A 121,896-nucleotide genomic window follows, 5' to 3' on the forward strand; every position below is an offset into this window, starting at 1 on the left:
AGGATTCATTACAAGGTGTGTGGCTAATGCTTGGAACGAATAGAGCCTTGAGTATGGGGCTGTGGGCAAAATTCCCATTCTTTGTAAGGCAATGCAGTGTTATTTTATACTATCGGACTACCACTCTTATCTCCTTCAAGTGTAACTCAAAACTGGCCAGAAGAGCAGTTCTCCCGTTCCCATATTTCACAGAAATTTTGGAGACCATGAATGGATTGCTGTGACTGTGGCAGGGGAAGATGCTGTCAGGGCCTGAATGTGGACTTGCAGAGAAGTTACCCTTCAGCTCTGCTTTTTCTACCTGTGTATTCAAGCCTTCAAAAAGCTGTAGGTCCTCCAGTGTGTTGCAGTGACAATTTGTCAGCATCAGAGCAGAATATATTGGGGAAGATGAGCAACAAGGGGAAGGAGTTTCAGGGTAAGGATGAGCAGAAACACCTTGGGAAACAGAGACTGGAGAAGTCATCTAGACTGTTCACACTCCTTCCTGCCACTAACACCATGCTGGAGCAGCAGTTCCAGTGCCTTTCCTGCCAAGTGTAGGTCTAAGCCACTCCCGAAAACCTCCAGTGGATTTTGGAGGCAGTCTGGTGCATGCGCTTCAGTGTGGGGATATTCCGGGGACAGTGAATACTTCTATATGCCTTCATTGCCTTCTAGCCTAATGTGCAACAGTTCAGGTGTGGAAATAGGTTGTCCCTTACTTATTAAAAATGAGGAGCCAGGTAAAGGTGTAGTTGGGGGAGTAAGTAGACCTGGTCTGTATTGAGCAGTGTGTCACAGCCCTGGGGCCTGCTTGGCCTCTTTATTGCCAGGATGGGTTGAAGGCAGGGGGCTCCTTGGGTTCATGGCTCAGTACAACTGACCCAACACCAATGAGCAGTCAGACCTGTACCTCAGGAGGGTGGAAGCTGAGGCTGCACACTTATTTCGCATACCCTGTTCTTCTGTTGTATTACCAGCGCAATCTCCAAGTGGCCAGGGTTAAATCTTTCTCTTAAAGTTCAGCTCAGGCCACGCTTATGATGACAAGACATGAAAAGTATCGTAGCTTCGGGGTGCCCTGAGCTCTTAGGTGCCTATTTAGAGCCAGCCTCGAGTCCCAGGCTGGCTGCGAAAGTACAGCAGTGCGTGACCTGGCAGTTGTGGGAGCACGAGCCTGCTTGCCTGTGCAGCCTCTTCCCACACAAACTTCCCCTTTTGCTAAGTGGGCGTGAGGGGGGAGTAAATACTGCAAGATCTGACCCCTTGGCTCAAGACAGTGTTCTTCATTTTAAATAGAATCACACTGTGGGAAATCAGTGCCAAGCAGCAAAAAATCAAAGTAAAGTCTTATGCTTTGTAAAAGACATGAATAGCCTGCTTTATGTAACCTTCTTCAGCAGTGTGGGAACTGCTCTGTCTCCCCTGTTCTCTACTGCCATATCTTCTTTTTCCAGCAGAATAGTATTAAGTAGCAGAATAGCTAAGACTTTTCTAATGCTCTATTGTAGAAAACATTTCTGGAGGAGGATTGACACCTCATTAAATAGTGTAGCAACCTACATCCTAGTCTCTGGGTCAGCAGACATGAGTTTCACCTCCTCCTCAACCTTCCTGCAGTCACTCAGGCTTGGTATGAGTAAAGTGAAATTGCAAGCACCTGGGAAGAAAGAGGAAGGGATTGTTTCTTCCCCCTGTTGAAAGTGTGGACACATGTAGAACCTAATTTGCAGATTAAGCTGCTCTAGTTGGCCTTGCTTTGAGCACAGAGGTTGAACTAGACAGTCTCAAGAAGTCCTTTCCCAATTCAACAATTCTGTAATCTGGAAAAGTCTGCTAACCACTGAAACTAGGTAAAATTGGAGAATTTCCTCCATGCTCATTTTTTGATTATAGCCCTTAGTTTTATTTTGATTTTATTACGAATAAACCAAAATGAAACATTTGGTATCTAGTTAAACTTAGTGTTCTTTTCAACCAGAAAATTAAATATTTCAGTTTTTAATTTTGGCAAGAAAAAATGAAAAATATTGGGTTTGGCTTTAGCTGTGTTCAGCTACTGAACTGAAAATCAATTATTTGCATGCCCCTAAGCGTATGGCAAATATAAATATCTGTAAAAGTAAAGAAACATAATGACCAAATCTTTTCAATGAAAGAATCCATTTACTAGCAAAAAAAGAGATATATTAAGACTGTTTTCCAGCAGATAAAACTCCTCAAATTGTTCAAAGCCCATGAAAACCAGTACTGCAGGGCAAAGGAGCTCACGTGCTTTAACCTCTTAATAGAAACTACAAATATAACCTCTGGAACTAAATATCTCCCTGTGAGTGTTCTCTCCGTGCGCCTGCTTTTGCTAATGCTCAGTAGCAAATGGTATCCCCATTACAATCTTTTAGTGTTTCTTACTTGTGTATATTTAAAGGGTTTAAAGTATAACTTACTGAAATCATTATCTCTTAGCCATAGCACAAGTAGCTGTGTTGGAAAACCAGGTTTTTTTCAAAAGCAAAAGAAATTTCAAAAATAGTGTTGGCTGGGGCAAAATATGAACATTCTTATGGGCATTTTTATGAAAAAAATTTCTCCTGGACTTTGACAATTTTGACAAATTTTGCATTCCTGTAAGTCATTTGAGAGTCTGAATTTTTTTTCACTGGGTGTTTTTTAAATAGCAAAATACAAAGCATGGGAAACCAGCAGAAAGAATTAGAAGGTCAGAAGCCATGTCCAGGCACGTGAAGGAGAAAAAGATGACTGGGAAATAGCCAGCATAGAATTACCAAGGGCAATGCCTGATCAGCATGGCCGCCTTCTTTGATGAGATGACTGGCTGTCTAAACAAGAGGCGCACCTGTCTACCTTGACTTTAGCAAGGCTTTTGACATAGTCTCCCATAGCTTTGTTGCAGTAAAACTAGGGAGGTCTGGCCTGGATGGGTGCCCTACAGGGTAGGTGAAAATCTGTCTGGACTGTCCCACTGAAAAAGCAGTGGTCAATGGCTTGAACTGGTGACCAATTATAAATGACATTCCTCAGGGTTTGATAACGGGGCCGATACTATTTAATAGCTTTATCAATGGCTTGGGTGATGAGAGAGGATGTACCCACAGCAAGTACGCAGATGGCACCAAGCCAGAGGAAGCAATTGGAAAGTAGGCCTGCCACCTCCATTCAGTGGCATTTCATCAAGCTAATGAAATGAGCTGAGAGAAACATCATGAAGCTTAACAAAGGTGAGTGCAGAGGTGGAATAACCCCACGCATCAGTACAGGTTACGTAGAAGAAAAAAGTTGATGTATGGGAGTGAGCCAGTGGAGGGCTGCCAGGATGGCTGAAGCACATGATGTACAAGGAGAAGCTGAGAGAGCTAGGCTTGTTGGGAAATCTAATTGCTGTCTGCCAGTAACTGAGTGGTTTTAAACTGAGTATCTGAGTGGTTATAAAGCAGAAAGGATTAGAGTCTTTAGAGGTGCACAGAGAAAGGAGGAGAGGTAATGGACACAAATTGCAGCAAGAATTCCAGTTAGATATTAGAAAAAAAAATTCGCTGTGATGGTGGTCCTTCAGTGGAACAGGTTACCCATAGGGACTGGGGAAATCTCCATCCTTAGACATAACCAGAACGTGACTGGACAAGGGCCTGCAGCCCCTGACATAACTTTGAAGTTGGTCCTACTTTGAGGAGGAGGCTGAGCTAGGTGACTCCAGAAGACTCTTCCGGCCTAAATTTTTCTCTGATTATGTCTACTGGTAAATCTTAATTGGTCAGCTCCATGCAATTGTATGAGGCCCCAGGTACAGCGCTATTTGGAATAACCAGTATTTTTTGAGGAGGAGGGAGAAGAAGACAAAGAGGAAAAGAAATCCTGAGAAGGTGCATACGATAAACAATAGGTGCAGCTCCTCCTTGTTACTTAAGTGTATTCTTGCTCAGAAAAGCACCAAATACTAAGCACCTACCTGAGGTTCCCGACAAAGTTAGCAAGTGTGTAACTGCTTTCCATCCCAGGTGGTGAAACACATCCTGGACTAGCTGGAAGACGTTCAAATTACCACTTGCTGCTGCCTGGGAAAGAGCTCTATTCACCAGATAATCTGCTATTCTGGGTGTAGGCACTGAGAATGAAACTGAAGGGTCTCTAGGAAACTGAGGCATTTCCAGCCCCCATCATTTATTGCATCAATCCTTTAGTACCTTCTGAACAATACATATCTTAAGTTGGTAGCAAATGAAGCCTATTTTAGCACAGTATTGCAAAAATGTCAGTGACACTTGATAAACTCATCTATTAAGCAAAAAGAAAAATCAGCAATAGGTGCTGAAAACACAGTGCTCTTTTACATTTAAGAGACTGAGTGCCACTGCTGTATCTCATGAAAGTTAATTTTCCTTGGTTTTAAAGTGTTAAAAAAATTCTAAGAGTTTAGCTCACAAAGAAATGATTAATTTTCTTTTTAATGAGCAGTTACGGCATTAGTCATCTCTTCTGATTCACAATGAAAGCTACAGGGCACGGTGGGATGTATTTACCGTGAGAGGTGTTGAATTTTGTCTGACATGTATACTCTTTAAAAGATTATTACTTCAAGTTTTGCGTATGAAGGAAGAAAGGCACAAAACCTTCAAAACTGGAAATGGCTGAGTAGAGAGAAACAAGCAGTATGTCAGAAAAGGACTCTTCAGAAAGTGATGGCTCTTCCTATGTACAAGGTCTTGTATGTTTTTCTGCACATTTATGCCTCCTTAAGACTTTTAGGAATGCCAGTTCTGTCCCCTCCTTATTTTGGCAGGAACTTCCTTGGGGGTGTCTTTCAACCGTGACCTCAACAGGATGTGGTCCTGGTTTTTCCTTGCTTTCTTTGCCAACTGCTACAGGTTACCAGGGCTTGCATTCCTGGCTGTGCAGTCGTCCAGTTTTGGCAGCATGCAAGAGATGGCCTTATTGAAATATCTCCCAGCCGGGTGGATAGATCCCGGTACCTAGGTTTAAACTTAGTGAGGATAAGAATACGTGAAGATCCCCCATTCTTGAATGGGTGCTGTAATAACCACTAGGGTCAGTAGCTCCAGCAGGATATTTGAATAAGGGCAGAGGTGCTGGCCATCTCACAGGAGGAGCAGGTCATCTAGCAAGGACCTACAGTAGACCAGTGCTTCCATTATGTCTAATTTCTTGCTAGTGGGTTGGAGGCTGTTTCTAAAGGTCAAATTTCAGCTGAATGTCAAACATTTTTACACATACATTGTGCTTAAGATGATGGGCACCTTTATTTTCCCTTTATTTTTTGTGTAGCTCTGAAGTAACACTGGCCTCTCCCATGTATGTGCACATTCTAGAAGAAGTATTTGAAGTGAGTTTAAAAATTACTTCTTACAGTATAGGGTAAGGAAAAGCAGCTAAATAGAAATTACTCACACTACTTAATTGCCTAATGGAAAAGAAGCCTGATGGAAAAGATGGAAGTGCTGACTGTACGGACTGCAATGCAATGAATTGTGAAATAAGATGGAAAAAAAAATAAAAGAGGTAAAGGAAAGCCATAACCAGGAATATCTGTTAAATATTTCATCTAGACTGCCATTTAGAGATCAGGAAGGGCCTAGACTTACTGTCAACAGAAAAAAAAAAATCCAAAGCTTTGGCTCAATTTGCAGTTGTATTGAAAGAGATAGATAAGATGCTGGGTTACACCACAAGCAGTGAAGAGTGGAAGTAAATTGGAGGAAGTGATATTACTATGAACAGCAATCTCTAATTAGATTTGGTTTATTACAGGTGCAATCTGTGTGATTTAAGTGATAGGATTCACTTAGGAATAAATCTGGGTCAGTGTGCCCACATTCCAGAGTGGGCAAAACAATAGAAGTTCTCAGAGACGTTTGTTAGGAGCCCTGTGTTCCAACCTGTTTATCCTCATCTGAAACCATCAATGATATCTTTGTGCCTGCTTTGTCAGCATGCAGCAGATTCAAGTCTTTGTGAAGTTTTCACAGGCTCTGGAAGCAAAGATGAGGAGTACCTGTTTTCAGATTGAGGGTCTTCTTCAATAGCCATCACCCCAGCATATCAGTGCTTCTCAGGATCATCAGTGACTTGGGGCTGGTAAGGACCCAGAAGCAGAGAGAAATGTATTTAGGGACACAGCTGGAATGATCCAGAACTGCTACAGTTCCTCCCCTCTCCAACAACAGGGACATGCCGCACGGGGGCGTGACGCTACATGTTAGGGCAGCAGATTTCCCCCCTGAAAGTCATTACTATCCATGGAGTCAAAACATGATTCAGTCAGTCAAAGGTGGTCCTGGACGTGCCCCTGGGCTCTAAGTTTCCTATTTTCTGCACTTTGAACACAAGGACTTTGCACAGCCCCTCCTGCTCTTGCAGGATGGGTGATGCAACGTCTGGGTGCCCCTAAATGGCTCTTTGTGGCCCTACATTTCAGTGTGCCTTGACTGACTTTCCTGTTTCTCATCAATTTCTTCACTGCTGCTTGCTATCTCAACACTGCATCTTCTGTCCTCCTTTGGCAGGACATGCACTATCTATCCTAGGCTCCCATGGATACGCGATCTCTTCAGAACCACATATACCGAACTCATAGACGCACCTCATGTCTCAGAAGTGCTTGTCCTCGGCTTAAGCAGAGCGTGAGTCTTTTGGCATGTAAGGTCAAGAGTGATATGCAGTTAAATGCATTGTTGCCTAGGTCTGCCATACCTGACTCCCGCAAGTCAATGGAGGCAGAGCAGTTACTTTAGCTGCAGCGGGAAGGTGACTCAAACAGAAGTCTCTGTTCTCACCTTCCTAGTTCCTCTCTTTTTCACTTCCTTCTTTTGAGAGCAGCAGGGTGAGGTGATGAGTCCTATCTCCTCTCTCTGTACTTTTGTTTTGACCAAGATTTTAAAGGCCTCCTTTTAAAAAAAACTGTTTGTTTTAAAGCAAATCTGTACCCACTGAATTTATACGACTGAAATCCTGCAGGTCAGAGAAACTAAGAAAGGGACTGGCCTGGATTACAATTAATAAGTAAAGCTCTGAATAAGACAAGTTAGCAAATCATCTTTTCCACAGGCTCTGCTCTGTATAATGTCTTATGTATCAGAGGTTTAGATCCTCATGTTTCACTCTTGCACTGTGACTCTTACATAGACACACTTTTTTTTTAAATCGATATTTCTTTTGATATAGTACCTGATTCATTTTCTTTTGAGATTGTTTTGCATTTTTTTATCAGCCTGCAGACATTTTAGCTGGTTACTCAGTTAAAAAAGATGTACCTGAAATTTCAGAGTAGCTCAAAAGCTTGCAAAAAACTTTAATGCTTATAAAAGTGAAAGAGCAACAGCACTGGCCTGACTCATACCCTGTAGGAGTAGGTGCTAGCATAAACCTCCTCACATATATCTGCCAGTTCATCTCAGCCCTTTTTACAAGCTGCAGTCTCTATTAACTCGTTACAGTGCAGAACTAGCAAGCTCTGGTAAGACTCCTTCCCTCCCTTAGTGAAACCAGCTTCTTCTGCTGCTACTGAAATGAGTTTTACCATCAGCAATTTATATTGCTATATTAGACTGCTTGAGCCAATATATGACAGTTTTGCTGTTAAAAAATACTATATGTGTTAGCAGGTGTATAACTCATGAACACCTTGCCAGATTGGGAACGGATGTTGTATTTGTGTGCGATGTTTTCCCTGCCTCCTGAGTAGTTGCCAGAAGGAAGCTAAATCATGCCTTTTGCTAGCACCAGTGTAAGAGGAATATTTATTGTGAATACTTCTGTGCTGCTCTGGTCTGTGTCCAAGAGAGAAAAACAGGAGGAGGACCAGAAATCCTGTGCTTTGCTTTGCAAGTTCCTCTGTAGTTCTGTTTCCTCTCTGGTAGGTCCCTGAAGTAGAGGATATGAACATATCTTTCTTTCCTAATTATTCTACGATATGGTCTTCAGTGAATTTTTACTTCTGACTTCATTACTACATTTGTCTTTGCCACTCAGTATGTTCAAAGTCCTTTTCCCTCCACTGTCTTCCCGCTTTTTTTTCCCTCAGTATGAACATGAATTATTGATATTAGTCTGCTAGGACAGTTCAAAAATTTTATCTCATCCCTTGGCTTCCTAGATCTCTATAAAACTGATTTCTGGTATGGAAATCCATAGAGCATTGGCGAAAACAGATGAAACAAAGGATGTTTGTTTAGGGCACTTTGGGATTCAAGAAGGTCAAAGGCCCAAATCTCTAAAGGGAGTTTGGCACCTAAATGTTTTTTACAGTTTTGGCTAGCCGAGATATGGTATGCGGAGCTGCAGCATGAAGTACTGTGCTACAGAATGGGAGACAAAGTGGCAGAAGGTGGTTGCGAGTAACATTCTGGGATACTGCTGAATTTGTAAATCATTCGTGTAGTTACACAAAAAAAAAAAAGTGCAAGGGGGTAGAGGTGTACTTAGCTGAACTGTGAGCAACCTGCTCCAGCATTGCCTTGATTTTCTCATGCTGATAATATCTGCAAGAAGAGGGTGTTGGAAATGAGAGCAAATCATTTTGCAGAAAGAAAAAAACCACATTCATCAATTTGCAAGTGGTAGGACTTCTGATATTTTCTCTTCAAATTAAAAATCCTTGTTAGGCAGCTTTCCAACATAGTGTGCAGTGAATTAGCAGAAAAATTATGGTGAACATAAAGAAAATATTGTCACATTCAATTCAGCTCTATATTTGGCATCTAGTTAAAAAAAATGCACCACAACCAGTAGGAAAGATTTATGGAAGGTATATCCTTTAACTTCATCAAAAACGGTTAAGGAAAACATGAATGCAGACGTTCCTGGTAGCATGTCTGTGAGTCGCACCACAGGTTGGTGTTAGTGCAGAGGTTCCCCAGCCGCGGTGTCAAACTCCTCCTGGGACACAGATTGCTTCCAGGTCCATGTGACCCCGCACAGATTTGAGAGCTATTACTTTCTCTGGTGGTACCTCACGAAAAAAAAAAAAAAAAGAAAAAAAAGCTACTGGCACCTGTCTTAAAAACATGCCTTAAAAAGCAGCTTGGCGGGCAGCCATGTTCTAATCTGAGAGAAATGAGGGAGAAAGGAGGGGGAGCTTTTAAAGTGAAATTTAAGCATAGGATGTGACAGCATGTTAATAAAAATCAAATATTTTTAATTCTAAGGCCGTGAGTCTGCTTTGGAGGTGGCATTACCCAAATGTACCCATATTTCAAGTCCCCAGAAGGCAGTATTATCTAGTAAGGAGACCCCTGAGTGAGATGTGGTCAGAATTTGGAGGCATAAAATGTTTATTTTCAGCAGAATATGCCAGTAGGCTAAACTTGCGCCTTCTAGTGAAAAAAAATGTAGGTGAGAAGCAGGAAAGAGGCTGCTCGGGAGAATAACTTACCTCCTTACCTCAGGGGTGGCTAGACATCTCACTCAGTCACCTTCAAGCATTTTCCAGGGTTTCTCTGTAAAAATAGCAAGTGATCATTCAGGTTGAAAGAGTGGGTCAAACCATATTACTCAAGTCCATTTTTAATGAGCTGGGCCCTTGTAGTCAGTAACTCCATGACCATCCTATGACCAAGCCTGGCTGTTTTAGCTGCCACCGGCCCCCGTGGAGCAGAGGTGGGCCATCAGTTCAGCCCCTGCACCTTTCTGCTGCTGTGCTGAACAGCCGGCGACAGGCGAGGGAAGCGCTAATTAAAAGAAAATACAGCAGCCTCCAAAAACAGGATGCCACAAAAAAAAGGCATTAAAGAATCCACTGGCATAACCATAAGTGAGTAATTTAAAAGACAAATTCAGAGTCCTGGAGTGGTGAGAGCCAAATGTTCCTTTTCCTGTCATCAAATGTTATTTACTCTAATGTGCAAACAATGAACAGAAGCTTCTCCCCCCCCCCCCCCATCCCTTCCAAACTGTGTGAATTACTGTTTAAAAGAGTTTTCCAGTGCAGCTAATCAACTCCACATACAGTTAAAATACAGCTCACTACACGGTGGCATTTATACCTTTTAACACCTGAAGCTCTTCTTCATTAAAATCTCCAAACTAGATTTCTTCTCTTTACTTATTAAAGAGAGGTTTTTGTCTTCCTAGCACGCAGTATCAATCAGATCATTTAAAGATTACATGCACTAGTCAATTCACCCCAGCGGAAACCGAAAGTGTATTCAGAAGAGCTTAGCAATAGCAGTAACTACAATGTTTCGCTCAAGCTGTTAATTATATTCGGGGCAAGCTGGGAAATTCTTCTCAATAATCTTGAATATTAAGTGCTTGGAAAATAGCTACTCAGGATATTCTACTGTAATTAGTACCAATGTATGTGAATGAGAATCATGTATGCCAACAGCCATCCTATTACTTGACAAATAAAGACATTAAAAATCAACTCAGTGGGACACAATTTTGCTTATCTGGCTCGTGCTTGAGATATTATGGTGAGCAGCCTGGAAATAATAATAATGAAAAATATGATCTGTTGTGTTACCACTCTGAAGGTCACTTGAAGGCGATTATTTCATGCAGCACTGCCAATAGAGCATGTTTATATTCTGTTGCAGACTCAACAATATCAAGGCTATCGTGTTTTGGATGATGTTTTAATGGCAGCAAAGAGGTTTTTATTTTGCACCAGAAGCACCATAAAACTGTGACAAAAACTAGGTGACTTGTATTTTTTTTTCTTGGAAGTACTGCACCTTTTGAGGTTAATACTGGTCTTCTTGAAGTCAACAGTAAAACTCCCTCTGACTTTCCCAGAGGACTTCCTTCCACTTTTCCAGTATACTCTGGATATTTGTGCAACACGATATTTCTTTCAAATAAGAATTATTTTGCTACATATACAGTCTAACATCTGATTCTGTGCATTAAGCCTGTGAATAAACTAGTGCCTGTCCGAGCATGGAGTTGTTATGATGATAAAATAAAAGATTTGATGGCTGTTAGCACGTATCAGTGAAACTAGGATGGTGACTCTGATTTTCTTTGTATACTGCCTTTCCGGAGAATTTTTTTGGTTGCAGTTCGGAGTAGTTAGGAACTGCTCTCCCTATTGTCCTGCCTGGAAGAATTTACAACACAACATTTAATCATGTGCCAACTCCTACAGCTTTGCTATAATTATCTGTAAGTTTGCTCAACTTTTGCAGTGCTCAGAACTGTCACTACAGCACTGCTAAATCCGCATGGCAGGTTTCTTATTCCAGCTGCAGAGAAGTTGCGGGAGACACTGAAAGGAAAGGGGATGGGAAGATGGGGAAACAGGCCCAACAGAAGCAGACAACATCTGCAGTGAGAGAACAGGAAAGGTGTATGTTAACCAGGGTAACTGAGAGAGCAGCACAATCCCTGGAAAGGCAGGTAAGTGTGACTATCCCCCAAAAGGAAAGCTGTATGCTGAAGAGAAAGAAATAATCATCTTTTACGGCTGGGTTGGATGCCTTCTATGAAAAATTGCAAGGGGGAACTCAGCCTACCTGATAAGGGAACGAAACACCAACACTACTGCCAATATTTTAGTCTATTGTCCAAAAAGTCTGGGAAGGGAAAGGAAAGGGATCAATGAAATTAACTGTTGTAGCCCCCCGGAAAGTCAGTGGAGAGAAGTAAGTACATCTAAAGACTTGCCCTGGAGATTGGTGCTGACTAGAGCTGAGCTAGAGTGATCTGGTCTGCCTGACTAATTGACCACCTCTTCCACAGACATTAGAGGGATTCACTGCCAGATCTTGGAGAGAGAAATTAAAGCCTGTAAAAACAAAAAGATTCCCTATGGTGTGTTCTGATTTTGCCCAGGTAGATACCACATGAATTAGTGGTGATCTGAACCTGGAAGGCATGAGCAGATGGACCTGGCCCTTTTTTTCAGAGGGATAGCAATACCAGGGGGAGGCTCAGTAGTAGAAAGGAGCAGTTGGGGGAAAGCTCAAATTTGTACCCAGGTAGCTCTCTGTGGTGAGCTCCTCCTGTAGCTGGAGAAACTGGACTGCAGAAGGGAATCTCAAGCAAATGGGAGTTTCTGCAGTATCATTCCAAACACTGAAGAAAGTCCTTTCACTTTATCTCCCAGAGTGGGACACTTCTCACTTTTCCCGTCCAGGAAGCTCCACTGTGTCAGGACTGGCAGATTAAGGGTGAACCTCTATTCCTCTATAGCCCTAAAAGAAAAAGCATTTTTCAATGATGTGCTGGCTTGAATGCAGGCAGATGCTCGAACCTCTTTGCCTAATGTTTTGGTTTTGAGGAAATTAGTAGATCCCTTTCTACTGAAGTCTCTGTGAGGCCAAGAACATATGCCAGATCTCTATGTGAGGGCAGATCTCATGTCTCTACTCATGTGTGCGTTAGGGATCTAGGAAGTGTGCTTAATCTCATGATGCCAACAGTAGTTAGTGCGAGTTCAAAGGCATTACAAACCATGCTATTGCACAGACCTCGCTTCCAGCCAGCCTGCTCCCATGAGATGGTAAAGCTCATTACCTCAATCCAAGGCAAATAAAAAGTAGAAGGCTGGGGGTGGTCGAAGTGTTAATCTTTGGAGATAGTAAAGGAGGAGAGTGGGAAGCAAAAGGCCGGTAGCTGTTTGGGCCCAGGCTCTTCCTTGATGCTCAAAGCAAGAAAGCTGGTGCAGTGTTGCCAAGTTTTTGCTTTTGCTACTCCAAGCAGTTCAGAGCCTAAGGGGAAGGCAAGGCTGCTGCAGAAGGGAGAGCTGACAGCACGCTCCGCATTTGTCATGTCTCCTCTAACATTGGTCAGAGAGGCTCTTGCAACCGGCTGAGACTGCAAATACACAGCTGAGCTTCATTTCTGGTTCTGGAGACCTCGCAAACTTCCGCATGAGCCTCAGAGGTATCCTAGGGAAAAGTAGTATCTTTGGAATTGCAGCAAGCTTTTCTGCTGCTTGTACCGGGCCAAGAAATACACTAACATGTCCCTTCTGGCCAAGGACGAAACTCCAAAACAGAGTTGTTTGTCTGTCTTTGCCTGAATCACAACCATGGCATAGATGGAGAGGGCCCAAACCAGGTCTTTCAGGCCAAAACAGGTTTACTGTGTAAAACCAGCTTGGTGGCTCTTGTAACTGTATGTGTCATGTTTTGTATTTAGTAACAAAACATTCTGTATAGGCTACAGGAAGAGGAATCCTGTAGGTTAGAACTAGTAAATGCATGATATTTGCCTTACAGAATAGAAAAAGTGAAGTTGTTTTTCGACATCTGTTCACGGTCCTTGTTCAGGAAAGGACACAGCACTGACAGAGGGGAAATTGCTGCTTGATGAATTGGAGCTGAAGCCACATTACATATGCAGAATGTCTTTAATTCATGGATCCTCTATAGCAAAAAGCAGTAGAGAAGGCACCTGGTGTCTCCAAAGCGTGGCAAACACCAAGACAAAAGAAGAACTGGGAAAGACTCCAATGAGGTGGACAGCTCTGAGATAACAGCATTTTCTGCTAGTGCTCCTTTCGCAGTATGTGGAGAAGAGCAGACTAGTCAGTACTTGCCATGTGAGAGGAGAACTTCACTGTTCCTGGGTTTTGCAGCCAAGAGACTTGGAAGTCCTTACAGCTTAACCAAGGGACAGGAGATCTCACCTGACCCTCACTGGCTTTGCTGTGTAAGAGCTGAGCCTAAGAGGGCTCCTGCTACTCTGAAGCTCTTCATGAAGTTGGATACATATCTCCATTCCCAGGCTACCATCAGTGACTCAACCCAAATATGTAATGTTAATCTTTGGTGGGGAGCAGAGGAGAGATCCTCCTTCCTGTGAATCCCGCCAGACTGTTTTGTGTGACCTGTCCCAATCTAGATCTAGCTGTGCTCTCCATTGCTGCCTTCTCTTAGGACTTGTCAAGGCACTTGATCCAGTTTCAACCCACATTTTATTTTGCAACATTCATCTTCACAGAATCGCAGAAAGGTTGAAGTTGGAAGGCACCTCTGGAGATCATCAGGTTCAACCCCTTTGCTCAAGTAGGGTCACCTAGAGCACGTTGCCCATGACCGTGTCCAGATGGATTTTGCACCAGAAGCGCCTTAAAACTGGGAGAAAAACTAGATGACTTCTGTTTTTGTTTTTGAACATACTGCACCTTGTTTTTGTGCATACTGCACATACTTCTTGAAGGCAACACTAAAACTCTCCCTGGCTTTCACGGAGGAAAACTGATCCATGTGGAGTCTCCAAGGATGGAGACTCCACAGCCCCTCTGGGCAACCTGTTCCAGTGTTCAACCACCCTCACAGTGGAAAAAATCTTGTGTTCAAGTGGAATTTCCTGTGGTTTGCTTTGTGCACATTGCCTCTTGTCCTGTCACTGGGCACCACTGAGAAGAGTCTGGCTTCATCTTCTTTACACCCTCCCATCAGACATTTATACACATTGATCAGATCTCTCCTAAGCCTTCTCCTGTCCAGGCTAAACAGTCCCACCTATCTCAGGCTGTCCTCATATGACAGATACTCCAGTCCCTTCAGCATCCTTGTGTCTCTTCGCGGGACTTGCTCCAGTAGGTCCATGTCTTTCCTTTACTGGGGAGCCCAGAACAGGACACAGCACTTTAGATGTGGCCTCACCAGTGCTGAGCAGAGGGGAAGAATCAACTCTCTTGATCTGCTGGCAACACTCTTCCTAACATAGCCCAGGATACCATTTGCCGTCTTGGCCACAAGGGCACATTGCTAGCTCATGGTCAACTCGTTGACCAGCAGGACCCTCAGGTCCTTTTCTGCAAAGCTACCTTCCAGCAGGTTGGTCCCCAACGTGTACCTCTGTGAACAGCACCAGCACAGGGTTACTCCGCCCCAAATGCAGGACGCTGCACTTCCCTTTGTTGAATTTCATGAGGTTCCTCCCTGCCCATCTCTCCAGCCTATTGAAGTCCGTCTGAATGGCAGTCTGTCTGGTGTATCAGCCTCTCCTTCCACTTTTGTACCATCAGCAAACTTGCTGGGGGTGCACTTTGTCCCTTCATCCAGGTCATTAATGATTAAGCCGAACAGCATTGGACCCAGTATTGGCCCCTAGGGTACAGTACTAACTGCAGGCCTCCAACTAGACTGTGTGCCACTAATCACAACTCTCTGAGGTCTATCATAAAGCCAGTTTTCAATCCACCTCACCAGCTGCTCATCCAGCCTGTACTTCATTGGCTTGTCTATGAGGATGTTATGGGAGACGGTGTCGAAAGCCTCAAGGTAGACAACGTCCACTACTCTCTCCTCATCTACCCAGCCAGTCATTCCATCACAGAAGGCTATCAGTTTGGTTAAGCAGGATTTTCCCTTTGTGAATCCATACTGACTACTCTTGATGACCTTCTTGTCCTTTATGTGTCTGGAAACGGTGTCCAGGATGTGCTGCTCCATCACCTTTGCAGGGTTCAAAGTGAGGCTGACCAGCATGTAGTTCCTTTGACCTTCTTCCTTGCTCTCTTGCATTATTTCAGCACTTTGGCACAGAAATTTTGGGGTTGCTCAGATAATGCATGCCTTGTAACTGTGACTGTGTATCTCAGAACAATTTGGGTCTCAGAAAAACCTTCCTTATAGAAACCACTGGGAGTTACTGGTGGAAGGAGCTGGGCTATATATGGAATAGAAAGCATGGACCGACCCCTCCCCTTCAGCTCCTAATGTGAAACTGAAATGATTATGGCTTCCTCATATTGTTGCAACTTTCCTCAGACACTTCACTAATGACTTGCTCTAGGTTTTGCAGACAACCATTACTGTTCCCACTTCTAAAGTATTTGTGAAGGATAAATCCCTGCTCCAGAAGTACCATCACCAGTGCCACACTAGAGGCTGCTGCAACGCTGGAGGCATTCCTCTCTTGAGACACATCTCCTTTCTTGATGCAGACCAAAATGTAGCTAAATTCTTAAGTTGAGCCATTTACTATTAATCGTATTATAATGATGCAACAGATTTAGGGAGAGGAGAAAGCTTCAAACTGTGAAAAAAAGATTTCCCCACAGGCTTAATTTCAGCTTTGTCTCCTTTGTTACCAAACTTCTGCTTGGTAAATTATCTTGCTTGGATGCTGCCCTTCCATATAGCTCTCAAGCTAATTCATTATCTCTCAGATTTGCTGAATAATGTACTACAGTTTATAGATTTTAAGATTTACAAACAGAATATTGTATTTCATCTGGCAGAAGAGTTCATACACATGGGATGAATTCACATTTCATTTAAACTATTTCTGAAGCAACACGGTAGTTGAGGAACTGCAGGAAACTAAGATTTAGGGTTTATCTGCATGGGGGATATGACCAAGAGATTGCACGATTGCATTATAACTCCCTAGTTACACATTCTCTTCTGAAATAAAAGTAACTTTATCTTGGAAGAATTATTCCACTCTGATTTTCAAATCCAGTAGAAGAGGTCAAACACTCAGGGCTAGATGCTCTTTTCTGCACTTATATTCCTTATACCCTTTTAGGAGGTGAATAAGGAGAATCTTTCCTATTATAATTATAAAGCATTATCTTGTACAAATAGCAGTTAATTGGTTAGAGCTCAGCAAGCCAAAGAAAGGTTAAGCTCTTTTTCATAAAAACTCCAGCAAAAATGTACTAGGAATGAATGTGCGTCCCTGGCAACTGCCTGCAGTTGGCTGTCTGCTTCCTAAATGCAATCACATGGTTGCCTGCAAGATCCTCCCAGAATGTTTAGAAATATTTTGGTCAGAGGAATGGAAGGACAGAAGATTTTTCAGTAACTCCCACAGGAAGCGATGGGGTGGGCTATGCGCAGATACAGGCTTTCCCGCTCCAGAATAAATTGGCCCAATGTGCACAAAACATTCTTATCTGATGAAGAACTGGAAATGGGATTGTTTGTTAAAATGTTGGAAAGGCCATTGGGTTTTAGCTTCACTTCTCCTTGCACATTCAGAGAAGGGCTTTCTGCTCTAATTGTGCTGGTTTCACCAAACTAAAAGACCCCCACCTCTATTTTAATATCTCACTTCAAGCTGGAGTGGGCACAGGGAGGCAGTTATCTCAGTTTCTAGTGGGAACTTATGGTGAGGCAAAGCTCCATCATGTGAAATATGACGCTGACGCTATCCTGACACCAAGAGCAGGATTTATCTCACCTAACGGAAGTGAAAAACAGAGATGTCTGTATTTGGTCAGCTGAATCTTCTCCTGGTGCCTAGGCTATGGCAAAACGATGGTATTTTGCTGTTTTCCTGCTAGCATGTTTTTCTCATGCTTTCCTTCACTATGTCCAGCCCTGTGAGTAATATTTATTGTAAAGTATAGCTGCAATAAAAGGCAGGGCAAAGTCTGTACGTAGAGACAATATCTTCTGTTAGGCAAGCAAGTGTAGTTTGAAAAAGTAGACAAGCTTTAAGTAGGCAAGCCATTTCTTAGGCTTGAAATAGAAGCAGCAAATTTCAAAGCTAAGTACAGTGAACAGGTGCCCTGAGACTAATTAGATATGTATCAGATTATCTAAGAGGAGGTAGCTGGTACCTGTGGAGTTGAGGTAATTTCAGTAGGGAAGGAGGGGTGATGTGTCTTCTAAGAGCAAGAAAGAAATGGCTAATTTATAGCCTATGGAACAGGGAGACCCTACCGGGGAGAGCAGGATTGTAAAAGTCTGTAAAACCCAAATCCATGGTATATGATATCCAGTAGAGTTATGGATTTCAGTTCCTAGGCTTACTGGAAGTGGGGTTTGAGGTCGTTATGAAGGTTGTCTGCCGTGAATGAAGACCAGAGATGTAGAAAAAAATAGGGAGGACCGCAGAAGTGTATGCAGAAAAGGAAAGCAGAATGAAATGAGCTCTAAATCAGTTTTGTCTGGAAGTTCCTTGTGGCAGAGACATTTGCTAAAACATTCCCTCTATAAAAAGGGTTGTATGGGGAAAAATTTTTTTGTTTCAAAGGGAAGTTAATGATTCAAAATTTTTTCCTGTTAGGAATGCAACAAAAAAGGACAAAAAAGAATAAATTGCCTAGGAGATAGAATAAAAAAGAGAAAAATAACGCTTCTGGTGGGACATAACTTTTTTTGACAAAAATATACAGCGTTTCATGGGGAATTAGAACATTTTAACAGTCTATTTCATAATACAAAATACAAAAGCTGCTTTGAAATGGAAAATCAAATGCTGTCTCAAAGAGTTTGAAGTGGAACTCTTTTGATTGGTGGGGTTTTTGCTCATTTTTTTAGAACATAATTTCCATCAAAGAAAACTGTTCTGCACAAATTTTTGCCTTCACCGAACTGGCGTTTTCCAGCTGAGAGACATTCCATTGCAGAACCAGATTAACTCATGAATTTTAAATCACAATGTCCTGATTGACAGTGCCTGGTAGGAGAGCAAGCATTAGGGTCCTGGGCACAGCTAGGATGGCTGCTGCTGTCAGCTGCCTCAGGTTTTGGAATAATTTAAAATTATAAGTAAGTACAGAAATATCTCTAGTCCACCCTGGCCGTCTGTCTACCCTGGCTCTAGTGAGGTTCCAAGCAGCACGTGCTGCTGGTGCTCAGAAGTGCAGACAAGCGTGACCAAAGCTCCATGGCCAAATTGTATTATCCCCACAGTTTGTGCAGGGGAGAGCTACATGCAGCATACAGCTATGTTATTGCAGTCATGGGCCCACGCCGCTTGGCCTCTAACCATACTCAGAAAGGCTTACCAGGATTAGGAGCCCTGAAACAAACATCATTTGTGCCCCATAGCAGACAGAGGAAAAAATACAATGAAAACTCCAGATGAGCCAGTTATGGTTACAGAGATGACTATTCAGAGACCTTTGCTCTACTGTCATTGTGAAACAGAGCATTCAGTTTGCTGCTGTCATTTTTTGTAAGGGACCTTTTCATATTTGGACTTTTTAAATGTATCCGTTAATTAATGACCAATAAAAAACAAGAGGCAACTACCACTGGGCTAAGCAATTCAGTCACTAAGTGGTTTTCAGCTTCTCTCAAAATATTTTTGCTAATTAGAGTAACGGAATCATCTGTTCTAGCTAAATTGTTCATTCAGTGTAGCCCTCCAATCCTTCCCTGATTTCTGGGAATTAGTTGATTAGTTTTAGGGATTACAGGAATGTGTTTTCCTGTAGGCTGCTCTTGCCCTGGACTTTTCAGGTATACAGTAAGTTGCTCTTAACGAAGTGTAATCAATCACTTAAGTCGTGCAGCATTTGTCCTATCCCTTTTCTAGAAAGCTGGCACTCAGCTAGAGAGTACATGCTTGACAGAAACAATATTTCTTTGAAAAAAGAATCTTTGAAAAAAATAATCCTAGAAACTCTTGGAATTCACAAGCAGGAGCTGATTCTAATATTGTTAAGCAATAACATAACATGATGTAGCGGACAACAGCACAGAGAACTTGTGACAATTATTCATAAAAGTTTCAGTTCCTTTCTTTTTTTGCTATTCTTCCAACATTCTTGCTATTATTTGATGCCATGACCCTCAGCTGTAGTCTGTGCTCTGCATTCCCTGTCTTAAATATCCCTTTTCATATTTTGGTTTGAGATCTGAGAGTAAAGAGAGTAGGGGACCAATAAACCCATTTCCACAAATTCGTGGAAAACGAGTTCATGAAGGGTCATGAGCTGTCTTTAGAGACAGCTTTAAAGACAGTTCCCTGAGCCATGGATAGCTGGAATTTGGGTGGGTGCATCTGCGATACTGCCTTCATGCTTTTCCCCTTTTACTGAGGACCTGCAGATTGCACTAGGAGAGAAAGGGTGCTGAGCTACCAGGAGGTTTGGTCTCACTCTCTGTAGCTGCTCTTATCTTCTTATGTTCAAACCTGACTAGATCTCAAAAATACTAAATGATGTACTAAACACAAAATAGCACTGAATCCCTCACTGCTATTGGCTTAGCACATTTCTCACCATCATCATGACTGAATAAAGCCCTTTTAGAGGATCTTCATGGCTGGCCTGTCCCTTTTGCATCTGTGAGAAGAGATATGCAGCTACTATTGCTCTACTCTCGTCCAGAGACTTTCAGAGAGAACTTTGCTATGAATCCATTTTTTTGAGTGCAGAAAATTTTATTGTTAGGCTGGGTATTTTTTCTTTTCAAGTCTGAGTAAAAGTAGAGTTGGGAAGCAAATGGGAAGAGGAAGAGAAGAGAATTGTGTAGAAAGATTAAAAAATCTTTCAAACAAGGATCTTCTCAAATACACAGCAAACAAGTTTCCCATGCCAGTTAGCACTATTTCTTTGTAAATCAAGGCAAATAAGGGCCAAAATGAAATGCTAAACTGGAGCTACCATCAAGTTACCAGGCCTTGAAATGTTACAAAATCTCCCAAATTAAGGCTACTTCACAAACGGGCTTCAGTGAACATAGAATATTGTCTAGTCTTACTTTCTCTGTAAATTTTTTTTTCCTCTCTGGTAAAGTAAAAAATGCAGCAGATGGCACTGACAGCTTTTCCGTGGTGAAAACTGGAGCAGTATTCGACCCACTGTGAAGTAAAACAACAGAGCTGACCAGCACTAGGAGAATCTCTCTGAACTACCAGTACTTCGTTTTTTAGCCTTAGTGTTGCCTGTATCATAGGGCACCCGTGGGTATTTTTTAGGACTGGAATATGTTTAAATAAACATAATGACACTCATTTTGAAAGCAAGTTTTAGGGGAGCGAGAGCTGTGTCATTCTGTGTTCAGGAGTCGGTGAGGCTATTTTTAAAATCAGCCTAGAAACCCTTTGTCATTGTGTATCCAAAGGCAGAAGATTCTCAGGCCCACATAGATTACACCCTTTTTGGTCCTAGGCTGCCTTTACGATCATTCAAGTGTGTTGCAGCCTGGTCAACGTTCTTCAAACACTCATTGCATTAGTATTTTACACAGCTGATGATACAAAATATTTACACTCCAAAGACTTCAGAGAAGGGTCTCTGGTCTCCTCCGGTCAAGGAGATTCTCTCATAACTCAATGTCTGCCAGCAGCTAGTGAAATTATATTTTTATATCCTAGTTCCTTGAAACTGGGTAAGTGGATTTAGACTTTTCTGTAGGATCATCATGGTAAAATAAGTGATGGGGTAACAACCTGCACTGTGACTTAAAAAAAGAAACACATATAGTCACACCAAATTGATCAGCAGAACTTTGCAAAATATCTCACTAGCATTTTCAAATTGCTTTTATGAAATATAAAAAATAGTAACATGTTGTTGAAAAAGTATATATTGAAAGCATCAGCCATGATACTCAGCAGACGCAGTAACTGCTTTCCCACTGCAAAATTCTCAGGGTTAGCCTCAGCCTTGGTCTTTGTTTCATGTTATCCATCTAACGTAACATCAGATTCTGTGTGGTCTTGAACTTTCTTAACATCAGAGATTCAGGCCCATGAAGATTGGAGTGATAAGAAGCAGCTGAGCTGACGTGCCTTCAGAAAGCAAGGCAGAAAGAAATGCAAGCTCTCTTCCAAGCAGGTTTACTTGCCCTCCTGTGCTGAGGGGGAAAAGCAAAAGGGAGTATTTGATCACTAACCTGGACAGGGTTCAAGTATTTCTACTGGAAAATAAACCCATAGCTTTGTTAAAAGGTGCAAAACTGCTCTGTTACCTCAGAAGCTGGGCCAGGCCAGCTAAACTGGAAATCTTGCAGTAAGGTGTAGTTAATGATCTGTCTAGCTAAAATAAATTTCACTGCTAGTCTTCTTGACCTCAGATGTGTTACCTTTCTTAATCCTGCTTTAAAATAAACTTTTCTACCAAAACATGAAAATGTCTAGAGTGGCTACTGCAAAATTTGCATGAAGATTCAGCTACATGGAAACCAAGACATGAGAGAATCTCTCCAAGCTACAGTTGCCAATGCGCAGGACAAGTTAAGTTTACTCCTTATAGGAAAATTGCCAGTATAATTTAGGAGAAAGCCCATGTTTCCCAATCTCTGAGATACATCTCTATTGCCATCATATTGCCTTTGGCTATTGGATTTGGAAGGAGAGTGGGGTTGTTTTTTTTTTTTTCTCAGCAACTACAGCAACCATCTACTTGCACTGAAAGGATCTAAGATGCAGATGATCGCCTTGACCCCTCCTGCTGTCATAAAATCAAGTTTCTAACTATTCAAGTCTTTCTTACTGAAGGCTTCAAGTTTGTTTTAACATCTTGCAGGGACTTTTGTGGCTTCTAGAATGAGGATGCTGGAACAGATGTCCTTGTGCATGCTTTGGGTCCAAGTGGCTTACCACAGCTGCTGGCAGCTGCACTGAACGGCCACAGCTTTCCCTCCCAGCCCTCAGTTACTTAGTGAAGGTTGGAAGTGGAAAGAATGAATGGTTAAATAATTTTTAGAAAATAGACGCATGCAAAAAATCAGCCAGGCACTTTCTGGGTGAAGGAAGAGAAGGAGAAGGGGCTGAAAGGGAGACTCTTGGGCTGTATTCTTCCTTATGTTGTTACCACTCAAATTCCTAGGCTGCTACAATAATATCTTTGCAATGGCTGAATCCCAGTGTCAGAGCAGCTGCAGTGCCAAGCTAGGAGCCAGGTTGTCTCACTGCCATGGCAGGGGCTGGAAAATGAGGGTTTATGGGGGCCCAAACCTCCCCTGGTAGCCAAGTCTCCCCATAGGTCTGCGAGAGATTGCCGCAGGGGTGTGGATCAAAACACGAAAGTGAGCAAAGCTCGCTCAACTTGAGATTACTCCTATTCAGCCAGTTCTCACAATATCGACCTCACCTCAAACTGCACAAATAGAAACTATCTCATCGAGGTTGCACTAATCCTCAACGCTGTAGTCCCAGAGTGCTGTGGAGGAATGACAAACCCCAAAGCTGACTCAGCCATATACTGCTAATGCAGCAGCAGATCTGCAGTGCAACAGCTGTGGCATTTCAGCTGGGACCAGGTAGCTCCAGGTTCCCATCTGATGGTGGTCAGAGGCAGGCAGGTCCTCTGTGTTCTCCATCCTGCTGAGCAGCACCAGGCTGTGGGCAACCATGGGGCTGGTGCATTGCAGCTGCGAAATCCTGTGCAGCGAGAGGGCAGATGGCCTCCACTGTGAGAAAGCTTCGTTGGTGGTATCTGATCTCCTTCTGAGCAGCAGAACTGACATGGGGCTGGGAGGTTTACGTCTGGATCTGGGTGCTGTCCTAACCAGGAGAAATGCAGGTGTGAGGTACAGGGACATTGGGAAGGATAGCTCTTATGTTGCCTTTCCCATGCCTACTATCCATCTGGCTGGAAAGGCCTTGTTACCCAAACTCATTGAGCCTTGTGCTTGGAGCACCTCTGGAGCTGGCTTATCCTGCTGAGGGTGTCACAGGCCCCCAGGGCTCAGCACCCATGCTATATTGCTGTGCTTGGGTCCCACACTCGAGGCTAATGCAATATGAAATTCTCCTGTCACTCTTTCTTTCCTCAGCTTCTCCAGTATGCTTCCTGGGTCTCTTTCTCTGTTTCTTCATCTCTAAAAAGGATATCCTTTGTCCTAAAAAGGACCCTTCATGGAATGGTCTACACATAAAAAAATAACCTGAGCGCATTGCCTCCTTTGATTTCCTTCCCACCTTACAGCAGGAAGTTTAGGTCAGAGACAGAGTCAAGAATCCATCCCTCACATTCAGTCCCTCCCTCAGCAGCTGACTCAGATATGAGAACTGGTTTGTCACAGAAAGAAGTAATTTTGTTTGTTTGTCTGTTTGTTTTATTTTTGTTCAAAAATCAAAAGATGGACATAAGCAAATTTCCCAGACTATCACAGGGTACAGAAGGATAAGATTACCTGTTGTCAACACGCTTGATATATGAGAGAGAGGATCATACCAGTTCTCTGTAGGTTGTCACTTTTCCTAAACGACTAGAACTCCGAGTATCTACTAGGAAAAGGCCCTTCCTCTCCTGCTGCATGGAGCTATTTTGAAGGTAGGCATCCTTAGACTTACTCAAAAAGTGAAACAAAAATATCTATATGTACTGTAGCATATCATTCTCCTGGGGATAGACAAGTCGAAACAGCATGCCCATTTCTGTTTATGTGATGCTGTTCTCTTTGGACTTTATGAACAGCAGCACCAGATACCCCTACCTGGACTTTTCCCAAATACAGAATAACCTGTATTTGTTCAACTACAAATGCTGTGATTCCTTGGGCAGTTCATTGGGAAGTGAAGGTAATATGACAACTGCAGCTTATGCTCTGAGATACCTCTTACCAACAAATTGGACGGGAGGTCTCCATCAGGTAGAGCCAGCCTTTCTGGCCTGAGTAATTTTAGAAATATTGCAAAGGTAGACAGTCTCCCAGTGGTGGAATGGTGACAGAGAAAGCAGAGAAAGAAGTAAAGATAAAGCAAGGGCATTAAAAAGAAAAGTAACAAGCAGAATAAATTCAAATCTTAAACATGACAAGCAAAAACCTTTTCTATTTAACACAAATTTGGTGTTGACTTTATTAAAAAAGTGTATGTGTCAGTTAAACAATGTGGGAAGGTCTAATTTTCCCAAATCTAGGAGTAATTATTGCGTATATTCATTTTGACCATTTCTGAAACACATTAAGACTGTCTACTCAGATTTGCTGAACACCCTATAGCTCCTATGGTTTGTTACTATTGGATCACTGGCAATGCTGGGAACCTCTATAGGTACAGAGGCGCGCTCTGGCTCTGAGTGGCTCTGCAGTTCTTCCCCTGTTTTCTCCCCTTGCTTTGGGCTTGCAGAGCCAGAGCTGGATGAGCCTGTGGGCTTCCCCTGAGAAGACCCAAATTCCCACCAGGGTTAACAGCAGAGTGGGAGTCAAGACCTAATAATGATGGCACTGCATCTTTCCCATGAGGAGGGGTGTGGTACAAGGCTAAGGGGCAGGGCTGCAAGGCACCCCATATACACCCCATATAGCTTTTAGGGTCTGAGCCTGCACCCCCAGCTGGCGTATTAGTGCACTAGGGAGGTTTCCCAGCTCAGGCTCTGCTGTGCAGCACTGACATGAGGCCAATGGGTTCTCCATGTAAAACACCCCAAATGTGCAGTCGTTGATAGCAATTTCAGTCCAAATATATGCGGTAGATACGTAGTTTGAGTTGACGTCTGAGTACATTCTCACTGACACGCCATGCAGCTATGAGCGCTAGCCCACAGAAAGCAATTTCTGCAAGGTCTGACGTGACAACATAAGAGAGCTTTGCAGGATAATGCGAGTTTTGCAGTGAATCAGAGAATCTGAACTTGAAGGGCAAAGAGCAAATTACTGTACTGTCACGAGCGTAGGCAGGGGTGGAGAGGTAGAGTCTAACCCCAAAACACGCTCCCTCCTTGCCTATTCCTATCACCCCCCCACACGTAGGGTGGGTGGGTGCCCTCACCTCGTCATGCCAGCAGCTGTGTGACCTTCACGCACATCCAGCCACGTTCACAAACTGCGGGGAAGAGAGGAAAAGGGAAGTGAACGTCCCTGGCATGTGTTTCACAACACAGCAGCAAGGTCCAAGTCCACCTCTGTGTACGCTGCCTCTCCATGCAACCACTGCAGAAGCTCATCCTTTGTGGGCTGTTTACAGTGCGAGCTGGAATGTGACTATCACTTCTGGTTTTCTGTAAAATGTATTTTACTCTCCCTTTTTGTAATGGATTTGCTGGCCTGGCACACGTGCATGTGAACTAGAACCACTTCACAGATAGATCATATAACACTTTTTTTTTCCAGCCCAGAAGCTGATTCTCCTTTGTTAAATGAACTTCTGTAACCTCAGAACTACTTGCAAATACTTTAGATAAGTTGACACAAAATTCTGCTCTGCAAGGACAGTATATAGCATTTGACACAGTATGTGGCTCCTTGCAAATCACTATTGCATGTACATGCCTGGGATCAATTTTCATTGAAACAAGAGAAGCCACATGATGAGTAAACCATTAACTACAACATTTTATTCCCACACTTGGTGAATATATGCAACAAAATATACTGCAAAAGAACACTTTAAAAACATATTTTAATGCCAAGCATATTGAAGGCATATTTTGCCTGAGGAAAAGGAAGTGTGGTAGATAGTAATTCATTTTCCTGAACTCTTAACACTCAAACTTTAGAGCCAAAAGTGGTCCCTGCAGAACAAACCCCTTTCCCAAAAAGTGATTTTGTTGCTGATCCTTTTTTTTTCTTCATGTTCCAGTTGAAGCTACAGGCTCCAGGTGCAGCTGAGTCTCTTTTACAGCAAGCACTATAAACATGCAGACTAGAAAATAATCCCTACCCCTGAAATTTCTACCCTGAATTGTAAATAGCAAGAGTATCTGACACTGTTTTTGTGCCAAGAGAAAGGGTGCCCGCACTAGGGGGAATTCACCCTAGTCAAACAGTCCACTTCTGAATAGAGGCTCTTATTTATGGTATCATAAACTCATCTCCCTTCCTTCTCTTTCAAAAAGGGACCTGCTCATGCCCGAGAGCTGGCCGCTGTAGCAGACAGCCAGGACCGGGTCCCTGCTCAGCAGTGACCTCCCACCCCTTGGGCTAGAAGGGTCCCTGCCTCTCCACAAGCAGCGGCTTCCCGAGGACCGGGCTCCCCTTGGCCGGGTGGCTGCTTGGCTCTGATGGTCTCAGTAGGCCGCAAACCTACAGAGCCTTGAAAAGTTGCAGCCGTTTTTTGTTCCATTTTGTGAGGCTGATTGGCCCAAGGTGTATTTTTAAAGCATTAAAGCCATAAGAGGCTTAAAGGGATAAAGCATTAGGATAGGGTTTAAGTACATCTAAGTCTCTGAATAGGATCCAGCTGTATGCTAGGTTCCAGCAGTCTGCGCGGGCTCATGATCTTACCTTGGCTACCCCCATTATTCCACCCTGTTTGTGTTGATCCTGTTGTAATAAATGTGATATGAATAAACAGAAGAAAAAAAAATCATTGTATTAAGGAATAAGTCTTCTACTTTATTGTCTCCATAGCATTTATTAACATCCATATCATAGACATTCACTGACACACATCATGCACACGAATGCACACCTCGTACTGCTGACTCTGAGCACCTCACAGTCCAGATAGTCCCAAAAGCTGGGAACTATCTTCATTTCACGGATGGGAAACAGTGAGACTGGGGACTAGAGCTTCAAAAGGATACGACCAGCTAATCTGCTCCTATGGACAGCTGTGATCCAAGTTGGGATGCTCAGAAATCTGCTCAGTACCCGGCTCTCTAGCTCTGCATAGCTCTGAACTGGCCACATTTTGACAATGTTAAGCAATGAGTTAAAGAAACCAAGCAGGGATCTGCAAACTCCTCTCCTCCACCATCTTCATGTGGAGGAGCTCACAGGTGGCCTTGGAGCAAAATACCAGACTAATTGTAGCGCAGACTAAGGAATGAATGGGCTTTCTCTTCTGTGCCTGAGGCCATCTGAAAGCATATCTCCTACTGCGATACTTTAATCACCTTTTGGTAGTGGATGTCTGTGTTGGGCTCTTCTCATTTGAAGCTGTCCCACTTTACAGATGCTTAGTGGGTTGGAGAACAGGTGAGCATGGCTCCAAGCGCATGGCTATGGATCATTTGTATCATGCAAAATGTCTCTAAGGGCAGGTTCAAGCTACACCTCTTTCACAGTGCGTCCCTCTTAGAGGTTTAAAAGCGGCCCTATTCTGCATGCCCAAACCAGTTCTTTCAAGGTCAGGCCTCTCTAAGGTCTGAACAGAGGTCCTAAGCACTGAAGAGTAGGTGGGACCCCACTATGTGGAAAGGAGCCTAAGTCCTTTGATGGGCATGGATACAGCTGGCCTGATGTAAGCACGTGCAAGAAATATGTGGTAAATCAGGAACACTGAACTGCAATCTTCTGAATGCCATTGTCCTTCTGCTTAAAGCACTCAAGTGGCTGCTAGATCAATGTACAGTGTCCTGTCCCACTGCTGGGGTCGTGAATGACTGCTATCCTTCTCATAGAGCCATCACTGCAATTCCTGAGACAATCTGGGGAAATTTGGTGACAGTGTAAGGAAGATGGATAAATAATTTGTTCTGGGAAGCAGCACCTACATGAGTGCACCCATGGTTACCTGAGACCAGGATGAGTGGGTGAAGTTGTTAAAGCTTTCCAAAAGTTGCCCTATGAACTAGCACAAGCTGTCCATTGTAACCCTAAATTCCAGCTGTCTGCAACACTGCATGGAGGGTGTTCTGAGCCTTGTTCACATTGATCCAACCTTGGGAAAATCACCCTCCTCCAAATCCCCACTTCAGCTGTGAAAAATGAATGATGACTATAGTGCAGTTTTAGTATTCCTGACCAGCTCTCCTCATAAGCCTTTTCGTTTTTCTCCCCTATTTGATCTGCTAGCCCATATATGACAGGCATAGTTCTTTCCTTTTTTGCCTCTCTTATACAGTGCCATGAAATACTCACTTGGCTCCAGAGTTGTGATTCTATGCGTCTTTCAGCACTTTTAAAAATAAAGATATAGTAAGATACCTCTTTGGCTAAGTCTGGAGCACTGTGTCATGAATGAGAGACCTCACTAAACACAAATGCTAGCGTGGTGGAGAAGCTAATACTTGCAGTGGAAAGTAGAGACTGAGAATGCTCCAAAGTCAGCTGGAAGAAAGAGGAAAAGGAGTTCCTCTTAATTTTATACCTAGGAAGACTAAAAAAAATTGGCCAGGGTTGTCAGAAAACATCTCTCTGTGTAAAAGTACTGAGGTCAAGTGCATTGATTCTGCGCTTATTTCAGCATCCTTTACAAATAAGAGTTCAATTTGATGTTTTCAAAGGATACAGAGGAAGCTTGGCACCCAGCTTCCATCAGGTTTTGACACTTTACTCAAAAAATCCAGGCTAAGCTACTACAAGTGACGTTCAGAAGGAGGGCACACGCATGCTTTAAAATGGCTTAAATAAGGCAAAGGAGATAGTCGTATCCACAACATTCCTGCCACATGAGCTCAGAGCTGACCCAGTGGGTCCAGCTGCCCATGTTTACTCTGCGATAAGGATCACACAGGAATTTGGAGGCGCAGGTTGTAACACGGCTCGTTGCATCATGCTGTCTCACAGTGTGTCCCTGCTTGTTGGGCAATCTTGGTAAGCAAAAGCACTGCTGCAGGCATGCTCGTGCTGGACGAGTATGCCTGGGAACACACCGTAAGGCCACTGTCCTAAATGGACAGTTATACGGCAACAAATGCTCGGTGACCACTGAGGTATGAATACTGTCTTCTGTGCCATTTCAAAGAGTGCGCATGTATCCCCAGGAAAAAAGGGTTGTCATTAAAGTGAGTGTGAGCGCACAGGAACGGTGATTCTTGTTTATAGTTTTAGAATGCAGACAGGTTAGAGAGACTTGGGACCTGTTGCAGTAGAAGCTAGAGAGCAAATGAATGCTGAATTTTCCAAGCGCTGAAAGACAAATAACAGATCTATTCAGTTCACTGCCTGAAACAAAACTTGGGTGGGAGAAATAGCTTGGACTGGGCTGAAGAAAATCTTGTCAAGACAAAACTGGTGCTTTTATTTTTTAATTTTTAATGGCCGACCTGAGAGAAATTGCTTCAGTTTCAGGTACTTGCAAATTTCTTTCTTTCACGAGTGGCTTTCCAAAATTAGGGACAGTTTTTTGTTTCCCATGGTGAATTTTGAGCCATTCCATAGCATCCATGCACTCTGCCATGGCGGAGATGGTGGAGGATATTTGATATCCATGGCAGCCAGTCTTAGGCACAATGTTGTGCTGTCACTTACAGTGCACTGCTAAGTGCTGAGATTAGTCCAGGGCCACCAAGATAAGGTGAGTCCTGAAACTGCCTTTATGGGATCCCAGAGATGTAGCTTAAGAAATGAATAAATAAGTACCTTGCAAGGGCTTCGCTGCCTGTAATAAGGTATACTGATGCTGTTCTTTAATTCTGTAGTGCTGTGGTCAGGCTGTTCATTCACGGGATGAGAGGTGCAGGTCAAATCCTCACTCTCATTTACATTTGGCTTTGCAACAAAATCCCCCTTTCTTTTATATTCACCTTACCCATCTCTTTCAAGTGCCCTCAGAAATGCACCTCTTCCATTTAGATTTTTTTAAATAAATTTTAATTATTAATCATTTAAATGCTAACTGAGAGATGAGGATAGAAATGCTGTAGGAATGGTAAATTGACAGCTGAGGACCAGGCTCTGCTCCAGTGAATACTGAAATTTATATCCCAGCAAGAGATGCTGGGATCAGCCATGTAAAATACTCCCCAGCTGGTGGCTGACACATTATTCAAGGGATGAGCTAATGTAGTTTGAAGTTTTGCCAGGCAGATAGAGGAGTTAAACCCAGAAAATCCAAGATACTCTGGAGTATGAGTAGAAACGGAATCTCCAGCTTCTTTTAACTTCCAGAAGTCTGCTAATCACTTCATTTCACTACCTTCTGTTATAGCTATCGCAAACCCAGCATTTCTGGAAAGCTAATATGAACTATTTGAGTTGAATGATTTGACCCTTACCTTTGTTTGCTTTATTGGGTCAGAACTCTGTGTCGTACATTCGTGAAAAGCATCAGCTGATTTTTCAGTGAACATCAATTCGCAAAAATCTGATGTCCTGCTCTAATTACATCACGCGTATATTTAAAAGGAGCTAATAAGTGCATTTCTGGCCCTAGGTGTATGAACTGTGGATATAGCTCTGTGAATGAGAGCTTCAGAACAGGTTACAGGCAGTATAACCACACTGCATTTTTAATTTCCACATGTGCATGGTTTGCTCCAAAGCCTCTCAAAATTAATGGAAAAGATTGGACCCTTATTCACTAGGCACAGAAGGGAAGTGATCTGATTGTATACCAAGGTGAGGTGAGGTGAAGATCACAGGAAAGCAGCCAATTACTTGCTATCCTGTCGATATGAGGGATGATTATACCTTGCATTTAGTTCACTAGGTACACTGAGACTTCATTTAAGGTAATTAGTTTCTTGTTATAAAGTGGAATTCAGATATCGCAGGTAAAATCCTCTGTACCAAGTCTGCAGCAAGGGAATGAAGTCCTGAGTCTTCCGGTGTATCTCATACCTAAATTAGGCTTCACCATGCACATGCAGAAAAGAGAGCTGCAGACTACCAGGATCTCAGTTTTAGCAACAACAATAGGTCATAACACACTTTTCTGTCAGGACACTAAACTTTTGCAGATCCAGGTCTGCTGAATCAATGGTGTCCAATTGGTGGTGCATGGGCAGGAGGAGCAGCCCTTTGGGTCCAGGCCTGGGAGGTGAGAGGTCTTTTCGGTTGACCCTCATCTCTGTGGCTTCATGGTATGGTGCAACCTTCCCCTGGGGATGGAGAAGTTCAATAGCCCTGTGCAAAATCGTGGCTGAGGCTGCTGAGCATTGATGACAAAAGCAGCTTTCACAGACTATAGGCATCTTATGGCATAATAGACTTCTTACCTCTTGTGCAGATTGATGGGGAAAGGCCCCTGGCTTTCACCAAGGTAACATTTTGTTGGGTTAATTGCACAAAAATAGATTTCTGGTTGAAAGACTGGAGTCTGAAGTATGATGCTGAGTCACTAGCTTGCCTAGTGTGGTGCAAGCATGATGTGACAATTTGGCACCTTTCACTGACTATGACTGGGCCGTGCACAAATATATGATGATTCTCTGGGAGGCAGAGATCTGCACAGAGCCTACATTGAAGTTTGGGCAGCGGTAATGGAGTTCGGGTGAGGACAGCATGTGTGGATTTTTTCTTCATTCCTACACTACGCCGATGACTATGTTCTTACATTGTATGACTGGACTGGAGCTCTACACACATCCTTCACTTGACTGCTGCACTGAAGTTCATGGACACATTGTCTTTGATTTCAGTGACCTCACTAAATGGGTATCTGCACTACACGCCTATCCTCCTCAGAGAGATGAGCAGGCTAATTCTTTGTCTTTCATATGGTTGAAGATATGCAGCAGGGATTCCTATTAGCTGCCAACATAAAAGCTGCAAGGTTTTTCAGTAATCATTTCTGATTTTACACATTTGCAGAGATAGAACTAGGTGCCATATTATCTCCTGCTCTAACAGATTAGCCTCGTTTTCTGAGGTTATGCCCTTAGTTTGCAGGCACTTATTTGTCTATCTTTTCTTGGCAATTTGTGAACCCAAGGTTAAATTCTTCCATGTCTGAGGGGTGTAAGTGCCTAGAACTATCATGAAGTGAGATCCTACTCATGCACTAGGCAAGGGAATGGCTAACAAACTCATTATTGTCCAGACATCCAGAATCCACACAGGCAAGCAACTCTGGAAAATAGATTTCATGCATTTCACTGCTCAGGGAACTCTTTGGTTTAACTTCTACTATCCCTTGTTGGTGCTTTTGTTGCGTGAGTTGGTATGGGTGATTTTTTTCCCTCTCTTTGGGCAATCCTTCTACATTTGAGAAGATGGTTTAAAAGGTCATAGAGCTCTAAGTGATCCTAAGCCCTATCTGTTTTCTTATCTTCTGCTCCATTTCTGTGTGACCCTATACCATGAATGGAAATAGATTCCTGCAAACTTGGCAATTTAGGCTTCGCATACAGCAGTACATGTATTCAGCTCTGGGATGGCTTCATTTCACCCTTTTAGTTGTGAAACAAGAGCCTAGATCGCTTCCAAAGGTTGGCAAACAGCACCTGTCCAAAGAGCACAGCGTCATATATTTACCTACATCCTCCAGCACATGCAAGAGCAAGCAGAGCCAAAGGGGCAGCTCACTGAGCAACTCCATGGCACCTCGATGCCCACGAGGGAGTGACTGGGCTATTTGTTTTCCTTGTCTTCTTTATAAAAGGAAAAGCTCTTGCTGAACCATGACTTTGAAGGCTCTCACTTTATGGCAATCCAGTTCTGCATTCTCTTAGCTCTGTAAGAGAAAGAAAGACTGCCTTTCAAGGACCGTGTGTCTGGGAGGTGGTAGAACAAGCCTATTCCAGAGGTTCTGTAGGATAAGTTATGTGCATTAGACTCTGGTATGGGTTTGGAAATAAGTGCAAGGTGCAGCTCTGGACCAGACTCATCAGTGGTGTGCAAGCTGCTTCCACCATTGCTTAACTTCTGCTGCTTTGTTAAAAAGGCTATTTTTTAAATGCAGCCCTAAATAGGGAGTGCCACCCTATGGTCTGAGGTAAATTGGCCTGGCTTCAGTGACTTCAGGCTATTGTCTGTTTACATCAGCTGAGGGGGGATAGGCCATGAAAATTTTGCTAATACTAGAAATCCAGAAAATACAGACTCTACACATCTGTCTTCTCTGGTATGAAGGCCAAAAAGGAACGTGGTTGTTTCCTTTGCTCTCTGAATCAGTGCATTTGCTCCATTTTCCTTTTGTGTTCTCTTAAATGATCAGAATAGGCATTCTTAAAACCATAAAAAGAAAGTAACCATTTTACCATGCTGTTGTCATCTCTAGCGTTTGTTGCTATCTATTTATTAAGGTACATCCTCTTAATAAAAACATCCAAGAAATCAGTCTTTGTTTGCTGATTATACATTCAGGTATTCCAGATCTATGGCGCTTATTTAGCGTAATTGAAGCTTATGATGAGTACAAATTTTCTACTAAAAGAAAAAGAGAAAATAGCAAAATGGTACGGGGCAGCGTTCATGTAGAGATAAAGCAATGATTGTGTCATTTGTTTTGGAGGGTAGATTTGCTATTAAGCTGAAGTCTAAAGTAAGGTACATTGATTTACAGGAAATTGCTCACTTACACACATATTAGACGTTTACAAACCCTACTCCAGAAGCCCCTGAATACTGATAAGCCTTTTGTTATTTCAGCCAAATATGTCATCAATAACATCAGTGTCTGTTTATAAACATTTTTTTTTTCCTGATTCAGGTATTCAAAGTCCAGGAAAATATTTGTCTTAGGTCTCTGCAAACGAGTGGCTTGAAATTCAGTGACATTGCCCTCTTCAAAGGGAACCAAAGGAACCCGTTCCTATTTCCTAGAAAAGCCTTAGAGAAGCAAGACAGCCAATGTCACTTTCCTGAGAAGTAGCACCCTTCTTTTTGTTGTCTCCATTTAATGGGAAAAAAAAATGTTTCCTCTTATTATCCTGTGCATCTTGGGGATCTCCTGGATTACTTATGAAACAGTTATATACATGACTTGAAAGACTATATTAATAAGTAAAATATCATCCTATAATTAAGATAGAAAATTTGGACTTGGCCAGCCTCCACCTAATAGTTGGCACTGGAACCTTCTCCTGAAGGGCTTTGGCCCCTTCTGAAGGTCCTGATTTAGCAAATCGCTTAAGCACATGCTGCCTTTAAGCTGATGCTCTTAAGATTTGCTAAAGTGCACCCTACATGTCTCTCATTCTCCCCAGTGTAAAACTGCTGATAACAATCTGTCTTTTGTCTGTCTTGTATGCTTAAAGTAAAAGATCTGTCAAGCAGGTATTATCTCCAAATACATTTCAATACAGAGTGTACACAATAATCGCATTCTGCACCTAGGCACAAGGCAGTCGACTCTCATGCGGTGCATCTATCTAAGGCAAACATGAGGAAAAGAATAATCGAAATAATTGCGTACAAAGGGCTGAGCACTGCCTCCTGTGACGTGGGGTTCCTCTGCTCAGCTGCTGCCCCCTGTGGTATGGTGCTTCCTGCAGAGCTCCTTGCCCTCCCTCACTCCAATGGGCTGTGGACAGCAAAGACCCATTTTCTCCATAGGCTATAGGGCAGCGTGGGGAGACTTGATCACATGGTAGATATCTGCAGTAGGGTGAGGTGACACTGCCTGTTCGGCCAAATTTCCCAGTGCTCTCTGTAACTGTGACTGCACGGTGCACGCACAAATCAGCTATGCTGATGCACCCAGCCATAGTGACACTTTTCCTATGGGGAGGGGGGGGCAGGATGTTAATTTATTTTCCCTATTGGGTTTCCACACCCAGTTCCAACCCTATTACGTTATGCTCTCCAACTGCCCTCCAGCAGTGCAAAGCTATTCCCCACCTCCCTCCTTCTGGGCCCCTCTTGTGCCATCCTTAACAGATTTGGCAGGCACCAGTATGAAAACCAGTAGAAACACCAGTAACGCTTCTGTTTTGCCTGAGGCTGGTTTTAACGCTCCAGTGAAGTAACTGCTCCCTGCAGCTGCGTGCGCGCTGGATCGTGGTGCGGTGATTTCACCTTATTGAGGAGAGCAACATCAGCCTGGGCTCAGCGCGCTTGTCTACATGAACACCTGAATTAAGAGCTGAAGCAACGCTGAAGCTGCTGCATTTGCCTGTCAGTGCTGACACTGTAATGTGGCATTATTCCGGAGAAGTTACTCTTCTGTTCTCTTTTTTTTTTTTTCCTGCTGGACAGCCTGAGATTAATGCGGGCATTAAGCAGAAATGCTTTTGTCAAATCTAAGATGATGCAAGATCCTTTCTCAAGCCTGTCCACCTCAGACATGCCTGCCAGCCCCCACCAGCACCGTTTGCTGTCTGTGGGAAGGGTACAAAGGGCTGTCTCCAGCAGTAAAGCACCAGGGTGGGACCCGAAGCCCTTGGACAGACAGGCCAAACAGCGGCTCTCTGCGGCATCCCTGTCCCAGCTGCGGGTGCAGCCCTCTGCTGGGGTTGCCTCCTCACGGACCCATAGCAAGGGCTCCGGAACAGCAGAAGTGTCCCTATCTGCAGCGATGCAGCATCCACTGCTTTAGCAGAAAGCCCCCAAAAAAGCAGTTAATGAACCACTCTACAACCCACAGAAGACATTTCTTCTGAGCTCTCATTAGCTAGGAGTTGGTTTTCCCCCTAAAGCCTGAGTGCCGATAGCTCTAAGCTTCTTATCTTATCTAGTATAATTGTGAATATTCTCATTATCCATATTGGTGCCTGGTCTTCACTGAGTGACAAAAGTTATTTCCTCCTTCTTGTGCACAGGAGTTGGGGGAAAAATAGACGGTAGGGCAGAATTCACTGGTTCTTAGTTTATCCTCCTGTCAATCAAGCAATAACAATCCCTTTCGGATAGTAAGAGAAAAATATATTTGTGGAGATCAGCAACTGTTCATCAGCCTCTGTGAGAACCTGCTGGGACTGAGTTTGAAATCAGTGTATTCAAATACAGCATGCTGATTGAGCTAATGAGCTGTAAGAGGAAATGGGAAGGGAAAAAAGAGGAGGCAGAATCCAAAAGGGGAAAAAAGAGAGAAAGAGAGAGAGGGAGAGAGAGAGAGAGAGAGAGACAGACAGACAGACAGACAGGCAGGCAGAAGAGCCAGTTCCTGCTCAAGCTCAACTGAGACGTGCGTGGTGACCTAAACAGCACCGAGGACATCATAGCTCCATGTCTGCATAGAGGGAAGTAACGGTAGCAGCAGAACAGCTTTTCAAGAACAAGCAGTGCTGAGGAAGGACGGAAGACGTCTCTACTGTTTGAATGTTGAAAGCCCTCTGAAGGAGCCCTACCTTTCTCCACTACCAATGTACAGCTCTTCAGAGCGTCACTTCAGTTCTTGGGAGTCTCACCATGCCTGAAGCAGATGTAACGGTGCATATATATTTGTACGTATATACATAAGGACATAATTATGATGCAGCTTTTGAAACGCTGTTTTTCGCCCTATTGTACCTCTGCCATCAGCCAATAATTTTTGTGCTATTAGATGTTAGCAAAATGTGCACATGGGCTCGGAGCACTGATTGCCCCCTTGGGGCCCCAGCTCCCCAGGAGACATGGAGTCATCACCTGGGTGTCAGTACTGCTGTCCATGACTGTCAGTTTTATATAAGGAGAACCCTTTTCTGGAGATCATCTCCCCCATTTTGCAGGGAACGTAGAATGAATATTGAGTTTGTTGCTTTCTCAGCTTCACAACAAAGCTATCCGGATCTAAAATTATCAAAGTGAAATGGAGGCTTATGAAACGTGCGTGTGGGTGTTAATGGAGACAGAACCATTCTTATAACTGCCTTAAAAGCTATTTCATAAAATAGTTTCATTGTCAGAGACTTTAAACATACACGATTAATATCTTAACTGACTGTGCCTCATTTTGCATTATCTCAAAGGACAAATTTATAAGATGATACACACTATTTAGACTTTATAATGCTTGCACCTGAAACCGGCATGCTCTGCAAGATCTTTACCATCATTCCTAGTTATAGGAATATATTAACTTGCTATAAATGACCAGAAATAAATTAATCAGATTCACAGACGTGTTAAGAAGTGTGCTAATTTATACAAACTGCCAAAAGCAATTTTAAATTTTTATGAAGTGAGATGAATATTCGTTGGAAATATTAAACAATGCATGTATGAATCAACTTAGCTTAAAGCATCTCTGAAACTACCCGTGCTGTTTTGACTTGTAACATAAGGTTATGTATTTTACCGACATATTTTTATCGAAAAATTTTCAAATTTAAAAAATATGTTAGACATATTTGTTAGGTTTCACACTTCATGAAATTTCATTTAAAATTTGTAATACTATTATTAGGGCACCTATTCGTTTTATTAGATAGCTTCAGTGTATTAGAAAGGAAAACCAAAAAATGTTAATTAAAGGAAGTATCAACATGCACAACTTTTCACGGAATGTTTCGTGCATGGATATAGTCTATGCACATCAGAGTACTCGTAGGAATCCCTCTACTTCTCCAAGTAGAAGGTTCTTACAGAGTAGGATGGTCAGGGAATTGACACTTTTGCTGAGAGAACAGCGAAAGCTGTGGGTTTCCTTTGTCTCGCAAAACAAAGACAGAAAGAGGACATGTTTGTTTTCTGTAAATATGTTGGGGTAAAACAACAAAAGAGCTCTTTCAACTAATGGTAAATATTGGCATAGAAATAAATATGGGTATGTTAGGAACATAGGAATTGTACCGTGGGTCAAGGCAACCCAGAGATCTTGATTCTGACATACTGATGCCAAGGGAAGTATACAGAAATTTTTCCATTTTGAGCTATCCCCAACACCTATCCCCAATTCCTGACATCATACAGAGAATAAAAAGGAAGGAACCTGTGGTCCAGAGCAGGACTGGAGTGCACCTCATGTTTCCGTTAGCTAGATATCACCAGCACCCTGTGCAACATGGGAGGGCAATGGATTACCCTTTGAAGGCTCTCTCTGGACAGCTCTCAACCTTTTGAAGACAGTGACAGACTTAATTACACAAAGCACTATTTTTAGAATAGCTAAAACATATCCTTGTGAAAGTCCACACTGTCTATTCGAGTGATACCAAGAGAGCAGAGAGGAGGAAGGGAATTGTTCACCTTTCATAGTTTTACCTTCTAAATGGTTTTCAAATTTTACATCTTTCATCTCCTGTTTTGCATGTATTTGTGTTGCTCAAACCTTACCTTGAACTCACAGGCTCTCTTTTCTTCCGCATATTGTGCTATTGCTCCACTCCTCTCTCTTTTTGTCAGGGAAGGTTTCCTGCTCGTACACATAAGCTCAGAAATCCTAGCTACTATTCAAGGCCGGGGCAGGAGACTTAACAAGTAAGCAAGCAATTGGCTCAGTAATGGATATTTGAGGTTAGACACTGTGATAGTAGCAATAGCCACCCTGGTCTAAAAATATCTCATGAGATTACATGAAGCGCCTAAGGAGCCTGTGTGAGAGCTATTTTCATGTGAAAACAATGTCTGTGGCTTTCAAGGCAAGTGTATTTGTTGTCTTGCAAAAGCCTTCATCTGGAGAACTTTTCTATCTTCTCATGTTGCCTCCTGCTCACAACCCCCATCGTTTTTTTGTTCTTTCCACTGTTTAATGTTTATCTTCCTTCACAAAAATAAAAGTCAGATGGGAAACTGTCTTTTCTGGGCATTCCCACAGCAGATATTTCCATATTTGAACAGTATCTCAATAGCACAGTGTTCTTCAGATAATCTGAAATCACAGAGACTATGCAGGTAGTAATCACAGTACTATGCACAACTATAAATGATTATGCCAGGCAAGAATCAACAGCTCAGAAACAAAATAAACCGGTTAAAAGTGCAAAGGTTAGCTGGTGAATTTACCCCAACAAATATATTTAGTCCTGGTGCCTATAAACTTCAGGTTAAAGGAAAATGACACTTCAGGGTGGCAATTTCCTTCTCTATTGCTCAACCACAATTAATATAAGTTTATGTTTTACAATCCTGTATGGACCAGCAGCAAAGAGTGACATTGGTTTACAAGGAAGCCTTTAATCTAAAGGTACTTCAAAAGTTTCAGAAAACCTTGATCTAATCTGACAAATTTGCAGCACCTCCAGAGGGTTCATTCTCCTTGAAACATTTATTTCTCCTTTCTTTTGCTTATCCTCGATTGTGATATGAGGAGGTGATAAAAGTGGCCCCCCACTGCCAAAGTGAGAGGTATCCAATTTCTCCAGTGCTGATATTCTGACAGCTCAGATAGATAGTAAGCAAGCAGGGTTTGATTTAGGTTTTTTTCTTTCTACCTGCGTGATGACTAGAACTAGATTTAAAAAGAAACCACCCGCTTTAGGCCACAGAAGAGCTACAGAGGGAAATGCAGTCAGTGGTGAAATACGATTACTGGGGGACTAGTCTGGCTCTCACCTGGCCTTAAGTAACACACATGAACGAAAGGGTTTTGTAGGAGAGAAAGATGTTAAGACAAGCTTCTGAGCTGAAGTAGGAGTCAAGTGGGATATTTTTACAGGCTTTAGATTGCGTCCAGATTTTAAATGCTTGGTTCTCACTGAGCCGCGGCTAGCTTTTTGGACAACTTACCATTCATGTCAAGAGAGATCCCTGCCTCAAAGTTTTCAGCCGGATGTACTCTTTCCTGCTGTCTCTTTCTTTATAAACTAGAGCTAAACAAATAGCCACCAAAACAGGTTTAAAGAAGCATCGATATAAACAGGAATATTTCATTGCTGTTCTCATTTGGCAGAGAACAGGGCAGTGTTACACTTCACCATCACTCAAAGCAGACCTTTCCCTCCTTTTATGCTATTTTGTGCATATTTTGGAGTTGTTTTTGGAAGTTAATTTTTTAAGTTTTGGTCTAGGTTTCTGGAAAAGGAACAAGCTGAAGCTGATTGTGAAATTATTCGCGGGCAAAAAGTATACAGGAATCATGTAGAAATGCTGACAACAGGAAAAGGTTTTCACAAAAAATTCTTCCATTTTCGAAAAGACCATTCTTTCACAAACAATTTTATGTTTGTGTTTTTTTAACCTTCTCTGTGTTCCTAACAAGCAGAACTTGTGAAACTGTCATACTGGATCAGACCTAAAGCTCAGCTAATTTCATTTATTCTTACGGTGGTCTGGGGATAGCAGTGCTCTGGACCCAGTAGAAGGTATAAGAATTTCACAAAGGGGAGATGTAGGAAATCTTCCTTCATACAAGGTTCCCAGTCTCATTACAGAATGGAGATTGTCTAAATGGTTTAATAGCTCTTAAAGTTCAGTGACTCTTCCACAATTTTTATTCACAAGGACAAATTATGGTATTCTTGTTCACCTTATACATGCCCAATGCTGCTCAAAAACTTGCCAAGATTTTGGCCAAGGCTGCCTCTCTTTGTGATTTTCGTAGCATAATTGTACACAACATGAATGAAACTTCTTTTCCTCACTTATTATCTTCCTATCTTTCAATATCAATGGATATACCTAATGGATTTCCATTCTCTTTCAGTACAGCAAATCAGAACAATAAGTGCTGTTGTAACAGCATTGCATGACCAATTAAGTCCAGGTTTCTCAAATGCTAGGTACTACACAAATGCAAAGAGATGGTCCCTGGCTGCAACTGTTTACATGGGAAACAAAGATATGATTTAACAGAATCACAGAATGGCTGAGGCTGAAAGGGACCTCTGGAGATCATCTGGTCCAATTCCCTTGCTCAAGCAGAGCCAGCTAGAACAGGTTGCCCAGGACCATGTGTAGTCACATTTTGAATATCTCCAAGGATGGATTCTCCACAACCTCTCTGAGCAACCTGTTCCTGTGTTCAATCACTCTTATAGGGAAAAAAAAGTATTTTCTTAGGTTTAAATAGAATTTCCTGTGCCTGTTGCTTGTCATCCTGTCATTGAGTACCACTGGGAAGAGTCTGGCACCATTTTGACATCCTCCCTTTCAAATATTTATGCACATTGATCACATTCTCCCGGAGCCTTCTCTTTTCCAGGCTGAACAGTCACAGCTTGCTCAGCCTCTGCTCATATGACAGGTGCTCCAGTTCCTTAACCTTAGCGGCCTTTCACTGCATTCACTCCAGTAAATCTATATGTCTCTTGTACCGGGGAGCCCAGCACTAGTCCCGGCACTCCAGGCGTGACCTCATCAGGGCTAAGCAGAGGGGGAGGATCACCTCCCTCGACCTGGTGGCAATGCTTTTCCTGAAACAGCCCAGGATACCGCTGGCCTTCTTTGCCATGAGTACACACTGCTAGCTCATGGAAAATTGTCGTCCACCAGGACCCCCAGATCCTTCTCTGTAAAGTTGATTCCCAGCCACTCTGCCCCCAGCCTGTACTGGTGCATGGGGTCATTCTCCCCCAGCTGCAGGACTTTACATTTCCCTTTGTTGAACTTCAGGAGATTCCCATCAACCTGTCTCTCCAGCCTGCTGAGGTCCCTCTGAATGGCAGCAAGATCACCTGGATTATTAACCACTCCTCCCACTTTTGTATCATCTGCACCCAGAGGGACAGAGATCTGACATCAAAAGAGGTGAGTAGGCCCCCTAAGATCTTAAAGGAAGGCTGGGCAAAACTGGAAATTGAGTCTTAGGGCGCAGGCTTTAACCACAAGTTATTCTTTTGTGTGCAACAAGTTTTCCCTTGACTTGAAACACACTGACTGTGTTTGTTAACGATTTGGTTAGGAATATCATATCTATTTCGCTTCTGGCTGATTTCTTATCATTGCAACCAAATAGCAAGTTGTAAAGAGGGAAAACTGCAAATCAGTTGTTCCTGGCTTGAAATTTTCTTCTGGCAAAATCTGTTAGTGCAGAAGGAATCACATTTGCTCCCAGCACCTCCTGGAAAGAGGCTCCCAGTTTCTCTGACAAGCTAATCTTTCGTCTGTTTTCTCTCAGTGAAGGTCTGAGTGTCTTAGTATCACCTAAGCCCTAAAGGGTTTCTGTTGCCTTCCATTAGCTCTGCCGATCTGTCCCAAAGGGTCATGCCTAATTTGTCCGCTCTGAACAGCATGAGTCCTCCTGTTTAACGATCACTAGCAGTAAATGGAAAAGACAGAGAAAACAGAAAATGCCTTCCTGGGTCAGATCAGTGGTCCGGTTGTCCTGGCACTCTGGACTAGGAGATAGTGGTTGGGCAGAACACACAAATCTTGCTGCGGTTCAAAGTTATTTCACCTCGTGGTGGCCCACAAGTCAGTTGTACGATTAGGAATGTTAGAGGGTTTATCTCTGCTTCTTTACTTTAGAATCTATTTATGGACCTATTGTTCATGAGTTTACCTCCAGTCCCTTCTGCATGTGATGATACTATCTGTCTCCACAACCTACTGTGAGAACAAATTCCCAAAGTTCTCTATGCACTGTGTAAAAATTTTCTTGCTATTACCTATTTTTAATTCATCCATGTTTTGTTGAGTGCCATCTGCTTCTACTATATGATCTGGTGAACAACTCTTCTACATTCACCTTACCACTGCCTTCATGTTTTGTAAACCTTAGCCACATCCTTCCTCAGCCACCTTCTCTCCAAGCTGAAGCAATCCAGCCTTTTCAGTCTATTGCTGTAAGGCTCCATTCTCCTCATTATTTTAATTGCCATTCTCCACACATTTTTCTAATTCCATTATATCCCTCAGATGCAAAGACCAGTACTGCACACAATACTCAAAATCCATCAGTTTTTATAGTATGGCTACTTCCACCAGTATGACATAGTGACCAGTATAACCAGTATGACAAATCTAACAAAGCAAAATGGAAGATGCTACTAGTACAGACAGGCTATGAAGTATATCAAATATGCAAAAATGTCTTTAGGAAAAAGCATTTGTGATCAAGAAGTGGAAGAAGCACTGAGAGATGGGGAAGTTACAAACCAGTGAGCGTAGGAAGAGTATGATGTTGTGCTTTGAGTAACTAGTGATTTGATGCTGAGGACTTAGAGAAAAGAAAGCTGTGCTAGCTGGTAAGAATATTTAGAGCGCAGCATGATAACAAAGTCATAGAGAATTCCTGTAGGTAAGGATTCAAGAGATGCAAAGCAGGAGAAATGGCTTGAGCAACTGCTGGGTGCAGGACGGTAGGGAAGAAAGAGAGGGAAAATCATATCTCTTCTAGGGTATGGTGAGTTGGAGAACACTGTGGTCTAAGCAAGCAGGCTGAATAAAAAGAACAGTCCATGGTATACAAAATGCAACTTAATGATCCACAGAGTAAAGAACTTGGAGGAAAATCTACCCCAAATCTAATTTTTCACAGTAAAGAGAAACTGATTGAAAGCAGTAACAACAAACAGCAGAGCTTCTTGAATTCAGATTACCACAGGATAAAATTCCAGTGCAAATGTCTGTGATTTTATGAAAGCAATCCAATTAGTCACAAGTGACTAGGAATAAGGATTAAAACCAACCATTATAGGAGAAGGCTAAAAGATACCATCTCTAGTTTGCAATATATGACAGGCCTCCTGGAAAAGAGTACAAAGGCAATGAGGCGTTACAAGGGAAGCGAGGTTTAAAGGGGAAACTACACCAGAGACAAAAAAAAAAAAAGGGACTCAAACTTGCAAGACAAAGAGAGTCAGGTAATTCTGACATAAAGAAGAGAAGGTCAGAAGAAGACAAGGGAAGAGGAAAAGGGTGTTTTAATGTAGAAAAAATGTTATAGTCTTATGGTAAAATATCTTAAGAATTTACATGAGAACAACAAAGTTGAGAGTTCCCTGCTCCCAGTTATTATCTTAACAATGTTCTTTGCAGTCTGGACCCACAGAACGTGGAACTGGAGAGACCCAATTCTTGCTCTGATGTGAAAGGAACAATTCTTTAGACATTAGACAAAGCTCTAAGTGAAAGCTTTCATCTGGCTAGGTGAAAATAAAGACATAATCTCTTTCAATAAACATAAACAATAGCCAAAAGACAAGCAAGGCCTTAGAGCTACAATTGCTTCAGAGGAATGGTTTAGGTAGAACCAAAGCTCAATGTCCCTGTAGGCATTGTTACCGCTGGAGTTACAGTTCTCAAAGGCATGTATTCAGGCAATTGTTTCAGACCTGAGCTGCCTTTTAGGTAAGCTGATGCTGAGCTATTTTTTGTCTGGCTTTAGGAATTGACCTAGCATTCAAGTATACAATTATCCCTCTCAGCTTTAATGGGGTTTCTTAGGTACTGAAGTGTCTTACTGCCTCATACCCTTTGTTAAACAGCATTTTGGATGAGGGCAGTGATCTGACTTCTGTCTCAAACACTGCTGGAGAGGCAGAATACGGGCAGATAACTTGTCTTGCTGCAAGCGGCTGCTATAGGATGCATGATCAGGGCGAAGTAGAGCCTTCTCCGTGCCTTCCTCTGCAGGCCGTGGCCAGATAAGGGCGGAAACAGAGCGGAAAGATTCAGATTAGACTGACAACATCAGGGTAGTAAAATATCTGCTTATTCAGTGCTGTGGTTTTGGATGGGAAAACACAGCAAAGAGGCCCTTTCCTCACACATGCTCGTGTTTAGCCTTCTCTCATCCCGACAGGGCAGGCAGCTATTCTTAACTCGGGTCTAGCTATTATAACATCCAGAGCTGGGGAACTGAAGCACAGAGATTAAGTGACTTCCCCACCAGTTGTGACAACCTGGAAAGTAACCCAGATTTCCTGCTTCACAGTTTTGGGCTTCAACCACAAGCCTCTCCCCTACGGGGTCTGCAGAAGAGAACTGCCCCCACTCCAAGAAAACCGCTCCACATTAGCTAGCAGCAGTTGTGCAGACGTTGCATCTCAGGAAGGTCTTGTTCCCAGCATTGCATTTAGTCCCCTCGCCCCTCTTACTACCTTTTATTTTCTTGCAGACCCCGGCCTAGCTCCCAGCTTGCAGCGCTGGTGCCCAAGACAGGAAGGGTGCCCCGCAGCTACACGTCTGCAGTCCTGCTCCCGAGCTAGTCCCCACTGCAGGGCAGGGAGGCAAGCACAGACAGTGCGTTCCCGTTGTAGAAAGCCTGGGTCATACAGCCCATTGCACTGCGCAGGGCAGAGGACCATGAAAGCTGCACGGGTATGAGGTAGATGCTAAGGTGACTGTATCTCTCTCTGATGTTTTCTTTTTCTATTTTTTTTTTTGGCATGCAAACACCTGTAAAACAGAGTATTAACATTTCTGGCTTCAGATTCAGGTGGGTCTGTCTGAAATGTCATTAATGGAAACCTGAAAAGCCTTTATTCTTGCATGCCAGGGTCTATTTTTAAAGCATGGTATGATCCTTTGCTCAGAAAAGATCACTGACTTCCTTCTTATTTCTCCTCTGCTTAATTTCTTAGAATTACCTTCTGAACAGCCTCTGATCTTGTCACTGCCCCCCACAAACTGTAGAAGAAACAGCCTTGTGCTATCTCCAGCAACACATCCTGCCCTGCTCGCCCCGCGCTGCGATTCCCTGGTGGTGGCAGCGTAATTGGGGGTCCCCCTTGCCTGGGCTGTAACTGCCTCCTTTATCTGCTTTTAACATTCCTTCCTCTGTCTTTTTGCTCTGCCATCAACGTCTAGAGCAGTTTCCTGTAATATTTTCTGTGCCACTGGTATCTTAACTTCTGTCTCAAGTAATCTCTGCCTTTGGTGAGCTTTTTCCACATCATTTCTTTCTTCAGGCCATATATCTTTCTTTGCACCTATCCCTCACACTTCCTCCAATCCTCCTGAATCTCGTCTTTACTGACTCGTGATTTTAGTTTCCTGTTCTCAGGAGTCAGGATCTCTAGGCAATATAATATAAACTGCCAAGGGAATTTACTTTTGACTTGCTGATTAAAGTTTTTAACTAATTCTCATTCTGTCACATTCCACTTAAAGTACATACTTTATATGTTTCCTCTCCCTGCTCCAGCAATGCCCTGTACTATATTGCTATATAAATAGCAAAACCTGTTTTTCAATCATTGCTGCACTTAAGACTTTCACAAGGAATCAGTTACATGCAACACGTTTAACCAGCCGATATATCAAATAACAATTTGTATATATAAGTCTGAAGGAAGTTGCAAATATTTTACACACTGTTATTTATTAAAACTAAAAAAAGAATGAGCTTCATATAAAAATAAGGATCTAAAATCATAGCACTCTGCATATTTCCATTTGCTTAGGAAAATAAGGCCATTTAATGATGGTTATGCTTAAACATATGGACCAATAAAAAATGTTTTGGAAAGTAGATATGGAAAAGAAACATAACTGAGGATTTGCGTGTTCTGTGCTCCATTTTTTAACAACAAGCAGCAAAAGGATTCAAGTTAATGTAGCTTATTATGTCATCTAACTCTTTCTCCTTTAGGAGGGGATAAAAAAATTTATGCGATGCTAGATAGATGAGTTTTAACTGAGGTCAATGAGAAATTCTTTATGAGTGGAAATACTGGGAAATACATGTTTAAAATGTTGCTTGTGAAATACGTTTAAGACATGAAGCGCAGGAAGAATTGATTTACATTGATTTGTTAAGAAATGAGTCTGTCAGTGACCTTCTCCATGAAGAGAGCAGGATACAGAGTTTTGTTCTAAGAACATTTATTAGATTCAAATATCTACCAGAAGAACATTATTTCTCCATCTTCAGCTGCAACTAGAAATTACTTGCCATGGGGCAGTTTTAGAGTTTATCCCAGAACTGCACCTTTGCTGAGAAACCAAGCTTCAAACGAGATACAGCATTACCCATCCCTGTGTAGCAGAGTCCCTGAGAACACATGCATTCAGAAGCCCCCTTCCTTCAAAATCATCGGCTTAGTCTGAAACATATACATGAAATAGGATTGGTCATATACTTAAATACGTGCACAAGTTTCTAAAGTATCAGGAATTTCCTGAAGAGAGAAATTATAAAAAAATCAGGCACTCAGCCCCTCACCCTGTACCTTCCCACTCAAGCTACCTGAAACAGAGCTCTGAGTTGACTCTGTTTTTCCAGTCGGGCAGCACTTCAAACAACTTTTCTTAACCAAGAACATTATGAGTGGTGAAGCTACATTCTGGAGTCCCCAATACAAGAAAGACATGGATTTACTGGAGTGAGTCCAGTGAAGGGCCACAAAGATGATTAAGGGATTGGAGCATCTGATATATGAGGAGAGACTGAGATACCTGGGACTGTTCAGCCTAGAGAAAGGAAGACTCCAGAGGAGCTGATCAATGTGTACAAATATCTGAGGGGTGGGTGTCATGGGACCCTAGCCCCCTAGGGATGGGCTAGACCCCTCTCAGTGCTGCCTAGTAACAGAACAGGGAGCAGTAGGCACAAACTGTAACAGGGAACTGCATTTAAACCTGAGAAAGCACTTTACTTTGAGGGTGACTGAGCACTGGAACAGGTTGCCCAAAGAGGTTACGGAGTCTCCATGCGTGGAGATATTCAAAACCTGAGTGGACAGAGCCCTAAGCAACCTGCTGTAGGTGATGCTGCTTTAAGCAGGAGGTTTGGACCAGATGATCTCCAGAGGTCCCTTCCAACCCAGGCTATTCTGTGATTCTATGATAACTATATGCTGTGGAAAATACATCCAGGGTAAGTATGCCTCAGAAGCTAAGAAACTTCTGTTTCCAATCTTAGGGCACAAACAACACGTTTTAAACCCATTGCATTTCTGCATCCAGAAAATGAGGAAAAAGAAATCCAGAAATGCTGGTGCTAGCCCATTCTCATTTCCCAGCAACATGTACTTACCTGATGAGAAAATAGGACATACGGGGATGGGGGAAATGATACGGGTTTCTAGATTAGGGTCTCAAAGCTTTTTAAAATTGGTAGCTCTGTTTGAAATTGCTGAGAGATCACGAATATTTTCAGAGAAGAGAAATTGGTGGTCACACATAGGGTAAACTGCTGACGGCCATGAAGGAAAAATCTCTCCTTGACAAGCCTGTATGCCTTCCGGAGAGCCATAAGGATTTTTTTCTTAGTCCTCCTAATCCTACTGGAGCCTATTAAGTGCGTATTGAGCAACCAATACTCAGTACTTTCAGATTTGCACTGGCTGTCCAGGTCTTGAGATGGAGGTGAAGGTGGTAATTAAAAGGTCTCACTTAGCCTCATTCTTGCTCTACCTACTCATGTTGCTAGAGCTGCAATCAGCATAAGGACTTGAACTTTTCAAGAGGTACCTGTCAAAAAAAAGTGGAGTCAACAGGAAGGCTGCACTCTAAGAGGACTCTGCAGCTGGGACTTATGAAGCTCAGATCTGATAACATCCCAGAGGTACTCAGAAGTATAGTGCTTAAAAGGATCTCGGAGAGGTCACAGTATATACTTTCTGTCCAGGAAAATGCAGAGGAGTGTGTGTACGTATCTAGCTAGTTAAGTACCCACTGAATTATTTTATTTCTATGGTGATTGTGGCATTTAAGGGTATTTTAGGCCAAATTAGTTACTTAAATCTATGTCAATCAAATCAAAACTCAGTTTGCTGGTGGTTCCATGTGGAACTCAAACTCACTCATTTTGCTTTTTTCTGATTCTGCTTTTTTCTTTCTTAACCAGGGGAACAAAGCAGGGCCCAGGGCTCAGGGCTCAGTCTGACCATAGGCAGATGGCTGTCCCTGAACTAGTCCCTGCTGTATTGTCTAAGAGAAGAAATAAGCACTTTTATGATAGAGTTCATCTCTTCTGAAGTAGCTTTCTCTATCTGACCACAAAAGCATCATTCTGAGCACCCACTCCTGTATCACTGATGTCACTAAGAGTTATGCCCTAAATAGAAGCTATCATTGGGTCTCAGGCACCTATCAGACTAAAAGTTAAGTACATATTTAAGTCCCCATAAAGTCACTAGAGCTTAATCATGCCCTTAAGAACTTTGTAGACTTGAGTTCAGCTGTGTAGCACGTGGTTGGAAGCAGAGTGGTAACTGTAAAGATCTGCAATAGAGAGTTAAAAAACTGTTGGAGTTACTCTCCACGTAACCCCCTTGTTCTATTCTTCTTTATCCCACTGTTTACCTTATGAATATGCCTGATGGATGTCATTTTGATTTTCAGCTCTTTCACTTGTGATCTCCCTTGCTGTTTTCTCTCCTAAAGTTAGTTTGAGTAAATATCTGATTTTGTCCCCTAAGCCACTGCATACCGTCGTGTAATCTAATGAACCCTTTCCTTTCATTAGCACCAGTTTATCCAATGTTCCGGAGTAATTGAGAGTGAATTTCCAAGAAGAAAAAGGAAGAACGTGTTCACAGCCACAGACACCTCTTCACCTGTTTACCCAAGACAACTTGGGTTTTGCAGGACAGAAAAAATATTGGCAAAGAATATTGCATCACACCTTTCTGCAATTTTGTCAACCCATACCAATTCTGTGAACTAAAAGTCATATCATTCAGTGTTTAAATAAAAATGAAAGCTAAAAAGGAAGATCACTATTTTCCTCCACGGATCATTAGAGAAAAATGCTGCACTCACATTTTTGTAGAAGGCCCTTCTTTAAATGTTCTGCTTTACTAATTGAGTACGTAGCTGTACACACGTACACGGGAAATGAAGATTGTTGTCTTCTGTTTTTAGCCACAGGCTTTAGCAGTGTGTGATCTTTGTAAGGGAAAGGGGAACCAGAGGGAACAGCAAAGACCATGGCAGGGCTGAGCCCGCATCTCAAATCAGTACCCTGTTGACACCTTCTTGGCCTCCAGCTTGGGACCACTGCTGCGGCACCCAGCAGCAGCCCTGAGGTTGGGGCTGTGGCTGCCCCGTGCCTACCGTAGGGGCTCTCATCACTTCTCTCACCACTCATCCAATGGCCTCTCCTTCAGGAAGCTTAACTTTGCCACTGTTGCACTGTGGTCTCGACCTAGTGCTTATTATTAGGACTTTCAGGGCAATGCAACACCAGAAACCCTTAGAAGTAAGCTGCTTTATAACAATATAGAGAATATACAGCTTCTTTTCCAAGGAGCTTTGAGGCTAGGTGAGGAAATAAGCTCCTCTGCAGAGCTGGAGGGACCAGATGACATGCCTATGTAGCAGTGAGAACAAGAGCTGCAACCCAGGGGAGACCCCTTCTCCTTGACAGGGGCAGATCTGCTGTCCTGGGCTGCGAAGCTCTATCGGGAAAGCAGTGCAGATGCGCTTGAGCATTTCCACCAGGCTCACTCTCAGCGACACTCCTGCAGCAGGCGGGACGGCTCAGTCGTTCTGCAGCTGCCCTGTAAATGCAGCAAGACAGGTCATGCCTAAGCTTCTTAGGCAAGGCTGTGGTTCCCTGTTCATCAGCTCCAGATATGGAAGATCCTAGGTCACTCAGCAGCACAAATTTGATGAAAGTAGATGTGATCACTTCTCTGTTCAATTACCTGGAGCAGACAGTATGAGATTTGTGTCAGTTTTATGCCTTATGCTGGCTATTTGTTAAGTGGAAACAACCCGATCCAGTATAAAATCTGCTATGGCAAAATCATCTCTCCAAACCTCCTCAATTTGTTTTTAAAAAAGTTGAACTGGCAGCAGGAGTTTGTATCTTGTACAGCTTTTCTTACAATGTAACCACAGAAGCTCTGATATGATACTGGCACCCTAAAAGCAGATTCGCTGTATCTTGGACCCACAGCATCACCTTTCAGAGGCCTCCAGGGGCCACTCGAGTCTCTCCGTTGACTAGAAAAGATAATGAGATTCATTCTGTAAGTGCTCTGAATTACCCTATCGAAGCACTGCTTTATGCTTAGGCATTACTATATATGCGTTGCCTACCTAAATCAGGTGGTTTGAAAATAGTCCTCTATCTCTTCTCATTAGAAGAACAAGGGCTAATTGGTAGCACTCCTCAATCTGTAGACTAATTCATTTAGTGTTTGTGAATTTTCAACCCTTTGTCACTTTGGGTAGAAAAAATCAAAATCAAATCAATTAAAATTGATTTGATTTAAGTAGAAAATTGACATATTTAGCATTGCTGTGATATACTTGTGTGCTGGGGAAAGAGGATTTGAAGAAATTGGCGTGAGAATTTTGTAAGAGAACCAAATAGCGTAAGGTGGAGGGCATGCTCAAGTGTAAATGATTATAGAAACTCAATCGTGGACAAAGTTGCTATGATATATCCAAATTCAGAACCTTTTCTGAGTCAAAGTGGACGGATCATCTCAGGAGAACACAGGATTTATCAGTGATCACAGGGAAGGAAATCACTGCTTTCCTACAGGAAGAGGAATCAGAAAATCCCAGTGTGGCTAGTTGCAGAGGTCATTTGCTTTTTCCGACAGAGCCTGACTTGACTCTTCTTGGTAGTACTGGTTAGCTGAAAAAAACCCTTGTGTTAGCTGACAAGGCAGTCTAGCATTTGAGGTATCCTTTCCTGAAATAGGTGATAGTATCACTGAAATTAAAGCCCTTGGGAGCACTCATTCATAGCGCTGAAGCGAGTCCCACCAAACACTGGACAATAGTCATGCTTGGGTGACTGTGCTGGAAATTAATGAGGCACTTCAGTTCCTCCTCAAATCATTAGCAGGGCTGCCATAAAGAAACATGCAGTGTGTTTTAGTGTTGCAGACTGGAGTATCAGACCCGATGCACCAGGTTTCTCTTTGAGCCACAGGCAGGAAGGATCCATATAGGCATAAATGTTTGATGCTCCCATCGTATTTTGTTATGGAGCAGTAGCAGGGTAGCAGTAGGGCTACCTAACCCAAAGGCAGAATAATGAGACACGCCATTCAAATTTTGGACTTAACATTTATCGAAGTGAGTGTGTGTTTTCACATACACACACACACACACACACATATATATACAAACCAAATAGCTTGTCTGGCAATTTGGATATTCTTTCTTTTTGGCTAACAAGGAGACAGACAGTCCTACCACAAGCTGACTTACCTTTGAACATATCGACTTGTGCATTCAGGACAGCAGGTAACAGCAACAGCAGAAGCACTGCCTTTCTTAAGTCAGGGACAAGTCTCTCCTGTTGGAGTATGTAGATGTCCCTAGATCAAGGAGGGGAGGTTTGCAGAAAGCAGAATCCACTCTCTCTCATAGTGGGCCATGGGGCTGAGGCTTCTGCTCATCTCCGTGTCCAGAAGATTCAAGGAGCTGTGAAAGTTTTGTACGCAATAATTCAGCATTAGAAATGTAGCCTTTGGACAGTTTCTTCGGTAGAGGGTATAAAAATAATCAAGCAACTGGGATGATCATCAGAGCTGGTAGAAGCATTAGGAACAAGGCCTTTCTTTAAGGATTTGCTCTGTAACATTGCCTTAACTAAGGCAATGAGGGCACTTACCGAACCATTTCTAAGACAGAAGGACCTTTAAGAGCTTAGCCAGGCTAAAGTGGCGAGTCATCTGCTGAAAATCATTCACGGTCTCCTACTAAAAGTTCACAAGGCTGCTAAGCTACAAACAAAGACACTAAAAACACTAAAAAAGTGTCCTCTTCTGACTTTTATCCATTTCTGACTCTCTTCTTTCAAGGTCAACTTCAGATCCAGCGAATGAGCTCACGTCCTGCCTATCCAGCCTGGCACCATTGCCAGCGCCTTTCGCAGGGCCAGGACTCCACACAGCTTCGGCAGGCGAGCCTAAGTGCTCTGCCCCGGCAAAACCTACTCTCGCTCAACGAACCTGTGGGGACAGCCAGGGACTGATGCAGGAAGCACTGAGGCAGCTCTGTTTTCTTCCCTTTTAGCCTTCCCCATGACTCCTGGAATGTGTTTGCATATGGTGGAAAAAATGCAAAGAGCAGTGAGAAGCGGCCAGGAAAGTCACCCTTCCTGCCTGCGCTTGGCACGGGAGTCAGGCTCCGTCTGGGGAGCGCAGACATGTGAGCCAATGCTACCAGCCCTAGCAAGGAAGTAAGAGAAGGCCCTGATCTGCGCAGTAGCTGCCCTGCCCAGAGATGAGCTGAATCTTGGGGGTAATCCATTTTGGAATTAAATAGGAAAATATATTACGCGTACAAACTCAATTAGGCTTGCAGCTAAAAAAACACAAAACCTGTTTTGATCTGAATTCTGGCTTGCAAGGAATACAAAATATTTGACAAACTCTAGAACTTGTCTTCTGCTCCCCATTTTCATTAATGGGCATTTTTATTCAATCCTAAGCAATAGCAATAAGACTAATTAGTTTAACAAGTACAACAAATGGTTTTATTGACAAAAAAGAAGCCTTTGAAATATACATTACATTCACAAAGGATTAAATTACACTCTATTATCCATTTTCCATAAAATAAAGATTACTTTGATAAATCACGACTAATGTTATCTTTGGCTGATAAGAACTTTGTGCTTATTTATGTGGGTTCTATAAATAGTGTGTTCTGATTTTTTGTTCTCCCTAAATATAGTCAATGATACAGTCTGCCAGGCATTTTCCTGCAATTTGACAATACCACATCTGTGAACTAGGCAGCAAATGAAAGCTTCATTGTCTGAATATGAAACACGCAACAGAATATTTTTTCGTCAGGCACTCTACAGTAATCTGTCAAACATCTTTAAGCCAGATCTTGCTTGATCAAGGTTTTCTTACTGCTAAAGCAAGGTAGTGAAAATAAACTTTTTTTTTTAAGCCTTTGTAGTTCATTTTCCATTGTATGCTAAGTCCGGTGTGACATTTGTAGCAAGGGTAGGGTCATAGCCTGATTTAAAGCTTAATGCATCTATGAGTAAGTGCACATTTTCAGGTGCAAAGGGCTCCTTTGCACTTAGTCTTTCCAAAGCTTTGTGCTAGAGGATTTGGCAGATTACTAAAGTTGAACAACATCATCTGACAGTCAAGGATCAAGGAAGCAAGGAAAGTCTTGATTTTACTTCATTTCTCCCACACAATCTCTGCATAGAGTGGCTCACTACCCAAGACTGTAAATAGCTGGGTAAATCAGGAGACCACCTTTATGTGATGACCACCTGTTCAATATCTGGTAACCACACACACTAGGCTAGTGTGAAAATATTGACTTGAGCACTAGACTGGCAGTCAGGAAGCAGTCTAGCTGGGCAGCAAATGCCTAATTTAGTATGGTATAGGAGCACATACTCACCTTTAAAACATAGTTGAGTTCCACTTACCTATTCTGGAAAATGACCCAGAATCTGAGCTTATAAAAAAAGTAAGAAATGGTTTGGAAGAAGGAAAGAATGTCACAAACGGCAGTGATGGTTGGAAACATTCAGATGAATTAAGATTTAGATTCAGACTGGTTAAACTGAAACTTTTTGAAGAAGTAGTTTCATTCTGATAATGCCAACCTGGCTCTTGCCAGTCACCCATGCAGTAGCCTGCTGGGGAGACCTCTGATTTTATTACTCTTGCCTGTACAAGCTTCCAGCCCCTTCGTAGTCTCTTGGTGGGTTGCTGTAAACACAGGATGCCCAGGAACCCAGGCTTCAGAGCTACAGCTATCCAATAGCAAAAGCTCCCGAGGATTTCTAAGACGCATAGCTCTGGTGCAGCCCATCAACATATAACATCAGGGCACATAGATTCCGCAGAAAATTTGGGTTTTCATTTTGAATAGGAATAAAAATCAGTGTCAAAAAACAAACAAACAAACAAATTCATCTAATTCCATATGAAGGAATATGGAATTTTCTATCGTACAGGACAAATATCCAAGTTTAAGTTACATTCACTTCCCATTTTTTAAAAGTCTTTCAGGAAAAAAAAAAAATTGGGTTCCAAATTCAGCTTTGTCAAATTCAGCTTAGCCACTGCATGACTCAAAGAAGCAGTTGGAGGATTGTCCATAGCAGTTGCAGGATTGTCATTGTGAGATGTTTTGAGAGCACTGGGGAAAAGATATAGAGAGGTTCTGAAAGTTTTCTTAAGGAGTAAAGCCAATATGTGAAAGAGTTAAGTTCTATCACACACCTTTCACTTCCATTGTCAGTTTCTTCTAATCTGCTTTTTGAAAATTCTCCCAACTATTTAAACGTAACACCAATTTAGCATCAATGTATGGTATCCAGTCGTACCACGGCTGTTTTGTATTACTGCACTCATCATAAGCAAATGGTTCTTCTCCTGAATTTTTCCCTCAGAAGCAAGTGGCAGTAGATTTCAAACAAACCCACACCCATGTCTGTGCTGCTTCTAACAAGGGTGTATTTTAGTCATGGAAATAAGTCTAACCCCTTCATGTAATTTTCAAAATTTTATAGCCTTCCCACCCCCTGGGTTCACTGGAAAGTGACTCAGCAAGGCAAGCAAAAGGATTAAAGAGCAGCTAGAGTTTTTAAAATGAACGGAAAAGTTTAGCAGTTCTGAAAGTATCCTCCCCCCTCCCCCCGCAACACTTATTTCAAAAACTTTAATAAAAATAATTACAACTGAGTGTACGAAGAGACAGAATGCAGGTTTAGAGTCATAATTCACAGAATAGGGAGGAGCACTCTGAAACGTTGCAAAAGAAATGTATTATTATCTTTCCAAACCTCCTTAGGCTTCTCTTTTTCTACACTAGAAAAAAAAATCATAGTGCCTGGGCTTCTGTGCGCTTGCTAATTAAAACAACTTTTATATTTTGTTTTTTGTGATAGCGTGTACTTTTATAAAGAGAAGGAAGGAGAAAATTGTACATACAAGTTTGAACATAAAGGCATTACCGCTTGTATTGATTAACCACCCTTGGATCTACCTCAAACTCAACTCTATAGCTTACTGTCGGCTGAATACTTCTGTAGGTGAGAATACTTACTGGAGAAGGTCTAGACCTTCACTCCTTAGGAGAGCCCTCACGTACAGGCCACAGAGCCAAACTCCTCCTTGCTTATACTGCCCTTTGCCTCTGCTCCCCCTTGCCTCCTGTATTTTGCATCAATTTCTGCACAGCTGCTAGAGCTGCCTCATCTCAGGGTACCCCACAGTCCAGAGTTAGGATGCTCTTCAGGAACGAGGGAGATGTCAGAGAAACTCCTTCGGCCCAGAACCCAGCTCTCCCACCTCCCTGGAAAGTGCTCTTTGCGTCAGACAACTACGCAAAAAAAAAAAAAAAAAGTCCTTTAGTTATCTACTTTCAGAATTAGACTCAGTCTGAGTCCCAAACGCAGAGAGCTACATACTAGAAGTAGTATTCAAACATCTCTTTACCCCGTTTTCCAATAGGCTGGCTACATTCATATTGCTGCTCAAAACAGGATAATGAATTTGGTCTTTGGAGGTATGCCTCTCCACATAAAAGTATCTAAGGACCAACAGCAGATGTGCTGAGTAACCCAGCCCGGCCAGTATGTCTTTATGCACTGTGATGTTCCAGTCAGATCTACGATAAGCAGTCTGAATACGGGCCCAGTACTGATGGCCGGAATGATTCCATCTGCTACAACGTTTATGGGTCAAAACCGAGCAATTCGAGGACTGCAGCTTCATTCTTCCTGGTGCAGAAATCCAGAGTATTTACAAGATATAGATGTCAAAATGTTAAACTAGAAACAGCAAGTCAAAAATCTCATCACTGTTTCCTTCCTCCTCTTAGGAAGGCAAGCACAGGAAATAATAACATGGAAGACAGAAGTCAGCAAATCAAAAGCTTTTATTGACATATTTTCTCATCTGTGACCCTTTGTCATTTACTTCCATTGCAGAGACCAAAATTAGTGATTGATTCTAATTTTTATAAGTTACAACTTTTATAGTTTTTGTATTATTAATAAGAGGAGAAGATAAAGTCATGGATAAGTTTCTAAATGGACTTAAAGACAGGAAGCAACTTTTTATGAATTCTCATGCAAACTACTGACTGATTATTGGAGACTGAGGTTCATCTGTAATTTGAGGAAAAGGTTCTCTTTTATCAGTATGTTAGCAGGAAACTAATCTATAACCCTTTCACAAGTGACATAATTTTCACATATTAGATAATAATTGTAAGCATATTAAGCAATATTAACATTATTAAACAATATAAAATAGCTTTCTGAATATATAATACAATAATGCAAAGTCTGAACATTTAAGGTGCCTTACCTAGTAGGAGAGCATAATTTTCCACTGGAGCTCTTCTAAGCTTCCTGAATTTTTTGCCTTATAGATTTGGAGTTTCTAAACGGAATAACTCCAAACATAATATTCCAATTTATAAAAGAATTTATGTCTGATTCAAGAACTCCAGGGACACTTAAACTTTCAAATTTTATTTATACCAACAAATTATGACCATTAAGAAGGGAGATACTGCATTACAGTGGTATCACTACCAAAGCTGATTTCTGAGACCAACTGTATATGACTTGTGTAACGAGTTTTCCGAGAGATAAAAAAATATATTGTTGCTGCTTTTCTCTACTCCTCGCTCTTTTTGCAAACATTCACTAAACTGCAGATTTGGCTGCCTCTTAACTATATACTCTATATGGGGAATATTAGCATTGATAAAAACATCCATCTTAAATTTAAATGTATCTGATTCACCATGAATGACTGCTCATCTCCCTCCTTAACATACATAAATATGCAACAGCTAATGCGAGTGTAAACTCCAAAATTTTAATAACTCTCAGTGTGACACTCATACAACAACTCAGAGAAAATGAAAAAAAGTCAATTTCTTCCAAAGAAAGTTCTCCTAAATTCTCTTTAAAAAACAAAACAAAAACCAAACCAAACCAAACCAAACTCCTTATACTAACTTTTTCTTTCCTGAAGTCTTCTGGAGTGAAAGACTTCCCTGAAAGAAGACTATGTTTCCTTTAAGAAACGTACAAAAATTATCATGAGGTGTGACAGAGAACAAGTGTCCTACTTAGTATATATTTTCCTCTTTTACTGGAAGGAACGGTTCCCTGAATTACAACTCTATATAATTATAGTTTCTAGACAGAGCATGTTCAACTTTGTATCGAAGGAGGGAAGAAACAAAACCTTCACTCATGGCTCTCTACACATCAGCCAGGCACAACTACATACCCTGGCTCTCCCACAAAGTCCCCAGATCAACCTATGCCACAGTTGAACCTAATTATAATTTTTAGGAGCACTACTGCAGACATGTAAACCACTAAAATCTCTTAGTATGTTATTAACTGCATAAATGCTTGTGCTAAAGCAATGGATCTTTTTCTGTACTTGAAAAACAAAACAAAGAACCTGTACGTGCGAAGCAGGAATGGCCATACTGCTGTGCAACTCACCTTCCAAACCCACACTGCAACTGGACCCAACCTTAAGAGTTCTATCTGCAAGTTTCAATTGATACAAGGATTCCTGCAGAGGAACTGCACTAAAATAAAACCCTTCTGAGTAAAGTAAAATTACAAAAATATTACTTATAATATTAAGTTCCAGATCACATACATATATGTAGTTCAAGTATTCCTTTTTCTTATAGAAAGTATGAGAACTAGCGACACAGATAATGGATCAAAAAAACCCACAAAAAGCACACAAATTTTGCCTCAAAGATTTAATCAATAGGATTTCAAAAACAGCACCAAATATTCTAAAATGATTTATGGGCTGTAAAACTGAGGTACCTCAAGACATTCAAAAGTACATCAGTTGTCTTGAAATTATACAGTATCAGTGTTTATTGATGATAGGCTGAGAACAATAGAATGAAAGAACAGGGAAAAGGGCAAATAAAAATAATGATGAGATCATAAGAAACACTGGTTGAATTCCTAGTGAAAGGATTATTTACAGCAAGGCAAAAGCTTTTTCCTCCTTTACTCCCTTTTTCAAAGAGATTGCATATTGTCAAGGTGCATGTCCATTAGAGGAACACATTAAAATAATTTTTAATCTATATTCTATTTTCCGGCCTATAGAGAGTATTCAAAGACACAGGAAAGACTAGACTTCTGTCAAGCAGATTAAGCAAAACTGCATTCCTACATATTTTAAGTTTATAGTTATAACATAAAACTCAATACAGAAAAATACCATAATGCATACACTGAACAAATACAGTACTATGGATTCTGATCATTCTGAGGGAAGCAAGACTATGAAAGGAGCGTCTGAACTTGGTGAGGAGTTCTGTGTAGTATGGTTTCTGGATCCTTATACTCATTTGAGGGGTTCATCACAGCTGCATATAATTCACCGTAAGCTCTGCAGACCAGTTCCGTTGACTGTTTTATTATCTGATCTCTAAAAAGCAAACAAAAAATTGCAAATTGTAGGGAATATAACTATATTATACACAAGAAATGAAACAGAAAAATGCAAAAACTGGAAAAATGTTATTGTCACTGATAGTAACTGACAGTCACTGACAGTGTGATTAAAAAGTCCTTATACTTCAACTGTGAAAATAGCTTAAAGATTTACAATAAAAGAAGGCTCTTCCCTCCCTTTGTATTGTACAGGCATAAACTCAGATATATGATCCCGACAACCAAGAAATTAGATTCTTTATTTCTGCCACAAAATTGCAAAGGATGGAAAAAGAACTACATTTAATTTGCATACAGTATTTTTTCACCTGTACTCTCCTGCACCATTTAACAGAATGGTAATGTTACTGGTCTACCTTCTACCTCCTGGGGCTGCTGGCTGTCCTCTGTAAATATATATATTTTTTATTCTACTAGCAAACGTATTCTATTCATATTATCTTCACACCACCTGATTCCATTCTCTGTCAAAGAACAGGAAAAGCTGAAGATGATAGTGGTCAAACATTTAAAAGTTACTATGGTCTTTGACAAACAATACTATAAAGTCTGTATCCTGTTATTTCTATGGATCAAAATGAGTAACAACGCACAGAGATTTGAAGCTAACGTTCACAGAAAAGTTCATTATTTTTTGAAGACAAATTAGTATTTTTATTTTACTTTGTTGAATCAGTTTGCTTTAATCACCATGGCAATATGTTTACAGCTGCGTATGCATTTTTATCTATCAGAAACAGCAGTTACAATTATTATACAGTCAAACCTGTGCAAAAGGACCACCAGGAGAAACAAGAAATTGAAGTACCACAAATGTCAATTCAGCCCCGCTGTAATATGCAGCAAAGAAACAAAATCACCAAAATTGCATCCACTAAAATCAGTGCTGAATTTGCCAGATGCCGAGCACAGTGAGTGGGAACCGACAAGTTAATGGAATCTCAAATACCAAGTGTGTAGAACTTTGTTTTCGGGAAATATTAAGAAATGGAAAATATGATAAAGAAGATTAAGAGACAAAAATTACATTTTATTCCAATGCCAAGTATCCAGCCTTTGGATAAACATGATCAAGTGGCTGTGTTTCTATATTACTTAGAATACTTGAAAATAGACTGGCCTTATAATAGCAAATCTAGAAACATGGACATATGGAAAATATATTCAAGGTTTTCAGGTAAACAACTGCCTTTGAACACAATCTAGAATTGTTAAGCTACGTAACATGAAAGTGTTTTAAGAAAACATTGCACATCGGAATATAAAGCCTACTAGTTGCATTGCACAAAATACTACTAAACTGAAAGAAAAACTTTATTGAAATATTCCAGAGAGCTGAACAGCATCAACCGAGTCTTTCCATCCAATAATGTCAGTGTCATTAATCAGTACATTAGGATCTCAGTTGCCATAACAACATGATACAATTTTATCACTAACATAAACTGCAGCACTTTCTAAAAATAGTAAAGTAATTTCAGCATGTAGTTTCTGTGATCCAACACAAATGAAATGAGCTTTACGAGACCAAGAACTAGGTATATATATAGTTTAAAATTCCTTAAATGAGCAAAGGAATTTGAAAGATAACAGCATGCACTAGCAAATATTGGAGGGAATGTTCTTTGTGGTCATAAAGCTTTATTATAGTGCTGCTGAGTTTTTATTGTGTAATAAATACTCTAGCCCCTTACCAAAAGCACATGATCTGATTTTAAGAATTAAAGAACTGCTGGCCTCCAGCTCAACAGTTGTGATCCACTGTTCCAGCTATGTGACTTACAGGAAGAAGTCTTCAAAAATGACACCAAACCACTGTAAAACTAACTTGAAAAGCTGAACTACTATAACAAGAGATTAAAATTATAGTACTGGTTGAATGTTTTCCATGAATTTTGGGAAACTATGGAATTTTGAATATTTACTTACTACAAGTAAAAAGAAAATACCAAGATTCCACAAGTATGCACCTAAGTAAATATGGATCTCGACTTTAACATGATTTCTTGTGTTTAACGCTACACATTTGATGCCTAAGGGACTAACAGAATTTTTATTTTTAATTCTGTTTAGAAGCTGATCTAAATCACTGAGTTACAGCAGGTTAATAAATTACTGTGTGTCAAATGAGCTGTAGTGGCTATGCTAATTGTCCTCATAGGCTTCCCACTCACCTCCCGGCTCCCTGCTGTTGCAAGATAACATGAATTCAGCTTAAACTGCAGTAGGAGAGGTTTCAAAACTTCATAAATGGGATAAGGCTATGAGTGCATACATAACCAGTTTATCTTGGTTCATCTGACAGAAAGAAATTATTAAGCCTAAGTAATTTCACTCTGTGCCTGAGTCTTTATGGTAGCATAAAGTCTACCTCTAAAAAATTGCTTCTGCATTAGCAGTGAAAAATTGAGGCTTTCAAAATACGTTTACTGTTACTATGATTTTTAAATATACCTACGCTAAGAAAAAGATGAAGATTTAAAATTCAGGTTTAATAGCTTGACACTTGGAAGCAGAATTTAAAATGCTTCATTTACATTATTCTTTAAGCTAATCTGGTTGATCTGTACTGGAGCGGAAGAACAATTCTCATACAACAGAGTCACTTCTGCTAACTGAGCTGCGAGAACAGTATCCTCAGCAGAGAGATCCGACAAACAGCTGAGAAGAAACAACAACTCGTAACACCGCAGTCATTTCTTCGTGATAGACTCGGGCTAAGGAAGCACTGGGCTTATGGTATGAAACTGTTTGTGGATGAAGAAAACTCGAGTTGAAATATACTTGTGTTATGGACCGACAGTATCATATTAAAAAGTGATACTGGTTTGAGGTTCAGCTTAATGCTAACATTTATATTCCTATGCTAAGATTATTAACAGATCCCTGAGCTTGTATTTGTTTTTCAATATAGACAACTTTGAAACCTCAACTAAAAAAAAAAAAAGGTCAAATAACGAACGCTTTGATCATGATTTACTTGACTCCTGAAGACTCCAGTGGACTAGATAAAAACTTAGGCACTTGGTAGCCGAGGCCAACAAGTAATCACTTATGTAATTATTACACATCTGAAAAAACCTTCAGAAAGTATTTGAATAACAATCTTTTTTCAAATAGCAGAATGTTTAATGATTTCATTTGCAGACTACCATTATATGCAGATCACATATGACCAAAGCTGCAAGTGCTCAGCACTTCTGAAAAGCAAGCTTATCTGGTTTATCTAACATCGCTCCATGGACTGACAGTATTGAAAACAGAAACTGGTGTCTGGATTTCAAACTCCACACTCAGATGATTTCTGTCCTGTTGTTCAGGCCACACCTATGTATTTCAAAATCTTTTCACTCAAGCAGATTAAAACAATGTATTTGTGCCAAGATCAAACAGTTAGCTGGACACTGGCACATAAAGAGTCTAGAAAATAGTATCGGAATCACAGATACATGAGAGATGCATACACTGTTCATTTTTGTACACAAACTGTCTGGTGCCCTCTCAGTAAAATTTTAAAAAGTATTTTTACTTCACGTTAAAAGTGGATTTGCTATGGAATGCCACACCACTGACCTGGTGGGATGTCACCCTTGAAACATTAATCCTATGCTAGCTCCATTACTCAAGTAACAGCCACCCCAGGAGTCGCAGGCAGCGTGGCACAAGCAAGGACACCCTGGGGGGGACCATCTGTCCCATGTTTGACTGGTTTCCATGAGATGGTGACTATCAAAGTCATCCTCTGACACTGTTCTGCTGCTGATGCTTTTCCTCTGGGTGCAGCTGCACCTTGCACAGAAGCCACAGAAACAACGAGTACTTGTGCAGAAAAGACTTGCTGAGTTTCCTCTAAACTTTTTTTGTTTCTCACTAGACTACAAAAACCCAAATGAAAAATTACTAGAAGGCACCTAAAACCACGAGACTGATAATGCTTGTAGCGGGCATGGCCTCAGCTATCCTTCATTCTGCTTTTCTCAGAATATAGGTTAGATACAAGGCAGGGAGGCTTTGACAACTGTTGTTCACTGATTAAATGGCATATAATATTTGTCTATGCTAAAATATTATTATTGCCCCCCTGCTGCCAGAGGTACAGAGATTTTGTGATGTAAGGCCAGGTAAGGCCAGGCTTTTTCAGCCTCCGCATTGGTAAGAGAACAGAAGAAAATATTATCAGCTTTTTTAAACGTTCCCAGCATATAATATTTTTTCCCTTGACATAGGTCAACTCTTTATCACAAGACGGCTTCCACTGTAATACAATCACAGAATAGATGAGGTTGGAAGGGACCTCTGGAGATCAATCATCCAACCCCACTGCTCAAACAGGGTCACCGGAAAGCAGGCTGCCCAGGATCACGTGCAGTTGGGTTTTGAAATATCTCCAGGTATGGAGACTCCACAACCCTCTCTGGACAACCTGTTCCAGTGTTCACCCTCACAGTGAAAAAGCACTTTCTTATGACACTGCAGGACAGATAGTGATAATGAGACTCCAAACATTGTAGTGCCACATCAAAAATATGATGTGCTAGTCACAATTTTTCATATGTTATGCAACTTATATTCTTCACAAAAACATGAAGAATAACGTCAAGAAAACTTTTTGATCAGTGCAGCATACAATTTTCTGAATTTAAGTACTACAAAGTGACTTCATACAGTTCGTATCTAATTGGAAAGAAATTCTTGGCATTTTCCCTAGCCTTAGGGTTCAGTTGGCCCTTGTCTGTCATATTTTAGAATATATTCATAAAACAAGAGCAGTGATACATAATAAAGTCCTCGCTTCCATACTTCAAAGTATAAATCACTAAAAAAACCCATATTATGTGAAAAATAAAGTAATCTCAGCACAATATTTGATGAGACAAGAACGTCAATATTCTACAGTGGAAGACAACAAAGTTGAAAAATTCTAGACTTGATGTAGCAATAGGGATAAAAGAAAACTTGAGTGGAGAATTACATATTTTATCTCCCTTTGGAAGGCTTATAAATTAGTTCTAAAACAATTTACAACTAAGGTGACAAAAAACAATGCCGACACAGTGCAATACGTTCAAAAGAGATGAATACAATTAATTTTGATACTGTCCATTAAATCAGGAGTAACAACTTCAGAAAGTTACAGAATTACATATTCCTAACTGCTTGTTCAAAAAGAGGACAGTCTCAACAAATTGAATTGTGACCTGAAGGACAATGCAAATGTGATTACAGCTGATAACTTCAATTCTCTATCATGATCCACTAAAACCTAATCAAATTCATCTTTCTGATTATTATACAAGCATAATAGAAATTCAGAATTAAGATACTTACTTCACAGTGGCACTCAGAAGGAAATTCAGCTGGGACATTAACAGACTATCTGGAGCAGACAGATAGCGATCAAACTGAGCCTAGGGGCGGGAAAAAAGAGAATATGAGATCAACATACTAAAAACTTGCTGGTATATGAAGATAGATAAAAAATACAGATCTCTGGAAAGTGATTACATTAAAATGGCACCTTCTTATTTGATGGAATTTGCTGTTTTTATATATTTAAGATAGAACCTAACACAACATAAAAACATTCAAGGCAGAACGTAACAGTCCAAACCAGACGTCTAACTTCAACACTTATGCCACCACAATTTCAAGTTTCTGATCCTGACGAGTACAAGTGGAGGGCACGAATAATGACAAATAATTCAGCCCCCATAACCAGCCAAGTTTTCTGTGCAGCATGGATATATGTTTGCACCCCTGAAGACCTGACCCAGTCTATTCAGTGCAAAGGGAACACATCAGCCTCCAGATAGCAACCTAGCCTGCACAAAGTAGATGTTACCTTTTACTGAGAGCACAGGGACTGCTTAATAATCCAGTGAGGACTTGGTCTTGTTCTTCCTGACTCAAGGGGCCTAGTTCAGGCTCCTTGGACTGCTACTAGGCTCCCCCATATAATGTGGTATAAAATACTGCAGTGCTTTGATTCTAGCAGTTTTAGAGAAGAAAGCACTACGACGAAACGTCACTACTGTCTTCTACTATCTACTAGGTGATTTTACAGAAGATGGAGCCAGCTGCTTCCCAGAGGTGCACAGTGAAAACACGAGGAACAATTGATAGAAGTTACACTAAGGAAAATTCTGATTAGATATTAAAGTAAAAATTCTCACCAGGAGCTTTGTCAAAAACTGAACATATTACCCAGAAAATCTGTGGAATCTCCACCCTTGGAAATACTCAACCAGACAAGGCCCTAGAAAATTAACATCTAAGTGAGCTTACTTTGAGCCTTCCACCCTAACTTATTAAATGGTTCAATGACTCCAGCAGTTCAGTGCTGACCCATTCCCAGCTTGGTGCTAGAACTGGACTCCTTCCAGCTCGGCTTTCCTCCTGGACCTGTAGTTCCTGTATTCCTTATTACCAACTTAGTTTCAGTAAGAGACTTGCAAGATGGCAAACGGCATCATGCAGGACATCCTTCTGCTCTGCTTCACTGGATGAATCTTTTCAAGCTGGTCAAATTTAAAATCCAAGTCCAATCATCATTTAGGTGTGCAGGAAGTGGGCACAAATCACCAGTGAAGTCAATAATAGTTCTCATGACAGCTTTTCAGGGTTATCTGCCCCCTTGGAATGCAGGAGAGCTTAGCTGAGAGAAAAGTAAAGACCTTACTAGAACAGCACTTCTGAGCACATATGAGCAATTTAAAAGCCAAGGACTGAGAAAACTTTCAGGTTAAGTTGTAAGGCAGTGAATCTGACTAAGTTCTTTACACGGTTAGAGTCCTAGAAAGAAGACAGACTAGATTGGTATCTGGAATTTATTTGGTTTTAATTTTGGCCTCCTGGTCCCATCCTGGTTAAAATGTGTTCACACAAGTATACATTAGGCAAAGTTATGAGGAAAATAAGAAAGTTTGATTCTTTTCTAATTACTCAAGTAAAATTAAGATTTACATGTATGTAATTTAGAGGGCTGGTCCCCAAGCTGCGGCCTTTAAACTCCTGGTTAGTCCACAAGGCTATGAAAACTGGAAGGTAGTTTAAGTGCTTAATTCATAAATATTTCTAAGAATTTATGCTGATCTGAGTAAAGCATTCAGTGCTCTGTTGATCCTAGTGGCCTGGGATTCACTGGTTTAGAACTTGAACAGAGGAAAACCGACTATTCTGACACAAATAGGAGTGATGCAGTATACAGTTTTTCATAATACCTATTTATTAATTAAAAAAGAAACAGCCTTCTCCCCTTGCCAAAATTCAGGCCACTGTGTGATCTAAAGATTTTTACTAGATGACCAAAAGATTTAGGCTAGAACTCTCTTCTTTGTGAGTGTGTGCGTGTGCAGGAAGAGGGGGCCTTATTTACAGTTAAGCTTTCTGAATAAAGCTAAATTTGGCTAACAAAAAGAGTGGAAGTTAATATGCTGCTGGCTATTGAACTGAGAGATCGCTATCTTTATGGAAATTAGCCTTGCACACTCTAAGAAAAAAAACATTAGCTGGTAATTTGTTTTAAAAATCTATTCTAGCTTTCAATCAAAAAACCAATGAAAAACCAACCTCACATCTGCTGCATATGCCCAGCACCTAACTTCTAAGTTTAGATGAACTACTTGAATAAAATTAAAGCCTTAGGACTAAAATTATAAATGATAGCAGAACCTATATTTCAAAGCATTCAGGCAAGAAGAAATTTTGGTGATTAAAACTAATTAGAGCTAAGTATTTGCTTTTAGCAATTTATGATGACTCACAGGATAACATTCTTGTAAGTAAAGTTCTGTTTCTCAAGGCTTAGAAACTAATACTCTATTACTACCAGTTCATAAATAATTTTTGTGTGTGTGTGTGTGTGTGTGTGTGTGTGTGTGTGCATATATATATTTATTTATTTGCACTAGTCAAACTATTATAAATGAAGAAAGTCTTCCTAGACATGTAATTTAGCTATTCTTGAAGAGCAGGACTGGTTAGTTAGCTAAAGGTTAGCTAAAGAATTTAGATGAGTATCTACTGTGTCATGAAATTAATAATATTCTTTCCCATGTCTCAGCAATAACACCACAATATGAAATTGTAAAATGCTTACCATTGCAGCCTTCAAGGACACTGAATCCAGACTTGGCAAATTTGAAAGAGGACCCTAAGAGTTGGTAGTCAAAGGGAAAAAAAATTTTATTAAAATATGGAAAATGACATGAAACAATGCTACAGTAAGTCCAGTACTAATTGCTACTTATTTAGGAAACCACCAGGATTTTACGTGTTTGGAAACTGAATCACTACACCAATACTGGAATGCTGTAACAGTTCGTTTGTATTCCATCACTTCCTTAAATTAAAAATAGCCAACAGCGAGTTCTTCGTGTGTCCATTCAGACCCTTTTCTTTCTTCTTTACCATTAACTGACAAGGTCAGGAAAAAAACCTTCCACAAGGTTCAGGACAATAACTGAACTGTAACGTTCTCCACATTCCTTTAGCACTGTGGAATTACATAGGGCAACTTCCTTCTAAATCATCTGCTCCTGGACACTGCAGAATTCAAGCCTACTTGCAAATAAGTTTTCTTTACTCCTATGGCATTATGATGCATACATGCTGCATAACACCACAGTAAATCCCGCAACAACCTCATCCCAGCAGCCAGGCAGCTTGACAGACTTGAATGAAAATACTACCAGAAAGTCTATCCACACTCTATTAAACAATCTGCAATGAGCCCTCAGCTACAGCAGAATTTGAAATTGGTTTTAGAATAGGAGATAAATTCATGACTAGAAAACCAAGTGGAATTTGTAATCAGCTAGCTAGTGCACTTAAAATGGTTCCCTTTAAAAATCTCTGTTGAGTTTGAGTAATTTATGCAGAAGTGTTGGCCGAAGAAAAAATATGAAGCTCTCCAAGACAGTACTGCTTGCTCCAGAGACACATTTCTTCACTTTCAGTCAGAACTAACTTTATGACCATGAAAGGACATAAGTGTAGGCGAAGGGAAGAACATGGGGTGTATGAAAAGTTATCCTAAGAACTGTGGTTCACAAAAATAAAAGAGCAGGAATTGCAATTTTCAGCTTATTCTGAAAAAAATCTTATGTTGTCACTTTCATAATCTCACTGTCTTGGTGCTAGAACAGCCAGAGCAATGAATAAACACACAAAAATAAGACCTTATGATTTCTCATTGATATTAATTCGCCAATTTTTCACAGGACAAAAAAAAAAAACAACCAAAAAAACCACAGTAGTAATTGTCTAATGCATCCATGGTAGCTACTTGGTGTATGGTGTTAACACACGTGATGAGAAAGACCTGGATGCTGTATGCACAGTAGGTCCAATATGTTCTGAACGTCATGTAGGTGGTATTCATATTCACTTCTTGCGTTTTAGAGTCAACTTTACTCAGACACGTTTTGAGACATATTAACCAGCTATACAGTTATTCTGAGAATGCAGAGAATGCCTGTAGTGTACAGAACCTGCTGATGGCACTCAGATCAGCTGCACAGAAGGACTGACATATTCAAAACCTGCTTGGCTTGCTGTACATGCAATGTAGGGGAAATTTGTACTTGGAAGGTGCATTTGGCTAGTAGTCCATGTGAAAACAAATCAGCAAGTACTACTGAGTTTTTGCTCAGGAAACTTATTTTTCAAAAATATTACTGCCAAAATTGGTATAGCTGGCAGGTGTGCAGTACCGCCTGAGCATACACATTATATCAGCTTACCTGTTCTGGTTTATGTTGTTGCACAGTGTTATATATGTAACTTAGACCAGCTCTAGTTAACACATAGGAAGCTTGTTCATTTATGAGTGTATCTAAATGAGCTTCAATCTGAAATTTTAAGCATAAGACGTTTATAAAATGTGCATGTAAATGTTAAATAGAACAAGTTATAGGGTTAAAGAAAAGGTTTAGCTATCATCTAAGAAACACAAACAGGAAAAGGAGAATGATAACCAAAAAAAGAAATACTACAAATACATACAGCATAACTATTTTATCATTCATTTATATGTTTCAAATTATGAGAAGTCAGAAAAAAAAGTTAACTTTCATCACATACGGCTAATAAAAGAGACCAATTTTTTTGTATTTGTAAAGCCAAGAGCCCTAAAAATTAAGAACGACAAAGTTCTAATCTTATAAATTTATCTGTGGCATTTTGTTCATTGATACATTTTTATTTTGTTCATTTATTCACTGAAAATATGTGATAAAAATCAACGAAATTTTCCTGAAAATATTGGCAGCAGCATGGCAGTTTTGTTATAAACAACAAAAATCAGTTTTTCATGAGGAAAATAAAATTCAAACTAAATCATGATCTTTTGAATTCAATACTGATAACCAAGTATTTGAAAAAAACGTTAATTGAAAGGACCTACCAAAATAGAAAATGAAATTGCAGCTATCAATTTTGCTTTAAATCTCCTCCTACAAAAATGTCTTTTATAAAAGAAAAGATCTCTAATCACGTTCATAAATATATTTTACATTCTTAGTATAACCTTCACTTCACAGAGAAATCAATGAATCCAGTCACAGCTGCAGCAATCTGAGTATTCTCAGAAAGAGTTGGGAATATATACATTATTACTTCATTTTTATAGGTAACTATCTCACATTTGTTTTATTTCTCTTTCTCAAGGAAAAGAAAAAATTTATAATTTATCAAGCTCTCGCAAGAGTTATGTACCTGATATTCTAGAGTTCACGTTTTTACTTCCTGAATTTGTTTAGAAAAATGCATCTTTTTTTCTTAATTTAAAATGCCTTCAAGAGACATTTTCTATAAAGAATGCTGTTCTTATTAAATAGGCTATTCTAACTCCACTTTAATAACCTACTTATGTATAATCTTAAGACTTTTTTCAATCTATTCCTATATTTGTAAAACTGCTGAAGAAAGCAAATAGTTTTAAAATGTACAACCTTCAGTTACTGCTTATTTGAAGAATAAATAAATTACAACAGTTAATGTAGGGGGAAAAAAAGCTGTGATAGCGAAGATTTGAGACCCCCTGGAGAGAGTTGGGGGGGGATCTTTTTTATGTCAGAGTTAACCAGTGCTAGAAATTCTAATTAGGAGTAGATGGTAAAAGACAGCTCATGGCTGATCTTTATTTGACGCCTTCTGATAAGAAGTTGTGACTTTCTTCCAAATCCCCTAACCTCAAAAGTTCTCCTGAGACGTATTACAGAGATGTTCATGTAGCAAAACCTATAAATGGGCAGCGCTCAAGTCTTCCCAAGTCAATGGTTTATAAACTACATTTCAATTTCAAAATAGTACCAAATATAAACTATTATCCTGACATGTTAAGTGAAACCAACAAACAAATGAGACAGGAAGGGAAGAAGGGAACGTTGAAATAGTAAGTTAATCTATGCTGTATTCTAATATTAGCACCCCCCTATGATGGAATACAGCCAACTATTTGACTGTTAAGAGCCTTCGACTTTCATTTGCTTCATCTCATGCAGTTTGCAGACAAGTATTAGAATGATTAGGATAACAGAAATTTTCACTGATATGAGTTTGTCTGTAACTAAAAACAAAAAAAGCACTCCATCTTCTAATCTTTTCGTTGTTGTTTTATAAAATTGTGTTTTTTAAATAAAATTATAAAACACATTGTGCCTCATCAGCTCTGATAACAGAGATTGCAACCAAGACCAGGTGAGAACACTTCTTATCCTAACGGTCCCTTGATTTAGACTTGAAGCAAAACAAATATTATAAGTATGCTCATTTCACAGCTTACAGCCTGCAAAATCAGGAAAAAGCTCATTTTCTATTTGGGCTGTTAATGCTTACCTGAAACTGTAACATTTCTAGACGTTTGTCAGTGAACTCAAAGAGAGCCAAAGTTGTCTTCATCATATAAAGCGAATTTACCATGAAGGTTGCCATATCAGCTGTCCCTAAATTACTAGCAGACATAGTACACATCTGTAATAATGGATCTAGCACGCAAGACAGAACCTAAAACAGAAAACACAGACAAGGGGAAGGTGGGATGGGAGAGTCATGTAATATGAGGCTTTCCAGCTCATTCTGTCTCTATCACACATTTATTCCCCAAAGCAGAATAAAGAGAAATGAGAGTTTCCAACTGTGAAAGCAGTTTTCTACTGGATTTGTCAGCAGGTGATCAGCTACCATAGTGATGGGTAAAGTACAAAAACCTGAGAGAACAGATTCTAACCTAGCAGGAGGAAGAGTAACCCACATTAGATAATTGGCAACTGTGCAATCTTCAGGGAGTATTTACTTAATGGAGTAGTAATTGGATAATAGAATTTAGATACTGTGTTAGACTAGCACTCCATACTGTACTGTAATTACCCACTTTGTTAGTCACCATCTTATTCGTGTTAAAAACCGGGGTTTGGGAAAAGTCTCCAAAATGGCAGTAGACAAAAAAAGACTTATGTTTCACCCATCTTTTGTGTACCAAGACTAGCTTTTTTTTTTTTTTCCTAAGCTGTCAAACATCCTTATACCTGCACAAAGTCAGCTTGACGGGCATCCAACGGAACAACAGATGAGTCGTGAGATGCCAGAACCTCCCGCAGCAAGGTAAGCGTTTGATTTAGTGCAGAGCTTGGGCCAAGATCTGGAGGTGGGAGTTCAACCTAAGGAACAAGACAGTCTCTTTTTTTCTGTATTCCATTTACAGCAAACAATATGCAATCTGGTAAGACACATACAACCAGCTAATAGCAAAGTCACATGTTGCAGAGAACGACTTCAACTTCTGACAGTTGAGATCTAGTATTTTTCAGGTAATAATTGCCTGCAACTTTCAGCATAATCATCTCGTTCAATGACAAACAAGCAAAACTGAATTCCTCTTTCCACTCAAACTGTGCCTATTTTATAATCTAGCAAGCTAGACAAACTACAACTCTATATTTGTTAGACTGGGTACCAAACAACAGCCATGTTGCTTGGTGCCACTGAGTTCACCTTGAGCAGGACTTCCCATAAACACTCCAGAACCTAGTGCAGGCGGAGCTCTGGGATATCAGGCCTATCCTGCAATGCCTGGATGAAGCTAAACGGCTTCTTGATAAGGCTGCATAGCCACTGTCATGCTGAGCGACCGGGTATGAGAGCTGCTATGGGCAGCCAGAGTCATATATGCAACAGGCTCAACTGCTACCAAGTCTGTATCTTAAATTACTGCTACATAAGTTAACTGGGTACAAAATAACCTAAGTATGCCTATATAAGCTGTGATGATACTGCAAGAACTGACATGCAGGCTTATCTCAAACATGAGAAATGTGAATCAGGGATGTTTAAAAAAATAGAAAGAAAAAAGTTCGTAAAGTTTAGAGAATCTCTTCCCCCCCTCCCACCCCCGCCCCCGACTTTTTGAGGCAGGTTATAAAGTACCTGAAATGAACTAAAAGTCTGTGCTATTTTTAACATATTTCAGACTTTCATTGTAACAGGCAAATAGCCACTGTATCATTTGTAAAATCTTTATGTAATATGCAACCTAGCATACTTTTCCTCAAGCACATTCCTAGTGCTTCAGTTTAAATGTAGCTGCAGCTTCTCCTTCTCAATGTAGCCCCAAATCGGCTTCCAGCTGCCTCCAGTTCCCCACCCAAACCCAGCTCGCTGGCCTCAGTTCTTCCTGACAACACTCCTTTTCCTTCTTTTCTCTGTCTCCTGCCTGCCCCAGGGCAAATACAGATATGGCTGGATCATGGGGAGTAAGGAGAACCTGAGGAATACAGAGCATGTGAGCACCTCAAGGCACAATCTCTTTCCAGGATAAGGGAGAGCTATGCTTGCCCTGCCTTGGGACTAGCCTGACCATCTCACTCAAGGTATCTGAGTGCAGCAAAGCAAGGCACTATGCACTTCCGCAGACCTCTTAAGACTCCAGGTCAACAAGGAAAGAAGGTAACCTTAGATGGACCATACGCTACTGCCACAGGCAGTATGTTCCATACCTTCCGGAATAACAACTATTCATTAATAGCATAATAAATGAAATGAGTTTTCAGGGCTGAGGGCGGGGGGAGATTAAAGAGGCAGAGATTGATGGCCAAAGAATTCAAGGAGAGCGTAACAGACTTCTTTCGAGCACAGCATTCCAGAGGCGCCTTGACACGAATCTGTACCTAAAGAGCATGCCACTAGGGAAAGAAGAAATTTAAGTCTGTTTCCTTTGAACCTGGTCCAGCTTTCACACTTGGTACATTTAGAAAACATTGAAGATACTCCAAATGTCCACACATTGTTGCTAGGACGGATCAAAAAAAAAATTTTAGTGCATCCCTCTGGATACAAAGTGTTTCACCACACTTGCTTTCCTAGAGATATTACACTGAATTGGGGGAACTAGTGGAAAACTAAAGCTAATAATCTCAGAGAACAATTGTCGTTCAGCCTAAACAGTCTTGAAAGTTTAAAATGAGTATTCTCCTAGTAGTGAAGAAACAGTAATTCAGAAAAGGCACTTATTCAGTGCTGATTAGTACCAAAATTTACTGAAATTTACAGCAGCGAGTGACTTCCTGTTTATTCTTGTTTATTATTAGGGGTATTGATTGTGCCCTGGACACACTGTTCTCAGACCTGAACTAGACCGTGTTCATGGATATTTTGGCATTAATTTGAGACTAGAGCCTGATGGGGTTTTCACTTCCAACACACACAAAGATCACGGCAAAGATAATTTCTGTGCAAAGAAGCCTGAACTTTTGTTCCCTGAAGTAACTGATAGTCAGAAGCTTCTAAATTAGCTTCATCTTCCATTTATTCTGTTCTTTTAAAATTCACTGTCTTCTAAATGGGAACAACATTACGGAAGAAGAAAACACTGCAAGGAAAAAAGGTTAAGACCATTATATTTTACTGGAGGTTAGCTTGAAATTCCTGACTACTTCAGCAAAGGTAGAATTACCAGTAAGCGGGAGCAAAAATAAAGCAATGCTAAAGCCGTTTTGAACATTCTCTTTTTTTACATCAATATAGGTAGAAATGTTATTTCCGAATTAAAGAATGAAAATTTAAAAAATAAAGTATCTTAATTTAGAGAAGAACTCACCAACATCAATTTATGAGAACTAAGTTGTTATTCCAATTAAAAAGAAAACAAAAGAAAATGAGTCCCTGAATATTTTATATGCACTAAAATATTACTATATCTAATGCTGTTTCCAGAGTAATAGATTTGAAATGCATGCTGAATTCTATTTTTGAAGTAGCAACTTCAAATGCAAGCCAGACAGGAGCTCTTTTCTAACTAAAAGACTCTCAGAAAAGTTCTATAACGGCTAGCTTAGTACTGTTGACACAGTACTAAGTGTCTAATTATAGACACTACTAAGTTACAAGCAGCAGTTCTCAGTTCTGCGAAAGCAAGGTCAACTAGATGTCCACCCATCCAAAAAACCCTCCCCAAATTCCTAATTTTAAAAATCCAATATACAAAACAGAAATCAATTCTCTGAAATAACAATGGACACCGAAAGTAGTACACAAGTTTTAGTATAAAAGATTGTGTCGTCATTTAAACTCTCAAGCTCTGAACTGCAAAGTTTTGCGTATCAATCAGGGAGGAATAATTACTAAGTAAATAATCTTCCTCCCAAGATAAAATCCAAAGCAGGTGTCTTAGCCTATGAGAGAAAGTAGCGGAAATGATGTCTTGGAGGATTTAATAAACAGCAAAGGGAAGCACAAAAAAGTGGCAGTATCAACAATCAAGAAGAGAGTATATGGTACATTAATAGCTTCCCTCTCTCATTTATGAAGAGGGCTAAATGCAAAAGAAGAAAATCACACACAATTTTTGCTCCTATCAAATACATTAAGTTCTAGCAAGGACTGGAGTGGAGTAGAGCAGCTTTGCTGGAAGCTCATATGTGCACCTGCAAGCACTGAAAATCCTGTACAATCAAGCAATCAAAACTATTTATATACTTCCCTACCTGAAGATTATGAAGTTATGGTGATATCAAGTAAAACAAGAAAGTAATTTAAAAACATTCCTCCTCAAAAATACTGCCCAGAACGATAAACAAGAGGTTGACAGCTTTTTAAAGGGCCTAATCTGCTTTTAACGGAGTCCTTTAAGAACCTCATTGGCAAGGAGGTGGAGAAAAAGCACTAAAGAGGTGGAATCTTGGGAAAAGATATCTGGATATTTCATCCTAGTGGTTACACCTGTTATGTGTCTACTACGGACTAAGTTTACTCTACAAATTGAGATCACTTTGGTTAAGACAGCAGCAGCATAAGAAACTTGAGTGCAAATCTACCAGGCAAGCTCCAGAGAATCACAGAATCACAGAATCGTTTAGGTTGGAAGGGACCTCTGGAGATCATCTAGTCCAACCTCCCTGCTCAAGCAGGGTCACCTAGAGCATATTGCCCAGGATCACATCCAGACGGCTTTTGAATATCTCCAGCGAAGGAGACTCCACCACCTCTCTGGGCAACCTGTTCCAATGCTCTGTCACCCTCACAGTGAAGAAGTTTTTTCTCAGGTTCAGATGGAACTTCCTGTGGTTCAGTTTCTGCCCGTTGCCTCTTGTCCTGTTGCTGGGCACCACGGAGAAGAGGCTGGCCTCATCCTCTTGACACTCCCCCTTCAGATACTTGTACACGTTGATGAGATCCCCTCTCAGTCTTCTCTTCTCCAGACTCAACAGGCCCAGCTCTTGCAATCTTTCTTCATAGGAGAGATGCTCCAGCCCTCTAATCATCTTGGTAGCCCTCCGCTGGACTCTCTCCAGCAGGGCCATGTCTCTCTTGTACTGGGGAGCCCAGAACTGCACACAGGACTCCAGGTGAGGCCTCCCCAGGACTGAGTAGAGGGGCAGGATCACCTCCCTCCACCTGCTGGCAACACTCTGCCTCATGCACCCCAGGAGACCTTTAGCTTCCTTTCCCACCAGGGCACATTGCTGGCTCATGCTTAACTTGTTGTCCACCAGCACTCCCAGGTCCTTCTCGGCAGAGCTACTTTCCAGCAGGTCAGCCCCCGCCTGTCCTGGTGCCTGGGGTTATTCCTGCCTAGGTGCAGGACCCTGCACTTGCCTCTGTTGAACTTCAGGAGGTTCCTCTCCGCCCACCTCTCCAGCCTGTCCACGTCCCTCTGAATGGCAGCACAGTCTTCTGGTGTGTCAGCCACTCCCCTCCACTGTTGTATCATCAGCAAACTTGCTGAGGGTGCACTCTGTCCCTTCCTCAAGGTCATTGATGAATACATTGAACAAGACTGGACCCAGGACTGACCCCTGGGGGACACCACTAGCTACAGGCCTCCAACTTGACTCTGCGCCATTCATCACAACCCTCTGAGCTTGGCCATCCAGCCAGTTCTCAAGCCACCTCACCGTCCACTCATCTAGCCCACACTTCCTGAGCTTACCTAGGAGTATGTGATGGGAGACAGTGTTAAAAGCCTTGCTGAAGTCCAGAAAGACAACATCCACTGCTCTGCCCTCATCTACCCAGCCAGTCATTCCCGTCATAGAAGGCTATCAGATTGGTCAAGCATGATTTCCCTTTGGTGAATCCATGCTGACTACTCCTGATCACCTTCTTGTCCTCCAGATGCTTAGTGATGACCTCCAGGATGAGCTGTTCCATCACCTTGCCAGGGATGGAGGGGAGGCTGACAGGCCTGTAGTTTCCTGGCTCCTCTTTCTTGCCCTTTTGGAAGACTGGCGTGACGCTGGCTTTCTTCCAGTCCTCAAGCACCTCTCCTGATCTCCAGGACCTTTCCAAGATGATGGAGAGTGGCCTAGCGATAACATCCGCCAGCTCCCTCAGCACTCGTGGGTGCATCCCGTCAGGGCCCATGGATTTATGGATGTCAAGTTTGGACAAAAGATCTCTAACCTGATCCTCCTCCACCAAGGGAGAGTCTTCCTTTCTCCAGCCTTCCTCTCTTGTCTCCAAGGTCTGGAATTCCTCAGGACTGGCCTTACCAGTGAAGACGGAAGCAAAGAAGGCATTCAATAACTCTGCCTTCTCTGTATCCTTTGTCACCAGGGCACCTGCCCCATTCAGCAGCGGGCCCACGTTTTCCCCAGTCTTCCTTTTGCTATAGATGTATTTGAAGAAGGCCTTCTTGTTGTCCTTGACATCCCTTGCCAGATTTAATTCCAACTGGGCCTTAGCCTTCCTTGTCACATCCCTGCACGCTCTGACAACGTCCCTGTATTCCTCCCGAGTGGCCTGTCCCCTTTTCCACATTCTGTACACTTCCTTCTTCTGCTGGAGTTTTGCCAGGAGTTCCTTGCTCCTCCATGCAGGTCTTCTGCCCGCTTTGCTGGACTTCTTCCTCAGAGGGATGCACTGATCCTGAGCCTGGAGGAAGTGACGCTTGAATATTAACCAGCTTTCTTGGACCCCTCTTCCTTCTAGGGCCCTACCCCAGGAGATTCCCCTAAGTAGGTCCCTGAAGAGGCCAAAGTCAGCTCTCCTGAAGTCCAGCGTTGCAATCCTACTCATTGCCCTGCTCCCTCCTCATAGGATCCTGAACTCCACCATCTCGTGGTCACTGCAGCCAAGGCTGCCTCCAACCTTCACCTCTCCAACTAGACCTTCTTGGTTCATTAGTACAAGGTCTAGCATTGCACCTCTCCTCGTTGGCGTCTCCACCACCTGAGTCAAGAAATTATCCTCAGTGCTCTGCAGGAACCTCTTTGACTGTTTGTGCCTAGCTGTGCTGTCTTGCCAACAGATGTCAGGGTGGTTGAAGTCTCCCATGAGAACCAGGGCCTGTGATCGTGAGGCTACTTCCAGCTGTCGGTAGAAGGACTCATCGATGACTTCCTCCTGGTCAGGTGGCCTGTAGTAGACCCCCACAACAGTGTCACCCATGTTACCCTGCCCTTTAATCCTTACCCATAGGCTCTCAACTTGCTCTTCATCCACCCCGAGGCAGAGCTCCATACATTCCAGTTGCTCCCTCACATAAAGAGCAACTCCACCACCTCGCCTTCCTGGCCTGTCTTTCCTAAAAAGCACATAGCCATCCATGACAGCATCCCAGTCATGTGAACTACCCCACCATGTCTCTGTCACTGCAATGAGATCATGGCCCTGAGACCGCACACAGATCTCTAACTCTTCCTGCTTATTCCCCATGCTGCGTGCATTGGTATACAGGCATTTCAGAGAGCCACTCAAGCACGCAGGCTTCCCAGGAGAGGTGCAAGAGGATCCTCCACAGCCATGTCCCATGCTGTCTCCCCTGGCTGTATGCACCCGCTGGAGGCATCCTGACTTGAGCGGTGTTTTACTGACTCCCCTGCCACTATACCACTCCCCTTCCCCCATCCTGCCTAGTTTAAAGCCCTCCTTACCAGGCTGGCCAATCTGTTGGCAAAGACACGCGTGCCCCGCTTGGTAAGGTGGATCCCATCTCTCCCCATCAGCTGTTGATCTTCAAACAGGGTCCCATGGTCATAGAAACCAAAGCCCTGTTGCCAACACCAGCGGCGCAGCCAGCTGTTACCTTGGAAAACTCGTCTACTCCTCCTCCTGTCCTTTCCCCTCACAGGCAAGATTGAGGAGAAAACAACCTGGGCTCCCAGACCCTTCACCACCTTTCATAAGTGTTGGGCCTTCAAGGCCAGCAGCTCAGCTGTCCACCTAAGGAACACACAAGAATCTCCAAACCCTAAACATTTGATTTATTAACACAGAGTCAAAGGAAACATATCAGACGATACCTAAGGACTGAATACATATTCTAAACTGCTTTACTAGCATGGTTGTTCCGGGTCCAAGAAAAGCATAAAAGAAACAAATACAAGAAGGTTTATTCAGAACAGGAACAATAATCATGGGGCAAACAACTTTCTGGTTGAGCAATAAAGATACTCTGTGTAAGAAGGAATCAGCTAAACATGTTATCACTAGAGCTAGAAAGCAATGGAAGGACTGCCCAGCGCTGCCTCTGAAGGATAAGAGCCCATACAACAAAGCAAAGGAGAGACTGCAATAAAAGCTGATGCAGTGACTGTTTGGCAACCCAGGAGAAGTGTCATGATGCACAGCTTCTACGTGTTGTCACCACTGAGCTCTACGAGGACCTGAGAATCTCAAAGTAGTGAATGGCATTTTAATCCCTGAAAACAAAAGTTGCTTTGTAATGACTCTGCTACCAAACTTCACCACAGGTTTCAAGGACTATAGGAGACAAAAGAGACTGCCTTGTGCATTGCCTTTCTTTCAGAACAAATCTACTTTTAGGCAGCATGATGAACATGTGTTACATAGATTTCAGATCCTAAGGAATAATTTGAGGAGTGTGAATGAAAACAGAAAAGGGATTCTCAGGCTGAAGAATGTGAAGTTCTGAGAACTGATGAGTATCTTGTTTCAGATTACAGCTAGAATGCTTCAGGTTTCCTGATGTAACGAAAAAAAAAATGTTCATACGTAAGGGCTTCTGAGCAAGTCAATAAGCAATCTAAAGTAACCAGGGATTTCCCTGCACCATTTACATTGATGACAGTGAGGGAGAGGGAGAATCCAAGCCTAATACTGTCTTTAAGTTTTCATACAGCTCTGTGCTTGTGACACTCCTTACTTAATAAACCTCAAAATAGATTTGAATACAAAGCTATTTTCTTATCCTCCAAGGAACCAACTGAAGTCTCAGTTTCCCATCAGGATATATTCCAAAGAAAAAAATTCCAGGAATTTTGAAGATAACGCTCAATCCAGTATAACCAATAATCTAGAGAACTAAACTGTCTGTTGTTACGATGAAACCAAACTCAAAGTCTTATCCTACTGCTCTTCTAAATCCAAAGTAAGTGGTCTTGAGGAGTTAGCATATTTAGCCTTGCCTAAAATACTTCTAGCTACCTCTACCCAAGAGTAAGCTTTGCCTTAATACTATTCCGACTTACCAGAACTTATCAGACTTATTAGATAGACTGCAGATATTTAAAAAAAAAAAAAGTATACTATAGCAAGACGCAAGGAACACACCAGTTTAATCTAGACAGTTCTCCCCAAACAACAGCAGATAAGAATTTGCATAGGTTTAAAGAAACCCTGACAAGCTAAAAATTCACTGGCAATGATAATTAAAACTTCTGAAATTTGGTAGCTATGAACAGTAAGAAAACATTCAAAAACTTCTTTAAATTAGGTAAAATTCTTAGAATTGATTTCCATTCAGACTTTCTAGATTATCAGTAACAACTAATGATGCTGAGGGAATATGAAAATGGTGTAATTCACACAGACTCTATTCACTTCTAATGATCCAAACAAAGGAGGCACTTAGATTATAGAAATAAAAACTCCCCACTGGTATTGCTAATCTATTTCCAAAGTTATTTAAATTGCTTTAAGAAATATATTTTAAGCTAACTAATAGTTAGCTTAATAGTTCGTATTCTCTGAGACAGGCTTAGAAATCCTTTAAAAGGCAAAATATAAGCAACACTCTAGAAATGAGGAAAACCATGATTACCAGATTATCCAAAGTGATAAGTATATTATTAATTTTATAAGCAAGTATTCCTAAGCACCTAGGTGCATACCAGGAGACCAGCAACAAAGCCTTTATAATTCCATACTGTAAGCACAAAGGGTCTGTTTTCCAGTGCCTTAATTATTTCCGAAAATCAAAACATTTCTGAAAACAGTTGCAGGGCACTGATCCATACATAGTTAGCAAACAGCTGGTAAACAGGTTGGAATGTGAAGAGAATCCTACACGCATACACACACTTTTGGTCTGAAACACATTAATAAAAAACTGAATGATAAAAAGCAGCCTTGAGACCTCTCACAATGCAGAAGCATCATGACATTCACTGCTAAATGAATGAAGACATATGGAAAAAGCATATAAGTTGGTTATTTGTATTTTAACACACAAGAAACAAAGCAATAGGAAAATTAAATTTGTGACACAATAAGGGTCTTTCCCTTATATGTTTCTCAGAGCGTAATTCAACCTATTGCTTTTGTATTTTTTTTGTGAAGTAAAACTAATTTCACTCCTGAGAATATAAGATATTACGATCTCAATTTAGTAGTTCATTCACAGGAGGAAATGATACAAGATGCTTCAAAGAACTGTCTAAAACTCCCTGTTACAAGAACTACACATCAGTATAGTAAGATTCCTTCTCACTCAGAGAGTTACCTAGTGGTTAACTCCTGAAGCATACAGATTAATAAATGTGGTTGCCTTCATTACTCGCACATCTAATCCTCTTCTGAGCCTCTCTAAGCTTTTGACCTCAATTATATCCTGCAGAAAAATCTTCACAGAGCATATATGAAACGTAAAATAATACTCTTGTCAATGTTTCAAATTTAATTTATAAAATGTGCTTATGAGGTAGAGCAATAGTATGATCTTTTTACATTACCTGATAGGCTTGGTACACCATTCATTATCCTGAATACCTTTCAGCAAAGTGTCACTGAAGGTGGCAGTGCAATCACCACCTTTATTTAGGGTCAGTAAAACCAATTTCAAATCCTTTAAAAAACAACGGCAGCGTCTACAGCCGGTTACGGCCAGGCTCAGGACTGAGGCAGGGGAACAGAACAAAGGAGGAGGATTTTGTAACCTCCCCACGGTGAGGATACAGAAAATATATACTATTAATTGGGGGATCAAAATTGTTTCATCATTCTTTCTTCTCCTTATTAATTTTAATCTTCTCTCCAAACTGAAAACAGTGTATCACCCAAACCAAAGGTACAAAGTTTGAGTTATACGAGTAGAAAAATTATGCTGGATCCTGTTTGAGTAAAGATATAAGACAGAGAAGGATGAATGCAGTATAAAATATGAAAAAAGATACGAAGAAAATCTGACTAAGGACAGAAAAAGGCATAGCCTTTGGATACTGAGCTCACTTAGAGTTGCAAGCCAAGAAATTTTTTTTGTTAAGCACTATCTTGTTTGTATGTTCTTTGTAAGTATAGAGTAGTCATATGTCTTTGATAAGGTCCATCACTGATTTCTCTTCGTAAATAGAACAAAATACACAAATAAGATATTTTGGTTTAGGTATTAGGCAAAAAAAAAGTTTTGAAGAATTAATATACGGGCAGCATACACCTACAGCAAACCATAAGCTTTATTTGCTCATTTTCGGTTAAATCATACTGTCCCTTCACTACAGATTTTATAAACTCAAGCTTTAACTGAACCTTGAAGAAACATTAACAGCAGAGCACTGCATTCAAACAGAAACACCCCACGGGCACAAACTGAATGCACTAAGCAGACTTTAACGTTATGGACTGGAAGTGGCAGCAACCACACGAGTCACCTGATGGGGGGTATGAAACCACCGAAAGGAATCACTGAAATAGAAGGAAGGGAAGCGTTGTGGAAATAGGAAGTAAAGGAAGAACAACTGTTCCTTTGAGAAAGTCCTCAGCCACTGTAAAAAGACAGGAAAACAGGGCCAGAGGCAAATGGTACAGAGTGAGAAAACCATCTTGGGATCATAGAACAACAAAACGTACCAAACTCAGAAAGACCCACTGAACGGTGAGAAAACTACAGGGTTTTGCACTCAGAATACTTTCTGCAGATCTGCCTCTATCTTGTGTTTTTTCTTGTAGGTAACGTACAATTAACTTAGAAATTCACTTACAAAACTTGACTGTTTCGTTTTCCACTTTCACAAAATGTTCTTAAACTGGAAAGAAACCAATAACGTGGAACCTTCTTGATGAACCTGGGTTGTGCAATAAGTTGGAATAAAGAAAGTCACCTCTTCCTGGTTGAAGGAGCTCGCCAACTCTTCATATCTCAAAAAGGAAGGCTGGATGAAGAGCTGATCCCTAAGAAAGGGGAAGGGACTTCTAGCCTAACAGTTTGCTTTGACTTTGCAGAAAGGTGAGATTTAACGGGTGGATCCACAAACAGCAACCTGATATGAATACTGCGGGGAGAACTCAACAAGCATAGTATTAAGTACTGAATTGTAGGAAGTTCAGCAATAATACAATTCAAAGTAATCTACAGGAGAAAAAAAAGATACAGAGAGTGATGCTAGCTTAGGTAGGGTCGTTTGGAATAACGAACGTATATTCTGCTTTTAATGGCAGCAACGTTCATGTGGGAAAACTGCTTTTACTAAAAAAAGAGAAAAATGCAGATTTTGTTTTTACACAGTTTACCATATTGGGATATACTTCATAACTCCAAGAAAGCAAGCACTGATCTAATGCTGCACTGACACAGATCATCTATAGCTCAATCAGCTGACCTTGCTATACTGCACTTACAGAATTTTTTTTAATTTGACATAGAGATTTAAAAAATCTGCAAGCTGCTCTGCTGCTCCGTAAACAAACGTTGCTTATGAAAGTATTTGCAGCCATAGGTGGTAGCAAACAATCGGAAAGTTTTCATAACAACACAACTATCACAAGAATTAAAATATACAAAGGAAATTTTCCATGTAGTTCCTTAAGATCTATAGAAAGGACAGTACGTCAACCTTTGGGAAAAGCTGAAGTATAAAAACAACTGTGCATCTAATAATCTTACTAGACTAAGAAAAATAAAAGTATTTGTTCTGAAACATGAAAGTCGCATGATTCTGAAACAAACCTTGTCCATTAGTTTACTGGCATGAAGACTCAGGCTGTTAAAGAATATTTTCTTGCTCAGCAAATGCATTTCTTCAATTGTTGTCAGCAGTGTGGCTGCACTGTTTCCTACAATACCACTGAAAACAAAATTAAGATTATTTCGTTAACACAAAGGGAGGCTAGGCACAGGACAGAGTCAGATACTCCAGACGAAATTTCAAATACAATTCATTGAAAGTTGAAAACATAAAACAAATCATTACAGGGAACCTTTCTCCATATCGGGCCTAAGCGATTAATTCATAAGTAAAATGACCGAGAGAACAAACATTATCAACTATATAGTCAAACAATGAGATTATTACTTTTAAGTACAGCCTACCTAAAGCTTGGCAGAAACTTTTGGATATAATTCTAAAATTTACTGGATTTTTTCGCTTTGCTATTTTGTAACTCTGCTTCTGCTATAGCAAACATAGATTATGCAAACAAAAGGCTTGATAACTTTATTCTGTCTTACTGCCCTCTAGGGAAATGAACTGCTTCATTGGGATGTTAGGCATCTCCAGAAACACAAGAATTCATGCTCTATTATTCCAAGTGTCAAGCTATACGTAGCACCAATGTTTCATAAACCTTAAACCACACTAAATGGTTATACACCTTTGGTTATACACCATGGATCCATCTTCTGTCTAAAGTAAAAGTAATTCTAACCTACAAATAATAGCAGGTAAACCTTTGTGTCATAAAGGGACTAATTTGCGCCTGTAGCTTGATTTTTAGAGTATAATCCTGTTCCATTTAGTAGGACATTTCTCAAACTCAATTTTCCCTTAATTAGTTAGGTGTACTTCCCCTACACAGTTAAAATTATTCAGCTGACAGAAGGTACTTCAACTATCTTTAAACAATGTGCTGTTACCAGGAGAGAAAGCAAAAGGTAAGATTGCCCAAGACCTTCCATTTTGCCATCACATTTTCAATTGCACATAGCTTTATAACTACTGGGAAACAGATTTTTGGAGACAGAAAAAGGCCAGCAAAAATCTTTTAGCTGTTTTTAAAAGTGAGATTAGGAATAAAATATACTTTGCTCAATATTACCAAAAATCGAACCAAATCAAAAGTCTTGTACGTGTTCCACCATAGAACACACGTGGCTGGCCAAGAACCGCTTATCCCAGTTTGGCCATTATCTAAAAGTCTGAAGGTAAGCTCAAATCATCACGTTAATGACTCAAATTGTCTCAGAGCAGTTCAGTTCAGGATTGCAGAGGGAGGTTTTCCTGTTATTTCAGCTTCTAACCAAAATGAACCACTGTATAATGCCACAATACATAAAAACAGAGTTTCTGGCTTTTCTCTGGTTTCAGTCTCTGTGGTGGCATTTGGCAGGTTGGAAGACAATGTGTGCACCTTGAACAGAGGGATGTGGAATGAGGAAAGTATCTTCCCAATAGAAAAATGTAAGTACGCAACATAAAAAGACGGCATCATAATATATTTGCATAATGAAGGAAAAAATCACTATTCTGGAGGTAATTTTCATTCTAGCATTTTCCTAAAGGGGTACTTGAATTTGTCATCTTAAATGTTTTGTATAGCTTTTTGTGCACAATCAGTATCTACCTGGAAAAATAAAAAAGAATTTATGTGGCAAATTCATGCTGTATTCCAATGTAGATGCTATATAAATAGAGGAATAACAACAGATAAATGACATCTGTTTGATATCATGCATGTTTTTCTTTGATTCTACAGTACAGAGCATAAACTAAGACAAGAAAATAGTGTTTGTACTGTATTAATCTTCATACCTATTATAAAAAAAGACATCGTTAACATACTTTCAAATTTTGCATACCTGATTGTATGGTGGTAGAACTTGAGAAGATTAGAAATCTTGTACAGTAAAACTGCTCCTGGTTCAGCAACAATCACCTGCTCAATCCTAACCTGCAGAATAAAAGATGATAAATATCTTTCAGGTCATAAAGTCTAAAAGTCACCCCCTGTGATTTTATATATGATATACGCCTGACTTTTGAGAAATATATTTAACTAGAAATAAATTCATCAGGAGATAATGGTCCAGATAATTATAACATTCTTCTTAAACCAAATCTCTTGGCTGCCAAGCATCCAAATAAAAAAAAAAAAAGCAGGTGCATCAAAAAAAAAAATCACATTTCCCTATAGGTTTTTGTTGTAACTTGCTATTGAAAATTTCAAAATAATGAGATCGTCTTATGGATTAACATCAGTACACACTGGAATCCTCCCCAGCACCAAACAGCAAGAACAGCTGCAAAATCCCTAAACTACAACAGTTGATCATTAGCATCTTGCTGCAATTCAGAACATCTGAAGTATTGGGTTTTTTAACCAAAAGACGAAACTTCACCTGGATTAACCTCTCCTTTACTCAAAGGATCAGTTACGTAACTGCTACCAGTAGGTAAGCAGGTATATTTATAATTAAATAGCAGCTACGCTGACCATTTAGCTCAGCCAAGAGATGCTGGATACACAGACCAAAACAGTGCTGACTTTCTTTATACTTGGACAGTTGATGTCTCCATGGTACATACAGTCCCAACTCATTCATAAAAGGCTGCCCCAAAATCAGTCTTTGGGAACTCATGAAGCGGTGACAGTCACTAAGTGCTGCACTATTCCGACACGTGCTTGCGTGTGAAAGGGCAACACACAAACCACCAGCCACCACCCCTCTCCCACACTGTCTGCTGTTCAGTGGAGGAACAATCCACAGCAGTGCTTTCTTGTCACAGGCAGCTGCAGAGAGAACTAAACTAAGACTATGCTTCCTCAGTCATCTCCCTTTGCATCTAACTCGGAGACCAAAAACGCAGAGTAATTTTTGACTTTTATTTGCAAAGCTCAGTGCACAAACTTCATTTCAACATTTGTGTGAACTTTGCTCTTCAACATACACATACATATACAGGGGTACACATACGAATACCTATTTGTATGCATAGAAGGTGCTGCATAGAAGGACTTTTGGGCAGGGATACTAAGTATTGTCTAGATGTATAAGGAGAGAGAAGGAAGGCAGGGGAAAAAGAGGAAAATCAAAATATGGACAAAAAAGTAAAAGCAACAATAACGGAACACAAAAAGAAGAATTAAGAAACGGAAAAAGATAAAATGGGCAGCAGGTGAGTATCAAGCTAAACTGAAGTGATAGGATCAAAAATATCAGCAGGAGGTCCCCTGGAAAAGTAATATATCATGTTGCCATTTGACTAGATTAAAAAGTATTTTTCCTAAACTTAATATAGTTATTTTTCTTCTCTTCTTCTATATTGCAAATCAGTTAACTTGCAGTTTTGTTAGAAGTTTTACTTGCCCTATTCTAGATGTAATTAAATGCTTAATTACAAAAGATTGTCCTGTATAAATCCACTGAGTAAATTCAAAGGACATCCACATTTTGAATAGGGTGTACATTTCTGATGTCCTTACTAGAAAAGGCACAGAGAAGGGCAACAAAATGATCAAAGATTTTGAGAACTGCTTCTGTATTAGCAGTGACTAAGCTGACTAGGACTCTAGCTTGAAAAAAGACAAATGAGCAGAGATGTGACAGAAACACAGTAGGAAACAGTTTTTCACGGTCTCGTTCAATATAAGAACTGGGCTTCTTAAACGAAACAAAACAAAAACAAAAAGGAGTTGGCTTTTCCACACAGTGTATAGTTAAACGGTAGACTTCCCTCCTGCAGGGTATGTTGTAGATACAAACAGCTCATAGCAAGCTGACATATTCATGGAAGAGAAATCTAATGAGGTCTATTAAATACAAAGACAGTAGCTCTGGCTCAGTTAAGTCCTTAGTAAGTCCATAAAAAGGCTGGGATACCATTCTGCAGACATACTGTGACACACTTGCACAACTCATATGCTCTTCCCTAAGCCTGTGCTAATGGTTACCGCGAAAGCAAGGGTACTGTTAAACTGTTTTTTTTTTTTTTTTATTCGACTCACTCTAGCAATTCCTATGTTCTTAGCCCAAAGCTCAATTTTTGCACATAAGCAATTTTGGACTTTTTCTAAGGTAACAAAACAAAATTAAGATATAGATTTAGTAACCTAGTATCTTTCACTATATGTCTGATTATAACCAGATATCGACGAACTAAGGAATCTTTAATTTTGAAGGGCTCTCAAGATTGAGAATCTAACTCTTAACCAAGGATGATGAAAATACATTGTAGAGACAGGGGCACAGTCTCTGTGCAAAAACACCACAGAGCTATTTTTATATTTAGAGTGATCAGGAAAACAAAATACTTCACCTTCAGGGGTCTGCAGACACCTTCTGTGATATGCCCAACTACTTCTTGAATATTTTCTTCCACGCCTACAGTTAATGCAAACATATGTTAAGATAACACAGATTAATTTAACTCTCTTTTCTTCATGACTTTAAACCAAAAACAAATGTGAGAGCTATTCCTCCATAAAAAGCATTATAGACTACATGGTCTTTTCCCCACAAGAACTTGACTAGTTTACATCTCAGCTGAACTTCAAATCTAGCCATTAATAAATAGCTGCATGACAAAACAGGGTCCTGAGAGTCATTAGCTTATGCTATGCAATTGCTTCCTAGCATAACGTAGAGCCTGGGGATTTGAGGGAGAAGGAGCAAGGGGAAGAATAAACGGTCTAGCAAGAAACTGTCACAGTGACGCTCAATATCAGCACTTCATGTAAATATATAGAAAAAAAAAAAAAAGCCAGTAAGAAGCTCAAGAAACTACAGTATCTACCACTGCAAAAGGGCTAAACTGCAAATACACCTCTGGCAATTTCAAGTACTGACGCACCTATGGCATTGTTAAGAACTAAATCACATACGTACTTGCATGCTGCAGCATTAATAAATGCTTCTTCCCTAGCAGCAACTGAAACTAGTCTTTCACAGAGCAACATATACAAAAGAGAATATCACCCTATCTTATCATGAAACACAAATGAATTGTTGCATAGCAACCAGTACTGTCATAAATCAATCAAACTGAAAGCAACAGATCTTCAAGCTCTCACTTCAGCAATGACTCAGAATAGATTTATGGAAACAGCAATACTTTAACTCTAATTTAAAACACGCCATCAAGAGTTCATCATCAGATGGGACCCATGCAATGAACAGTAAACAAATTGATGGAGATGTGATAAAAACCAGGTGACCTTAAGCTATATTTTGCAGATCTTATTTCACACGAAAATGCATTACCTCCGAGAGTAAAAATTATAAACAAAGGTCAGATACATGTGACATGTCCCTTTACACTGAGATACGTGAAAAGCTACTTAAGCAGGAAAAATAACATTCAGTGCCGTTGTCTTCTGTTAGAATTTCAGCATCCTAAATTGGTAAGGTAATAAAATTTATATATATATTATATATATTAAATCTTATATATATAAGATTACAAAACAGAAGATTCATGGCCTGTTATGCAATGCCTTGTTCCCAAATACATCCTAACAACGTATACTCCTTTTAGTAGGATTCACATTTCAGTCTGTTAGGAGCGCTCTTATTTTTATTGCTCATCAACATAGTAAGTATCTGGCACATATGTGCACTACTGTATCGAGATCAGATTGACTTAACAACCATTTCTTAGTTATCAAAGTTTTAGGTGCAAAAAATGTACCAATTCAAACGCTAACACACATGGAATTACCATTCTGATGCATTGCATGCATGTGCTTTCGCATACACTTTAACGTCCAACTAGGATGTTTTAGTCTCAGCGAACAATAAAAGGAAACCTTCCAGCACAATTGGTTATGTAACTGTTGCAAGTATTAGTACGTCATGCTGACATGAAAGAATTATGGATGAAAATTTTCAGAGATTCAAAAATCAATTTTAGAAAGTAGATTTATTAAGTGAAGATATGCTTTCATCTGCCTCCTATACCGTATTTCATTTTTCTCTGTATACTCTTTCACTACAGAAATACCTTTCTTGTACTTCATTTTGGCATCTGGCGCTCTGGCTGGGTTCCTAGAACTCCAAGGAAAATGGGTTTCTACTGCTTCTTTTAAACAGAAAGCTTGCAATTCTTCCTTCCTTTCAAGAACAAGTCCTCTGTAAAACTGGACGGTTCCTACTTACAGAACTTCCTACTTCTTTTCTTCCAAAGAAGAAAACAGATGCTTTTCCCCAGCTAGTACAATGCAAAACAGTTAATATTCTTCTGAATATATTTTCAGTGCTCAATATTTTAATGGCATTTTTGATTAAATTAATTTTTAAAGAGTTGGCATTTGCAAGGTTACAAATTAAAAGTCTTAAGAAATTATTCTTGAATACTTAGCTGTGGGCTATTTAGCTCATTCTCATTAAAGTCAAAACTGGAACACTCCTCCATGAATGCGTCCTTTGCACAATTTTTCTTCCACTGGAACCAAATCTGCATCCATCTCACCCATAGCTGGACATTTCTTTTTGGAGTTTTTTTTTTTTTTGTTTCCTTTGCTTTTTAAAGAGGAGAAAACAAGTTTTTGTGTGGGATTTTTATTGTCTCCACAACACTTAAATCGCACTAAGCTTACTGGAGGATTTAAATAGGAATCTGAACTTGGCACAGAAACTCCTGAATTAAAATAGTAAAAGCAGCTCCATCTCCAAAAATCTATTTAAGCTAAAACTAAAGTTAGAACACCTGACTGACCTATCACAGGGAAAGATTCATTGCACCTAAACTTTAGCCCCCTCAGATTAGGTGTCTAGTCTATAGTAGTTGCTCAGGCTCCCTCTATTGGGAATAGAGAAAAACAGTTGTGATGAAAGCCTCCAAAATATCTACACTAGATGTCTAGCTTTGTGGTGGATATCATGGCATTCTGGAGAGGTTCCAGAAGACTGGAAGAAAATAAATATCACTGCTGTCTTCAGGAAAGGCAAGAAGGAGGATCTAGGGTACTATGTGCCCGTCAGCCTGACCATGATCCCCGGGAAGGTCATGGAGCAACTAATCCTGGATAGTGTTTCTAGACATATGAAAGACAAGGAGGCAGACAGGAGTAGTCAGTATGGTTTTAAAAAGGAGGAAATTGTACCTAACCAACCTGATGGCCTTCTGCGATGAGATGGCTGGCTTGGTGGATGAGGGGAGAGCAGTGGATGCTGTTAGTTTGCAGATGACAACAAACTGGGAGGAGTGGCTGATACACCAGCAGACTGTGCTGCCATTCAGAGGGAGCATGACAGGCTGGAGAAACGGGCAGGGAAGCATCCCATGAAGTTCAGCAAATGGAAGTGCCAAGTCTGCACCTGGGGAGGAATAACACCATGTACCGCTACAAACTGAGGGCTGAGCAGTTGGAGAGGAGCTTTGCAGAGAAGGACCTGGGGCTCCTGGTGGACAAGTTGAACATGAGCCAGCAACGCACCCTTGTGGCAAAGGAGGCCAACAGCCTGCTTTAGGGAGAGCATTGCCAGCAGGTAGAGGGAAGTGACCCTTTCCCTCAGCATTGGCGAGACCACATCTGGAGTGTAAAGTCCTGTGCTAGGCTCCCCAGTGCAAGTGAGATATAGACATACTGGAGTGAGTCCAGTGAAAGGCCACTAAGATTAAGGGACTGCAGCATCTTTCATATGAGCAGAGGCTGAGCGAGCTGGGACTGTTCAGCCTGGAAAAGAGAAGGCTCCAAGAGGATGTGATCAATGTGTATAAATATTTGATGGGGTGGCAGTGCCAAGGGAACAGGAACATGCTCTTCTCAGTAGTATCTAGCGACAGGACAAGATGTAATGGGCACGAACCAAAACACAGGAAATTGCATTTAAACCTAAGAAAACACTTTTTTCTTGAACACTGGAACCAGTTGCCCAGAGAGGTTGTGAAGTCTCCACCCTGGAGATATTCAGAATCAAACTCCACGTGGTCTGGGCAACCTGCTCTAGCTGACCCTGCCTGAGCAAGGGGTTTGGACCAGATGATCTCCAGAGGTCTCTTCCAACCTCAACTATTATGTGATTGTGACCTTCTGTTAAGAGCATCTGCCCTCTGGAGGTAATGAAACTCTGTTATCTGTAACCACAAACAAGATGTCCCCCTTTTAAACAGCTAAGCGAAACTCACTTAATCCATGCTATAGCCTGTGCAACCAGACACTGAAGACTGTACTATCAGGGAATTTAACTTAATCTCTCAATATCATAGATGGTGTACTCACTGATTAGCAAGTGTCAACTCTATATGAAGCATAAAATCTCAAGCTACTTCATAAGACTGCACTTCGCACCAAAGTGTTCTTATTAAACTCAATTGTATCTCATCTAGTACTATTTCACCTTACAGATCTTATCCTACAACCATTCTTGTCATCAAAAAATTTTCCCAAAGATGCAGAGGAACAGTTAACATACAATAACTTCCAGGCTTTGTTACTCCCAGTATGAAGCTAAGAATTCCCAATCATCTTATTCTCTTTACATTTCTTCAGAACTGCACAACAGTGATGGTAAACCCACACCTGGTTAAGCCTCAGAGAATAGACTTTGCTTCACACAGATATGTTAGTTTACTTGTTTACACTATCCTATGGAGAAAAAAGTTTTCGCTTGGCGATATTTTCAGGAAACTTTTCCCCTAAACATTTATTTCTCTATATTCTCAAGTAGTTTACTCTAGTCCATGGCTCAAACGCTCTGAATATATCAAATTAAGTTATTGTAACATCTCAGCCTGACATCCTGCCAGAAGTCCAGAGAATTTAACAGCTAGATAAAGCACTGCACAAGGAGGTGGGAGAATTTCAGAAGAGAACGCAAGACGTGTCAGTAGCAGTAGCACAGTCAACAATAGAACCACATACAGTAACATCCGCTATGTGGACAGCTTTTCCACACACACTGTCCACAGTTACAACAGAAGCATCAGCTCTTCACGTATAGAATCGCCGCGTATAGAATTGAAGCTTTGTCCTTGCTTTGATTTATAACATTTCCTACTTTAAGCAGCCTCCCTGCTCATTATGCAGTTAATAAGGAAAGCTACTCAATACCTACAACAGTAAGGAAAATGAGAATGCATATTAACTTTAAGTCCCAGAGAAGGATTCAAAGACTTGCAGTGTGAAGAGCTCTTCACACTCACTTTAATAAGTTCCATTTGATCTGTATTTGTTACAAATGAGTACATATGCTTAATGGATAAACAAGGCTTTGGCTTCAGCTATGGAGACTGATCACACTGCAGCAAATAGAGGCAGAAGAATAAAAATCTATGCACCTCCTAATGAAGGAGAACATCGGTATTACAAATCTTCATAGATCCACGAGAGGCCTACTTTGGCCTGCAGAAGCTTGTAGTGACGTTAGAAGGAAACTGCACTTTACTCATAGCACAGGAGAAACAGACAATTATAACAAAAATCGTCTTAGTACACAGAGGAGCAAGGGATAACAGAAATCCTCACCAATAAGCAATCATATAACAACATTTTCAGAGAGACATATATTTATATATATTATAAGCAGCCTTTTGAACTCTGAACTACAGTATAAAAAATTTCTCTCTAAATTTAGTGTAAACCTATTATGAACACAGTGAAATGAGAAGAGTGCATTTTGGAATGCTCTTCTTCATTAGGGGCCTTCTGCAAAATGCACCCATCAGCTATTCTGAAATTCTGTGCAGTATTGTCTAAGGTCAGACTCACATAACTGAAGCACAGTCTACGAAATTAATCACACCCGATCTATCACAGACATGTTTTCTATCATTACCCAATAAATGTTTTAAAATCTAGTAGTACCTTGAATAGTTACAAGCTTTAACATGGCTTCTAAATGTTCTTTTTCAGAAGCTGTAGCTTGATGCAACCAGGCCAGCATGTCTCCTACATACCTAAATGAAATCAAAAATTCCCATGTAAATCAGGGATTTATGGTGTCAGTGGGCAAAAGAAAGGTTTTTTAATACACATTCTTACTAGCACTGTACCTCAGAGGATCATGAGAATGCATTTCAATAGGACGGGGAGTACCTCCTACACCTCCTCTAGTAAGAGCGTCTATAAAACCACGGACTACGGCACTTCTCCTAGCTGTTCCAAACTCATCCAAAGTATACCTGTAATTGAAATATGAAAAGGGGTAAAACAAAATAGTTCTCATCATCACATTTCATTAGCTTAACTTCACAGTTATTACAAGTAACCATTTTTACAATTCTATTAAACTTGAATCAATGCTTTCACTATGCAAAATTCAAAACCTCCAGATATTATTGACTCTTCTGAACAGATATTGAAGATCATCACTTCTTCACCCTCCCATCTCCTCACCACACACAAGTGAATAAAAATAATCAGGGCAACACCCCGCCCTCCTCCTCTAGGCCACCGGATGGTTAGTAGCAACAAAGTTACTTCCACTTGATAGTTGTTCAGTTTTTTTAATCCATGAGACTTGATTAGATATTTAATGGACAGACAACTGCAGATCAAGAGCAAATCATCCCAATCAGCATCCCAGTAACAGAGGATGTACCAGAATATGCACATACTCATTTTTAGAGGAGGCTACTTTCCTGTTGGGGCTGAAGCATAATGGCAAGTAAAAGAGGAAAACTAACGCTGGTAACACTCCATTGTACCTACTTAGAAACAGAAGAATTTTGAAAACATCAAGTCACTTCTATTTTTTTAAAGAACAGAATTTAAGTGTTTTGAACAAAAGACATAAATTACAAAAGAGAAAAAGAAAAACAAACGACGATTTATTTTTCCAGTACAATTGCAGAACACCAAAGACTAAGTGTGGTATCACAGTGACACCTAGCAGCTGAATAATAATAATAATAATAAAGAAGCATGCCACTCTGACTGAAGTTAAATGAGTACTGCAGATGTGAACAGATGTGAAGGACAAAATACAAAAAGAAACAATATACTGTTTCAAATAGGTTCCAAGTTAATTTCAACTAGACTTCTCTTATGCTACAAAAAAGGAATATAGAAAAAGAGTAAAACTGAAGGATCCCTTGGACTATTTGACAGACAGGAAAACAGCATATTTAAAAAAAAAAGTTTCAGTACTCTTCTACATTTTTCTCCAATAGCTATATCTGGTAACTCAGAGAACAAACACCTACATTTTTTAAAAAAAAGGTTCATTTAAAATATTCTTTAATAAATAACTATTTCAAAATTTATGTGATTAATAGCAGGAGAGATCTGGGATCCACTGACTACCAATAGTCTAGGAATAGCAGTGTTGCGGTGAAAGATCTCAGGTGTGTGTATATAAACCAGATAAGCTTTTTTCCCCCTCCTCCAGTAAACAGCTATAATAGATCATGACAAATTCAACAGCAGAATAGGTCTTATTAATTTTTGAAAACCACAGTTAATAATAATTTTGTTTAAAGGAGAAAACTACTAATTTTCCTTTTACTCTCAGCAGAGCATGCTACAACTATAACATAATCCTGCATGAATAGAATTCAGTAATAACCATTATTTACACTAGAAATACAGTTATTACACATATGCATTATGGGAGAGAAAAATAATATTTGCATTCTTTTCAGCCCTACACCAATTGTTCAAATACCCAGTAAATTCACTGGCAGGGAGGAGGCAGAGAAAAGGCTTTAAAAAAGTCAGAGCGCAGGATGGAAGGGGAATACTCCTTTGAGCTTTGACTCCACATATTATCTACAAAATTGTTTTCAATTTTTCTGTTAGGAACAGGAAGTGAAGATCAAACTGAAATATTTATTTCAGATCCCTAATGACTGCAGTTCCTGGAAGTCTGTCTATGGTGCAATGTTTCTGCCACCTTAAGGTTAAAAAAATATAACTCAAAATCAGAAAACAAGAATTTGCAGTCGTGTTTCTAAACTCCTGCCCTTCAGAATCTTTATCAGATGCAGAGGCAGTAATTTGGAGGAAAATCTGGGTTTAGTTCACACAGCAGTGCTTAAATGCAAAATAACAATAACTTCAAGCTAATTTCTTCTGTGACAGAATTTTTATATTTTAACTCAAGTGTGGTATGCACAAAGGTATATAAAAATTTTTACTTTGAGAAGGAAATAAAGTAATCTTGACATTCAAAATATTACAAAGCATCAATAATGCAATTTTATCAATATTACTGTAGCAATTAGTTAAGCATAATAACCTAAGATGAGAGACGTAAGGCTGCATCTTCTACAGTAATGCTTACTTTTCCCTTTTTGGAGAAAAATATGTGCTGTTGTGGTTGAACCGTTAGTAATATAAGTGCTGTTGTCTGTGGAGAAAGATGTAGGAAGAAAAATGAAGCATCTTTTGAAGATGCACTGTAAACTAGCCAGCTGTGCATTTTATACAGAAGATGAATTTTTTGTCATAAATGTTAAGAAAGCAAAACTATGTGAAACTTGAAAGTAACTTAAATATAACAAAATATTTGTTGCGGAAGATTTAAACCATATCTGTAAGGACCCCTACAAAATGTTGTGAACACAGTTGTGACTGACCCTATACAGCTGCGTAAAAGGGCCCGGAAGACAAAAACGCAAGAAAGGACTCTGCAGTTTGCAATAGCTGAAAAATATGATGAATGACAAAAACAAAAACAAAACAAAAACGAAAAACAAAAACCAAAATCTTAAAGCACAAAGAAGCTGAGCGTACTAGCATTAACCGTAAAAAAACCGTACCTGCTTACAATGTAAAGTTCTTACAGTGCCACCTTGTGGTTATTCGGCATCTAGTGTTTCATTTAGGTTAAACAATCCCTTCAGCGTCTCCTCAACAAGAATTAAATAGTAGCACATAACATACATGCAGGTACCCCTACCCTTTGGGGGCACACCAGGTATAGTCGATTAGTTTTAACCTATTATTTTCCGTCTCATAATAGAAGACACTCTTACTGCCAGGAGCACTTCAGTAAAAACTAATGATCCTTTTAGCAAATTTTTACTTCGGGGATTTAAACTAGACAATCACATGCTTTGGATAGCATTTTTTCTTTCAGAAAAACCCTACAAGGAGAGCAGCCCACATTCACAGTTCTTTTGGATTAAAAGAGTCTGGCATTTTACTTTAATTAGAAACTAGTAAGTTGGAAAAAAGTCAATGACATTTACTGTACCGCAATTACGTCATAAAAACTTCCGAAATTTAGGAAAGTTGAAATATACTTTTTTTTTTTTTTTTAATCTGATGCAAGACTAAATTGTCACCATCCTTTTGCCTGTAGTTCATGTCAATTTGACAGTGTTATAGGCTGGAAATACTCATTTCTGGTAATCATGAACATTAACTTACTTATACAGGACAGGCCTATCTTGTAAGGCTTCCATAGCTTGAGTGAGAACTGGAGAAATGTCACATGATTCTTGTGTCAAAGTCCTGCACTCATCTGAAAAACATCAACACCAATAAAAAAAAAGCATTATTCTCGCAGTTAAAGGTAACGTAACTTCTTCTATACCAGGCTATCAAACAAGAAAACGGGTTGAAAAACTCAGAGAGGTTTTAGATTATGAGTTAAAGCCTTCAGAATATGCTGCATGGCCTTGTTTGTATTACTGTAATTAAATTTTCCCTCTCCCAGAAGCATTACTTTGCTGTGATGCCACATCCATTTTAAAGATCTCAATAATAATAAAAATTAAAGGAAGCTTAATATCTGATTGTGCCTATGTACTAACTGTTAAGCCATTCAACCATCAAAATTCTGTTAGGGGCCATAATCCCTCAGTGTCACATTCCAGGTAATCTGTTAAGAAAAATGGGAGCCTGTGCTATTTAGGCAAGCTACATATTTTTTACCTAAGTGACATATCTATACATATAATAGCTTTATAAGCTTGCATATTCCATGCAAAAAGGTGGAAATCATATAAATCAAATCACACAATTTAGCATAACATAGATGAATTTTTACTAGGGCCAAACTGCAACCATCATTTGAGACTTTAGTGTCCAATGAAAAAGAGCTAACCAGTACATTCTCCCATTGCACCAGCATGCTGTCAACCTTCCTGTCAACATCTTGGGAGAAGAGAAAAATAAAACAAAGCACCTATATTTTACACTACCAAGAAGTTCCATGAAACACTGACGTCTGGAGCCAGAACATGTATTTGGAAAAATATACTATTATTCAAGAGAACCTCCTAAGAAAATAAGTCTAAAAGGTAGGTTTAAACAAGGCTTAATCAAGTTCAAAAGGTAATAAACCACTCCTCAAATTAAGATAGATGTTACTAGCAAATTATCAGAAAAGAGAACTTTCCTGTGACCTGCAAGAAAATGAAACGCAATGAACTCAACAATTAGACTACTAAACCGTAGTCACTGACCTCTGTGGAAGACTATCTGCAAAATGCAAATAATTAACATAGTTTTACAGAAAGAGGTATGATCAGCCAGTGATTACGAGCCCATAACAGAGAGAATCTCCAAGTTAACAATTTGATCCACAAAAGCTAGCTTTTAGACAAATTTTTCACTGAGAAGGAAATCCAAAGACTTGTTAATGAATCTTGGAAAGGGTTCTTGCTGAGTTCAACCCATATTAAGGAATTAAAGGAGTCCTCCTTAAAGGGTAATATTCATAAACATAATAAAAACAATCTTAGTCCTACTTTGAGTCCATCTGTAAAGTCGTTCATAAGATGTCTCTTGCAGTAAAGCCATCTGTTCCATAATTTCCAAGCTGCAAGATAAAAAAAGATTTTATTAGCAAATACTACTTTAGATAGTACTACTAAAAGGCATTTAGAAATCTAATAGAAAGCACTACTATTTAATTAAGAAAATTTCAAAATACGCTATCGTTTAGCTGCTTAATTAACACTCACCCTGCCCTTTGCTGATTTGTCCGGAGGAGAATCTTGACATCATCATGAATTTGCTTTACTCTTCCCAATGCCTTGAAAAAATCCTATAAATAAATAAATCAGTGTTTAAAAGTAGCAACTTTCCATTCACATCTCTAGCGTTTTGTATTCCTCATTCCATTTCTGCATTTTTGCTCCTCGCAGGTCCATGTTCCAAGCGCTGCTTTTAAAATACAACCACACACACATCGCACCCTTCATTCTACCCTCATAGCCTTGGTATGTTTTCTCTCCCTGTCATCACTCCCCTACTCCACAATTTTTTTTTTTTTTAAACAGTAGCAAAGATGTGTTTTTAACACGGCTTTATACAGTACCTGCGTGTTTTACCTTTACTGTTTACCTCTTTCGGGCAGACGTTTCTAAGGACTTTACTGGATATTCCTCTATTTTCTGTTCATTAACATAAGCAAACTGAAGAGCAAACTGATAAGCCATAATGCACAATGATTACAGGCTGGTATTTTTTTCTTTTAATATAAGAGAAGTAACTACTCATAAGAAAAATCAAGCATTTGCAATAAACTGATGTTTTCCATGCACAAATAACACAGTAGCAGTCTCTAGAAAACACTAGTATATTGCCAAAAAGGTTATGTTATCGTTCCAGGGAATTAAAGCAAATCCGCTAACATATTCAAATATAAGTCGTTTTACGACATCATCTTTCAAACATTATGAAGGAGACTGGAGAATTCAGACACAAACATTTGTTCCTTCTATGACTTGGACACAATTTACCTCAGAAAACTAGAGCTCCGCTCTGTTCAATTCATACAAAAGCATACGTTTTCTCTAAGTGAAGCACACAGATTAAATCAATCCACGGCACAGCACCAACTGTGTTGAAGACAAATTTATGAAAACCCAACAACTCACAGAACTTAGGATTAAAATCTTCGTTCAGAAAAAAAGAAAATCTCACTAACAGAAATGTGACTTTAATCACAGAATCACAGATTAATAACATTTTAAATGTACGGGTTGGTTCCACCTTAGGGTAGAAGCTCACAGATGATTTTACTGAAATCTGTCACTTCAGTAGCACAACTACGGTTATATCCCGGTTATATCTCCGCTTTTTTTTTTTTTTTTTTTTTAAAAAAAGGTAGACCAGAAGTGTTGATAGGACTAATCTGTGTTCTGCTGCAAGTCAAGCACTGAATAAGTGACACAGCGTTACTGTAACTGTGAGCTGCAACATGCATAGGGAAACAACAGGAAAGAAGCCTCGTAGACTGGCAGAATTCATTTAGAAGTGAGAAGGAAAGATCTCCTATGCTATGCAGCAAGTTTAGAAAGCTGCTTCAAACACAAAAGAGAAAATATATCATGAAAAGAGCACAATGTCCCCTTCCTAGGCTTGAGATGGGCTTGCTTTAAGTTGCTTTTTTTTAAGAGCTGAAAAGATGACCTTGTAAGATAATGACCTGAACTGTATTTGCATTAAGTATACTTATCAGTTTGCAGGATCAATTCCCATATGTAAAGAGGAAATGGAATATATAAATAATACGTAGAAATATAAGATATGGCTTAGGCTAAAATACACTAAAATAAAAACTCAGTTGGCCTTTAGATCAAGCCCTTAGAAGTAAAACATTTGCAGGTTTTGTTTGCTTTCGGGATTTTTTTTGCGCTTTTCTATCTCAACCCGAATGTTTCTTTCAAGGTAACAGTTGGTACAAAAGTACACAGCAATTACTCAAGTGCACAATCTTTTCACATGTTCCAATCATGCTTTCATTAGCATTGTTTATGGTTATCTGTTCCATTTCTTTAATAATGCTTAAACTGCAAACAGGATATCTGTGGAAATGAGATACCGTGTCTCAGCAGGTAGCCTGCATTTAAGTGAATGTTTCCATGCAGCTACAGGAATAAAAATCTATTAAATATACTCAATTCTCTCGTTATTCACTTTGCTTTTACTGCAAAACAATGTGCCTTTCTACCTAAAACCATAAACATATTAAAAACTTTGGTTTGGAAGGTGGCTAAAAGTGAGTCAGCAACTAATATCTTCAACAACAAAATAATGAGGGAAGGTCCCACTTTATATTGTCCCAAATTATTTACATATTACATTATATAAAATACCTATATGTAAGTATATTCTTATGCAAAATGCACACACATACAAATAGTGCTCCATATTCCTGAAGCACTACAAATTCTCATTTGCTTTATTTGAGCTCAATGAAGTTTTAGAACATCTTAGCTGAAAATTCAGGCTCCATAAAGGAAAGCAGGAAGATATGAGAGCTCTTACTGTCCCTTAACTCATTACTCACACTAGAATTTAATGTTCATTTTCTTTCTCCTTACTTCAATCTTCCATCACATATTTCAAACTCATCAGAAATTCAACATTCTGTTAAAAAGATACGTTTCTTCTCATAAAATGAAACTACACTTCAATATAAGGTTTCATGTACAATTCAGCCAAAGTGCCTCTGCTTTTTGGTTCAGGGCAAAGCTTTTAATGTTCATTGAGTTACCTCAGTAATTGGCTCATCTTTTGTGCCTCGAAGGAGGTTCATTTCATCTGGTGTCAGCTGGAATTTTGCTATGAATGCATCTGCAACTTGTGCTTTCATTTCTAGTCTCTGACTGTAAAAAAACAAAGTGAGAGATTAGCTTTTTAATGTTTATCTCCAATCACTTTGCATATTCAGACTTCTGGAAATATAACTAGCATTAGAAATCATAACTATTAAATTCCAATAGTATATTCTTGCCATCAAAAACTTGAGTTGCATCTTCAGATATAATTTTCTGCTAAGCTTATATGTTACTGAGTAAAAAAAAAAAAGGGTTAAGGTAAGTTAATACCTTTGAAAAATAATTTTTTTTAATAAATATTCTCTTTGCATTTGTATCACAAGTTATCTAATCCAGATATTTTTCACTTGTACAATCTAATGCCTGCCAGTTATTTCCTTTCAAGTTCATTGAGGAAAGAATGGGTTTTCAGCTCATGTTTTGAGTGACAAACAAAAAACTGTAACACCCAAAATGAGAAAATGAACATCAATTCAATCTACCTTTCTGTAGAACAGATTCATTTTTGCTTAACACTATACAGTTGGGATATTAATTTACTAACTTCGCAATCAACCAAAATGTAAGGTTAATTTTCTTGTTGGTTACCCTCCCTCAAATAAACACTGCAAGCAAGTAATATGCAAACTCCATCTAGTGGATAACATCTTTCTACATGCATATTTTGTTGCACAGCCTGCAAAGACACCACAGAATGACCCAAATGAATACACTTTTATTCTGCAGGAAGAAAGGGACTGGAATTCAAGTAGCAACAGAAAAATTGTTCAAACTGTGGTCTGGGCCCATAGCGCTCCAGGAAACATAGGCTATTTTTTTGGATATCGAGAAGGTGCTAATTAGATATTTGTAGAAGAATGATGCTCAATTACTTTAAGACCATTTCAACTTCCAATATAATTATTATAAGATAAACACACTGTTATTATACGCAGGTTAAGATAGACAAGTGCACCTCTAATACTGGCTGTCATAATTACATTTCCTTGCAAGATCAAAGCTTGAAAAGTAACCTTTTACTTATCTACCACTTTTCTACTAGCCAACTAACAGACTGCGTTCAGCTGAAGAACAAACACAGAAAACAGACTTCCCTTCTGCAGATGTGGATGAACCTCCCATCCTGTACTAGTACAAACCCTTTTAGAGAGCAGCTGCAATATTTTATAATTGTCAGCACTCCAGTATACTGAATAATGAGAAGAAAGGGAACAGAAAATCCAAAGCTATTTCACAGCAAAATTAAGGAAAAGCAAGGATGAAGAAAAAAAGTGTTTGTAATTTATAAGGAAGATACGTAAACAAAATGGAAAACAACTCACTCATATGCTTTAACATCCCACTTGCAATTGACAGCCATTTTCGCCAGTCCTATGCAGATATAGCTGTTATGCCCTTACACTGACAGTTTTATTGATGCTTAAGAATTGGCTGTCTGGCTACTTAATTTTCTCAAAGAGAGTTCTGCTACTGTAAACTCAGGGTTCCCATGAAGCTGAATCTTTCTGGGCAGAGGGACAAGAGCGATGGAAGGTAATCTTGGCCAACTAAAGGGGCAATGACAGCAGATGCATCCATGGTAAACAGCAACATTGCCCAAGCACTCTGGTGGGAGTTCACTACAAGTGAGGAAGAACAGGGAAGCAGTCTAAAAAAGGGAGGGCTCAGCAGTACACTGGCAACTTTGGGATCAGATAATTTAGGTACAGGAGGAAAAGACAAGCTAGGAATGGTACTTAGAAGAGAGGAAAGAGATCGAGAGGCATAATGACGGTTTTGCGAGGAGGTAGAGAGAGTTTTCCACCACATGCGATGGGCTATGAGGAAGAAGAAAATTAGAAGAGGATGGAAAATATCAGGAGACTGGGGGCTGAGAGGGGAAGAAGTATGAGGTGATGGGTCTGAAGGGATTGATCTGCCCCATCTCCTCTTTTGGATAACTTTATCTAAATCTCCAGTATTGGGGTGAAGAAATACAAGACTATGTGCAAACCTGAAAAGACCTGAGACTGTTCTCCAACCCTGCTATGTTTTTCTGACACAGGAAGTACAGTAGCCCTCATTACAGTTGAAGGAGAAAGGAAGTTCAGTAAATTTAACGAACAGAAATCTAGCAGGGGGAAAAAAAAAAAAAAAAGCTTTTCATTTTTTTGGGTACCTGTACTCTTTAATCCAGTTTATGACAGTCCCGCATTAAGAGGCATGCCTGCACAGTGAGGTACCAGTAGCATGGGGTCAGTGACTGCTATTCCACTGCAGCTACAAAACTGCTCATGAAAACCACACTTCAAAACTCTTATGGGGTTAAAAAAGGGCTCATTTCAACGGTAAGTTATAATAACAACAACAACAAATCTTGGACCCACCTCCCCAAAAATAAAGGCATGCGATGTCACTACTCAAATTGAAAATCGGGTAAAGACTTAAAATGTTATCAGAGGATTCTAATCCATCCATGTCACCATCACTGGATTTGGCTGAAACAACAGGAAACGTAATTTAGGCAATTAATTTTATGTAGTGGTTGCTCTGCGTCTTTCCTCTTGTGAGGAAATTTCACCTTAACATTTAACTACAACGCTGAGTTGACTTAGGCTGAACTAACCGAAGCTGTGTGCCTCCTGAGTACATAAAGTTTCAACTGTTCTTACAGTTACTATTATCTCTTTTTCTTGAGATTTTTTGAGTTCATAAGAACTCTCAGTAGTAGTCTGTACACTTGCACCAAGTTGGAGACAGGGAAGGGTAGTGCAGTATTCTGGACATACGACTTTCTTTTTAGTTTGCTTTCCAGATTTTTCAGAGTTAGGGTTGCAGACTTTCAAAGAACAAGGGCCAAAGTCAGGAGCTGGATAAAAACAGACTCGCTTGTCTGTTCTGGAATCCTGTGCCCCTATCACTACCCTGCTACAATAAAGATAAAAATAATAATAAAAAACTTAAAAGACTGGCAAATGTAAGTGGTCTAGAAAACATCACTTTTGAAAAGAAAATACAAAAATAAACAAAACCCGCTAATTTCTGAGAAGTCGTTTGTGTTCTCCTCACATTCACAGTCTTTTTGCTCCTATATGCAGGCAACTCACAACTGAAACTCTCTGAAGTCCCCATTCTACATCTTTTGCTGCTACCAAGAATGAGGTTCCATCAAACACAGCACTTTAAAGCCATTACCACCTCTGGCTGTGTCTTTGGCTAACCCTGGGCATAACTGCTCACTGATCTACTCTGGACATGCTCAACAATTATACAAAACAAAGTCAATATATTAAACTCTGAGACATTGCCAAGTTAAAAGTTCCACTGTGTAAACACAAAATAACTGCCTCAAGATGGCAGCAGTGTTTTGTCTGTCTTTCTCAAGCTAGTGATTTTGAAGTAGTTGAGAAGCATCTGTCCTACAAACTAAAAGCATGCCTCTGACTTTTGATAAAGCCTTGCTGCTAATTTTTAACAGTACATTAGACTGCTATGAAGTTGATAGTTCTGCAGTTTTTTAAAATATCACTTTTTCTAAACTACTTATCTCCTGTCTTTATTAAAAGTGGCCTTCCAATAGATTAGCTTAAAGCTATTTCTTTCGGGCTCTCTGCAACAAAGGACACGGGATTTCAACATGCTACTCAAATACAGTTTCGAAACCTAAGTTAGCTACCTCTGCTTATGCTGATTATGAATGCTGTTGCGCTTATCAATCTGCATGAGAAAGAGATTCTATTTCCTAGAAAACGATCGATTGGGAACAAAAAAATTTAAGTAGGTGCTATATACCCTTGACCTCTACCTGGCAGTGTACAATATAAAGGAGATCACTAAATTCGTATAGATATTCAAATCTATCTATGAGCCTCAGAGTTAAGCTAACAGCTATTTAACTGGAATTTAATCAATTTTAAAGCATGCAAATGGATTAAAATGTCACTCAAGCTTGTTATAATATTTCACAGTGTAGTGTTACGCAAAATATCCAACATTGTAGTAACAAAAACTAAAGCCATCTTACATCCATCCCGCGACAATCAATACCTGTGTAGATATTTGGTCATTTCATGTCCTACTGCCCTTTCTGTCAACATAACCTCTTTCAGATTACGGTCTAGGCACGTAGAAGATAGCAGGGGGAAGGTCGATATTGTGTTGCTATCCCAAAGATTTTTTTTTTTTCCTTTTACAAAAGTCATCCCTGCATAAAAGAACAAAACTAACAGATCATGGGAACACAGCAGCAATGCAAAAGGGGAAAGTATCAAGCACTGGTAGACTTTTAAGCTCGAGGGTTGGAAAGGAAATCCAACAAAGAGCAATTTCCCAGTTTTAATCGTTACCACGGAGACAGAATTCTTCTGCAAGAGAACTCAAAAGACTGAGAAAACTATGCACTTCAAGCACGTTTCCCCTGAACCAAATACAAATGTGCACTGTTTGTTAGGATTATCACCTAGACAGCTCAAAAAACGAGGCGGAGAAGAAACAGACTTTTCCAAAGTTTAATTTTGTACTGCCACTACATGTATCATAGATATCTGCTAGCTTCCTTTACCGAGGAAGAGTCATAGCAGCGCATTCTGAAATTACTTTCAATTTACAGTATTGAGGATTCACCACATCTTTAAAACCTCATAAAGAGTATTTTTAACTCAAGGAAACAACAGCCATCTTTAACAGACATGTACAGATGCTGTTCAGTAGTCCTTGAAAATTCATTTTTCTGTGATGCTTTCTGTGGAAGGCAAACATACAAGATAACACAACAAAAGATTTACACACACGTAAGTGTTAGGAAACTCCACTCCTAAGAATAAATATCAGTTGCAAATAAAAAAATGCTTTTGTAAATGCTAAGGGCAAACATTTTCATTTGCCATTTTGTCTGTCAAACATATCTTCTACTAAAAGAGAACAGAGAAGCTATTATGAGAAGCTATTCAGGGACTAACACATCATGGAATGCAACTAAGAAATTTTATGCCCAAGCAAAAAATAGGAAGGTATAGAAAATCACAGTAAATTGTCTAACACATTCTCAGGATACAGGGAAATAAACAGCAGTCCTGCTAAAGAGGTGTAACATCTCTGGTGAGATCTCATTTGGAAAACAGACTGCAATCCTGATCATCTATGTTCAAGAACAATGGGCTCCTGTTAGAGTAGGGCTAGCAGGATGCTCATGGGGATGGAGAGTCTATTCCATGACAAGAGACTAAGGACACTGTGCTTGATAATCTTCAGTTGAAAGCTCACAGGGAACACAACTGCTGTCTAAAGATTGCTAAGGTGGTGGGGTGGGGGGGGCGAGAATAATGTGAATAAGCTATTCTCACCTGCAAAACTATTCACATCAGCCATTTAAGTTAAGTATCAGTGTTAAGTATCTGAAGGGGGGGGGGGGGGATGTTCAGAGGATGAGGCCAGCCTCTTCTCTTTGGTGCCCAGCGACAGGACAAGAAGCAACGGGCAGAAACTGAACCACAGGCAGTTCCATCGGAACATGAGGCAAAACTTCTTCACAGTGAGGGTGACAGAGCATTGGAACAGGTTGCCCAGAGAGGTAGTGGAGTCTCCTTCCGTGGAGATATTCAAAACCCATCTGGATGTGATCCTGGGAAACATGCTCTAGAGGACCCTGCTTGAGCAGGGAGGTTGGACTAGATGATCTCCAGAGGTCCCTTCCAACCTAAACCATTCTGCGATTTCATGTATGTACTTCTTATTAGATAAACCAGTGTTTAGCAATGTGAATGGAGGTCAAGTTAAAAAGGAATATATCGCCAATAAATAGATTCTTTTGCATCTTACAGAGATGAAATATTGTTAATACTGTTGTACCAAACAGAAGGGCAGCTTCAAACAGATGCATGGTATCTTTCATACAACTTGGTATAAAGACATTTGAAATGAGAGTCCTATTCTAGTCTTCAATTAGTCATCAAATGCCAAAATGTTGCCAAAGATACAAAAAGAACATACTGTTCTCCACATCCACCTGGAATAAGATCAGAACAAACGACCTTAAACAGTAACTAAAGGAGACCTAAACTGAACTTCAGGAAAATAAGAAAGAACTGAAATCAATTACCAGGGGAAACCACGGACTCTCTGTTCCTGGACTTTTCTAAGAGCAGATAAACAAACATCAGACAGGAATGGTACTGTATAACTGATTCTGCACTTCAGAGAGACATTTCTTGCTGTTCATGACTAAAGTGGCAAATTAGGTTCTCTCTTCAGATCCATTATAGCCTTGCTATAATATCCATTATATATTCCTGCTTTATGACCTATTACCCATGTTTTATATCAGTATAAATCAGGGGAAAAAAATAAAATCAGTCCCAGAATTTTAAGCCTTTCCCCTCCCTCATATAGAAGAGAGAGAGAGACAGACAACAGAGAGACATGAGGGACCACTGTCCTAAGAACAGCACTGTCGTAGCAGTACATGTTCTCGGAGAAACGTTTTTCCTAAGACTTTTGACTTTGTATTGAGGTGACGGCCAAATCATTCACTGAACTCTGAAAACTGGGGTTGTTGGAATTTTAGTAAAAAATAACTTTAAATGTGATTCAACTAACATAAAATGAAGTATAAACTGCTGCTCTCTAACAGACAACACTTAGAAAACAGGTTTAACTGTATTTTTAAAAATGTGAAAAATACTAATGCTACTACTGATTTTCCAGAAGCAACATAAATAATAAGTACTTGCTACTGAAACACATGCATTTTGCTCTGCTGAAGAATGCAAATAACAGAAACCAACAAAGCAAATGTTATTTATAAAATAAAACTTTAAACTTTTATTGGTATGCGTATACCAGCAGGATAACCTTAGAAGCTTGCTGATACACTAATAAGAAATCACAAGCAAGCAACCTATTTCCTAAGCTTAGGTAATCAAGAGCATAACTTCAAAGAAAGCTCCTATATCTTTTCACTTGTCTGAAAAATATCTGTTCAAGCCCCTTCCATTAACATTCTCTCATAAAAGTCAAGTATCATCTTCTTTCTTTCCACAAAACTAATTCTCACTCTCATCCATTTTCTATTTCTGCAGGCTAATCTTCCATGATCACCCTGGGCACATGCATGCACTCATGGAACCATCTTTACTTAATTTTATATAAATTAATATTGTAATTATCATCTTTTGGTCTCTTTCTTCAATTGTTAGATCCACGAATGTCATTTGTGGCTAACCTCAAAACAATCTTCCACAATACCTTACCATTAAATGGCTAGTAAAACTACTACGCAGCCAGTCTTCTGGCATTCTATGTATTTTGGAACTAAATTATTTTTCTCATTTTGGAACTGTACTGAACTCCCGGAAATTTGGTCCCAATACAAGTGAAAAAGCTTAGTATTTCAAGTAGATTTTTTACGTTGTATAAAGAAGAAAAAGAACTAAACTTGGGTGGACCAAAAAAAACCTAACAAGTCACAGGGAGTTTTGAGTAAAAAAACAGAAAAACAGACCTAAAGGAGTGAGGTCATTCTTCTATCAAGTCTATTAGCAATGGTAATAAGTAAATCCACATGTTTTTAAAAGCAACAGATGTTGTTTGAAAGCAGATTCACCTCCTTGTTACTATATATAAAAAAAGCCGGTGGCAACCTAAAAGCAATATCAGCATGCTTAAATAGAAATACAGAAATCTGTAAGATAATGATGTGGACTTTGAACAACTGACAGAAACTGTCAAAACCACCTGCTTCAATATTTCTTTAATATCCAAGTTTATCAAATAAACAAAAAAACCCGGAGGGGAGATAGGCTGAACTGAGATAGGTTGAACTGTTTTACTTGAAATACTTTACTTCACACGATGTGGTTCTACTAAATTGTGGTAAGTTATGGTGGAAAGTCGTCATGTCTTAATTGTAAAGATAGCAAAGGGGGAAAAAAAAAAGCCCCAATTCCTACGTTATGTGATTCTACAATAATATGAAGGATAACTGCTCTGCTTCTAGTGTACACTATAGTTATTTTAATTACTCTAGTAAATTCAGAACAAGCAATATAATTGACCACAGAAATACACTGACTCTGGCATATTCCCAAACATAACAATGCACCTGTAGTAACAGAAGATTAATTTTTTTTAATCTAAGTAACACACTTTATTTAGCATTTATACCAATCACATCTAAAGCTCACATACTAAGTTACAGGAAAAACAACGTGCTGCCAAGCGACAACTTGAGAATGCCAAAGTTTTAAATGCAATTTAAGAACACGCTATTTTCTTCCCCAACTATCTAACCAAGTGTCTTAATCATACGTTTTGCTAACATAACTCCAAAAGAGCTCATCAGGATTACATACAGGATAGCTCAGATGGACCACTGTATGTTCAAACTAGAGCTTCAAGTTAATTCTTACATGTCAATGTTCTGAAGAGGCTCCAGAAGCATCATCACCACAGCTGGGAAATCACTAAAAGCAGTGACTGCCATTTAAGCATAAATGATTATATGTGACTGAGTACATGATTAAATGGTACACTTAGAAGTTTCTTTACTTCTCACTTTTCTCTTATATACACTAAAATACACTTCATATATTTGCATTGGGTAGTTGCTATATCAGAATAAGACAACATTATTTCCACTTGGCCTGAAAGACACCCGCATAAAAGGCGCAGCCTCAAAACAATAGCTTTTGGGAAAGTGAAAATAAAGTTCTCTAACAGGGAGTGTTGAACTTTCTTAAATATAAGCAATTCTACTAGCTCTGTTGATATTCTGATTTGCGTATGTTACACTCCAACTTTTAGTCACGTTACTAAGTATTGAAAAATACAGATCAAAAACGTTCCGGGTCACTGTCTTTGTCTACAGCGTAAGACAACAAACTAGACATGAAAGATGTTTGGGCAAAAATAGCAGAAAAATAAATTAATTCAGTTCATTCAATAAAGAGGTTATTTTTAATTGTACAACATACCTGACACAAGACCAAAACTCAAGACTTCCAACTAAGCAGACCGTCAAGCTTATCTGCTTCCTCCACCTTGACAATAACCTCTTCAACAAAAAGTACACCTTACAAATGAGAACACACCTGTGAGCACCAGGCTAGCCCCATGCTATACCAGTTTCTCCATGTGCTAAATGAAGCAAGGGTTTTCTAGATAGCTATAGGGTAGCTATGGAGGTATAGTTAAGATATACGCAGGACATGATCTCGATTTAAAAATTCAGACTTAATTCATTTCTACTGCAACACTACTAACAATTACTCCTCTATCCACGCATCTATAGCCATTTTATGTGCTCACTTCAGGAACCACAGACACTCCTCCTAAGAAAAACTCCTCCCAGGACGCCTCTGAACAAACAACCCAAACACTATGTACAAACGTTCCCCTTCAAAAAAAAAAAGCTTTTGGATCTTACATATACATGTTTTACAATGTGAAACACTTTTTCCACCATATCTACTGTCCTCATGGAAATGAGCTGGTAAAACCAACCATCCAAAGCATTAAAATTGATTTATTTCCACAGATGATCGTGACAGGAAACACCAAATTTCCAGACAGAACATTTCTCAAGATACTACCACTCTGCTCTCGACTTCTTGACTTTCACAGGAACCCCATGAAGTAACAAGGTAACAAGTCTTAAAAGAAAAGTTCACAGTTTTGAATCCACGAATTTTAACATTCAAAGATCATCAGGATTTCATAGCCCACTGCAACATTCCCCAAAACACACCTATTATCCACTCACTGCAGAGTAAGTGCTTAATTTTCTTCTCTCTTTCATAGGCGCTAGCTGCTATTTGCCTGCTGCTTCTACTAACAGTACTTTTGAGGCAGAGAAAAAACTATTCCAGACCCTGAAAACAGCCAGACATTTCACTCAATTTATATCCAAAGATACTTTTCCTAATACATACTTATTTAGTCTACACTGGCATGTCCATACCTCCTGCTACATTGTCAAGATAACTTGGCACCAAAAGCTACCAGTGCTGGCACCTTTATGGTCAAGCTCATGCAGTCAAGAAATACCTCTGAAATAAGGGATATAAACTTCTATTCAAAGCTTAGTATAGGATGTCCCTTCCCTTGAGAGACCACTTTAACATCTCCAAGTCTTATTCGGACAGTAAGTTGTAGAAAATTGGCTTGGATAGTTTGAGGAACTAGAATGACGAACCAGGAGTTCAGGTAAGAAGCTTAGGAATTTGAATATTATCTCTAACTACAACTAATAACATAGGTGATAAGACAACACAAAAAAATACTTAGGGAGCATAATAAGCCACATCCCTGCACAGAACCACTGACATTGCCACTCTCTGCAACTACTACAGACCCCCCCCCCCCCCAAAAAAAAAAACTTGCAAGGATGAAAGCACAATTAAACGCTCTCACTTAATGTTCATCCTCACACGTTCCCACAGCCTCTACGCACCTTTAGGAAACTCCACGCTTCACTGCTATCATGCAGCTCCTCAAAAAAACCCGCTACGTAGGTGCTAACCTCATACAGGAAAAAGAATTTCTGGAGAGGTATTTATATTTGCAACATAAAAAAATGTTGCCATCTAAGAGAATAAGTCACTTACAATCCCAGTGCTTCCTTTAAATAACTACTTTGTATATGTAGGTGGATAAAGTTATAACTCCAGTTGCGAAGACTTTGGCTACTGATTTCTAGTATTTCCCCGGTTTTAAAGTGAACCTCCTGTTCTTTCTTCTAATTGCAGTCTGGTTTAAAAACGATACTAATTATAACACTGTCTGACAAAGTTTACTTCTGACAAGAACTGACTAGACATGAAGAGAGTTTACCCAAGTCAAACATTCCACCTGTCATTTACTGAAAAAGCCTTAAAATTATTACACAAAGATAACTAGACATCCTTGATCAAACTCAAAGCTAAGAGAGTTTCTGCACGTTTCAAGACTGCATTCTTAGAAAATGAAGGGAAGTAACATGTAAATAAAAAGCTGTGAACTATTAACTCTATTTGCCTAAGATGAGTAACTTCCTAACCTCAGCATATTATCTCTGAGTGAAGATGGTAGCTTTTCATTTTCCCTAAAATTTCAAGTCCAGATACAAAAAATAAACATTTTTAAATACCTAATTAGCTTAAATGAATGAAATGCATCTGCAACTTTAGCATCTCCCTTCAGTTTTATAATCCAATCACAACATATTCCTCCTAGGAGGAAATGACCAGCTAAAGTAAATGCTAATCAAAATAGAAGATATTATTTTTTGACTGATAGCTAGTGAGGTAAATCATTTAAAGTATGATTTCAGAAGTTATTAAAAAAATGACAAAAAGGTGAAAACGTTCTCAATCTAGAAACTGATGGCAAGGGTAGAATCAAAGCAACTTTGCTCAAAGGCAGCGTAAACAACTTGTTCAGCAAAATGATGCAAGGTATTATGTCTGCTATTACAAAGTTTTAGTAATTACTAATGCAAAAAAGAAGTATGTAACTTATTTATATTTAAAAGCTACCACTTCTCAGCATTGGTTTAAGAACTTAAAACAATTCAGACATACTGTGGTATGCAAGACAAAATTTGATTTTTTAAAAATATTTCAAAGTTAAAATTAAAAATTGCACAGAAAATTCTACTGTGTTGATGCAATTCAATAAAACAGCACAATCTCCTTTAATGGAATTTAAGAATTAGCTATATATCACTTCGGATATATCCTCAGTATCCTCCATTTTGCTTCAGAACAGGAATTAAAGCAACTTACCTTGTCTGTGAGACTTTGCAAAAAAGATGACCACTTCCCTATCTTACCACATCATAAATAATTTGGTTATTTTGAAAATGAATATAAGTCCTGCCTTTTGCTCAATTACTTCCTTAAACTGTGACTTTGCAAAACCCTTCATTCTATAACAACCAGCATGGTATTTTATGCAGTATTCCACATTTAACTTTTAAATTGCATAGAGATAACCTCACATTCAGACTTTCAGATGACATAATCCATCCTCTATCAAAGTTGACAGTATGAGCCTACTGATTTTGAAAGTGCACCCAGGACTATCCCAAGTCATAATTTCCACTAGAAACTTATCACTGGAAATAATTATTTCTAATCTCCAGTGATCTAAATATAATTTTCCAGAAGAAAGCACATAAAGCAAGGAGATTCATTCCTCTATACTGACAAAGGCTAAAGCTGTAAAACTAGATGCTCTAACCATAAAAATGATAAAGATCATATGAATCTGTCATAAACTATTATCCTCTTCCCATGAGTAAAAATATCAGAAAGAGCAAGATGCAAATCTTTTCTTCCATGAGAGCTTGGAGGACCAAGGGAAAAAGTATTCGGTTAGCCTCATTGAACAGTACTTATATATCTTAAACTTGGTCTTAAATACGGAAAAAGAATGTTATACTGCACTTTTTGTGGTTACGTACTATCTCTGCACTAAAGAGTGATTTCCAAAGGACATATTGGAATAACAACAAAAACTAAAAAAAAATTCACAGAACTAGTAATGAAAGAATGAGCGCCGAAATACTTTTGGTAAATTTTTGTCAGCGAAGGAATTCATCCAAAAATCACAGACTAGGACAGTGACTAAGAAGAACAAATCCCAGTTCTCCTGCTCCCCAATACCTTTATTTTAAAACCTAAATCATCCTTCTTTCAAAGAAAAATACAGTACAAAAATCCCAAACAAAAATAATGGCCAACAACTTCTCTATATTTATATAATGTGAAGGAATTCACTTAAAAGGTATGGATACTTCCTTTGACGACTTACAGGCCCGCAGCCTTTTTCTATAAAGACATGTATTTGTAACACAGAAAAGCCCCTGTTATGCAGCAAAGAAAAAGTAATTCTTAAAGTCATTTGCACAAATTTTGTGCAAATCTCTTAATTATACAGGAAATAGCAACCGGTCAGTCACCAATTACTCACTGGCACTGCATTACTGGAACACAAAGCTGGAGGGAACCACAGAATAGTTAGGGTCGGAGGGTACCTCTGGAGATCATGTAGCTTTCTCAAGCAAGGTCAGCTAAAGCAGGTTGCCCATGACCGTGTCAAGTGGGGTTTTTAGTAACTCCAAGCATGGAAACTTTACAACCCCTCTGGGCAACCTGTTCCAGTGTTCAACCACCCTCATAGTAAAGAAGTGTTTTCTTGTGTTCAAGTGGAAGTAAGGGAAAAAATTAAGTTCAGAGATAACTGGAAGAATCCTATATATCTTGATTAATACCAACAAGCTATTCCAAATATTTCTAAAAACTTAAGTCCAAGAAACAAAACATATTGATGTTTTCGGAATTCTGATCTGATGTACATCCTTATCTCTTATAAAACCATATAACTTATACTGTCAACTGGCATCAGGTAGAACACATCCGTATTCGGCACACTGTACCACTATAACATATTCTCTTCCCTAAACAGTCATGTTTATGACAGCAAGCACTAACGCATATTCTTAGCTTTCCGTGTCTTCTGGTAATAAACTAACAGTTCAACTCCAATTAAGCCACAAACAAGGACAATGTCAAAAATAAAAGCACAAATAAAAAAGCAAAGTCATTACTCAAAAATAAGAAAGGCAGAACCTGATCTAAAATCAAATTACACCAGCATGGTCATGTCTTTAAGAAATAAATAAGGTAGCATACATACTTTTCTGCTTGGAGTTTCGTTGTTTTCACTATCAAGTCCTGGGTTTGTTCCTTTGCTGCCTAGAACATGATTAGCATTGTAAGTACAAGAAACAAGTGTACCAAATGTATTACACAACCTTTAAAAGTATGTAATACTTTTGTGGCTTTCTCAGCTGAAACAGTGTACTCTCGGAAATAGATGGCTTTTTGCAATACGTATTCACTAAGCCTCCCAGCTTTCAGGCATGAAAGAAAATCCCTAATTAATGTCCTTATCCATATATATTTTTATCTTTACATAGATTTATATATGCACATAATTAATATTTAATTCCGATATAGTTAACATAAACATGTTACATAAATAGTACAAATAGTTCTCACTATTTTGTCTGTCCATCAATTGTAAATTCTTTGCTGTTACAAATGAGAAGTGAGAAAAGTTTATCTGGATGTCAAACTGCCAGTGTCTGCCCAGACATATTAGACAACATGAATACAGCTGTGCTTCTCAGCTATACTCAGCCCTATTGCCCAAGCAGCTTACAGCTCTGTTAAGCCTAAGTGCAATACACTCAAAAAGGCCCAGTGCTAGCCCATCCCTAGAGCTCAGCTCTAAATGCTCAATGATGACAACACAAGGAAATCCATGTAGAAACAATTCTGCTGCAGACAGCAGTCGCATGACTATAAGGATTGCTGTAACTGAAGTTAAAAGAGTTCAGAAATACGTTTCTCAGCAAGCACATCATAGAGATCTGGAATTGTTTTTCTCCCACAGGACACCACTAGTGATGTTTCAGGGAGAAAAAGAAGGAAATTAAACACGTACACACACACACACACACACACACGTACACACACGTACACACACACACACAAATCCTGAAATCAAAATGCATTCAGTATGGAAGAATACTGCAAGAGAAGAGGGTAGGAAAGAGCTATAAAGGTACTCTTGGTGAATAATCTCAAGACTGAAGCCAAGCTGTGTTTAATACGGCTAAATTATTGTCTTAGCCAAAACCAAACAAGTCAGCCTTGGAACCTCTGAAAGGTCTAACGCAAGCATAGTCACACACTGATTCATTCTAGCCCTTTCTACTTGCCACATTACAGTAGGTATAAAGCAAAAGCAGTTAAGCTACAGGAACACCTTGAAAGGTGAAAACAGGACTGGAAACTATGTAAATATGACTTCACTCAGAGGAAGCCCGAGTATTCCGTAAATATAATAAGCAAGTACTGCTGAAGTGCAAATTGCTGAATTTTCTAAAGGAAACTATAACAGAGTGGCATATAAGACTTGACAGAATTTACTGAAGATTTAGCAACTTCAGAATCATTTAAAGATATCCTTAAACTTTTTATATTTTATATATATTTACACTTTAAAGGCTTATAATATACGTTGACTTTTAATGCGTCAGCCTAGAGGACGGGGGTTCACCATTCAGCAATACCTTTCACTTAAAAAGCCAAAAACAGAGAGAAGACCAATAAAGAACTACAGCTTTCTATATAACAAAAAAGACCATTACAACTAAAGACTGGACCTGGACTATTTTGTGAAGAAATCCACTAATTTCAGGTATTTTTTTCCCTTTAAGATTTGCAGATTTTAATAAACCGAAACAGATGGAAGAAGAAATTTGCTTTCTTTCCAAACAAGAGCTCTCCAGATTTCCTTTCTGGATAGAAATACTAATTATTAAGGAGACTACTAACAGCCAGATAGCAGAAAAGAAGGAAAAGCAATTTTTCTGGCTAGATACATCAATAACCATTTTTTATTTACATGCATCCAAAACCAGGTCAGATACATTACATCGTAGAATAGCAGCACTAGGAGCCTACAATCCAAGCAAAACAGGATAGCTGGCAGAAAAGAGTCAGACTTGCCAGAAAATCAGAAAGTTGATATTTGCTATTCTACTTCTGGATCCAAAACAAAAATATTTCTCTTCTCCACCTCAGTATACTAATTACAACTTTCATTATCTTTGACAGGGATAAAGCAGGGTTAAAATTGTAATGCTTGCCTTCTTCTCTTCCATTCAACCATCACACACACTAAGTCACTGTTCTGGACCAGTACCTATCTGTTTGTATTGAATAACGTTATAAACTTACAAAATTTAAAATGGAAACGCTTTTAGACTAAGAGAAATATATAGACCTTTTTGTATCTTGCCTTTGCTCTACTGTTCTTATTACACTTCTCTGCCTTATGTGCAATATTCCTTTCTCTATCTCGCATTTGCTCTTCTCTTGCAGTACAGTGTTTTACTCAGCTTGAGCACATGCCATCTTGATGTTCTCTTACAGACAAAGTACTAGAGCACTTGACAACTGAGTTTGCTAGTTCATGAACTCATTAACTTATCTTACATTCATACAGACAAGTAAAACAGGTTGAAGAGAGAAAAGTCAGAGTTGTAGAGGGCTCAAGAAGAAACCTTCTGTGAGGAAGAGAACAAAACTACTCACTGATTTTAACAGAAAAATGAATCACTGCACGGTGGCCCTATTTACTCTGAAAAAGATATGATAGCTTCATTACATAATCTAAAGACAGAAAAGAATAAAAACCTGCATGGACACTTGACTCATTTCCACATCTGAGAGTTTAACCAAACAGTGCCTACACTGCACCAAATTCATATCCAGACCAACAGTGTTCCAGGAGACCTGAGACCTCAGAGGTGCATTACCTTTCGGAAGGTGTACCTTCCAAAAATGGAAAATCAAGTGGTGCAGTGAGCTAGACTGTAGGTATATTTCTTCTCTCACACTTTCTGCAGAAAGCTCATGAAACTAGGAGCTTTCTCAAGGGAATTATATACAACGTTTATGAAGCCTATTCATCTAAACACCTTTAAATACACAGTAGAAGAGGGAGAAAGCAACTGTTTGCACAGGAGTTTTTAGAGAAGAACTCTCACTCACATACTACAATTCACGTGCTATGCTCAGAACAGATTTGGTTCGGCAAAACATCTACACTTCGGCCTAGATGCGACTATCCATAATCCTTTTAAACTCATCATTGGATCGAGTATTAAACTCATACACTAAAATCAGGCCAGATGTAGTAATGTTATAAAGCACAACCTTTATCCTCTAGTATATTATGGATTCAGGATTATTATGAAACAAACTTATTTTTGTAGCACCTCAACATCTTGAGACATAGTTATGAAACAAAATCAACAGGATCAAGACTGCACATTACATTTGTCTCACTCTTTGAATTATAATACTTTCTCACAAATATAGCTGAGATATTTATGTGAACATTTAACTCAACAGTTGTAGTCAATGCCACAGACAATTTTGAAATCAAAATACAGAAACATAGCTAACCTCTTCATCTCACAGACATCCTAGTTAATGAAATAGTTTCTCTCCATGAAAACACTAGTGGATATTGCATTGATATTCTCAGAAAGGTTTATTACTATCTGCTGAATTGGAAGTAGGAGCAAAGGAAAATAATTTGCTCAATATAATTTCTAAACAAGTAAAAAGAAAAATATTAAAGTAATAATAATAGCTATACTTTGAAAACATTTCAGTTGCACTGTTAAACTTCCGAAATAATTGTTTAGCCTGTTAAAAGAAAGCAGTTACACTTCAAAAGGAAAAAATGGAACACACATATATTACCTTCAAACGACTGGACATATCTTCACAACAGCTGCTCATTGCTTGCACATCTTCATTTATACTCTCAAGCTCCTAAGCAGATTCAAACAACAAACAGCTGTTTTTTAAATCAGATGTCACACTGGGGCCCAGCTTCATCCCACCAAAATAAGATGTCTGAGTTGGGAGGAACACACAGCGGACCAGAAGTACCTCTACAGATCAGTGTTCAAAAGGGATTTTTTTTTTATTTGTTTGAAATATCACCTTTCTCTGAGCAAGATTTTGATCACAGGGTACAATTTCTGAAATAGTTTTACTGTAAAAGTACGTTTGTCCTGGAAAATCAAAACATCCCTAAATCCTTAAAAAAAAAAAAAAAACCACACACATACACTTTAAGTAGTAGCAGCATTCTTGTGAGACAACTGATAAAACTGTAAAAACAATACCTCTTTAACTTGCTTAAATATGTGGACAAACTCTTCATTTATGGCTAAGCTTCGACGTTCAATGTCTCCACGCAAGTTTCTTCGGGTGCGTAAACTGTTCTCAAAAAAAAAGGTCGAGAGAGCCTTGAGAGCTTCCAGCATTTCCTGAGAAATAAAGAAAGAGCCGAAATTTCCATTCGGTTACAAAGGCGAACGTTACATACAACTAACGCAATTTGTGGTTTTAAAGAAAAGAAACCACCAAAACACGCTCCAGCTCGGTTGCTAAATAACTAAAATAAAGGCTGAGGTCCTTCTTCTTCTTCTCCTATGTCGTGACGCACGACTCTTGCCTATTATTTTTACATGCCGGCTTTAAGCAGATTATATTTGGTTAGAGGGCGACCTGTCCACCTGCTGCAACACATCTAAACGGGGGAAGAGCTCCCGAAGCGCCCGCGGAGCTCAGCGCCATGAACCTGCCGCTGGCGGCAGGAGGACCAGCAGATGTGGCCTGCTGCGCCCCTGGAGAAGGGAAAAAACGAGCCGCGTTTCTAATTCAGGCGCCGCAAAAGCCCGTGCCCGGGAACTGAGGGCACGGCCGGGCTCCTTTCTCAGGCTCAAAGGGGAGGCGGAGGCCCCCGCCCGCCCAGCCGACCCCGGGAACGCGCTCCCCGCCGGGCAGGCCCCGCAGCCCGGCCCGCCCCCACCTTGTCGTTGTCCAGCCGAGTCTCCAGGATCTTGTTGAGCTTGCGGGAGAGCGGGTTGCTGCCGGGGGCAGCCGGCCCCACCACACCGCCGGGGAGACCCCCCTGCGGCGCGGTGGTGGTGGCGGCGGCAGGCGGCGGCGGCGGCGCGGCGGTGTCGGCCATGGCGGCGGCGGCGGCCCCCCCCGGCCCTCTGCCGCCGCCCGCACCCGGCGCCGCGGCGGCGGAGCGGCTCCCCGCGGAAACGCGCTGCCGAGGCTTTGGTTCCGCCCGCGGCGGCGGCCGGGCGAGGCGGCCGCGGTGGTGGGGGGCGGGCGGAGGCCGCGGGGTGCCCTGCGCCGGGGCTGGGGTGGCCTTCAGGCCTCCCCTAACCCTTCAGTCCTACGGTTTTTGCTAATAGTCCGAGATGGGGCTTGTAACTGTTCCGGTTAGTGCTGAAACCTAAATATCTGATCGCCAATGCAAGTGAAACTCTAAGGGAGATGATAAGAAAAAGGGTTCTCTTCCTGAGGACAGATGCCCACGTTTATTCCTATCTCTTGCCTTGCCCGTTTGTTTATTCGGACATGAGTTTGAACTGGGAGGCTTCTGGTTGTAGTTGCAGAGCAGCGGCGGCCGGTCTTCAGGCGGCCCTCCGAGCCCGAGTCCGTCCTGGGATCCCCGCTCCTCCCGGACGGAGTCCGGCCAAAACCCCTTTCCATAGGTCTGGGGCATCCGAGATGCTGCTGCTTTTGGTTCAGACGCAAAGAGGTGCCTGGCTGCGTGCTCAGCTGGAGCGCTGCGGATGCCGGCGGTGACAAACGGCGTATCGAGCGTGCGGTTTTGACTGAGGGATTTCTGTGAGCTGTTCCAAAGGAGACAACATAGGTGCGTCGGTGAAGGGGAAAAGCTCATGGAAAGGAAGAGACGGTATACAGCATACAGGTGTTGCATTCTCTTGTTTTAATTACATAATTAAAGGGAGGGTTCCTTTCAAAGAAAAAGTAACTTTCTCTTTCATTTACAGGGTGTACATTTCATGCACCGTGGAAAGGTAATATAGCCATCTATTTTTTTTTTGTTTTTTATTTTTTTAATTCAGACATCAAGTACATCTGACAAACCCAGAAAATCAGAACAACTTAGGTGGGTAGTAGAGAGTGCAATTCAACAGTCAGGCATCATCATCCTTTCAACTGCTGGAAGTTACTGATCTGAAGTTTGGGTTTGTTCAAGCGTGAAGCCTGAGACCGTATCTAATGAACTCGATGGAAGTCTTTCATGGGAAAGAGTTATTGCTGCTCTATGCTGAAGATTAATTTCTGCATTTATGCTTCAGTGATGTCACTTAACAGCCTCTTTTTCAGAGTACTGCGACATGAGGGATCAGTGTTTCTCTTCCCCAGAGCCTGTGTTTTGACACACGGCTTGCAAGAGCTGTCCAGTTTCCTGAGCAGAGGAGGAGATGCCACAGCCAGCTCCCGTTTAATGCTCCGTCTGTCTACACAGGACTTCACACCCTTTGCAGTGTTCGGGTACTACTACCTCTACCTTATTCCTTTAACCTGCTTGCTGGAGACAGCTGGCCAGCAGATCGGTTTTTGTGGAAGGACAGCACAGAGGAGAGTCAAAACGGATCAAGGCACTTTTTAAGGGAAACTGGCCTGTTAGTGACGTTTTTTGGTGAGAAAAGCCCTGCAGCAAATAACACTTCCCCCTCTGCAGCTTGACTGCTTGTGTCATCTATCCATTAGTGCCCTTTCATCACACAACTCTACACAACAAGCATTCACAGCTGAGAAAAAAAAAGAAGTAAAAATGAAATAGAAAAATTTCTAATGCACTGTCCCAGCTGGGCTGGGACCAAAAATCTAGGAAGACAGGGATCCCACCAGAAGCTTTGAAGTCATATATGCCTTTTGTATGTGATTTAAAGTCTGTTTTCGTTTGTATGGTGCTGTGTGGATCTAAAAACAAAGACTCAAGTGGTAGCTCAGTTCCTCAAGGTTTGAGGACTTTGGGTTACTCTTCTGTAAGCTATTCCTGAAAGAACTGCAAATGAATTGAGTAACATTTGATTTTATGCCCAAGAGAGAGCACTGAAACTTTGAATGTTTTTAATTCGCTTATTTTTTCTTTTGGTTTGACCGTTTGAGTCATCTCAAGAAAATGATATGATTAGAGCCCCCCTCCTGAAATCATAGCACAATGGGGACAGTGA

The 121,896-nt window shown here is 40.2% G+C and overlaps 1 protein-coding gene across 1 annotated transcript; it reads right to left on the reverse strand.

The window, feature by feature from the left end:
* Positions 1-56,606: 56,606 nt before the first annotated feature.
* COG6 (component of oligomeric golgi complex 6) lies at positions 56,607-119,907 on the reverse strand. The gene is made up of 19 exons (XM_068929963.1): positions 119,700-119,907; positions 119,011-119,154; positions 118,580-118,651; positions 114,930-114,988; positions 101,213-101,324; positions 98,673-98,755; positions 98,457-98,527; positions 97,132-97,225; positions 93,810-93,938; positions 93,622-93,713; positions 88,134-88,198; positions 85,676-85,767; positions 83,828-83,945; positions 71,736-71,867; positions 71,047-71,214; positions 68,952-69,059; positions 67,307-67,360; positions 64,537-64,616; positions 56,607-59,182 (listed from the first exon to the last, which is right to left on the reverse strand). The coding sequence occupies exons 1-19, from the start codon at positions 119,859-119,861 to the stop codon at positions 59,035-59,037; spliced, it is 1,983 nt and encodes a 660-aa protein (XP_068786064.1). The 5' UTR covers positions 119,862-119,907; the 3' UTR covers positions 56,607-59,034.
* Between the last annotated feature and the right edge of the window lie 1,989 nt (positions 119,908-121,896).

Source organism: Struthio camelus, chromosome 1 (genome assembly GCF_040807025.1).
Source record: "Struthio camelus isolate bStrCam1 chromosome 1, bStrCam1.hap1, whole genome shotgun sequence".
Classification (NCBI taxonomy): domain Eukaryota; kingdom Metazoa; phylum Chordata; class Aves; order Struthioniformes; family Struthionidae; genus Struthio; species Struthio camelus.

Excerpts from the sequence above, each read along its gene's own strand:
- COG6 (XM_068929963.1), bottom strand. The coding sequence starts at position 119,861 with ATGGCCGACACCGCCGCGCCGCCGCCGCCGCCTGCCGCCGCCACCACC. Across the intron at positions 71,215-71,735 it reads GTCAAGCTGACTTTGTGCAG|GTTCTGTCTTGCGTGCTAGA; the intron begins GTATAAGGATGT and ends TTTCTGTTTTAG. Across the intron at positions 59,183-64,536 it reads CTTCTGAGTGCCACTGTGAA|AGATCAGATAATAAAACAGT; the intron begins GTAAGTATCTTA and ends TTTGCTTTTTAG.